The sequence below is a fragment of the Phacochoerus africanus genome, chromosome 4 (assembly GCF_016906955.1).
Source record: "Phacochoerus africanus isolate WHEZ1 chromosome 4, ROS_Pafr_v1, whole genome shotgun sequence".
NCBI lineage: Eukaryota > Metazoa > Chordata > Mammalia > Artiodactyla > Suidae > Phacochoerus > Phacochoerus africanus.
In genome coordinates, this window is record NC_062547.1 from 143,803,991 (window position 1) to 143,945,958 (window position 141,968).

Consider the following 141,968-nt stretch of genomic DNA (forward strand, 5'->3'; position numbering starts at 1 on the left):
CATTGAGCATCCTAGCTCCCCTGGCCGGTTGGGGGAAGCCTCTGGACTCACAGCTTCATTTAACCCTCCCTGTGTCTGTCCCTCAGCCTCAGCCTCTCCAAGTTCTTTAGCCAGTGTGTTTAGCCCTGTGCTGGTGACAGGGTGCCAGATCCTCCGGTAGGTCACTCATAGCGTTTGGAGTGCAGGGAGTGAGAGAAAGACATGGGTCCCAGTTTGCTCTCTTGGGTTCCACCTTGTCTTCGATCTTATTCACACCCAGTTTTCCTTCCCAGCGGCCGGTCTGTCTTTAGGCGCAACACTCGTTTGCAGAAGCATAAGGCTGCATCTGTTGTTCTGCCAGCTCTGCGGTGGATCGTGGAAGCCCTGTAACAAATCCCTTTTCTCTTATCACTTGTGGTGGTTCTGCTTCTCTGTTCAAACCCTGACTGATTCATTTCTTTAATTATTGACTCTCTTTCATTTTTTCCCCATGCTTTCGTTCTAGAAATGCTGCTCACTGAAGATTGACCCGCTGGATAGGTTGTCTGCCTTTCTTTCCTTTTCTGTCTTATTTCTCTCCTTTCTGATTTTTACTCTCCTTTCTAAGAAAGTTGCTCAGTTAGATCCTCCAACAATTCTCTTGAGTTATTAATTTATGCTATCTATTTATTTATTATCTATTTATAATTTCCAGGGGTTCTTTTTTATTCTCTTGATATTCCTTTTTTTGGTAGCATATTATTTTTTCATGAATGCAAAAATCTATTGATACCCAGTAACGATAGTTTTTAAAAGAGATTTCCTCTTCATGTACTATTTCTGTTTCCTCCAAAACGATTTTTTTTTTGTCTTTTTGTCTTTTGAGGGCCACACCTGAGGCATATGGAGGTTCCCAGGCTGGGGGTCAAGTCGGAGCTACAGCTGCCGGCCTACACCACAGCCACAGCACTGCCAGATCCCAGCCGCATCTGCCACCTGCACCACAGCTCATGGCAACGCCGATCCTTCACCCACTGAGCAAGGCCAGGGATCGAACCCACAACCTCATGGTTCCTAGTTGGATTCATTAACCACTGCGCCACAACAGGAACTCCAAAACCAATCATCTTTTTTTTAAAAAAAAATTAAAAATAGGTAAGTTGGTTGCAAGATAAAATCTTTCGAGGAAACAGCCTGGATTTCTCTGCAGGCACTGACAACATCAAATGCTAACAATGATGTGGAGCAACAGGAACTCTCGTTCATTACTGGCGGGAAGGCAAAATGTTACGGTGACTTTGGAAGGCAGTTTAATGGTTTCTTACAAACAAAATGTAATTTTTTTTTTTTTTTGCTTTTTAGGGCCATACTTGTGGCATATGGAGGTTCCCAGGCTAGGGGTCCAATCAGAGCTACAGCTGCTGCCAGATCCCAGCTGTGTCTGCGACCTACGCCACAGCTCACGGCCAGGTCCTTAACCCACTGAGTGAGGCCAGGGATCGAACCGGCAACCTCGTAGTTACTAGTGGGATTTGTGTCTGCTGTGCCACAATGGGAACTCCCCTAAATGTACTCTCACCCTATGATCCAGCAGTAGTGCTCCTTGGTATTTACCCAAATGAGTTGAACACTTATGTCCACACAAACCCCGCACATAATTGTTTATAGCAGCTTTATTCATAATTGCCAATAGCCAGAAGCACCCGGGATATCCTTCTTTTGGTGAAGAGACAAACAAACTATAGTATAGCTGGACAGGGGAATATTATGCGGTAATTTACAAATGGGCTATCAGGCCAGGAAAAGACATGGAGAAAAATTAAATGCATATTACTAAGTGAAAGAAGCTGATCTGAAAAGACTACTTACTGTATAATTCCAACCATATGGCATTCCAGAAAAGGCAAGACTACAGAGACCATACAAAACCCATAAGTGGGTGCCAGAGTTCTAAGGGGAGGGAAGGATGGATTAATAGGTGGATCTCGGGGGATTTTTAGGACACTGAAACTATCCGTGCGGTAATGCCATGACATTCTGCATTTTCAAAGCCCATACAATGTGCAGCATAAAGAGTGAACCTCGGGAGTTCCCTGGTGGCCTAGTGGTTAATGATCCAGCACTGTCACTGCTGTGGCTCTGGTTATGGCAATGGCCTGGTTGCCATCTCTGACTCGGGAACTTCTGATTGATACGGGTGCAGCAAAAAAGAAAAAAAAAGTGAAACTTGGAGTTCCCTGGTGGTCTAGGAGTTAAGGAGTCAGCATTGTCACTGCTGTGGCTCAGGTTTGATCCCCTCCTCCCTTCCAGAAAGAGGGCAAAAGTGATGGACATTGGTTAGTAATAATGTATCAGTATGGGCTCCTTAGTCATCAGAAATGTACTGCAGTAAAATAAGGTGTTAATATTCAGGGAATAAGGTGGGAGGGAATATAGGACACATGGACTTTGTCCCTTCTGGTCTATTGTTCTGTGAACCTGAAAGTGCTCTCAGAAATTGTGTCTATCAGACAAAAGAATGGGGACATCCAGTGGGTTGGTTGTAAGAGAACGTCTTTCTAGAAAACATTGCCTGGATGTCCCTGAGTGCTTTGTACTACATGTCCTCTGAACAAATCAATCATGCGGGAAAGACACTTGAAGGATAATGATGCATTGGGGACAATATGGCACCGCCTTGAAATGAGGGCCTGGTTTGGATGTTTGGATGACTTTGAGACTGTTTGGAGGGCTCTTGCTTTTTTTTTTTTTTTTGGCCATGCCCACAACATGTGGTAAGCCCAGATCCTTAACCTGCTGCACCACATGTGAACTTCCAAGGAAGTCTGTATTTTTAATACTTTGGGGCCAGAGGAAAGAAGAGAAGCTATTCAGGTTCATAAGCTTTCTCTCCCATTCCCTCTCTCTCTCTCTATCATCATGGCCATGCTTTCCTTCAATGCCTGCGCCATGAAGCCCCAGAGACGCAAAGGAGACCAGCAGCCTGTTCTAAAAAGACAGAGTGAGTCATGCTTGATGAATAGGGGTTTTCACAGAGGGGCATTGTTCACAGCCAGCGCTGGCACCCCAGCCCCCACACCCACCTTGGCTAAACATGGCCACTAAACATCACCTTTAATTTGGAAGGGCAGCTGAGGGCACGGATCCCACAGAGATTCTGGGGAGAGAACGGATGCTTCATATAACCCAACTGGCCACTGATAGTTGCTACCTCCCCAGGGCGACCTCAGGGAGGAACTGGGCCTGGCAGCAGCCACAGGACTGGTCCCATTTCCAAATGTTGTTCTTACTTGCTGGACACTTTCTGGAGTTCCTTAGACAAACATTATCAGGTGTTGTGCTAGACATTGAGGTGCAAAGATGAGGTAGGAATGGTCTTGTCATCAAGGGGTCACACCTTTCCGGTGTGCTTGCAGAGATAAATGAGCTGGCACAGGAACTCATTGCCAACGTGGTGATTGAGTTTTCTGGTTGTGTTTGTAGCATCCTTTCCACTCAGAGTCGTCTGATAATCCATTGGGTCAGTCGTGCCTGCCTATGCTCAGATTTGTGTGGAAGTGGCCTGCAAGCCTAGCTCCAGGGGTAGAGTCTGACTGGTCTGAATCAGTGTATCCTGTGACCATGGTCATTGGAGAGGGGCATATATCCCCAGTTCGAGCCAAAAGAAGAGAAGGCATCTCAACTTGTGTGGAGCCACTAGAAAAATCATCTTCCTTCTCTTAGAATTCAAGGTATAAAGGCATGTAATTTGAACTGTGCTGACTCTTTGGCTGCTATGGGAGAGTAAAGCTAACACTGTGGAGGCAGAACAGAGAGGCAGAAAAATATGAAACTCTTCTTGTCACTTGAAAGGCTAGATCAAACCTCACCTGTAGGCAAATACTCCATAACTTTTTACCTACATCAGCCTATGCATCCTTTTTATTGCTTGAGCTTTGTTTTCCCATCTGTTGTAACTGAATGTGTCATAATTTCTGGTGAAAAAATAAATTTTGGAGCAGGATAGAGAAGTGAGGGGTGATAGTCTTTATGTCTCCAAGAAGCACAAAGAAGTTGTCTGTGTCTAGGTAGCCATGGAGTTAGGGAAAAACAGTGTGTGAAAGTGATAGAGCTCCCTAAGCCTACTCAGCATTCGAACCCCCTCCTGTGCTTGGGGATCCCCCTTATAAGAAGCCAGATGGTGGGATCCACCTCCTACTCCAGCAGTCCACCCCATCCTCTGGGGGTTAGGTGGGGCCGAGTGCTCTTCAACAAATCACATGCTCCCATCAGGGCGGAGGATCTAGAATAGGCTAGGCAGAGAAGCTGGAAAAGAGAATTCATCTCAGGCCGTGGCAACTATCTCCAGTTTCCAACAGCCGCAAAATGTCCAATGGTGTGGTGACAGCATTGGTGTCCTTGCCTGGTCTCCTTGGATTCCTGCTTATTTTCTAAGCTGGATTCTTTACCTTTCTGGCAATTTTGTAGGTTACCTCATAACATCTAAATAAATCCCTTTGCTTTTGCTTTTACTTTCTTAGGGCTGCATATGAGGTATGTGGAGGTTCCCAGGCTAGGGGTCCAACTGGAGCTGCAGCTGCCAGCCTACACCACAGCCACACAGGATTGGAGCCACGTCTATGACCTACACCACAGCTCAGGGCAACGCTGGATACTTAACCCGCTACATGAAGCCAGGGATCAAACCCATGTCCTCATGGATACTTGTTGGGTTTGCGAATGGCTGAGCCACCATGGGAACGCCTAAATAGATCCCTTTCCTGCCAAAACCATCAGAATTAGTTTCTGGTGTTTGCCGAGGAAGACTGACTCATCATGGTGGAGGTCAGTACTGCTAAGAAAAGAGGGACTGGCCAGGGCTGCTCAGGAGAGGAGGCTGGGAGGAGCTCCCGGAGAGAAGCAGCCTAAAGGCCAAGTCTAAGGGATGAGGGGACAGACATGCCCGGATTGAATCCTCACCCTATCATTTATGGTATGAGGAAAGGTAGCCAAGTGACTCCATCAGTCTGAGCCTCGGTGTCTTACCTGGAAGAGGGAGATGGCCAGAGCACCTTCCTTCCAGCACCAATGGGAGCATTAAATGAGATGATGCAAGTAGCATTCTTAGACCAGATTCCAGACCAGGCCCAGACCTGGTCTTTCGGGGTTGGTAGCTCTAGTAATTACCTGTAACTCGGGAGGACCTTGCTCCCATGGGGCTCCCTTGCACTCCTTTTCAAGTCTATCTGTCCTCGCTCTTTACTCTTCATTTACAGCAGGAAGGGAGAAAATATTTCTGATGGGCTGCAAGAAATTTCACTTGGCTCCAGGGACCTGTGCTCTGGTAAATGTTTAACCATCAGCTCCCCAGGGAAATAGAAGCACGGATTCGTAGCTTCTGCCAATTTCCACAGTGTAAATACTCCCAAGCAACTAATGTGATGCTGCTAAACATGGACATGGGAAGAGATGTTCTCTTACAAGCCAGCACTGGTACACACACCCCTGGACCCAGGAAAGATAATCTTTAAAATGCTGGAGACTGGGGGGAAATAGACGGTTCCTAGGCTCTGGCACAGACTGTCAAGAGAAACTCCGTATGTGCTGTTGACGAGATGGCGGCTGGACCTCCGCCGTGCTCTGGCTTACAGCTTGAGAGTTCTCTCTAAATGATCCTCTTCAACATCCAGCCTCTGGGCCCTGACTATTCCTTTTTTTCAATCTCTCCTGATCCATCCATCCCTTCCTCTTTCTGTCCCCCAGGCCCAGCCCTACCCAGGGGGCTCAGCTTGTCATCTCTGAAACATTATTCTCTCCCTTTTATACTAGAATATTAGAATACGCCATGGACCACGTGCCACCCCTAGGCCAGCTTTCAGCTCATCATCCACACTCAAGGTTTCCCGACCCATCCACTGTAAGTGCTGCCCCCTGGCTGTCCCAGCCTTCGCCTGGCCCCACTCGGTCTGGAACTGGTCCTAGTGTGAGTCTTGGATCCTCCACTCACTCGCTGTGCACTCTTGGGCAAAGTATAGAACCTCCTCCTGGCCTTAACGTCATTCCCTCTAAAATGGTAAACACGGACGTGGGAGGAGATGTCCTCTAAAATGCTGAATAGGGAGCTCCCATCGTGGCTCAGTGGTCATGAACCCGACTCGTGTCCATGAAGACGCAGGTTCGATCCCTGGCCTCGCTTGGTGGGTTAAGCCTCCCATGCTATTGTGGCTGTGGTGTGGGCGGGCAGATGTAGCTCTGATTCAGCTCCCAGCCTGGGAACTTCCCTATGCCACAGGTGTAGCCCTAAAAAGAAAAAAAAGAAAAGCTGAATAAAAGAACTTCGGGTTGTTTTGTTTTGAAAAAATCAGATAATTTTTTCCTTTTTTTCGTTTTCTTTTTCCTTTTTTTTTGACCTCCATCACCTTTGCTGTTCCAGTTCCACTCTTCCCTCAGCATTGGTTCCATTTCTTCTGATACACTTCTCCCCTGGACTCACTGGCTGCTCCTTCCCCTGAGCTTCTGAGGCAGTTACACCTCCCCCACCTGACCAAGGAACAGGACATTCAGTACCATCCCTTTTTGGTCCCTGCTGATGCCAATCCTGTCTTCCTGGCTCCTGTCTAAGCAGCTGATAGGGCTCGGCCTGCCTTCTCTGTGTTCTCCGCTGAAGGGTCTGGGATCAGCCAGCACCAAGTGGCAGCCACAGTGGCTGATTGGCTCTTACTGGCCAGGGACGGCGTCCGCTCTTTGACCTGTGTCTTCTCATCTTATTTTCCCCTTCACCCAGGGTTTATCTGAGCATGAGCCACGCATGAGGCACTGGGCCACACAGTGAATAAGAGCCTCCCTCTTCCGACAGCCTGCAGGGTCCTGAGGGGCCTTCAACACGAGCTCCCCAAAACCAGTGTCCAATGGTGGGGGTGGGGGCAAGTGCTCTGACACCAAAGAAGAAGGTCCCTCTGGGAGGTGAAGACAGGGGCCTGATTTAGACAGGGCTGCGCTCAAGGCAGGAACATTTCAGTTAAAGCCGGAGTTACCCAAAGAGATCTTCCAGGAAGCTGGTGCATTGGGTGCTGAGCGGAGTGACTCAGAGCCCTCAGGACCTAGAGAAGCTTGTTGAGCTTGAGGTCCAGGCTGGGGAAGAGAGCAGGCCACCATGATGGCAGCCACGTAGCCCAGGGCCTGCTGGTCTGCCTGGGCCGGGGCGGGTGTTTTGGTCTCTGTCCTAAGAGCGGAAAGCCTTTTGTCCTCTCAGAAATCTTATGAGGAAGCTGCTCGTATCAACCCCATTTTGTAACAGAGGAAACGGAGGCCCAGAGTGGTTAAGTCCCTTGCCCAGGGCCACACAGCTCCATGGCAGCGCAGCCAGAATGTTGCTCTTGACGAGCATGGCTGGGGCCCCTACCCACTGAGGGCCTGACCGTGGCACTGCCCAGTGCAAGACCCACCAACCTTAATCGTATTTGGAAAGGACCCTCTGGTTGGGGTTCTGCTCTGGGGAGAATCAGCCTGATGCCCCTTGGGTGTCACGGAACCAAGGTGGGAGCCGTCCTGACGTCATAGCCCAGCGTGTAGGCTGCCCAGTTACGGTGTCACATCCCTTGGTTGTGGCCATTCCCAGGCTCCGCAGAGCTGGAGAAACCCTCTGCATTGGTTTGGTTTGGTTTGGTTTGGTTTGTCAGAAGCCTGGGACTGTGGACCCAAGACAAGGCGTTGGTGGTTTACGGCCCACAGCCTTTCAGGAGATTCGAGGGGATGGATTTGGCTGAGAGGCCAAGGCTCCAAGTGGCCCGAGGAAGTCTCGTGGAGACAGGATGTGCTCGGGAATCTGAAACAGGCAGCGTTTGTCCTCACAGCTCTGCTGAGTCCCCTTCAGTCTGAGGCCTCCTTCCTTTCTCACCACCCCCCAGGGAGATTGGGTGGGGGGCGGGGGGTGCTGCTTCCCCGGGCCCCTCCCAGCACATTAAAACTTACTTAAGATGCTAATAGGTGGTAATGACACTTCCCAGGGCCTGGTTAGGCGTGGGAATTTCAGGCACCAAATGGAGACCGTCGCCGTTTGGCCCCCCTCGGGTCACCCTGTCACCCCTGGGAGCGAACTCCTTGTATTTCCAGCCTCTTCCACCATAGGGAGATTTCTCTTTGTCTGTCTCCACCCCCCAGCCCAGATTTTGTGGAAAGGAAGGCGCTTGCAGCTCAGGGAGCCGAGGGGCCGAGGCTTCCTGCCGAGGAAGGTCCTTTGTTCGCCCTGAGCCTGGCCCTGTCCGTCGGCCACGACATGGCCAGAGGCCCTTGGGTCAAGAGGCTCGCCCCCTTTATGGCCTTCTAATGGACCCTCCTTCCGGCCCCTTGACCAAATGCCCCTGACTGCCCGGAAAGGGCAGACTGTGGCTCTCCCGATGGCTCCCCCAGGACCCCCTTCCCCCAGCCTCACCCTGTGAAGGAAGCAGCACCTCCAGGGTTTTGGCACCGGGAAGGAGGGTCCCTGTCACCCAGCCTTTCTTTGTTCTTACTTTTTAAAAATTGATTTCCAAGGTCATGCCAATTTCTGCTGTACGACAGAGTGACCCAGTCACACATAGAGAGACACATTCTTTTTCTCATAGTATCTTCCATCATGTTCTGTTACAAGCGATTGGTTCCAGGTCTGTGTGCTGTGCCATGGGATCTCTGTGCCTTTCTGATTGTTGTTTCTTTACGGATCAGTGCAGGGGAAACAGTGTTGCCGGTTGTTTCTTGGTCTGTTTGCTGTTTTGCTTTTTCTTTTTTGGCCGCCCCAGGGCATGTGGAGGTTCCAGGACAGGCATGGGATCCGAGCCAACATCAAGACCCAAGCTGCAGCTGCAGCAACATCAGATCCTTAACCCACTGTGCCGGTCTGGGGATTGAACCCGCGACCCAGTGCTCTCAAGCGCAGCCCACCCCATTATGCCACAGCAGGAACTCCTATTTGTTAGTTTACAGCTACGCCTGCACCATATGGAAGCTCCTGGGCCAGGGGTTGAACTGGAGCTGCAGCTGCCTGCCTATGCCACAGCCACGGCCACACGGAATGCGAGCCACATCTGTGACCTGTGTCGCAGCTTGAGGCAATGCTGGATCCATAACCCACGGAGTGAGGCCAGGGATCAAACCCGCATCTTCACAGAGACTATGTTGGGAACTACAGTGGGAACTCACTGCTGTGTGTTTTCAACTTCACTACCGTTTCATCAGGACGCGTTGGCCTGCAATTTCCATGGTGTAGAAATGGTGTCAGCAGATTCCAGGAGCCACTGGACATCCCGCAACACCCTCCCTGCAAACACACCTTCAGCTCATCCAGACCCACCCCCCTGCCTTCTCTGTGTGCCTTTACCCCCTGACATGCACCTTGCGTCTTTCCCACAATCTTCTGTCCTCATGGCCACACTCAGTGCTTATTCAGCTGATCTCCGAGGGGTCTCCCGCTGCTCCAAGCCGTCCTATAAAGGGCCAGAGCATCCACTGACCTAATCACAGATGTTGTCTCTATTGAGGACTTACTAATTGCAGCTGACATCCTGTGACAATGTCCAGTGAGTCAAGCCGTGTACTCAAACCCGACGTGAAGTTGCCCGGTATTATCTCCACTTTGCATTGAGAAGTCAGACCAAGTCTCAAGGCGCACACGCGGCAGAGCCCAGATGGGAACGCAGTCAGCCTGGATGCAGAGTGTGCACCCCTAACCATCATTAACAAGGAATTTAAAAATGTTTTTCCTGAGTGTTTGTTATGAGGAAAGCCCTCGCGGAGGTCCTGAGGGCATTTCAACTGAGTGGATGAAACACGCTTCCTCCTGCAGCTGCTCCCGGGGGCGGAGGATGACAAAGGTCATCTGGAAAGACGAGTGAGACAAGTCCAGATGTGACCTGCTGCAGGTGAAGGCGGAGTACATGTCCCTGGGGACACTCAGGGGGCCTGCGGTACAAGGACGGAGAAGCCACATCCGCTGGGGAGACTCAGGAGGTCAGGAGGTGTTTCAGGGAGGCTGCTGGGATTGGGGATGGTTTGGAAAGACAGATGGGGATTGTGGCATGGTCCTGGGGGTGATGGAGGACCAGAGTGGAACAGAGATGGGATGTCTCGATGCCTGAAAACTGCAGAAGGAAGGGTAAGAAAACCAGAGCTCCTGATTGCAAGACATACTGAGAAGTGAGCATGGTAGATAGAGGAGTGGATAAAGAAGATGTATGTGGTACATATATACAATGGAATATTACTCGGCCACGAAAAAGACAACCGAATGGCATTTACAGCAGCATGGATGGATCTAGAGACTCTCAAACTAAGTGAAGTAAGCCGGAAGAAAAAGACAAATACCATACGATATCACTTATTTGTGGAATCTAAAATACGGAACAGGAATTCCACTGTGGCTCTGCAGAAACAAATCTGACTAGCATCCCCTTGAGCACACAGGTTCGATCTCTGGCCTCGCTGAGTGGGTAAAGGATCTGGCATTGCCGTGAGCTGTGGTGTAGGGCACAGACATGGCTCGGATTCGGCATTGCTGTGGCTGTGACACAGGCTGGCGGCTACAGCTCTGATTCTACTCCTAGCCTGTGAACATCCATGTGCCTCCAGTGCAGCCCTAAAAAGATGATAGGTAGATAGATAGATAGATAAAAAGTATGGAACACATGATCCCATCTAAAAAAACAAAACAAAAAACAGAAACAGATCATGAGCAAGAAGAGAAGACTTGGGGTTCCCAGGATAGAAGGGAGGGCGTGGGATAAATGGTCATTTGGGGGGGTTTGGAGATGCAAACTATTATACTTGTAATGGATGGGCACTGGGATCCTACAGCACAGGGAACTCTGTGCGATTGGGTCATTTTGTTGTACAACAGAACTTGACGAGACATTGCAAATCAACTATACTTGAATCATAATAATAATAAAAAGAAGTGAGAGTGGTAAAGACAGGGCACTGCCTGGGTTCCTACTTCAGCTCTAGCACTTACTTCCCAGCTCTGCTATCAAGGCAAATAACACGTGGAGTTCCCTGGTGGCCTAGCAGTTAAGGATCTGGCATTGTCACTGCTATGGCTCTGGTCGCTGCTATGTTGCAGGTTCGATCCCTGGCCTGGGAACTTACACATGCCATGGGCATGGCAAAAAAAAAAAAAAAAAAAGGAGTTCCCGTCGTGGCGCAGTGGTTAACGAATCCGACTAAGAACCATGAGATTGCGGGTTCGGTCCCTGCCCTTGCTCAGTGGGTTAACGATCCGGCGTTGCCGTGAGCTGTGGTGTAGGTTGCAGACGCGGCTCGGATCCCGCGTTGCTGTGGCTCTGGCATAGGCCGGTGGCTACAGCTCCGATTCGACCCCTAGCCTGGGACCCTCCATATGCGGCGGGAGCGGCCCAAGAAATAGCAACAACAACAAAGACAACAACAACAACAAAAATAAAAATAAAAAAATAAATTAAAAAAAAGGACAAATGACATAGCCCCTCTCCCGTGTACCAGTTTCCTCATCTGAAAAGTGGGTATAATTCAGGCCCAGGGCCAAGGTGGGGTGGGTGAGACACTTGCCTTGAGAATAAATTTTAAGGCATTTCTCCTACCCTTCCCCTGCCAAAAGCTTGGAGATCAAGACAAATAATAATTTCATGCAACATTTTTAAAGAGTGAAAAATTAATGCGGGGAGTTGCCTTGTGGCACACTGGGTTAAGGACTTGGTGTTGTCATTGCTGTGCCTCAGGTTGCCGCTGTGTCAGGTTCAATCCCTGGCCTGGGAACCTCCACATGCCATGGGCATGGCCAAAAAAAAAAGGTAATTAATTTTTAAAAATTAATGCAAAAAATCCATGATGAACAAATTATCAAAAATATAAGGAAGAGCCACACAGAGCCATATTGGAGCCTAAGGCAAAAAGGAAAATCAGTAACACTGGTCCTGGTTTTAGTAAAGATAAAGGCACTCAGCTTACCGGGTCCTGGCCCTGATAACAGCGCTAGGTGGCTGCAAGCATTTCACTAAGACAGTGCCTGTTGACTGGTATGGCCTCTGGCCAGGGAGTACCTCGTAGGATCTAGGGGTCCCAGGCTGGTGGTTGGGGTGAGACAGAGCTATTCGAATACTTAATCCGCAACTTCACAACTGCGTGCCCCAGGCAAGAGCCATTTCTTCATCCCCAGGCTGTTGGGTGGCCTAGGATGAAGGATGCCCACTGCTTCCTGCAGTACCTGCATGCAAGGAGCAAGGATCCTTTGTGTTACTCAGCAAGCAGACACCAGCTGGGCTTTCTGGATGTTTCTGATGAATTACTGTTGGTTGGCTTTTTCTTTTCTTTCTTTCGTTTTCTTTTCTTTTTTCTTTTTTTTTTTTTTTTTTTGCCTTTTAGGGCCTCACCTGCGGCATATGGAGGTTCCCAGGCTAGGGCTTGAATCAGAGCTACAGCTGCCAACCTACACCACAGCCATGGCAACACAGGATCCAAGCTGAGTCTGCGACTCACGGCAATGCCAGATCCTCAACCCACTGAGCGAGGCCAGGGATTACACCCATGTCCTCATGGATACTTGTTGGATTTGTTTCTGCTGCACCATAACAGAAACTCCCTGTTGGTTGGCTTTTTTAAAAACCAGCTTTCATGTTATTAGACATTGGAATGAGAGATTTAGCTTTAGTCCATGGTCCCACGTGCCAAGTCCATGCCTCGCTTGTATTCGCTGTGGCATTTGCTTCTACCACCCTCTGTGCTGCAACTCCTGACCTGACTGTGAGGGGTTCTGTGCCCCCCCCCACCCTCACCCCCGACTCCCGGAGTCCTGCTGCTCTGCCTGAAGTCCTGCTCACTCCTGCCCCTTCTCTGACCCACCAGGATGGGTTCTGGGATGTGTTATCTGGAGCTGTTATCCCTTGGATGCCAGGGCACCCTGACCTGGCCCTTCTTGCCTCTCCTGCTCCCTTTCTTCTCTGCCGCCTTCCCTGCCACCCAGTCTGCCCCTCCAGCAGGAACACTGCCTCGTGGGCACTGACAGCCCACCTTTGACCACCTGTGGCACCTACCTGTGTGGTACAGGTGATGATGCTTTTCTCTGGTGCTTACAAAGAACCACTGTCATTCGGTGATCGTTGTCCTTAAGGTGCCCCCTTAAAAAAAAAACCCATCCCTCTCACTGCCACAGTCGGGAAATATCTGAGCCTTTTCTCATTGTGTGACCCGCAAGGGCATCTCAGAAAAGCGGTCTCCCTCCTGTGGAGAGAGCGAACATGGGCCCTCTCCTCCATGACACCCGCTCCCAAAGGTAGACCGGTCTGGGCTAAAATCTGGGCTCCACTTGGTAGTGGTTGTGTAACCCTGAGCAAGTCATTGCCTGTCTCTAGCCTCTCGTTTCCCCACTGGCACAATGATGCAGAGACCTCGGTGGTTTGCTGTGAGGATTAGACGGGAACTCAAGGGCTGCTTCCATGTTAATTATTGATATTAACGCCTTTGGTTAGACCGCGCGTTGAGTGAATTTCACTCCCTGGGCAGGTACTATGTCTGCAGTCACGGGGTCTAGATTATACGAGGAGATACAAAGATAGTGCATTATCCCTGCATGTGTCAGAGGTCGCATGGGGTGGGGGGAGGAGAAACATGAGCCAAAGAGTGTATTTCAGGAGAGAACTGTGAAGGTTCTGCCACAGGAGGTGTTCAAGCAAGAATTTGTTGAACGCATCAAAAAAAACCGAAAAGGATGATATTCTAATTTAGGAGATATTTCCATGGGGCAATCAGATGGGCCTCATGGAAGAGGCTGAATTTAAGCTGTCAATATGTCCACGTAGGTATTTACAAAAGAATTTTTTTTAGTAGGTGCCAGAGCATGGCAATATGTACGACAGGCAATAACCATACCTTCAAGGAGCTGACGCTTTAACAGGGACGACAAATCATAGGAAATCCTTAGGAATAACTCATCATCACATGTGTGAAAAGTGGAGTTCCCGTCGTGGCGCAGGGGTTAACGAATCCGACTAGGAACCATGAGGTTGTGGGTTCAATCCCTGGCCTCACTCAGTGGGTTAAGGATCTGGCGTTGCCGTGAGTGGTGGTGTAGGTCGCAGATTGGATCTGGTGTTGCTGTGGCTCTGGTGTAAGCCGGTGGCTACAGCTTCGATTCGACCCCTAGCCTGGGAACCTCCATACACCGCAGATTTGGCCCTCCAAAAGACACACACACACACACACGAAAACAAGTGTGGAAAGTGTTAGGCAGAGATGCTGAGGGACCATCAACTCCTGGGAGACCGAAACAGTCTTCTTTCTTTTCTACTCTGCTTACATAAGCCAGACCCAAGGGCTGAAAGTTTTTAAATTTACAGAAAATTTTCATATTGATGTCTTTTTTGGATAGATGTCACTTGCAAGTGGTAGAAATGCCAAAAGGGGTAGAGTCAAAAGTCCCACCCCACTCCGCCATCGGAGGTGAGCAATGCCACGTTGTCTCAGGTACCATCCCAGACACCCAGCTGTGGTCCAGCCACGAGGAATCCCAAAAGTGGGCTCCCGCCACCTTCACTGATCCGCACGTAGCTTTCTTTATCTTAGGATTGTTCTAAACTCGTACACAATTTTTTGGCTGTGTGGTTCTCCCGCAATTGGTTGACACGTTTTTTTTTTTTCACTTAATAATGGTCTTTATTTTTTAAAGCAGTTTTAAGTGTACAGAAAAATGAGCACACACTACCTCCCCGACTTCCCCCTTCCTCCTCCAGTTTTTCCTATTATTAGCATCGATATTAAGATGGTACCTTTGTTACCATTGATGAGCCAATATTGATACATTATTATTAGCTGAAGTCCATATTTGACATCGGGTTCACTCTGTATTTGTCATCCATTCTGTGGGTTTGGACAGATGTATAGTGACGTGGAGCCACTATTACAGTATCATGTAGGATACAGTCACTTCCCTCAAAGCCCCCTGTGTTCTAATTCTTCATCCCTTCCTTCCTCCCTGAAAACATCTGGTGAAATGTAGTTTTATTCCACTCGGAGTTTTTGTAGCTCAGCTTTCAGAGTCTTTGTAACGTCCTTGCAACCCTCCTTTCCAGCCTTGCCTCCTGTGCCTGTACTCAGGCTGTCCTGCAGCCCTCCTGCTCTCTGAAACATACCAGGTACCAAAACATACCCGGGTCCCCGGGTTGCTCTGGGACTTCTCCTGCCGCAGGGTACATTTTTATGCCTTCTTATTGGAGCCTTTCACCGGCCAGTCTTGCCCCCTCGCTCCCCACCCCGGCTCCCCAGAATCAAGGTCCCCTCCTCCGTGTGGTTCTTAATGTGACTTTTTCATTCATGCTACAGATGTTTAGGGAGCGCTGTTCACCTGCCAAGCAGGGTGCTGCTGTTAAAGATCAGGCAGGGACTTGGCCATAAAGCCCAGCTCTCAGATGGTCAAAACTTCCTTGAAGAAAATAAATCCCACGAATGCAATAAAAGATGCCAGCCTAGTGGCTCAGTGTTAAGAACCCGACTAGAGCCCATGAGGATGCAGGTTTGATCCCTGGCCTTGCTCAGTGGGTTAAGGATCCGGCATGGCTGTGAGCTGAGGTGTAGGTTGCAGATGCGCGGCGTAGAGCCCGCATTGCTGTAGCTGTGGTGTAGACCGGCAGCTGTAGCTCTGATTCGACCCCTGGCCTGGGAACGTGCATATGCCGCGAGTGCGGCCCTAAAAAGCAAAAAAAAAAAAAAAAAAAAATGCCAGCATGATCATCAGGGAAGGGCTCTCGGAGGCGGAGACGGTTCAGAAGGGATCAGAGGAGAGAACATTCAAGGCTGCAGAAAGAGCGTGTGATGCGAACCTGCAGAAACACGTATCACGGCTCACCTGGCTGCCTCTCACTGATGGAAGCCAACAGTCCCTAGAGGGGCACGAGAACCTTTTTGTGCTCAGTGACCAGCCAGAGGTCAGGGACGCAGGGAGAACCAGGGGACCCGCCAGGCCTGTCTCACACACTCCCCGCCTCGCTCTCTCAGCTGGGTGCTGCTGGCTTTGTTTGCTGAAGCTTTTGAGCTCCCAATTACCTGAGAGAAGGCTATTACCTCTTTAAAGAGTTCAATAGCCCCAGCCTTTTTTTTTTTTCTTTTTTTTTATAAATAGCTCGCATCCTTTCACCAGCTCTTAAGACTGGATTTTATGGCCCACTTCCCCAGAGGCAGACAGACCAAAAGACGGGTTACTTCCCTTGCAGTCGGCTTCCTACAATGGTGGGATATTCCCACTTCCTCTTTGCATTTTATGACCTCCTGGCTGGCTGATCCTGACGCGGTTACACGGGAAGGAGGTGAATTGTGCGGGGCTGCAGCTGCCTCGGAAGCCAGAGACGCAGGAAGGGGCTGCCAGGGCCGGGGAGGCTCAGGACCCTTGGCCCCTCAGCCACACTGGCTCCTCTGGTTTCGGGGCTTTTCCCCAGCAGGACCCCCAGCACGGAGGCCTCAGCGGTGTTGGTCCAGCGTGGGGTCTGCCACGGAGGGACAGAGAAGAGGGGAGATAACCTCAGCTCATAGTCTCATAATTTAGTGGGGTGACGTGGCAAAATTAACCAGGAGTCACTTGTCACAAAGAAAGATTGCTCTCTCACTTTTAGGGCACATGCCTAGGTCTTGTTGCCTTTAATTCAGTTCTTAGAGAAGAACTCCACGGAAGGAGGGCTGCGACATCCTTGGGACAGATGTGGAAACTGAGGCAGAGACTAGCCCAGGTTGCATAGTCAAGGGGGGAATGGGTCCAGATTCTCCTCTAGCGTCAGGGGCCAAGGGCAGGGGATGGGCAGGAGAGGGAGTGGACCTTGGCGGGGATGGGTGGTGAGCTTTCCAGAGACTGTGAGAAGGTGCGCACGTCCTGGCAGGGGTTGTGGCATGAGCAAATGGAAAGCCCGTCATGGGACAGGGACCCTGGGCTGGACCACGGCTTGGGGAGGCACACACAGCCAGAGATGTCTCTGCAGGTCTCCTCCATTGACCGCCAGCCTCTCCTTCCCCACTGCCTCTGCTCTAGCTCCTGGCCTCTCACCCGGAAGAAGAGCGAGGCCGTGGTCAGGAGCTTGGGCTGTGGGTTCGAATCCCTCTTCTCTGCTGTGGGACTTTGGGCAGATGGCTGAACGTCTCTGATCTTCCTCCTCTCACATAGCATGATAACAGTAGGGCTCGGCTGAGCCTGGGGCTCGGCAATAAGAGCTGATAATCACCCATGTGCGGAGTCACAACAGGACAAAAAGGAACCTATCTATGAAACACAAACCTACTCAAAGACATAGAGCACAGACTTGTGGTTGCCAAGAGGAGGGCAGAGGGAGCAGGATGGACAGGATGGAGTTTGGGGTTAGTAGATGCAAATGATTACATTTAGAATGGATAAGCAGTGAGGTCCTGCCGTCGAGCACAGGGAACAACCTTCAATATCCTGTGATAAACTGTAATGAAAAAGTATATATAACTGAGTCCATTTGTTGTACGGTAGAAATGAACACAACGTTGTAAATCAATACCTCAATTATTATTTTATTTTACTTTTTGCTTTTGAGGGCCACATCCTAAAAAGGTTCCCAGGCTAGGGGTCGAATCAGAGCTGCACCTGCCGGCCTGCACCACAGCCACAGCAGTGTTGGATCGGAGCCACATCTGCAGCCTACACCACGGCTCACGACCACCCCAGCTCCTTAACCCATGGAGTGGGGCAGGGATCGAACCCGCGTCTTCATGGATCCTAGTCATGTGCGCGGGTCCGCTGAACTAGGGAGGGACCTTGGATAAATTTTTTTTATGAAGAGCTGATATAGTCCTTCTGGGATGGTCCCCCTCAGTCCGTGTTTATCTTTCTCAAGTGCAGTTCTTCACTGGGCGTTTGCCTTGCTCCGAAAACCCAGACTGGACACGCTCTTTTGGCTCTCAGGCCCCCCCCCGCCCCGAGGTCTGATCCGAAACTCCCCCACAGCCAGAGCATCTTCAGATGGTCCGACATGCTCAGGGGCTGAGGACAGAAAGTGTGAATTCCCTGGGTCACAGCGGAAAGGACGCTTGCATGGGAGTCAAGAAAAGACGGTGTTCAAATCCTGTCTCTTCCAGCCGTTCCGTGTGAGGGGCACCGGGTCTCCCAGAGTCTCAGCAGCCTTGCCTGGATGGAGGGGCTCTGAGGGTCCAGGAGCATCCCGAGGGCTCCTTCAGCATCTTTCCTTTACTTCGTTTCAACGAATAGTCTGTTCCCTTCACACCGTCTCCGGCGTCCCCAGCAGAAATCACACCACACTCCCCTCCACCTCGACCATGCTGTGTCCCCACCCAGACTTCCTGAGGGTGGGTGGGCCCCAGGCCCTTCTGGCTCATCCCACATCCTGGCCTGACAAGCAGTCAATGCTTGGGAAAGTATTGAATGAATTAATTATTGAAGAGAAGCCTTGAGCGCCGTGGTCAGGGTCCAGGAGGCAGGTTTGACACATGTGCTATGAATCTCAAAGGCCTCGGAAGGCAGGTCCACACAGGCCCCTAGGAGTGTGCTGGTGCTTTAGAACCAGCGGGTGCGTCCCAGCCTCGGGTCCCCAGACAGGGTGTTTGCAAAGCGGAAGGGGGTCCCTTGTGTGGGTGGCTCTCCTTAGCTCCACCCTGGCCCTCCCAGCTCAGGGGTCCTTCTTCCCCTTGGGAGATGAACCAGCATGTGACAGTGCACCTGCTGTGTCCTCTGTCCCTGTCATTACAGCCATCGTCCCGCGCAATCTCAACGACAGTGTGAGGTGAGGACTGTGATCCCCGGTTTACAGACGGGAAAACCGAGGCAACAAAAAGACAACTAACGCGTCCAGATGTCCCAGTCAGTGGGTGGTGGAGCTGCGATCTGAACCCAAGGGCAGCCCCAAACCCGCATTCTTTGAACTAACTGCCCCATCTTTGCTGTGTTGGCCAGGTTCGCCTGCTGGGGCTTTCAGACTGTACATCTGTCATTCTTTTCTTGGCACCCACTTCCCAAGCTAGCAGGACCTCTTTGGAAAAGAGCAGACCAGCCCATCAGAGTTTGTTTCCAGCCTCAGACAAGCCCAAACCGCTCTGCGTGCTGGGTGCTGGCAGCTCTCGGCTGCATGCTTCCGAGAGTCCCCGAAGGGGGTTGGAACTCAGGGCAAGTGGAAACTTCCCCCAATGTGGTGTTCAGAAATGGAATTTTTTTTTTTTTGCTCTCTCTCTTTCCCAATTTTGAAACAGGAGGATCGGGGCTGCAGCATGGGCTCCAGATCCTCTGGGCTGGATGATTTATTCATCAGGTGGCTTCCGTAGGGACATTCCTCTGCAGAAATGTGCGGTGAGGGGAGTGGAGATGGAAGGAAACCCGGGGGCCTCGCGCCCCCCTCTGCCCCTCGGCCCTCGCCCAGGGGTGAACAATGACCATTCTCCAGCTCTGCACCCCCACCCCACGCTGGGCGCTCACTTGCCAACCAGATAGCATCTGGGCAGCAGGAAACAATTAGCTGCCATTGTATTATGTAGGCTGGAGCCTGGGCAAGGGTTACCGACGGGGTGGGAGATTTGTAAGTTTATTAGCTCTCTCCTTCCCTTTTACACACAAGTGTATACTAGTCCCCTAGAGCCCTGCCTTGACTAAGCCAAGGGTAAGGTCAAGTCAATTTCCTTCCTTCCTTCTCCTTTGAGATGTTGGTTTTACCACCTCTTTGGGTGGCCGTTCACTTAAACGTTCAAAGCCTCAGTTTCCTTATCTGTGAAATGGCACATGTGATCGTACCTTGTGAGTTTGCTGTGAGGCTCAGACGAGTGAATCCATGTTCCGTGTGTGGCACCTGGCCTGGCACATAAAAAGGACACGCTCAACAGAAGCCTTCACTCTTAGGGTTGTTGACTTAGCCAGCGGTGCTTGTTCGCCTGCCATGTACCCTGGTTCGTGCTAGATGTTAGGTGGGGTCCGGGCCTCCCAGTAACACCCAACTAGCAGAAGGAGATGAGCTGTTAAACAACCAGTTACAACGAAGAATGGCCAGTGTGATGACAGCTGAAACGTGATGCTAGGATTTACTACATAGCAGGCCGTTTTTGAAAGTTACTGCTTATTTCATGTCATCGTCACAGCAGTCTCATGACTGGTACCGTGCTTTTCAGAGCTTTTTGGACGCAGGACCTGAAGTGCAGAGGAGTGAAGTCACCGCCCAAGGCCACCCAGCAGTTGGAGGTGGTGTGGGAAGCCAGGCAGGCTCTCCTGGGTATCAGAGGGGCACCTGGCCTGCCTGGGCAGGAGAGGCTGTGGGGAAGTAACAATGTCTGAGTTGACCCAGAGGGTCTCTTGGGATGGGAAGCCCACGCAGGAGTGAGCAGGCGCAGGGGGAAGAGCATCTGAGGCCCCTTCTGCTTGGGGTGTCCCCTGTTGGGAAGGGTCAGTGCTTGGCCTGGCTTCCTTTGTCTTTAAAAAGGGAGCCCCACTTGGTCTGTAATGGTTTGAAGACAGAAGGAAAGGATGTGCCTTATGTAAAGTCCCCCACTGGCCAGGTGCAGAAGTGCTCAGTAAATTCATTCATTCATTCATTCATTCATTTGTTCACCCGACCAACACGTTTGTAATTTAAAAAAAAATTTTCCAGTCAAAGTGTGGTTGATTTACAATGATGTGTTATTTTTTGCTATACGGCAAAGTGGTTCAGAGATATACATGTATTCTTTCCATAATGGTTTATCATGGGCCGTTGCATACAGTTCTCTCTGTTATACCGTAGCATCTCGTTGTGTATCCCCTCCACACGTTATAGCTGACATCTGCTTACCCCAACCTCCTGCTCCATCCCTCCCCCAGTCCTCTCCGCCTTGACACCCACAAGTCTGTTCTCCTTGTCCTTGAGTCTGTTTCTGTTTCAAAGATGGGTTCGTTCGTGTCATTTTTTAGATTCCACACACAAGTCATATGAGATGGCAGTTGTCTTTCTCTGTCTGGCTTCCTTCGCTTAGTAGGATCATCTCTAAGTCCATCCATGTTGCCGCCAATGGCATTATTTCCTTCTTTTTTATGGCTGAGTAGTATTCCATTGTGGTATACATACTACATCTTCCTTATCCATTCATCTGTCGGTGGACATTTAGGTTGTTTCCATGTCTTGGCTGTTGTGAATAGTGCTGTTAGGAACACAGGGGTGCGTGTATCTTTTTTTTTTTTCCTTTTTAGAAGTCACATGTACAGCATATGAAAGTTCCCAGGCTAGGGGTCAAATCAGAGCTGTAGCTGCAGGCCTACACCACAGCCACAGCAATACATTATCTGAGCTGCATCTGTAAACTACAAGGCAACTCACAGCAACAACGGGTCCTTAACCCACTGAGCAATGCCAGGGCTCAAACCTGCATCCTTAGGGATACTAGTTGGGTTCTTAACCCATTGAGCTGCAATGACTTCTGCACGTATGTTTTTAAATTATAGTTTTGCCTGGATGTATGATCAGGAGTAGAATTGCTGGATCATATGGTAACTCTATCCTTAATTTTCTGAGGAACTTCCATGCTGTTTTCCATAGCGGCTGCACCAACTTATATTCCTACCAAGAGGCCAACCTTTTTTTTTTTTTTTTTGTCTGTTTATCTTTTTGCCATTTCTTGGGCCGCTCCCAAGGCATATGGAGGTTCCCAGGCTAGGGGTCTAATCGGAGCTGTAGCTGCCAGCCTTCGCCAGAGCCACAGCAACGTGGGATCCGAGCTGCATCTGCAACCTACACCACAGCTCACAGCAACGCTGGATCCTTAACCCACTGAGCAAGGGCAGGGATCGAACCCGCAACCTCATGGTTCTTAGTCGGATTCGTTAACCACTGTGCCACGATGGGAACTCCCCAACCTTTATATTTTATCAGGCACCTGCCATGAGCCAAGAACCATCCTGGGCATTGGGAATACAGTGCTGAAAAGGACACCCTCCTTGTCCTCATAGAGCTTACAGTCTAGAGGGCAACACACACAATAAACATGTAAACAAAAATGTATGAACGTAAGAGCAGGTGGTGGGGACACATAAAATACACTAAAGGGAGGCGGGAGGTTGGAAAGGGGACTGTTTTGAACAAAGAGCTTTGATGAGGCTTTTCTGAAGAGGTGACAATTAGGCAAAGACCTGAATGAAGTGAGGAAATGAGTCATGCAAATGTCTGGGCAAAGGGTTTTCCAGATCAGGGACCAGCAAATGCAAAGGCCCTGAGGCAGAATGTGGTCTGTGAGATCAGGGTGTGACAGCTGAACCTCGAGGAAGCCCATGTGGCAGGAAGGAAGGGAGGAAGAGGAAGAGGAGTCAGAGGAGATACAGTCACAGGGGCAGATATCTGAAGCCTACTGGGCCCCAGTGGGACTTTTTATTTTCTTTTTTTAAATTATTTTTGTAAGATTTTCATTTTTTCGGGGAGTCCCCGTTGTGGCTCAGTGGTTCACGAAACTGACTAGTATCCATGAGGATGCAGGTGGGATCCCTGGCCTCGCTCAGTGGGTTAAGGATCCGGCGTTGCTGTGAGCTGTGGTGTAGGTTGCAGATGTGGCTTGGATCCCAAGCTGCTGTGTCTGTGGTGTAGGTGGGCGGCTACAGCTCCAATTTGCCCCCTAGCCTGGGAACCTCTGTATGCTGCGGGTACGGCCCTAAAAAGGCAAGAGGCAAAAAAAAAAAAAAAAAAGATTTTCTATTTTTTCTATTATAGTTGATTTACAGTGTTCTGTCAATTTCTGCTATACAGCAAATTGACCCAGTCATACATATATATATATATGCATATACACATTCTTTTTCTCACATTATCCTCCATTATGTCCCATCAAAAGTGACTAGATACAGTTCTCGGTGCTGTGCAGCAGGATCTCATTGCTTATCCACTCCAAATGCAATAGTTTGCATCCACTAGCCCCAAACTCCCCGTTCCTCCCACTCCCTCCCCCTCCCCACCGTGGGACCTTTAGATACTGTTTTGTTTTATATTTAGTTGTTGTTACTGGTATTTTGTTGTTGTTTTTGTTTGTTGGTTGCCACACCCATGACATGTAGAAGTTCCTGGGTCAGGACTGAACCTGTGCCGCAGTTGTGAACTGTGCCATAGCTGCAGAAACACTGGATCCTTAACCCACGGAGCCACCAGGGAACTCCTTTTTTTCTTTTTCTTCCTTCTTTTTTTTTTTTTTTTAAGATACTGTTTTAAAGGAAATGAGAAGCCACTGGGGAGGCTCGAGCTGACTTCTGATTTTGTGCTGGGTAATAGGTACGGTCCCTGACTTCCAGTAATACCCAATCTAGTGATAAGAGATGGTTCTTAAAAAACTAGTGACTGCAGAGCAGGGTGGGGAAATGACGGGCAAAGCATACTGTTAGGACGTGCCATGTGCCAGTCATGCTTGCCTGCCTTCACTGAATTTGCACAGCCCTCTCATGAGGCAGGTAGATTATTTTCGTCTTGTTTAGATGCAGAGGCCGAAGGGCAGAGGAGGGAAGTGACCGCCCGAAGTAAACTCCCTCCAGCTAGTGCACAGGAGCTGCAGGGGGACCAGTTAGGAAGCCGGTACAATCAGCCAGAGGAGAGACTGCAGCGGTAGCTTGATGGTGGAGGTGGTGACAGCAGATCCGATTCTGAATGTGAGTCAATACGATTTGCTGCTAGATCAGGGGGCGGGGGTGGGGGGGGGCGGTGAGTGGAATAGAGAAAGCGCCCAAGATTTTTGGCTTGAGCTATTGGGTAAATTAAATATTTACTGAGATGGGGAGAGCAGCAGGAAGAGCAGGTTAGGAGAGAAAGTCAAGTTGTGTAAAGAGACACGTTTAGCGAACCAGGACACTGGCCCCATAAGCCCCGTACCCGCCCTGCCCACACGCTTTTATCACAGTTGGGGGGCATCTGCAGTGAAAGCGGCCGAAAAGTGGTTTTCAGTCGAGTCCTTTTCACACCCCCGTCACCCCCGGGTTCCAGAGGGAGGGGCCCATCCCTGTGTGACCTTCTCACTTTGTTTTTACACCTTTCCCTGTGTTCTGGCAGTGTTGACCTGACGGAGGGCAGTTTCAGCTCAACTTGTGCTGGGGTCAAGGGGAGGTGCCCTGCCCTGAACCCCGAAGCATAGATGAGAGGCCTGGAGGCCTGGGGGGAGGGTGGAAGAGGGTTGGGGGCCCTCGGGGGCCAGAAGTGTCGAGTCCCCGCACTCCCGCAGCTGTCAGAGGAAGCCTGGGTGATGCTGAGGCTGTCGCATTAGGAAGGAAAAGAGCACACACAAGAGGCAAATCTCTTCTCTGGGCCATTTGTCTGCTAGGAGGGCGTCCCTGGGGGCTGGCAGCCTCTTCCTGCTCATGCTCTGGGGGGTGGGCCGCTGAGTCCTTCAGACCTGCCCATCTGATTCATCTCAGTCCTGATTTATTTCTGCAGTTCCTGCAGATTTTTCTTTGACTTCCCTTTATGGTGTGTGTGTGTGTCTGTGTGTGTGTGTGCGCGCACGCACACATGTGCCTAAGGTGCAGGTCCTGGAAGGGGCTTGGAGGGAAGCCCATTTCTTTATCCTGAGGCTCAGACCTCTCATATCTCACTGGGCTTGGCCTCAAACACGACTTCCTCAGACAGGCCTGCCCTGCCCACAGTCGAGCTCCCTGGATGTCTCTTCCCGGAAGAGATCCCTCTGTGAACTGACTCTGAGCATCTATCCCAGATCGGTCCTCACCGGTGTATGTCCTTCGCTCTGCGATGTGGGCACCGCGATGGCATCTCAGGTCTGGGCTGGTCCCCGAGCCCAGACCTGCACCTGCCTGTGTGTGGTCATTGGCTCCTGTGGGGGACCTGGGGCAGGGTTCTGGGGCAGGGCCGGTCAGCAGGTGCTGCCCTGCTCCTCTGCCATGAGACAACCCCAGGGTGTGGATTGTTTTGGAATGTGGAACCTCTGTTGCCCTTCTCGGGCCACGGGGGGATGGAGGTGAACTCTCAGCTCAGATGCCAGCATGCGGCCGGGACAGAGGGCATTTACAGAGCCTCCCCAGGACAGGAGGCTGCCCTGGCCCTCCTTCCCCCAACCCCGACCCCTAGCCCGCAGCTCCCATGTCTCTCTCTGGATCTGGAGCTCTCTGTCCGTCTCTCCCCACCCCGAGTCTGCGTGATTCTCTTGCGGTTCCCTGATCTCTCTCTCCTTCCCTCTTCCGTCACTCCCTCGCCCTCTGTGTTCCGTCTTCTCTCACTGACTGAGGTCTTCCCTCACGGTGGTAAATGCTAGGTGCAAGACCCTCGCCAACCCCTGGCAAAAGTCCCTGTGAGAAAACACCGTTGTGCCCATTTCTCAGATGAGAAAACGCAGGCTTAGGGAGACTTGGTGACTCATCTGTTCACACAGCTGCTCCAATCCAGCCTGGATTGGAACCCAGGTCCTCCAATGTTTACATTCTGCTGTGTCGTGATTCTGACAGAAAACAAATGCCATCCTGTGTTGACAGGGGACCTGAGGTCCGTCACTCCCTCGGGCGTCTAAGCAGGGAAAAGGGGGCTGTGGGGGGTGGGGGGGAATGAGGCTGCGCAGGTGCAAGGGGGTTGGGGTGGGCAGGCTGTGAGGTCACACTCTTCCATCGCCCTGTCCCAGGAGAGAAGTGGGCCCCTTGGGTCTCAGGCCAGGTGCTGTCTACAGGCCTGTTTGCTTCATTTTGAACCCCAAGGGCAGAGAAACTGGGGGAAGTGAGAGCTGGAAGTGGAGCGGCAGCTCCAAACTGCCACCACCAGCTCATCTGTGACAGGTGGCAGTGGAAGGCTAACTCCAGCAGGTCTTTTTCCAGAAGGAAGTTTTGAGGACAGCAGTAAAACTCCTCTCATTCAACTGAACAGCAATGTCAGCTCTCCAGACTTCAGCAGGATGGTAGAAAGGGCAGGATGGGCCAGCCTAAGCCCTGACCTCCGAGACTGCATTTTCAAGAGGCGTTTTGGGCAGCCTTGGAAATAGCTACTCCTCAGCTCGCCTGGCAAGTGGAGAGGATGGGGGGGGGGGCGGGAAATGCACCTAATACACTCCGTTCCTGGCCTCACCCAATGCGTGGGCTGGTGGTTGTTATTTACAAGGTGGCTTATTCATGGCCACTGAAGCTAGCAGAGGCAGGATGGAGACAGAATCTAACAAATGAGTTATTTATATCCACATCCCAGACCTCAGAAGGAAAATTCCCATACTTAGACATTCCTAGATGGCCTGTGACACAGGATATTTAAAGTAACAATGGGCCAAATTCTTGCTCACATTTTTGGCTGTGCTCCAGTCTGAAAGTCCACAAGAGAAAGACTTGGGCTGTGTAGCTTTAGGGGGGTGGGAAGACTGTTTCTAATTCGGGACTTAAAGATCTGACTTCCCCCCCTTCCTTCCTGGAATTACAAGGAAAATACGATTTTGATTTTAGAGAGACAATCCATGTAATTTACTTCGGAAGAGTCTAGGACCTCTGTGGGGGGGGGATAGTAAAGAAACTAATAGGATACACTTTGAAACCCCCCCCGAGGAGTTCCCGCTGTGGTGCAGCAGGTTAAGGATCAGGCGTTGTCTCTGTGGTGGCTCGGGTTTGATCCCCGGCCCAGGGCAGTGAGTTAAGGCTCTGGCATCGCTGCAGCTGTGGCGTAGGTCGCAGCTGCAGCTTGGATTCTATCCCTGGCCCCTGGAACTTCCCTATGCCATGGGTGCCATCAAAAATTTTAAAAAAGGAAAAGAAAAACCCTCGAACCCCTCGTACGTTTCTTTACTTGTGGGTGGAAACAGCCACTACCTCTGGGCACCGTAACAGCCGAACTCTGAATGCTGTAGATGATCATACAGAGCTGGATGGACTCGGCTCTCCAAGACAGTCGCTGGCCCATTTAATTTTTGTGTGTGTGTCTTTTCTAGGGCTGCTCCCGTGGCATATGGAGGTTCCCAGGCTAGGGGTCTAATGGGAGCTGTAGCCACCGACCTACGCCACAGCCATAGCAACACGGGATCCGAGCCTCGTCTGCGACCTACACCACAGCTCACGCTAATGCCGGATCCTAAAGCCACTGAGCGAGGACAGGGATCGAACCCGCAACCTCATGGTTCCTGGTTGGATTCGTTAACCGCTGAGCCACAATGGCAACTCCAGTCACTGGCCCATTTAAGACATGACTTTGGGGCATTAGTTCCAACAAAAATCTCAGAAAGGGCTGAAAATGTGACTCGTTCTTGTATGTACACAGTTGAAGTCACTGCCAAGATGGCTTCTTACAGCCCCTCCCGCACCTTGATTATTTCTAAACACCAGCCTTGCGGAGAAGTAGAAAATCTACCAGCTCTATCAGTGAGGATGCCTTTGGCTGCATAAAAATTACCCAGATGAGAACTGGGTTAAATGTGAGAAAGATTTACTCCCTTAGATAAAAACAGTCTCCAGGCAGAATGCCTTCAGGACTGGCTCAGCGGGCAGCTCAAGGCTGTCACAAAGGACCCATGTTTTCTCCATGCCTTATCCTTGACCCTCAGACCACCTCCAGTGATGGTTCTAAGAAGGCGGCTCCTCCAGGGGCACAAGACACTGTAATGTGTTCCTTTCCTCTTTGTCATTTTAAGAATGAAGAAACTTTTCCCAGAAGCTGCCAGCAGATTTCTCCTCTCATCCTATTGGCTGTCACTGTATCACATATCCAGGCACGAACCAATCACCAGCACAGGGACTAGGGCAACAGAATTTGATTCCACTCCTTAGGGCTTACCCTAAATTCTTTGGCAAAAGGGTAAACCCTCGGGGAGCCAACAGACACAGGGAATGGATATGAACCAAGCTGTCTGCCACACTAGCTATGAGAGCAAAAATGTTGAGACAACTTAATGGTCCATCACAGGGGATGGGTTCATGCATTAAAAAAAGAAAAAAATGATTGATAACCAATATGCTGAGCAGTCTCTAGACCCTGTAGGCCTAGAAGTGAATAAAACTGCCCTTGATGGGGGAGGAGGAGAGAGCAAATCCGTCAACGAACACATGTGTATATCACGGACACATGAAAATAAGCACAGTGTAAGACCAGGAGGGCAAGAGACAGCCCAGGAACCCCTCTGAGGAGGTGACATTTCAGCTGAGAAATAAGAGGTCAGCCACAGATGCATGGAGGAAGAGACGAGTGTTTTAGCAAGAGGCAGTACAAAGACTCAGGGGCAGGACGGAGCTTCCTGAAGGTGAGGCATGGGGTTAATGAGCTGAGGCTGTAAGGGCCCGGCTGCACTTTGGTAAGGAATTTGATTTTTATTCTAAATTCATGGATCCTCCTGAATACCACTGGGAACTATATCCCATCTTTTGTGATAGAACATGATGGAAATTATAGGAGAAAACGAATGTATATATATACATATATATATGTATGACTGGGTTACTATGCTGTACAGCAGAAATTGACACAACACTGAGAAGCAATTATACTTTAATAAAAATTAAAAAAAATTCAATGGGAAGAAATTGAAGATTAAAAACTGGAAGTTCCTGTTGTGGCTCAGAGGTAACAAGCTCGACTTGTATCCATGAGGAGGCGGGTTCGATCCCTGGCCTCGCTCAGTGGGCTAAGGATCTGGTGTTGCCGTGAGCTGTGGTGTAGGTCACAGATGTGGCTCGGATCCTGTGTTGTGGCTGTGGCGAGGTTGGTAGCGGTAGCTCTGATTCGACCCTTAGCCTGGGAATCTCCATATGCTGTGGATGCGGCCCTCCAAAGCAAAATAAATAAGTAAATAAAATTTTAAAAATTACTTAAAAAGCTTTCTTATTTTAAAATAATTTTAGATATACTGGACGTACAAGGATAGAAGGGAGAATTCCCTGTCCTCTGCCCTCATTTTCCCCTAATGCGAACATCTTACTTTATCGCAGTGATTTATCAAACTAGGAAATGAACACTAGTGCAGTATGTGCAGAGTTTATTCAGCTTCTGCCTGGAGCTCCCGTCGTGGCGCAGCAGAAACGAATCCGACTAGCAACCATGAGGTTGTGGGTTCCATCCCTGGCCTCGCTCAGTGGGTGAAGGATCCGGCCTTGCCATGAGCTGTGGTGTAGGTTGCAGATGTGGCTCAGATCTGGCGTGGCTGTGGCTGTGGTGCAGGGCAGCAGCTGTAGCTCCAATTTGACCCCTAGCCTGGGAACCTCCATGTGCCAAGGGTGCGGTGCGGTCCTGAAAAGACAATTTAAAAAAATAAAATAAAAGAGTTCACCAGGCTTTCCACCAGGTCGCATGTCTCCTGTCTTTCCTAGGACATGACAGTCTCTCGCTCGTGCCTTCTCTTTTATGGGCTTGACATTTTGAAGAGTATGGATCAGGTATTTTGTAGAATCTCCCTCAATTCGGGTGTGTCTGCTGTCTTCTCACGATTTGACAGAGGCTATGAATTTGGGGGAAGCATAGGAGACATGACATGCCTTCTCCTTGCACGATTTCGGGGAGTATGTGACATCACTGCTGTGACTTATCCCTGGTGATGTGTGACGTAGACTCTTTGGCTAAGGTGGCATCTCCCAGGTTTTTCCGCTGCAGTTACTGTCTTTCCCTTTCCATGTTCTATTCTTTGTTTATTTTATTTATTTACTTTTTTGTCTTTTTACGGCTGCACCCACAGCATATGGGGAGATTCCCAGGCGAGGGGTCCAACCAGAGCTACAGCTGCCGGCCTACACCGCAGTCACAGCAATACGGGATCGGAGCCACATCTGTGACCTGCCCCACAGCTCACGGCAACGCCAGAGCCTTAACCCACTGGGTGAGGCCAGGGATCGAACCCACAACCTCGTGGCTCCTAGTCGGACTCATTTCCGCTGCGCCAGAACAGGAACGCCCATGTTCTATTCTTTGGTAGAAAGTTGCCAAGTCCAGCGCACCCTCCAGGGCAGGGAGGAACTGGAGGATTTTAAGGGCAGGGACAAAAAAGCCTGTTGGATAAATAAATGATGATCACTGAGCAACACCCGTCTCTGAGTAATGAGGACCAGGGGCTGCCGGCCCAGCGAAAGCTCTGGATCTGGGAGACAATTGCCTTTCATGTTCCTCCGGTTTATTTGCACGTCATCTTTAAGGCGAATGCCACACCATCTAGGATCTTGCCCCATGTCAGAGATGTACTTGGCAGTTCTTCCAGGGAAAGAGGAGCTTCCTGGGTCCCCCAGTGATGGCCCCATAGGGCTCCCCCGTGTGCAAGCCCGACACCCCCTTGTCCCATCACATACACACTCACGGGCCCAGCGAGGCTCCTGTTTTGGACCAGTGGCCTCCTTGGGCAGTGCTAGAGGCGGTGTGTCTAGTGTGGTCCAGCTGAGGTTGGTGGCTAGGTGTGGAGAGCAGAGCGTACCAGAGAGGCGGTGGAAAGAAGAGGTGATGAGGCACAGGACAAGATGACATGACATGCAATGGCAGCTATTTTTGTTTGTTTGTTTGTTTGTTGCTTTTTAGGGCTGCACCCATGGCATATGGAGGGTCCCAGGCTAGGGCTTGAATCAGAGCTTCAGCTGCCGGTCTAGGCCACAGCCACAGCCTCGCAGGATCCGGGCCACATCTGGGACCTCCACCACAGCTCACAGCAATGCGGTATCCTTAACCCACTGAGTGAGGACAGGGATCGAACCTGCAACCTCATGGTTGCTAGTCGGATTCATTTTGCTGCGCCACAACAGGAACTCCCAATGCCAGCTATTAAAAGAAGAGACTGAAGGAGTTCCCTGGCGGCCTAACTGTTCAGGATCCAGCATTGTCACTGCTTTGGGCTCAGGTCACTGCTGTGGTGCGGGTTCGATCCCTGGCCTGGTAACTTCCACATGCCATAGGCATGACCAAAAAAAAAAAGAGAGAGTGGAGCAAGAGAGATGCAGAGGAGGGTTCAGGTGTGTTGTTAGTGAAAAACAAGTATTTTGCAGCATGAGCCCAAATACAGTTTTAAAGATGAGAGATAATCCCTAGCAAGAGTAGGCAGTCACTGTTAAGCGAATGAATGGTATATACCAAAATATTTAGCTGAAGCTGCGACTATAGTGGGGTAGGTTTCTTTTTTCTGTTGTTTTCTTTTTTTGAAACATTCACGTTATTTTTTAGAAAGATAATTTGGGAAGTTCCCATCGTCAAGCTGCAGAAATGAACCCTGACTCGTATCCATGAGGATGCAGGTTCGATCCCTGGCCTCGCTCAGTGGGTTAAGGATCCAGTGTTGCCGTGAGCTGTGGTGAAGGTTGCAGATGTGGCTTGGAACTGGCATGGCTGTGGCTGGGGTGTGGGCTGCCGGCTACAGCTCTGGTTCCATCCCTAGCCTGGGAACCTCCATATGCCACAGGCGTGGCCCTAAAAAGACAAAAAAAAAAAAAAAAGTACAACTGCAGTGTGAGGATGAAAGGAAATAATGGGTCACAAGCACTTGGTTGGCAGCAGGCCTGGCACGTGTGAATACTCAGGGATCAGCCACGAGACGTAGGAGCTGGCCCTGTTGTTCATATCCTTCTGCTTACGTGCTGGAACTGCTACATCCTGTCACATGGCCAGCTTTGGGACAGAAATAAAGTCTGGGGCCACTTGCCCTGCTCCTCTGACTTTCCTTTTGGTGTATCATTAATTAATGAACACGTTTAACAAATGGGTATTGACTGCCACTTACATCCAGATGCTGCGCTGGACGCTTCCCTAAGGGCGGGGTGTGTGTGGAAACACGGATCCCCCGTGCACAGGGCAGTGGGTGTGGCCAGGGCAGGACAGAGGCCCTGCCTCTGGAGCGCTGTCCATCCCTGGCAAGGGACCTCCTGGTTGGCCTCAGTGGACAGTTTCTCTGTGCGCCGTGACGAAGGCCAGGCAGCCCTGAAGTCACGAATAAGAGGTCCCCAGACAAGAGCTCATCCTTTAGTGGGGAACACACAGGCTGGGAACAGACAGGTGCCAACAGGTGGTCCCAAGGCTGCATGTTGCAGGAGTGGCAGGAAGGAGCCCCGTGCTGATCAGAGAGAATCAGGGCGTGATGGAGGGGGAGGGGAAGCTGAGGGCATCATTGCTGTTGCTGTCACTTTGCGGGAATTTTTGGTAGGAGACACTCTACATTGGCTCAGAAGTGCTTGAAAACCACAGTTTCCTAGAGAGACAGAAAACCTGGCTCTTTTCCTTGGCTTTGCAGCTAAGCTGTTGTGGGACTTGGAAGAGCCACTTTCTGGGTCCAACATGCGTATCCATATGATGGAGGTGGGTGGATTGGACCGGGGGTTCTTTACCTGCTGAGAGGGGCCTGTGCCCTTCCAAGAATCCGGAAAGTGCCTCGCAGACAAAAAGCACAGCACTCAGACACGTACCTCCAAGGTCAAAGGGCTCTCTTTACATGCCCACAAATCCTAGGCTCAGAACCACCGGCCCCCCCGACGTCAGATGTCCATTCTGGGATTGTGACTCTGGCACCTGTGCCTGAGGGACATGCCCGCAGGCTGGGAATCCTTCAGAAGTCCTCTAGATGGGGGGTTGGGACACCTTGTTTGGGGTTCAACTGCCCAAGGAGGCCAATCAGACGTAACAGCAGTGAGTGTCAGGAACGGAGAGCCTGGTAGAGGGTGTGACAAAGAGGAGAGGCCTGGGCTAAGGGACAGTGCCAACTGGTGCTTGGCCCAGGTAACTTGGGTGGGGAGGCCCGGTGTTGGGGTGCGGGGGTGCTGTGAGAGAGGGAGGGCCCCTGCCCTGTGTGGAAAGTGCCGTTAGTTGCCTTTCGGGTCTTATCACTTGCTGCCACGGGCAATGGGGGGCCCAGAGATACCAGCACTTTGGTTTTGTTTTTTTTTTTTTTTTCGTTGTGCCTGTGGCGTGTGGACGGTCCCGGGCTAGGGATCGAACCTGCACCACGTGTGGCGACCATGCCAGATCCTTAACCTGCCACATCCCAAGAGAACTCCTGCTTTTTATTTCGCAGAAGTCTCCAATCTGGGTTTAGAAACCTCTTCATTTTCAAATGACAGCCAAGACCTTCAGACGCTGTGGCTCGAAGCCTGTGACTTCCTGCTTTCATGGTTCAGACTTTGAGGCTAAAGATGGAGAAACGGAGGCTCAGAGGGGAAACCAACTTCTTCTAGTCTCTGCTCGCCCAAGAGCCAGCTTTTCACCTCTAAGATAGTTATCTGACCGTCAGCTGTTATTTGAAGGGGAGTGACCCTCCCAAGGTCACACTATGGAAGGCAGCAGAGTAGGGCCCCTGGGCAGTGGACCCTAAGGGGAGGGGCCTCTGGAGGTGGCAGTCACTTCCCAGAGAGCCCCAAGGCCCTGGGAAATGGCTCCGCCCGGATGGACACTCGGTTCTCTAATCTGCTTAGATCCGGTTCCTCCAGAGCCTTAGTAATCCAGAGCTGGCTGGAGCACTGCCTGCAAACCCGCCCAGCTGTAGCCTAGGGGGCTGGGCGGAGCTCTGCTTGTAACAAGGGGGTTGCCAGCCCCTGGCCCTGCTGCCTTCTGCGTCCACGCAGACTGCTGTGGTTCCCGGGGTGTGCCTTCTTTGTGCTTTGCCCCTGGAAGCTCAGACGGGGGTCTGCCCCCCTACCGCTGGGCGTGCATCCCTCACCCTGGCTACTGCTGCCCCGCCTGCCCGTGAATCCTCCAGACAGACCACCTTCTGAATTATCCGGGCCGTTTCCAGCTCCCCCTCTCCCCTGTACGATTCTTGCCTCTGGCCACCACAGCCCAAATAATTCCAGTCTGGGGAAGCAATTGCTCTTTTGATTGCAGAGGAAATGAGGAAGGCTGGCCAAGAGCAATGTCGGGAGGGTTGTTAAAATGTCGTGTGGTAACACAGACTCCTTCCTGAGATCGGGTTGAGGATGGGGCCTCAATATTTCACATGGGGTGTCGCGAAGTGGTGGTTAGACCCGGGTTCGAGTCTCATCGCTGGTAGCCTAGGGACTCTTGTTTAAAGATCAGCTGCTCTACTGACTTCTGTAGAAGCACGAGTGGGGACACAAAAGCCTTGCGGAGGGGATGTTTGGGTTGGGTCTGGAAGTTAGAACAGGACCTTGGCATGCAGTACGTCGGCTTTGGAGGAAGGTCCCCTTCTCACCGGCTGTGTGGCCTTGGGCAAGTGACGGACCCTCTCTGAGCCTCAGGGTTTCCCGTCTCTGAAATGAGACTGACGCTGTCAACATAATGGATTGTTGTTAAGATTGGAGATGGCAGGGCAGCATCTTTACTCAGAAGCGGTAGTTTTGTCCTGATTTCCTTGGGTCGCTTGGCCTCTGTGGCTCTGGGAAGACTTCCTAGAACCCAGCAGGTGTGTCAACTGCTGATCCCCGTTAGAACATGGCCCGGAGTTGGTCTCTCGCTTTGTGGATGGTGGCTGACCCCTTCTGGGTCTGAAGCCATTCCCTCCCTCACCAGACCCAGTGGGAGGGGACAGGGGGATCCGTCAGGAGCTGGTCACCTAGTCTCTTCGGGTACAAGAAAGATAGGGGCCAGACCCACGGGAGAAGGTGGCTGAGGAAGGGAGCGGCGGGGGGAGGGGGGGTTCCAAATCTTGCGATAGTTAAATGTTCATAGCGGTGTCGGCATAGGAAGTATCTTCTAATGACAGAAGGAAACAAGGGAGTTTTTCAATCATCTGCTGCTTAGCAGATACAGATGTATTCATAATTACCCCTTGCCTGAGGCCTCGAGGCCCAGGTGGGCTCCAGAAGGCCTGTGTGTCTGCCAGACGCGAGTCTTTCAGGAACACGGTGTAGACAATTGGAATGCCATTTATCGTGCAAAACACAATAAAACCCTGAGCTCTCTTCCTGTCTCAGAGACCCATAAATTATGAAAATTATACCTGCCCCAGGCCATGGAGATATTGTTTTATTAAAGTTCCGATGAATAAACTTAAGGCTCTTAAAAAACGTCCCCCCGGCTTTCATCTGGGGCACATCTCCGGCGCGCAGCTCTCTGCCTGGGTGCCTTCGATGAGCTGGCAAACCAACTTCAGAAAGTCGGGCTTGTTTCAAGGTGCAGGGTCAACAGGCTGGAGGGGCCAGCTGGGCAGCGGCAGGAGTGGCTTGGGGCCTCCTGACCGGATGACAAAAGCTGCCCCAAGGGCCTTTTGTGGGATGAACTTCAGGCTTGGGATGCCCGCACAGGGGGTGTGTGACTCCGAGTGTGGAGAGGATTGAAATGCTTCCTCTTCTCCCTTTATTTTTAGAGTCAGTCCCTGGAGAGTCTTTTTAGCCCCATCCTGTGCTTCTTCTCCAGATCTCGTTGCTCAATCTCCAACTCGCCGTTTGCCCATCTGCCCCTCAACCATGTCATGGGCGTGTGACGCCTGCTTTGACCCTCAATTTCTGCATTTCTAAGAGTAACTGACAGTGGTATCTGCCACGTATGTTCTGTGCCCGGCAAGAAGGAACCATTCAACTTAAATGCGAGCCATTCTTAACACCTAAGCCATTTAACTGGGAACGGAGAGGGAACAGGGCCGGTGGAGGAAAGGCAGCAAAGGCTGCCGTCTAAATTTTGCTCTGGACAATGACTTTTTAAAACCCGGGCCACGTTCTTGGACCTTCCGTTTCCTCAAGGGCGTTTGGCTGGGAGAGACGCACCGAATCTTCTATAGAGGTTTCTGTTATTTTTAATCTCCAAACACTAGAAATAAAATAAAACCAGGAGCAGGCCTATCAGGACACCCAAGACTTAATCAGAACCTGGTAGATAGAGTGAATGGGACAGAGCCTGGTGAGAAGAAAACCATCTCTAAGGGCTGGTTCCTGACCCTCCGCCAAAGGAAGAACCCATTGTGCAGAAGCGGGACAGACCACGTGGTCTGCTGAGGGAGGCCACAGCCTTTCCTCTAGAGCAGTTTCAGAGCAGACAGGACCACAAGGAGGGAGGGCATCCTTTGCGCTTTTTGGGGCAGGGACCAGGGATTCTCGCCATAGGGCTGGATGTGGAAGAGGAGCCCAAGGCTTTCAGAGATACAGAAGATGCCATAGCTGGGGACCGCGCAGAAACCAGGAGCTGGACCCAGGACTCTGGTTCTCAGCTCTCTCTCCCGGCCCTTCCCCCCAACCCCTGCTGGTTGTCAGACCCCACTCATGGGTAAAGAAAAATATCTTTAATGATGGTTCACTTCCCTTTCTTTCGGCAAGCCAGAGGCATGCGTTTGCCTCTCCAAAGCGGAAGTCAAACTTCCCTGGCAATTGGCATATGCATCAAAAGTGAGGAAAAAGCCCCCCCCATCCCGCCCCATCATCTGAGAGGTGACTGAATGGTGGGGAGATTGTGTGGAGGACGGAAGGTGCATTAACAAGGCAGAGGCAAGTGGTACCCACCCATCTAACGAAAATAAGGAAATTGTCGAGGGCTTTTTTGTGTTTGCCTTCTTCAAGCATGTATGTGTGCACATGCATGAAAAACTGCTTGTGGGGCACCCGGGCTGAAAGGAAAGAGCTGCAGAATTGTGGCAAGCCGTGGAGGTCAGCTGAACCCTCCCCGTTTTGCTGTCCACCTGTTACAAATACCCGCCTGCGTAGGGGAAGGCTTGGCCAGAGGGTTCAGCAGCAGTGCTGGGCAGCAATTCGGCTTCATGAGAAAGTGAAATTTCTTCCACTGGTTCTCAGGTCATCCTAGAGGCAGGACAAGGGCCAAGAAGCCCTGTCCCCCTGCTCGTTTGTCCTGCCAGGGCTTGGCTACTCATTTCCATGTGGCCGCTCCTTCTCTGCCAAACGTGGCACCTCGCCGGGCGGGTTCGTCGGGGGTGTGAACACACAAACACACGAGACATGGCAGTCCTGTGTATATTTAACAATATATATTTATATATATTTTCTAGATCAGTACATTCAGTTTTTAACTTGCTTTTTCTTCACAAACAGAAGAACTCTTACAATAGTAAACTTTCTAAAATAAATACTATTAAAATAGAGCTTCAAAATAAATATTCTATACAAAGGAAACCTTCTGTGGGAACGTTTGTTGTGGGGTGAGAAGGGGGTTACAGTGAAGGGGGGGACATGTGCCAGGCTGGGACCCTTGAAGGCTTTTCTGTTTTGTAACACGAAACCAAACTGCGGGGCAGTGAGCCGAGAAAAGGAGACATCACGGTGACCCACGACAGAAAATGGCAGCCTAAGACTTGTCACCAACTGTCACAGCAAGCCGAGGGCGTGAAAATGCTCACTGAAGCTATGACCCAGAAGGCCGGGGACGTTTGCACGAAGCCCTCATGGCTCACCCAGTGCAAAGTCGTGCTGCCTGCATCCCACCGGATGTCGCCGGGGGCAGCACGATCACGAAGGTGACTTGATCTGGATGCTGGTCCCAACCCACTTTCCACACTTGGACTCCGCATAATCTAACTGGGCTTCCCTCGGGGTCCAACGGGGACATACCCAGACTCCAGAACGCTCAAAGAACCAAACCCATCACACGAAGGTCTTCCACCTCCGGCAGCTGTGCGGAGCCCGTATTGACAGCAGGCACCAGTCTTTACACCTCCCAGCTAGCGACCTCGAGCTGGAGACACCTTGCCATCACCTGCAACGGCTTGGCTCTTCTACCTCCAGTTCCCAGGGTGCCGGCCAGGGGGGGTGGGGCTGCACAAACCCACGCTCGAAGGGGAAACAGGAGTGGCCCCTTAGGACAAGGGTCTCAGACCCAGGCTCATGTGGACCCCACCCCCAGTCCCAGGCAGAACCACCAGCCACTGCAGGCTGAACAGAAGTGGGAAGCAGCTGGCACTTTTCACAAGAGGTCAAGACGAGGCACACTCCAGCCAGGCAGGCCACTGGTGACAGGAAACCATCAGCCCGAAGCAGCCCCAGAAAGGGGGTGTGTTTCTGAGAGCTTGGTCCCTCGTGGCCCTTGATGGGCCCCTGGGGTCCACAGGCAAGCCAGTTTTCGTTTTCTTGTTTTCTTCTTTTGGCCAAGAAGCTGAGAGGAACCTGCCGTGGACTGCTATGCCACAGAGCCGGGGAGAACCGCGGCTGAGCACGCGCGCGACACCGAGAGTTCTGCAAATGTCCATCCAGCAGGCTCAACGCAAACCAAACAGAACAAGCCAAGACGGGGAAGGAAAACAAGAAAAGAAAACCAACCCCCCGAAAAATCCGTGTTTACAACTATATACACAAAAAGTCAGGGTTCAGGAGGCTATTTGCCAGGAAACGGGGTCTCTGTAGATAGACAGGGTGGGGGTAAGGATGTGTGTGTGTGTGTGTGTGTATGTGTGTGTGTGTGTGTGTTTACACAGCTTATGTAAATCAATTCTCCACAGAATGGGCGTGTAGTACAAAGATCACCAAAGTGCAACTTGCCGCTGGGTCAAGTTTCCCATGGAGACATTCGAGGGAGGGGCTTTGGGAAAAGTTCTGAGGCCTCGCCAAGAGTGGACGTGTGTCCTCTTTTGGGGGGGTAACCTCTGCCCACCTATTCTGAGGAAAATATCTCCAGTCCCTTCATTAACATCTGATACATTCAATGAGGATAAGTGGTTGGCTGAATGTGTCTTTTTTCCTACCATTCCCTCGGATTTGTGCAAGAATGTCCATACATCCCATCACAGCCGGGGCCAGGAGCGCAACAGGATCAGCCTTAGAAAATGCAGGTGCAGTATTTCATATTCGCCTTTTACAAGCTAGCAAACGTTATATAAATAAAGCCTCAAATAATAAGACCCTCCCCCTCCTTTCCTCGGATCAATAAATACCTAGGGTTGCAATTAACTTACGCTGAATCATAAGATGTCACAATCGGTCTTCAGGAAGGAGAAAAAGAAAAATCCTTGTGAAGCACTGGCTGCAGGACCCTCGCAGCTCTCTGCCTCCTCTCTCCCTGGAGGCGGTTCTTTTCCTACAGAACCAACTGGAAACTGCTACAAACGCCACGTCTCTGGCACTTCCAGCATCCCCTGGGGTAGTTTTTCTGACCCAGGTCACTGTCTCTTGTGGCGGGGCAGAGAGAGGCAAAAAATTCCCACGCAAGGAGCAAAAGGCACCCCCCCACGCCCAGCAGCTGGGGGGGCGGGGAACCAGACACACGATTAGCTTTTGCATGCAACAAGTACCTACCCACTGGACGAGCTGCACTTTCTGAGTCCTTTAGCACCTTGAGAGAAAGAGTTGCTACGTCTGTGGGGGCTGTTGGGAGGGGCTCGTGTGGCCGCATGCGGAGGCAGGCTCCGTCCCAAGAAGCCCCTGGAAAATCTTTCCCTCAGCCACACTCTTCTGACAACCCCGCCAGGGCTTCCTAACACTAAAATAGACTCTGTTTCCATCATCTGTCTATTTACAGTAAAGATACAGACACTGTACACAAAGCCTATGACAGCAAGCAGCAGCATCGGGACAGAAGAAACACCACACCCAGCTCGCCTCCACTGTCACTCCGCTGTGAAAATCCTTCTTGGTGGGGAGGGGGATTGTGCTCCTTGAGGTTGCTCGCCCCCCCAGATTTTGAAATCAGCCCTTCCTGGGGGTGGCCCAAAAGGAAGCAAATGTTTTATTATTATTATTTTTAAAACACCGTTAGCATCTGGTTTAATGATTCTATAAAAACATAACGACTGGATCCGGAGACCGCAGCCTCAGACTCATTGGCAAAATGGTATTTGGTCTTGCGTTCGCCCGCCCTGGGCTTCTCTACCCGTGAAGTTTCTGGAAAGGGTCTGGGCAGAGAGACCTCGGGACACATAGCGGGCAGGTTGAGTCTGTGACTCTGTAAGAACCGAAGGACGGTGTTAGGAGTGGAACACCCTCCCTTTTCCCCCCGACCCCCGAGTTAGTGCGGAAGCTGGAAGGCAGAAAAATGTACGGTGCAGTAGTTCCTAAATCCATCCATGGCTCCAGGGAGGCAGAGCGAGGAACGAGGGGGGCTCCCAGGTGTGTATATACAACAGGGCTTCTCAGGGTCTATACCTTCCCCAAGACGTCGGGGCGAACCAGGGTGGAGGAGGGGTGGAGGCTGGGAGGGGACATCAGGACTCCGAGGGTTTTCTTCCAAGGTCCCCTGGCCACTCAGTTCCCAATGCTTCCCAGGCAGCCAGAAAGAATGCAGAAAAAGAGCGAGGAGAGAGGGCGGGCGGAGGGGGGCCTGGGAAGGCATTCGAGCAGCTGCAGCTTCCGGATGTGGCCACATCTGTGCTCCATCTTCTGAAAAAGAAAAGTCGCCCCCAAACCATACCACGCCTCTGCCACTGTCCGTTCCACGCAAAGTCCCAAGACCCTGAAAAACACCCCAAAGTGCTTCTTCAGCCTTTGGAGGGAGAGCGGGGTGGGCGACGGCTGCTCTGTTTTTTCTGAAGCTTGGTGGGGTGGCGGGGGGAGGTGGGATGGGCAGACCAGCCGGGTCCGCCCCAGGATGCGAGAGCCTCTGGTCCCCGCTGCGAGGGTCTTCCCAGGTGTCACGAGGGTACCGGGTTTCCAGGGGGAGCGCCGGGGCTTCGGCCCTGAGTGTCAGAAAGGCTTGTCGGGTCTGCTGGCCTTGGCGTCCCCGGCGGCCGCCTTGCAGATGACGCTGTTCGTGTGCTTGCAGCGGCACCCGGGGCGGCGCAGGCGGTCGTAGCCGCGCTGGGCCAGCTTCACGCAGCCAGTGGCGGGCAGGTAGCAGAGCAGGCAGGGCAGCACCAGGGAGAGGGCGCCCATGAAGGACCAGCGGGCGCAGCAGTTTGAGCGGGAGCAGGAGCACGGGTGGTCGGCGCAGGAGCCCTCGTCGTCCTCGTTGGTGCAGTGGTAGAAGACGCCCTGCACGAGGCACATGCAGGTGCCGTAGTTGACCAGGGTCTGCGCGGAGCACAGGCACTCCTGGTTGCAGACCCAGCAGGAGGGCAACGTCCGGGGCGACGAGCACTCCTTGCACTTGCACTTGCCGCAGGCCTCGCACAGCAAGAAGTGCTTGTCCAGCTCTGGGGGCACGGCCGGGCCCTTGAGGTCCAGCGGCTTGCAGTGGATCACCTTGGGCTGGATGCGCACGGCCCTCGGGGAGGCCTGGTCGGCCACGGGCGGTGGGGCCATGTGGTCTAAGAGGCGCTGGTCAGAGGAGGTGCTGCTGCTGCTGCTCACGGAGCTGGGGCGGCCGCTGAAGGAGATCCAGTGGTGGGTGACATCCTGGTCACAGCGGGCGGGCGTCGGGGCCAGCTCCGGGGCTCCGCTCCGGGTCCGCTTGGGGCCAGTGGCGGGGGCCAAGCCAGGGCTGTCTATGTAGTCGTTCTCCACGTGGCTGGTCTTCATCTGGTCGATGGGGAGGATGGTGAGCGGGTGCTGGAGCCGGCTGTGGGCCATACGGCTGTCCAGAAGGGGCTGGACCATGACCGAGCTGGGAGTCAGGGCGACGCTCTGTGGGATTGGGGGCTCCATGGGGCCTGAGGTTCTGGGCTGTGCGGAGAAACAGGCTTCTAGGGGCCCTGGGGGGTGGGGCGGGGGAAGGAGGAGAGAACGGATTTCAGGCATCAGTATGCGGCTAGTTAATACCCCCGTGCCCCCTCAGGTCCTTGGGAGCCCAGATGAAATGGCAACTGGGATTCCTTTGTGGACTCTGCAGCGTTAAGGCTTAGATGATGAATCATCACAGTAACAACAGCAGTACATGGTAGAAGTAGCTTATTTAACGCTTACTCTGTGCCCGAAACTCTCCCAAGCACCATGTTTATTAAGACATTGACTCTTCACGATAAATCTAAACCATAACTATGCATCAATTGCCTTTTTCTAGTTGAAGGACGCTCATGTTCAAAGTAATTTGTCCCAAGTCACACAAAACCATCAGTAGCAGAAGTAGGGCTCAGACCCCTTGTGGTCCTAGTTCATTGTTAAAATCCCAGGGAAACACGCTCCTGATTTAAGAGAGAGCTTAAGCGACTCTGGAATGAGATCCAAGTTCAAATTCTCACCTCTGCCTAGCAGTGTGGCTGTGAATGAGGTTCTTTGACCTCCGTGCCTTAGTACTGCCATCTGTAAAATGGGTTCTTAGGAGGATTAAATGGGAAAATGCATATCCAGGATGTGGCATCTTGCCTGGTGTAGAACACACACTTTAATTTATCACTATCCCAGAGAGCAACAGTCTAGATTTCCGGAGCACTAATAAGCACTAATAAGTGCCAAAGCATGGTGCCAAGTGCTGGGGATGTGGTGACCACGACAGCCAGTCCTTGGAGGCTCCCATGGAGTTTATCAGCTGGATAAACCAAAGCCTTTATTTCAGAGAGTCCGAAGAGAATGAAGATGCCTCTACATCCAGGACAGTAACCTATCACCAGCACCTTTTTTTTTCTTTCTGGCTTTTTAGGGCCACACCGCAGCATATGGAGGTTCCCAGGCTAGGGGTCAAATTGGAGCTGTAGCTACCAGCCTACGCCACAGCCACAGCAGTGCCAGACCCAGGCCGTGCCTGCGACCTAACACCACAGCTCATGGCAAGGCCGATCCTTCACCTGCTGAGCGAGGCTAGGGATCGAACCCGCACCCTCACGGTTCCTAGTCGGATTCCTTTCCGCGGTGCCACGACGGGAACTCCTCATCAGCACTTCTACGTGCAGCAACCTCCAGTGGCTAATAACCCGAGTAGGTGCGCTGCTGACAACTTGGATGGGAAATCCTCCGAGAGGCACTCACATCACCCATTTCCAAGTGCTGAGCTGAACATTCAGCCTAAATGCTATTTACTAGAATAGCTAAGCCAACCCTGGATCAGTTTCTAATTTCACCGAGAGAGTACAATTTTAAGTTGGAATCCGGCCAGAGATTCAACTGCAGTGCCTGACATGGAACCCCAGGAAGTCACTTAAATCAAAGAGCGGAAACGGCTTGGTTCAAATTTAGAAAGTGCACATTGTTTTCTATTAGAAGTGCCATTTCCTCGCCTGCTGACCTTTGCGTTCAGAATTCGGCTGGAGATCAATTTAAAGAAATAGCAGCAGAGGCCAAGACCTCTGCCCAAGGGGACACGATTTGGAATCCCAGAGAAAGATTAGACTCTGGGAAGATTCCACTGGGCTTGGGGATGAGGCACGGCGTGGATAACTAGGGCGCAGAGACAAGAGGACAAGAACCACCTTTGGAGAAAAAAGAAAAAAGACCCTCGGTTTAATGTGTTCCGGGTGGGTTTTGGTAAATGCCTTTTCAAGATGCTAACGAGGGTCTACTTGGGTGAGCCTGCCTCTACTACTCATCTTGCCTCAGAGGTGATGCCTAAGAAGGGGATGTGGCTGGGATTCCAGCTCTAACTCCATATCCCTCCAGACTTGGGATGCAGCTGCTCATCCCCGTGTTCCAGTTACGTACAGGAGAGTAACACCTGGTCCTGGACCCCTCCATACTCATCGGTGTCTACAGGAAGGAACAAAGATTGGGGAAGAAAAGCTTTCTGGACAAACTCTGCATCATACATCCCCAGCTTAGAAACAACAGTTTGATCAGAAGTGGTTGAATGGTCAGGGAGGGAAGGGCTTAGAGGCGTCCCATCATTTTGAAAGAGGAGGCTTCCCCAGGGTGGGGTTAGACTTTTGTATCTGGCAGGTCTGCCATCAACAAGGAGTTATTTGCCAAGACAGCCTCCTTTGGACATCCTGGGGTCAGGGCTAGATGGGGAATGCCAGTTAGGCATGTATGGAGAGTTTTTCCCCAAGGATCAGGTTGGCTGCAGGGCCCGAGTTCAGGGACTGCTCTCTCAGCCCACTTATTTATTCCTGGCAGGGGTTCCAAAGCCTTGCTTCTGGAATAAATGGATTTGGGGGTCAAGAGAAGAGGGTTAGGAGCCCCGGGTCCCGGCCCTTTGCCTGGAGGAAAAGGTGTGATGAGGCAGTAGAATGGAAAACGCTGCCAGAGGCACAGGATGAGACGCTCTGGCGCCAGCCAAGAGGTGCCTCAGCCAGAACCCCCACCCCGAACAAAGACAACACCATTCCCTTATTTCAGAAGCTCAGGTCACCACTACTCAGGGTCCTGCCAACAACACGTCAGTGGCAGTTTGAAGGCTGTATGGCCCCACGTAACTGGGCTTTTGTCTCTTAGGACCAGGACTGGGAATTGCCATGCCATGGGCCAAGCACGGGTACTCCCTCCCCTAGGCGGATTATCCCCTCTCCTTCCCCCAGTTCCTTTCCTGGGGTCCTTTAGAACCTGGCACACTTCCTATGGGTGAAGCAAAAGGCATGGGCGCTGCTCAGGGACTTTAATAGGCGCTGGCATCACAAAGCAGATTCGTGGGCAAAGTCCATGGAAAAGTCCCACCAGGAAGCCAAGGTGGGAGCAGGGCTGGCAAGCAAGGGGGATATTGGCATGAGCAGGCGCCCATCAGCCTCCAGAGGCAGCTGTCAACATCTGGGGGTCTGCAGTCAGGGCCAGATGTGGGGGGAGCTTGCTCCATGATGACTCAGCTCTCTTGGGACATGCAGCATCCAAGATGGCCCCAGTAGGCATATCCTAAATGCTTCTTCCCCATCAGAGCCCTCACGCAGGGTTCCTTCCAGCCACAAACGCAGCAGCTGGCCCCGAGCTGTAGCCCTCCAAACACTCAGGCCTCATGGCTCTGCCTCCCAATGAGCCGGGATCCTCCATAGGAGGGTTGAATTCATTTGGCTGACAAGAAAAACAAATTGCCGATCGCCTGTCTGATAACCCCCTCAGCACAGCTAAATGAAGTCTCCTAAACCCCCAGTCCCCTCCGTTGGTTTAGAAGATCCATCTCTACTCACGGAGACACACCCACCCTGCGGTCTGAGCAGCACTGCCCAACTTAAGTGCAGTTAACTCTGTACTCCCGGCTTCCCCTGCAAGGCAAGAAGAGATTTAGACTCTAAATAGGAAGAGAGCAGGCTTTGCCTCATTTAGGCGGTGCGGGAAACGGATGGCCAATTTGGAAGACTGGACAGAGAAACAAAGCCAGCACTCCACTTAGGCCGAGAAGCACCTCTATCGAATGTGAGGTGGCAGCCTTATGGATTGGCATGAAGAAAAGAAACTTCCACTCCAACTTTCTAATAATAAGAATTAATCACTAGGGAAGCAGCGTGCATTTATGAAACAGGTTTTGGTGTCAAGGCTATGTGCTAATCCCTGAGTGATTTTCTCCTTCGATCTTTACCATCACCTTGGGAGGATAGCATTCCTTCTGCAGAGGAAGAAATGGAACAACAAAGGGTCACAGAGCAAGGTCAGGACAGGCTTTGAACCCAGATGGCCAAAGCTCCAGAGACTTCAGCCCTGCAGCCCAGGCTTGCAGTAACTTCTGGGTATTCGTGGAAAAGCACGAAAGCACCATTCTTGTTCATAGCCATGAACTCTGTCAGTGTCCGTCATCCGGTCTCCCCCGGCCGCCCACCCCCCCGCCCCGGTCTGTCACCAGCCCTCGGGAACCTCATCAGGCCATCTTTGGGCTCTTAACCAAACCAACCGGGAACTGAAGCCAGACAAGGCTGTCATCAGACTGGCCCCCACTTAGGGGAATTTTCGGTGTGGAGAGTGCAGGCTGGGAGTTTGAAATCTGTCACTAAAGGAAGGCTCAGGACTCCTGATAGCTTCACCTCCAGTTCAGCCTCTGTTGGCACCCCCTTCCGTCACCTCATGCACCCCGTTTTACTAAGTGTTTTCATTTTTAGTTTTCTCACGGTTGAATGGATGTCACCATAAAGCAGTCCCCAAAAGGAGGGGCAGGAATTCTCTCCTCCCACCTAGAAAGCTCAACTTCAGGGTCCCCAGGGCACAATCTTGGATGGGGCATCCTGGACAGGTCCAGGGCTGTGGGGACAGGAACGGGGAGCTAGGATAAGAGAAAGGCAGAAGAGAGTCCCAGCATACTCAGTCGGCAGGGTAGTGAAAAACCCAGAACACACAGCTTGGACCCTGAGCCTGACACTGCCTGTGTACCTGCAGGCGGGGAGGGGCTGTGAGCATCAGGACAGGAGACAGCTCAATGCAGCCTGGCTGCAAAGAATCAAGAGGCAGGGTAAGTGTCCGCTCCACCCACCCACCCCTTCCCCTGGGGACAGGAGTTGGGAAATATTAGGAAAACCTGACGGTTGTACTTTGAAAACAACAGGTCAGCTAATGCCAAACTGGCAAGAGGCTATGAATGAACGGGCAGTTTGCCCCGCCCCATTCAGTCCCAGCAGGTGCTTGCAGGGAAGGTTTTAACCCTTTAACAGCTCAGGCTGTCAGAGAGCCTGCCTACCACTCTCTACCGCTATCACTTGGGCTCTTTGGGACAGCATCCCAGCTAGGACATTAAGCACCAAGCAAATAATGATGTGTTGCTTCAAAAGGACTTTCAAGCTGGGCGCGGGGGGTGGGGGTGGATGAGGAAAGCCAGGGACTTGCCTTCTACTGAAGAAAAAAACCCACCTCTGCATCTCTGATGATAACAAAGCCTTTGAGACAGCTGGAATTTTCCGAGAATCGTGGTTCCCCCCCCACCCCCGCCCCAACCTCCCCACTGTAGCACCAGCCCGAAGGAGCTGACCTGCGGCCACAACCTGTCAGAGACCACGGAAGTAACCAGCTGTTTCTCCTCCCTTTGTCCCATCATCAGTTGTCAGTTCCCAGCCCTCCTCTCTTCTTTTTCTGCAACCAATCGGCCGAGCTCCGAAAGCCTCAGTGCAAGGGTGAGAGGGGGGAAAGGTCCTGTGGTAGGTACTTCAGCTGTGGGCTATTCTTACAAATTCTGGCTTCCAAGTATTATCCTCATAATTACTGCCTGCTCAGATCTCCTTAAAGAGGGATTAGAAGTCAAGAGTGAGAAAAGAACGGGACTAGAAGAAGACTGTTAACTACTGGTACAGTTGGGGCACCAGTGGCCCACGTCAGAGTTTCGGGGGGAGGGGGGGGCCAGAAACCTAAACCCCAGGGAAGGACCCTCTCTCCCTGACACCAAGGTGATTTTATGTATCTCACCCCTGTCCCCTAAGCCTTGAACTCGTAATAATAGATCTTGGCTTACTCCTGGGATGGGACGGGAAATGACCCCCCCCTTCCCCCAACCAGAGAAAGGGGGAAACCACTTCTGCAAATGGCCACCTGCCCCAGAAGGGCCCCTTCCCTCCTCCGCGAGCTCCAGCACATCTGTGCTCCCTCCCCAGTGCCCTCGCTTCCTCCACGGTCTGTCCTTGGAGAGAACAATCGCGATCACACAGCTGAACGGGGGAGCCTCTTAAACCCAGCCACATGTCCCGGATACATCCCCAGCCGTGTCAGCTGTCCGGATCTGCTGGGTGGCCCCAGGTCCCTGAGAGCCAAGAATCCTCGCCTCTGGCATCCCGCAGCACCCACATCTCCTGTGGAGGAAGGGGCTCCCTTACAGCCACGCCTTCCTACTGGGGGTCAAGGCTTGCTGGCTCCTCTGCTGGCCCTGGTCCCCCAGAAGCAGGTTCTCCTCCCTACGCTGCAGATGGGGAGCTTCAGGCCCAAAGAGGAGGACCTTTCCTAGCCATTCGTCTGCTGGGACCCAGCCGCTGTGTTGGTTTGGAAGAAGTCATAGTTTTCAGTGGCTTGTCCTGTATCACCTTCTTTCTGGCTCTTTGGGAAGAGCGAAAATATATTCCAATGAGTCACCGCTTCCCCTTCGGTCAGGTAGCTCCAGGTTGGCCATGAGACAGAAGCATCTCTGCTCTTAACCATGGTCCCGGCGACCTCTCCAATCCAAAATGTTCCCTTTCTAGCCTTAGATCCAGTGGTTTTCCTCACAAGGGGACTTCCAGCTCAGGAGGGGCTAAGTGACAGGCATTCTGGAGGCAGAACCCCTTTGAATGCCTTAACTTTCTAAGAACAGTGACCCTCTTCTCCAAAGGGAAAGAGGCTCCTTTCTGAGCCTCCTGGTACCAGTGGCTGAGCCCCACCCAAGAGGATGGCCTGGGGGAAGAAAAATGCTTGGGGGGGGGGGGCTCCAAACTGGGGGCTGGGAGAAGCCACACAAAGGGACTCATAGCATCAGGAGCTGGAAGGGAATTCCTCACCCCTGCTCCTGAGGGATGAAACCTCAGAGCCCCACACCTCAAGGGCCAATTCTGGAGGTTGGAATGGGTGTTTCTTCCTCCCTTAATGTGAAAATCACTGACTTTCGAAATTGGCACTGAAAGGCTGCCTTCGTTTGTTATTTGAGTCGGCCAAACCTCCAGGCAGAGGCTATGCCTGGTTTCCCAGAGTGGGGGAGCCTCCTCTTTCCAACTATTCCGGAAGGATGAGAAGAAAAATGACCTTGAGTTGCTCCACATGCCCCCAGCCCCTGCCCTACTTTAACCAGGAATCACTCTGTTCCATGTGTTCTGTCTCTTCCCACCAAAACTTTAAGGAGAGGTCGCCGTTTCAGAAGGTAATCTGGAAAAGGTCACAGGGAGTGAGCACCAGAGCACCTCCTCTGCACAGAAAAAAAAAAAAAAAGACTCTACAGAGGAAGATAACCAAGAGATGTCTTTCAAGTCCTCCTCCTTCGAGCTGACCAATATTTCTCCATCCAGGAGACTTCAGAAATCCACCACCCGAATGCCCCCTAGGCAGTACTGGCCACACAGCCCGGTTGGTCAGGATGTGCACTGTTCATATTAGGATACATCGGGAGCTTTCCGGCAAGTGAGGACCCTCCTAAGGGTGGGGAAAGAGGCCAAGGGATTTCACTCTGGACACGTCTACAACTGGAGAAAAAGGGAAAGGAAGGGGGATCAATGGCCGCCCCCCCCCACCCACATCGAGGGGAAAAAAAGGAAATTTTCAGATGTTTATGCTCCATTTGGGTGAAGATCCAGGGAACTCTAAACATTGTGAAATCTCCAGTGCAATATTGGGTAGGGCCTCAGGCAGACGGAGCTTATTAAGAGATTGATAAACGCACATTTCCTAAAATGCTCTAGGCCTGTGCCGCCTCCCAGCTTTGAATCCCCAAGAGGCTGGGGGGGGGGGGAGGTGATACTGGAGAGCCTGGTCAGCTAACCAGACAGACGACAGGCCCTTGCTCTCACCCCTCCCCAAACTGGAAAGTACCATGTCAGTCACTGGTTTGGAAGCAGGAAAGAGGGGGTTCACACCGGGCCTGGGCATCCCCACTGAACCCACAAGGTTCCTTTAAGAGTGAATCAGGCTGGGGGGCTCCTGGAGACTGGATGCGCCAGAAGGCAGCCTTCTACCCTCATCCAGGCCTGGCAATATGGATACCCATCCAGCAGCTGCTGAATGAGGCAGCCAGCAGCCTTCCCCTCTTGCCCCCCAATCCAGCCCCTCCAGCCTGGCTCACTTCTCCCGTCCATCGCTCAACCTATCAAGCCACGCAACCATTTTCCGCCTCTCTTGCCTCCTCTGCCCACAACCCCCCAGCCCCCAATCAAAGAGAATTGAGAAACTCAATTCTTGCACAAGAGCAGCTACTGTCTAAACGCTTTTTGATCATCTGCAATGGAGAGGGAGCTGGGCACGGCCCTAGCCCATGATGGAGCCAAGCTGGCCAAACCTGCCCTCACTCCCCTTCATTGTCCCCCCACCCCGGGAGCCTTGGCAATTCAGAATTTTCAAAACGTACCGTCTCTCTCCTTCTCTCTTCTCAGGGATGTCAAGCCTGGTACCACCAAGAAAGGAGGGAAAGCGAGAGCCTTATCTCTCCTACGCACGCAACCTCTTCCTCCAGCTCCCACACGCCCGGCGGCGTTATGTAAACGCACCTTCAGCCCCCACCACAGCCCCAGTGCGGCCCGGCGGCCTCGAGGCCTGGCACAGCTCGGTGCCCGGGGACAGGGAGACACGAGGAGGCCGAGAAGCCCCGGGCCCCGCAGAGGCCAGGGAAGGGAAAGGCAACTGCAACGCAGTTGCACAGCATAAAATGCGGCAGCAGAGCAAAGGTCAGACGGCGAGGAACCGCCTCGCCAAAGAGAAAACGAGCAGAAATGCCCAGTCCTGGGCCAGCGCCGCGCTGACCATCGAGGGGGAGGCAGCAGGGAAGAAAACCCCAGTCCGTCACGGCTCCGAAGGGGAAAGAAAAACCTACGTCGAGCATAGGCCGCTGCGGCGGACTGGGGAGATCTACGGCAGAGCTGGCACCGTGGGCAGCGAGCCCGGGGTGGGCGAGCCGCCCAGGGCGAGGGCGCCCGCCGGACCCAAGAGGTGGTTCCTGATGGAGCCGAGAGCCTCCTGTTCCGGCGCCCGAGGTGGGTGGTGGCAGGAGCAAAGAGGGCAGGCCACAGGCAAACTCCTGGGACATGCACGGGGCTTCCGAGCCGTAGAGGGCGGGGAAGACGGGCTTGGCAATGCCTGGGGGTCGGGAACGCCGGTGCCAGGCTGTGAACACCCCCGGCGCCTTGCCGGCCCAGCCGAGGGCGTCAGGGAGTTGCGGCGCTCCGCAGCAGCTCCGGGAGGCGCAGGAAGAGGGAAGGAACACTGAGGCGCGCCCAGAAATAGCGCACCATTTGCCCCAGCCCGAGAGGGAGTCGCGTCCCGGCTCAGAGGGGGTCAGCTACACATCCCGAAACCGGCCAGAGACTTACTTTGAGGAGCCGCAGAGTCACAAGCATTGCTCCACCTCTGTGTAGATCCCCGAAGCCGAGCGAGTCAGACGCCGGTGTCCTCGCAGACGTCGGCCGGAGGAACCGGCACGGCTCCTTGCGCTCGGCAGCGCCAGCTCCGCGCTGTCAGCCCCTCTCGCTGCCTCGGCGGCGATGTTGCAACCACTGCCTGGGAAAATGGCTTTTTTATGAATGGGAGGGAAGGGAACTCTAGTGCGCACGCGCGCCGTTCACGATTCTATGAATGGGTGGGCACAAGAGACCCCGCGCGCGCATGCGCCGCGCTCCTTTTTTTATGAATGGGGGGCCGGAAAAGAACTTAACCCGTGATTGCTGGGGCTGGCTCTCGCTCTTCTAGGGCCGTCGTTCTTTTACAAAGAGGGGTGGAGGTTGTTGTTGCCTTTTTCTTTCTTTCTTTCTTTCTTTTTTTTTTCTTTTATGAATGGAGGGCGGCGGCGACTGCTGCAGCTGGCTCAGCTGCGCTGGCTATACCCCCTCCCAGCCTGCGAGAGGAGGTAAAGGCCACCTTCACGCCACTGCGGGCCTGGGCTGGAACTGTCAGTGTTGCTGGGGGGCGGAGGGCACTGCGGCCTCCGGGTCCTGGGCTGAGAGCTGGGTGGGGGATGACACACCTAGATCTAGGGATCTCTACTCGCCACAGGCAGTCCGGAGGGCGGGGGAACGGGAAGACCCCTGCTGCGGGCTTTCTCTTTCTCGAAGATTAGCAGCGTCGAGGGGGAGGGGTCTTGAGGCTGTGTTTACCAAAAATGAAGAAAATGTCAAACATCCGTATCAAAGAAGGGCGGAGTGGGGGTTGCTGAGGGAATCTGGTTCCTTTCCTGAGGCTGAGTCTCCCTGGAGTAAATGCAGACCACCCCTCCCCCCATTTCTTGGGTGTGGACAGCGACTGGGCCGAGGCCTCTTCCGGCTCTAGTACCCCCCGGGGTGATACTGGCTGCTCAGCTAGAGACCTGGCTCTCGCCGGGCAGCGCCCTGTTTCCCCCGACCCCAGTATGCTGTCCGCAGTGCCCGAGCGTCCACCCGCCCTCTACTGCCCAGGCTAGTGCTCCCCTCTCACCCCCGTGCGTTTCCCAGCCCTCCCGGGTCCGTGGCCTCAGGATCCTCTGTCTACCTAAGGCCACAGCCCTTTGCTGCTGTCGGCGCTTCTCCCCAACCTCCCGACTAGCGCCCCACCGGGGAAGTGGGAGCGGTCGAGAATTGGCCAGGTGGATGGGTGGAGCCGGCCGCACCGAGGATGCTGCTGGGGTGGCCGCGGGATTAAATAACAGCAGGGCTCCTGAGCCGCAGAGGAAATGGAAATGGCCGGGATCTTTTCTTTGCAGTTGATGATGGGGCGGCGGGGGCGGGCGGGGGCGGGGAGCGCATCCACCCTGGCCTGTGAAAAGAGAAGCCCCCGCCATTAGGCCTGACTCCGGGAAGGCGGGGAGCCCTCGCAGCAGGCCCAGCTCCGCCCAGGAACGGAGGAGGCTGTAGCCTCGGGGGAGTGCCGGGTAGGGGGTAGCTTTGATGCGCGGTTAAGAGCTGGGCAGGGGCCTGAATCCCCTGGAAGGTTTGTCTTGCTGGTGTTTTCGCTTCCCTGGGAGGTTGGGAGGCTGTCTTTTTCTTACTACGCCACTTGGACTGCGCTTGGCTCTTGTCAATGGAGCTGATGAAAGGCTTCCAGCCCAGGCCTTAGGTCTGGCCTTCGGCTGGAGCTGGGACTGGGGCTCTGGAGACAGGCTGTGGAAGGGACATTTTGCAGACCCAGACCTGAACCCAAGGTCACCCAGCCCAGGCTAAAATGACTTCTAGCTACTCAAACGCACCTTTGAAGTGTGACTGACCTAACTCAGCACCTCGGGGCAGAGCAGGCCCTGCCCTTTGAAAAACCTCAGTTTTCCTTTCAGGGCTTAGACCTCACTCAAGGCCAAGAGAAAAACTCTTTGCTGTGACAACAGAGCATTGTACAATTGCTCCAAGCTTCCCTTTACAGGTATCAAAACGCACTGTCATTATTCCTACTTGTCAGACGTAGAAATTGAGGTTAAGGGTTCTGCCCCCGAGAAATGAACGATCAAGTAAATTGTACTGCTGACTCTCTAGATCTTCGAAACTCAGGGCTTTCTTCTTTGCTACCGCCTCATCTCCTCATCACAAACCCCCAAAACCAGTTTCTTGCAAGTCATTCAAGGATGTTAAGCCAGGAAAGTTGAAGCAGTCATTTTCCAGCCAGTGGTTGCTCGTGGGCTTTGCTCAAACAATTAAAAGGATGGGAATAAAGAAATCTTTTCTAAACTGCGGAAGAAAGTGAGGATGAGGTTGGAGACGTGGCTGTCCTGTTTCCTTTCTTAGAGAAATTAGCCAGGAGACAGTGTCCCTTCCAGTCCTGGTCTTTTGTCAGCTTTCTGGAAGGAGGACTGCGGAGACCCCAGCTCTGCTGGAAGGGTGGGACCACGAAGGAGCCCCCAGGCCTGAGCTGGGAGGAGTCTTGGATGATGTCTGAGCAGAGCATGACGGTCTGGGAGGCTGCTGGGGACCCCTATCCACTCCTACTTGGAATCTAAAGAGAGGAGACGTTTGGGGATAACAGTTAAGAGAAATCTATTCATTCATTCATTCATATATTCTCTGCTGGGGCCTGCCCTGACGCTGGGGACCCGATAGTGAGAGACTGACAGCCCTCCCTGCCCTGGTGAAGCTCGCAGTTTGGGGGGGGGGGGCAGAGAGCCCACGCACTTTGCGTCTTTGATAAAAGTTAGGAGGGACATGTAAGCGGGATCTGAGGATATATGGGAAGATGGAGGAAGCACTGATTTCAGTTTGGGCCTCAGGCAGGTCTTTCTGAGAGGAAGCCTTGGTTATGCGTTGAGACTGGGGGGCTGAGCAGGAGTGACTGAAGGGGGTTGAGGAACCAGGCAGAGGGAGCCCCCCCCCCCCGGGAAGGCCGGGTGTCGGGAGATCCTGCCGTGAAACTACCTACGGGCGGCCTCTGTGCCACAACTTGGGGAGCAAGGTTGGCCTCGGCCTGGTGAGGAGGTCAGATGGTGCGCTCTTAAGGGTTTTAAATGGGGTCAGCACACTCTGATGTGTGTTTTAACCCTTTCCGCAGCCCAGGGGCCTGTGTTGGGGGAGGGGGGACAGAGTGGAAGATGGTGGGAGAATGCAAAGCATGTGCGCCTTTGCAGCTTGGTGATGCACCTTCATTCTCTGGATCGAGTGGCCCCTGGGCTTGTGCTGGATTTATTTTTTTCGACTTCCTGTGACTTTGTTCATCCCAAAGCGGCTCAGTATCTTCCCCAGGTATGACTGTCCTGCTGGAGGCAGAGCCTAACAGCCCTGCATTCCTGCCTGTGCTAATTGCAGTCCTTTCACCCCAATCCCAGCGTAAACATCTTACCAGATTGTGGCCAGGGAAGTCCAGCGGCTTCAGTTCTGGGCTTTGGCCTCTGATTAAGCCAGAGAGTGGGAGTGTGGGGAGCAGAGATTCTAATTCAAGGGCAGGCGTTTACAGTGGGCCATTCTTATGCTTGGCCTGTTTTCACATGTCATGTTGCTTTAAAAAGCTATGCTCAGGGGAGCTCCCAATGCGGCGAAGTGGAAACAAATCCGACTAGTATCCTGGAAGATGTGGGTTCGGTCCCTGGCCTCGCTCAGTGGGTGGGGCATCCAGTGTTGCCATGAGCTGTGATGCAGGTCTCAGCCACAGCTCAGTTTGGGTGTGGCTGTGGTGTAGGCCTGCAGCTGCAGCTCCTATTTGACCCCTAGCCTGGGAACTTCCATGTGCCACCAGTACAGCCCTAAAAACCAAACAAAAAACCCCCCAAAAAACAAAAACAAAAACAAACCTATGCTCAGGAATTTCCTGGTGGCCTAGCTGATTAAGGATCCAGAGCTGTTGCTGGGTTTGACCCTGGGAATTTCCTTATGTCCTGGTGTGGCCAAAAATAATTAAAAAAAAAGAAACCTACGCCCTGGGTCTTATCTTCCCTCCTTCTCAGATAAGGAGTCCGAGGCTCTGTTTTAATTATTTATTAATTCCACAAAACATTATTATTCACTTCCTGGGCGTCAGGCAGGGTACCAGGTGTTGGGTTTACAGTGATAAAAGATGATATTTTTGCCCTTACAGAGCTGACAGTCAGTGGTGACCCCATTGTGTCCTCTCTAAAGTTCATCAGCAACCTCATGCATTTGTGTATTTGATTGAGCTTTCTCAACCTTGTAGCAAATATGAAGCGCTGGAATCAAGCACCCCCAACACAAATAGATAACCTGCCCCCACCTATGCGGAAACTCTGGACCTGGATTGTCTTGAGAGTCAGGAGGGGAGCTAGACATGAAATAAAGAATCAATCAAAGACTGATTTAATTTCTCTTAACACCAGCGACGTCTTAGTACAGGGCAAACGAAGGGCCACAGCCCGGGGGCCCTGGAGAACCTCCCCTGCAGCTCGCATCTGCAGAAGGCACACTCAGCCAGGCAAGGGGTAGCTCCTTCCAGAAGCAGGAAGGAGGCTTGAGGAGTTCTCGTGGGGGCAGGGTGTGTGTAGGGGGGAAATGTGTCAGAGCCGAGGTTAAAACTCTCCTCTGGCACTAGCCCCTGGGCTTTGTGGCTCAGTGTGTTCAGGTGTTGTCAGGCTTTTGGCCCTGGAGAGCTAGAAAGACAGATGCGCAAACACTGACCCCAGACTGCTGGGGTTCCGTCCCACCTCTAGGAGCTCCACAGCCTTGGACAAGTTATGCACACTTTATGTGCCTTGGTTTCCTCCTCTGTAAAATGAAAGCTAATAGCAGTACTTACCAAAAAGGGCTGAGCAGAACTTGAATAGAGTAATGCACAGAAAGCGCTTAAAAGAGCTCCTGGCACATTCTAAGTGCTGAATACACGCGTTGATGATTATTCAACATACCCAGCCATTCTGATGCAGGGAACCGCTTAGAATTTTAGGAGGACTCCATTTATCGGGGTGCATCAAAACCTCAAAGAGAAAAACTCTAAAATGCGAAGTTTTTTAAATCATGAAATAGTTCAAACAATAATGCTGTGCTGTCATTGCTACTTTACCTAGTACAGCTTTTGCAGAACAAAAGTTGTATTTTTGGGGGGTTGGGGGGTGGGGGAGCACACCTGCAGCATGTGGAAGTTCCCGGGCCAGGGACTGAACCCAAGCCACAGCAGGGACCTGAGCTGCTGCCGTGACAACGCCAGATCCTTAACCTGCTGAGCCAAAAGGAACTACGGAAAGTTGCATTTTTAACAATGTGGCTGGGCATCTTAAAGGGTTCACCAAAGAATTGATTTTATTTTATTTTGTTTTATTTTTATTATAGCTGATTTACAGTGACCTGTCAATGTACTGCAGTGACCTAATTATCATATACGTACATGCTTTTTCTCCCGTTATCCTCTATCATGTTCCATCACAAGTGATGGGTTGTAGTTCCCTGTGCTATAGAGCAGGATCTCATTGCTTATCTACTCCAAATGCAATAGTTTGCATCTACTAACGCCAAACTCCCAGTCCATCCCACTCCTTCCCCTCCCCCTTGGCAACCACACCTCTGTTCTCCATGGCCATGAGTCTGTTTCTGTTCTGTGGATATGTTCAATTGTGCCATATTTTAGATTCCATATACAAGTGATATCATACAGTATTTGTCTTTCTCTTTCTGACTTACTTCACTTAGTATGAGAGTCTCTTGTCCATCCATGTTGCCGCAAATGGCATTATTTTTTAATAGCTGAGTAGTATTCCATTGTGTATATACGAACCACCTCTTCTTAATCCCTTCATCTGTAGATGGACATTTGGGTTGTTTCCATGTCTTGGCTATTGTGAATCGTGCTGCAATGAACATAGGGGGTGTGTGTGTGTATCTTTTTGAATTGTAGTTTTGTCCAGATACATGCCCAGCAGTGGGATTGCTGGGTCATATGGGAGTTCTGTATTGAGTTTTCGCCTTCCTACTGTTGTCCACAGGGGTTATACAAAGAGGTGCTTTTAGATGCTTGGATTTCAATGGTAGCAGATAGTGTGATGGGATGCTGGCGATGGTAATTCTCTTACATTAATATGGGGAGAGGTTTAAACACCTTGAGACATGGCGTACTTCTTAATCTCTTCAACTCTCTATTGTGACAAAGGGGAAAGTCAGAGTATCTGCTTCAGGGGGTTATCGTGGGCCCTTAAAGTGCATATTTTCCAAGCGATCTAGCTCCGGCCAAGTTCACTGCTCATTTTGAGTTCCCCTAATTGCTCTGTGTAGCAGGGAACTTTTACTGACTGTGGTTGGCTTAGGATAATCCAGGTCGCCAGCTTCCTCGTCTCCATTCTTCCTCCAACACCCTTGGTTTTTACTCTTTGCTGAACCGGGCCCTGGAAGGTTCCATGAAAGGAGGTTTCCTGAAGACCTCTCGTAGTGTAGAGTGATTTCTCCAGAGATGTGTCTCTGAAGTCAGCTGTGCATGGTGTCAGCGTTTGGCTACTGAATCATGATGTTTATGCTTGTATGGATATGACACGGTTCAAATTTGCGTGGGTTCAGATTCACATAAAATGAAGCACGCCACTCATTTCCGAGGTCAGCACTAACTCCAGAGCAACCACTGGGAGCAGGGAGTAGGAAGTGCAGAAGAAAAAGAAGGAAAGCAAGAGCAGCTCTCTTGGTCCTTGCTTGCAAATCACAGGAATTCCTGGTAATATTGCAAACTCAGGGGATACAGTGGGTCGTGAGCTCTGGCTTTGGGAGGAGGCAGATTCAGACTTTGGCCAAAGACTGCCACTCAATTGTGAATGGAGCTCTGGTGAGTTACTGATCTCAGTCTTATGTACTGAATGGGCAGGATGATTCTACTCCATGGGGTGATTCAGTAAATACCTCAGAAATGTCCGTATCCTTTGTGCAGTGGAATGGGGTCACTGGGAGAAGGAAGGGATGTCTGGACTCTGGAGAGGTCAGCAACTTTCTGGAGGCTGAACTTGGCTTTCATGAGAAGGATGGGCGCGGCATCTTTCTTTCTGATGTAACAGTGAGCTTTGGGCCCCCTTTTCCCCTTGGCCTCCGTTCATGCCATGACATTCGGTCAATCGTTCATTTGTTTATTCATTCCATTGACATTTAAGCACCTTGTAGGTAGCAGGCCCTGTCCCAGGCCCTGAGGGTACGACAGCAAATAAGTTATAGGCATTTCCTGCTCTTTTACAGCTTAGTCTCATGAGGGGAACAAATACTCAAAAGTAAACACCCAAATAATAACATGATGGCCAGTGTTGGTCAAATCCAGGAAGGGGATGATAAAAGGAGGTGACAGCGATTGGGAGAAGGACCTTTGGGGGAAGGCCGAGGTGCAGGAACCTTGCACATGTCCAGGAAGGAGGGCCTGGTGAGTTCAAAGAGCGGGGCGGGCATGACCTGGCCTGTTCCGGGAACGTGACCCTTTGGGCCTGAGGCTGGAGAGGCTCATCTCTGATCTGGCACATTCTGGCCTCCTGCAGCTGATGTGCACCACACCAGGACTGGCCGGACTCCGGACTCTGGAGTCCATGGTCAAGTGCACCAGCCTCAGGCCCTAGGGAAGGATTTACACCCATCCTGAGCCTGCTTACCACCTGCCAAAGAGCCCTTGGAAGGCACATGCTCTTTCTCCAAACTAGTTTTTACAGAGCCATGTACAAAGCAATGCAACTGGACAGGATTCGTTTTTGCTTGAGTAATCCTTTCATTGATGTGTAACATTTTCAGGGAACCGTATGAAATTGCCCATACTCAGGGACTTTTCATGTGGCGATTTCATGTGATTCGATATAAATATATTCAGAAAAGTGTACATATCAGAAGCGTATAACTGAATGAATTTTCACAAAGCACACACACCTGTGGAACTAGCATCCAGGTCAAGAAACAAAGCATTACCTGATTCTGGAAGCCCCACATACGTGCTTCCCATCCCAAACCACCATTGTTACCTCACTTTTACCCACAACAGTAATCCCTATTTTGGCTTTAGCAGCGTAGATTAATGCAGCCTATTTTAAAGTTCTTTTGTGCAAAGGGAATTATGCAGTAGCTACTTTCCTATTGGTGAGATCCATCCATGTTGTTGCATGTAGTTGTGTTTCCTTTTTCATTGCTGTATAATGTTCCATTTATGACTGAATTACAGTATGTTTATTCGTCCTACTCGATGGACATTTAGCCTGTTCCCAGCAATTGATTTTAAGAGTACTGCTTCTGTGAACATTCTTGTACATGGCTTTTGTTGACCACATGTTCTTCTATCTGTGGATATAAACCGAGGGCTGGCTTAGTGTTCGTATTTGCAGTTACCCAAGTGGTTGTGTTAATTCATATTCTCTGCACTGCTTTATTCAATGCCTCCTTGCTGCCTAGCCCTTGGGCCAGGTTCACTGTGAAGAGTGAATATAGGGAGAATAGCAGGGAGGGTCTAGGACATGATTTGTAGGATGAATCTCAGTTTGTGTACTGATGAACTGCACAAGTCCTGGAGCAGCTAGGCCTGGGTACCCTTGTTACTCAGCTCCTCCATTTACCCACTGCCTGCGACCTTGAAAAATCACCTGACGTCATTAAGCTTCTTCTACATTATCGTGTAAGTATAGTAGCTCTTAATTCACAGGATCTTTCACCCATTCTTTTACTCGAGAAATGTTTGAGGAAGGCCTCCTGTGTATTGGGCTCTCTTCTGGGCACTGAGAATTCAAGAATGAACAAGACAAAGGAGACTTTGGGGTGTATGTTCTAGTTAGGGCAGACGGATAATAGTGGAACAAGCAGAAAATTAAGATCATGGGGGTACATGCTTTGGAGGCAATAAAACAGGATGCTGTGATGGCATGTCAGCAGGAGGGTGGTAGGGGAGTCAGGGAGCTGGTGCCTGAGCCGAGACCCAAATGACCAGCAGGAGGCAGCCATGCGCGGATCTAAGGGCCGAGGGATGAGCACCCCAGACAGAAGGGTTAGCTGGGGCATAGGCCATGAAGGAGGAACAAGCTTGGTACCTGTGAATTACAGAAAGAGGGTTGATGCCGCAGGAGTGAACTGATTGAGGGGAAGGGCCGTTTGACAGAAGGCAGCAAAGTGAGTTCCCGTAGGGCCTCAAAGATCACGGTAAGGAGTTTGCATTTTATTTGAAATCAGTGGAGGGTGTTAAGCCCCGGACCATCATGAGCTAATTTACGGGAAGATTAAAAGAGATGCCGCATGTATATGTACAGGAAGAATTTAGCACAGAATCTGCCATAGAGTGAGGTGAAGGAAAGTTGGGTGCTTGTGCTGTCACTGTGGTTTACTGATGCTCTTAAGGAAGCCTGACGTTTTCTTTCTTCTTGAGGATGAGGGAGCCGAGGCCTAGAGCCATTACCATCCACCTGTAAAGTCAATCGGGTTGGAGAACAGGATGTAGATTTTAAGAGTCAGTGGAAGTGCTTTTGAGCTAATTCCCAAATGGGAATTTTGAGGCAGAAGGTTTTCTCTGTGGTTGGCAATTGTCTGGAGCCAACCACACTCAGCTCCTTCAACCTCACTTTGCAAAAATGCCCAGAGTTCAGGGACTTGGGTGCCACTGCCTGTGGCCCTGGCCACCATTTAGGGCCCTGGGAAAGGCTCGTGGTTGGCTGTTCTGTCCATCTGCTTTGGGCCAAGGATGGGGAGCCACTCTCTGTTCTCTACCTGGAGTGCCTGCCAGGTTTACTGAGATGCCATCCCTGCCCTGGTTGGAATCTCTCCTACTACGTTCTTGCTATATGTTCATAAAAGACTTTTCTTTCTTCTGTTGTTTAAGGGTCACACCCACAGCATATGGAAGTTCCCAGCGAGGGGTCAGATTGGAGCTCCAGCTGAGGGCCTATGGCACAGCCACTGCAACTCCAGGTCCAAGCCGTGTCTATGACCTATGCTGCAACTCACAGCAACGCTGGATCCTTAACCCAATGAGTGGAGCCAGGGATTGAACCTACATCCTCATGGATACCAGTTGGGTTCTTAACCTGCTGAGCCACAACAGGAACTCCCCATAAAAGGGTTTTGAGGAAGCTACCTTTAATTCTGACACAGAGAAATGGCAAGTAGATAATCTGTAAATGAATGAATGCAAATTGTGTTGCGAAACCGGGCAGAGCTTCTTAGGGTATATGACACTTGTTTTTGGACAAAGCACCCTTCTCTTAGTAAGGATGTTTCATTCCTTCATTCAACAATTTTTTCTGAGTTTTGCTGGATGCCAGGTGCCAGGCACTGTACAGCAATGAACAAAAAGGGTGCCATTCTTGCCCACACGGAGCTTCTAGTTTAGTGGGACACATATTGATCACATAAAGGCACAAATATAAATAGATAATGACAACAGTGATAAGTGCTCTGCAGGAGCGTATTAATGGCCTAAAGGTCTATAAAGAAGCAGAGCTTTAGGAAAGTTCCTTTACGAAGTGACACGAATTCAGCCCAAAAATATGAGTGGTGTGAAGTTCCCCTAGTTGGAAATGAATCCGACTAGGAACCATGAGGTTGCGGGTTCAACCCCTGGCCTTGCTTGTTGGATTAAGGATCTGGTGTTGCCGTGAGCTGTGGTGTAGGCCACAGACATGGCCCAGATCCTGTATTGCTGTGGCTGTGGTGTAGACTGGCAGCTGTAACGCCGATTGGACCCCTAGTCTGGGAACCTCCATATGTTACAGGTGCAGCCCTAAAAAGCAAAGCAAAACAAAATAAACAAACAAAAAGATGAGTGGTGATCCGTAGGCTTAGAGGATAGAATATGTATTCCAGGCAAAAGAATGACATATGCAAAGGTCCTGAGATGGCAAGGAATAGGTACGATGAATCCGAGAACATGAGAGAAGCCCACTGTGACTAAAAGACTGAACGAGAGCTAGACTCTGGTCCCAGAAAAAGCTGGAGAAATGGCAGAGAAGACAGAATTCAAAAGCCTTTGGAAGCTATGTTAAGGCAGTTTGAGCTTTCTCAAGGACTGTGGGATGCTCTTAAAGGCCTTGAAGCTGTAGAGCTGTAGGGGTGTGTGTGTTTGTGTGTGTGTGTGTGTGTGTGTGAGCTGTAGGGGTGTGTGTGTGTGTGTGTGTGTGTGTGTGTGTGTGTGTGTGTGTGTGATTCTGGCCACAGTGTGGAAAGTGAGTTAGATGGAGCCAGAATGAGTTCTCATAAGGGCTCATCCCTCCCTGGCCTTTCAGTCCTAGAGGTGATAACACAGCCCTGTTTTCCACAGTTCCAGGGCGTTGCGATATCCCTTACCCTCTGCCCATATGTTTGCAAATAGTTCCTTTATCAAACTCTTGCCAGATGTGTTCTGCTTAACTTGATGAAGGAATCACACATGGATAAAGCAGAAGGAAACTTTAGTATCTCCTTAACCTAGATCTTTTCTTTGCTTGTAACAAGCCCGTATTACTGGATTTTGTTTTCTAGCCATTCTGACAAGATTTTTTTTTTTTTTTAATTTGGTGGCCACCTCACAGCATGTGGTTCCCAGGCCAGATCCTTTAATGCACTGTGCTGGGCCAGGGATCAAAGCAGTGTCCTATCACTGCAGATCCCATTGCTCCACAGTGGGAACTCCAAGCTTTGGCTTTTTAGTGCAGAGCAAAACATTTCAATTAGCATGTATTTATGTAAGAGCTGAAACTTACTGAATTAGTTAGATTTCTCTCCGTCTTATTATGTGCCATTTGTCATGGATATGTGGTGTTTGTTTTTTGAAGGCAGCTTTTTTAGTTTTAAATTTATAACAAAAAGGAGAGGAAGATAGAGCTCCCATATACCCCCTGTCCTGACTCATGTGTAGTTTCTCCTATATCCTGGTTTGTTTGTCTGTTTTTGCTATGCCCACAGCACATGGAAATTCCCAGGCCAGGGGGCGGAAACTGCACCACAGCAGTGACCCAAGCCTCTGCAGTGACAATGCCAGATCCTTAACCTGCTGGGCCACAAGAGAGCTCCCCCTATGTCCTGGTTTTTATTGTTATATATATACATAATGATTTTTTTAAATTATAGTTGATTTACAGTGTCTGTCAATTTTCTACTGTACAGCATGGTGACCCAGTTACACGTACATGTATACATTCCTTTTTCTCCCGTTTTCATGCTTCATTGTGAGTGACTAGATATAGTTCCCAGTGCTACACAGCAGTATTGTTATTTTTCTTTCTCCTCTCTTGTCTTCCTGTGGATTGAATTTTTAGAATCAGTGAATTGGCTGCCTTTGAATTTACAGTCTTTCTGTGTGTTCTTTTAGTTAGCACCCTAGATATGTTAAATTTAGTCACAATTTTCATACCCTTAAACAAAACAATAAAAAAGTCTTTAAACAACTTTAACATAAACCCTTAAGCCTCTATCTTCCCCCCTTTCTTCCCCCTTCTACCCCCACTTAGTTCAGTGTTTTCACTTTACCTTTCTTTTCAGGAGAGGTGAGACATCATTGTTTGTTTATACTGTCAAATGTTATTCATTGGTGGCTTACAGAATCACCAATCTCTTTGTTCAGTGTCTATTTTTATAATAGTATCCATCTGAGGAGTTCCCTGGTGGCCTAGTGGTTAAGGATTGGGTCTTGTCACTGTTGTGGCTCAGGTCATGGCTATGGTGCAGAGCTGATCCCCAGCCCAGGAACTTCTGCATAACCACAGGGACAGCACCCCTCCCTCCGCCGCCAAAAAGAATAACCATCTGAGATTTCCTTCCTTCTGCCTGAAATTCATCCTTTAGAATTTCCTTCAGTGAGGATCTATTGGTAATAAATTCTTAGTTTTTGTTGACTTGAAAATTATTTTCTTTCACTTGCATATTTAAATTCGTGAATGAAATTCTCATTGCCAGTTATTTTATCTCAGCACATTGAAGATACCCTTCTAGTTTCCATTGTGGCTGCTGAGAAGTCTGAGTTCGGTCTAATTGTAATTTCTTTGTTATTGATTTGTATTTGTTCCAGGTCCTCTGCAATTTCACTGTGATGTAAGTACACGTGAATGTATTTTTCTTCATCCTTCTTGGGATTTCTGGATCCAGAGTTTGGTGTTTTACAACAATTTGGAAAAATGCCCAGGAGGGCCAGCACTAGGGTGTAGCCAGTGAGGTGCCTAGGACACCAAGTTTGGGAAGGTACTCATTCTCAAGTTTGGGCAAATGCAGGATTGGCCCTGCAAATGAGGGTCTAAAATAAATATTATGTCCTAGGTCCCTCGCTTACCTCTCTCTAGTCCTGGTATTGACTCTGTAAATACTTCCTTATTCTTTATTTTCTTCTGTATGATTAAATATATATTTAATCATCTTCCCCTCTTCCTCCTTCCTCATCTTCTTCTTCCACTACTTTTTTATAGCCAGACCTACAGCATAATGGAAGTTCCTGAGCCACGGATTGAATCCAAAACTCAGCTGTGACAACACCAGAATCTTAATTGATTAGGCTGGGCCAGGGATTGAAACTGCAACTCTGCAGCAACCCAAGCCCCTGCATTCAGATTCTTTTTTTTTTGTCTTTTTGTCTTTTTTTTTTTTTTTGTTGTTGTTGCTATTTCTTGGGCCGCTCCCGCGGCATATGGAGGTTCCCAGGCTAGGGGCCGAATCGGAGCTGTAGCTGCCAGCCTACACCAGAGCCACAGCGACGCGGGATCCGAGCTGCGTCTGCAACCTACACCACAGCTCACGGCAACGCCGGATCGTTAACCCACTGAGCAAGGGCAGGGACCAAACCCGCAACCTCATGGTTCCTAGTCGGATTCGTTAACCACTGCGCCACGACGGGAACTCCCTGCATTCAGATTCTTAACCCACTGCACCACAGTGGGAACTCCTAGACCATCTTCTTCTATACTTCATTGTTACATATGTAGTTCTTTGTATTCTTTATCTTTCTGTATCCTTGGATCACTTTCTAGACTTCTTTAGATTCATCTTCCAGTAAATGAATTCTCCCTTTAACAGCATCTAATCTGCTATGTAATATATTCTAGTCCCCTGCCACACACACATTGGCTTAGTTACTTTTTATAGTCTTTTAGTCTTTTGCTCCTGACTCACATATTTAAGGCTCACATTTATCGTACTTGATAAATTTTTTTTTTTTTTTTTTTAGTTATTCCTGTGGCATGTGGAAGTTCCCAGACCAGGGACTGAACCCACACCATAGCAGTGACCCAAGCTACTGCAGTAACAAATTAGATCCTTAATCTGCTGTGCCATAAGAGGATTCTAATAATGTCTATAGCTCATATTCTTGTGGGTCTAATTATGCTATTTATTGTTTTTACTGGTTCTCACTTATGGTACCTTTTTTTCTCGTATGTTTTATGATTTTTAACTTTAGGCACAGTTTCTTGGAACTTTGTGGGCATTCTCTGAGGCATGGGTTGAAATTGCATTCCTTCAGAGAGGATTTGTATCTGTTCTTACCGGTTACTGGAGTTTAATTCCTGCCTAGAGCTTCTTAAATTAAATTTTCTGCTTGAAATTTTTTAAATTACATAGAGTACAAGCAATATGAATTTAGTAAAATTCATATTATAAACTAATGTGAAGGCTGGTTTACAGTTATGACTTTTCAGGGAGACTTCATGTTTCTTCTGTCATACAATGTCAGCGTTAGTCAAACAAATTTCTTTGCAGTGCCTTCTCTGCCAAGGATTTATTTCTCACTGACCTTTACACACAGAGGCTATGATTCTCTGTGGACCCTTTTGAGTGGTGACCACCCGATGGATGGTGCTTTTAGAACAGGGAAGTTAAGAAGAAAGCTGTTTGTTTTTTATTTGTTGTTTTTGCTTAGCCTCAGTGTCTTCATCTGTAACACAGGGTGGTGGGGTTGACCTTCAAGGATTCTGTGGTTCTAGACTTCTTGAGGTATAAGGATTGGCCAAAATAAAATAAAATAAAATAAAGATCCTTTCTCTGAATATAGTTCCACTCTAAGGTACAGGGGTCAGGATTTCAATATAGGGATGTGGAGGTGGGGACACAATTCAGTCCTACAGAAAGCAGTCGTCAGGCACTGAGAAGTGAAACAGGAGGATGACCGAAGAATAGTCTCTGGGGGGGTTTGGGGGAGGTGCTGAGAGGGGGTAGTTGAGGGACAGAGTGGAGGGAGGGGCACCTGGATGAACTGTGGGGCCTCCTGAGGACTCCCTGCAAAAAAGCCATTCCATTAAGCAGCGGGGGCAGCTTTGACGGGTTGCATGGATGCTGCCATAGGAAGCGGGTGGAGGGAGCAAAGCCAAGCAGCAGGCTTTTGGTTTCACTTCCAGGCCCTGTAGATGCTCCACATAGGTACATATTGAATGGATACAGGAATTTCCTTTCCTCCTTCCTGTGATACTCCATGGTCCCGGGATTCAGTTTCCCTTTGGAAACTGAGGGGAGGCTGTGGTCCAGCACCTTGGCCCTAAAATCATGCTTCTCGTTTGACTGGATCTTGAGGTCAAGCCAGGGGGAAGAGGACATCTTCTCTCCTAGGAAGAGAGAAGGGAGCCTGGGGTGATGCGAGACTGGGGAAACGTCGGGAGTCATTTTGTGATTTTCTTACTTGGGCTCCAGAAATGAAGAAGTTATTCATTCATTGACTGCAAAAAAGGTTTTGTTTTTGTTTGTTTTTTTGGTATTTTTGCCTTTTCTAGGGCCACTCCTGCAGCCTATGGAGGTTCCCAGGCCGGGGTCAAATCGGAGCTGTAGCCATTGGCCTACGCCAGAGCCATAGCAACGCAGGATCTGAGCTGCATCTGCAACCTACACCACAGCTCACGGCAACGCCAGATCCTTAACCCCACAGAGCAAGGCCAGGGATCGAACCCGCAACCTCATGGTTCCTAGTCGGATTCGTTAACCACTGAGCCATGATGGGAACCCCAAAAAAACGTTTTAATAAAATCACCTACTCTGGATTGGGCCCTGTATGAGGCAGGAGGGACACACTGGTGAAGCAAGAATCAGAGGTGGCTTGCCTGCTGATGTGACGCCACGTTCTGTGATGAGCATTCGATGTCCTTCCTGCTCTCGGTGACAGTATGTGACAGGGACTGTTGGTGTGGATTTGGCTTTTTTTTTTTGCAGACAGGGGAATGGCTCTCTGTAGCTTAGGATGGTTTGTTAACTCCCTGTGGGTCACAGACCTACAAGTTAGCAATGTACTCACTGCCCAGGGGCACTTTTTCCTGCTCTAGCTTTACCCAGGTCCCTGGGGCTTCTCCCAGCATACAGTAGGTGGTTGGCGTAGGGTCCTGCGTGAGTCAGGCCGAGCTGGGGATAAGCAGTACCGGTTCCTGCTGTTCCATCTGGTCCTTGGCCTGAGAAAGGACGCGGCATGAAGGGACGGATGTGGGCTTGGATAACAAAGCTGAGTCCCTGCCGGCGAAAGTCCTGTGTACCCTCCTTCTCCCAACCACCATCTAAAGCCCGGCTCAGCCACTGTCCTTGTCACACTCACATCCCTCCCAGCCCCTCTGACAACAGCTGGGATTGTGTCTCAAACCAAAAATGTGTTTCCTTCCTTCTCGGCAACTTCCTCAGGCAAACTGAGAACACAGGCAGATTCTGAAATCCTCTTCCCCAGGGCCAGGGATTTCCCCCGGGATTCCAGAGAACAGGAGAAACAGGGGTTCTGTGAGCTCCTGTTGCGTAGGATCACAAGGAAGCCATCCAGGTCCAGTGACACTTCCTTCCATTTGGAGGTGAGGAGGGAGGTGCTTGACCAGTGAGTCCGTAGGTCTAGGGACTGAATGCTAGGCGTGGGTGGAAAACTCAGGATGTAGACCCATATTTGGCGAATCACCCCAGTCTGATCTAACCCGCAATCAGAAGACTTGAGTCCACAGACCATACATTATATATATATGTGTGTATGTTGATATGTACATAAACTACTACTGTTTTAGTAGTAGCAACTTAGCTGCCCATCTGTAGGGGACTCATGAAATCAACAAGGGTTGCTCTCTACAAAAGAAATCTAAGTTGTGGAGCTCCTGTCTGGCTCAGTGGTTAACGAACCCGACTAGTATCCATGAGGACGTGGGTTCGAGCCCTGGCCTCGCTCAGTGGTTTAAGGATCCGGCTTTGCCATGAGCTGTGGTGTAGGTTGCAGATGAGGCTCAGATCTGGCATGGCTATGGCTGTGGCTGCCAGATACAGCTCTGATTCGACCCCTAGCCTGGGAACCTCCATAAGCCACAGGCAAGGCCCTAAAAAGACAAAAAAAGGAAAAAAAGAAAGAAAAGAAAGAAATGTAAGTTGCCACTAAATAGTGTATGGTGGACCTTTTGGGTGTAGATATTGGAAGGTGTTCAAGACTGTTCAGTGAAGAAGCAAGCCACAGACCAGTGTGTGCGTGTGTATGTGTTTTGATAACCATGGATGATTTCTGGAAAGACTCATGAGAACTGCTCACTGGTTACTTCTGAAGAGTAGGAATGGAGTTGGGGGTGGGGAATGAGACTTGTGCTCTTCACTTTATACCCTTTTACACATTAAAAAGAGGTTTTTTTTTTGATGAGCATGTCTTGCTTTTAGAATGCATTGAGAAGGATGAAAACAAAATAGAAGAAAGACCTAAGAAGGCTCACAAGCCAAAGACACCAGAACAATTTCAGATTGAATCCAGGAGTCCTGAGGGCAGGAGGAACACCAACGTGGGGCCCCAGATGGCCTTGCCCTTAGCCACTGCGTGCAGTTCTATCCTTTGACCAACCAAGGGTGGACACAGAGGTAGGGACTGGCAGGAAGTCACTATTTGCCAGGTTGATTTAGTGACAGAATGTCTAGAACAAGATGAAGGCCAGAGTTCAACTTTAAGAACTGGGATTGGGGTCGCTCATAACCATAGCTAACATATATTGAGTACTTACCTTGAATTAAAGCAATGTACAAATTCCTTTACTTAGCATTGTCTAATTGAATTTCACAATGAGCTAGCAATGTTAATATCCCAGTTTTGTAGATGAGGATACTGAAGCTCAGAGGGGCCCAATCACCTGCCCAAATACATACAGTTAATAATTGGTAAGGCTGGGATTAAACAAGTTCTGTCTGTTTGCAGAAGGCAGCTCTTTTATCATCAGAATAGTTTTACATGTTGAATTCTTGGGTACAAGAACAGGACATCCTTACATCTGTGCTATCAAGAAGCAGCCAGGCTAGCTGGAGACGACCACGCTAACCTATGTAGACTGTCCAGTGATTTATATAAGGTATCCATGCGGATTTAGTTGTGCTGCAAAGATGATATGCAGTATTTAGATTTGAAACTTGGGGAGATCAGCAAGGTCTGAAGTTGTCAATGAAGGCATCTTGGAGGAGAAGAGATTTAAAATAGGTCTGGAAGGATGGATGGGATTAAGAGCCAGGCGGGGAGGACATTCCACAGAAGGAAATGTGCAAATTGTGCAAAAGTCTGCTGTGTTGTTTCCGAAACAGGGAAGCATCTTGCCTAATCAGAGTGAAAGTTGTACATGTGTGATAAGTGAGCTGGTATGCGAAGGGAGGGAAAACAGAATATTAGAAGTCATTCTGAAGGTTAAAAACTGGGAGAGGAGCCATGACCTAATGTAGAAGGAAATTAAAAGCCCCCAAAGGTGTTTTGGGCAGTGAAAAGAGACACTCTGAGAAGTGTTGCTACAGAGGGGTTAATCTGGTACAGCTGTCAGAGTCACAGAGGGAAAGAGGGAGCCAGGTGAAAGCCTAGAGGGGGACCTCGAGGGGGTACCAGCCTGAGGACTGAAAAAGGAAGGCCAGTGTGAAAGCTGCTTATATAGGGAGAGGAGGTAACAGGACTTGATGATTGAAAAGAAACAGACTATGAAGGAGCAGGTCTGAGCCAAACAATTTCTGGGCTTCAAATCCAGGTGTCCAATGAAGGGAATGCCTCTATCTGGAAGAGGGAATTGGGGGAGGGTTTTGCTTTGCTCTTGGAGGTGGAGTAGGAGGAGATGATGAGTTTTGTTTTCATTCCAAACTTTTTTTTCCCCCTAAGGCTATTAGACAGCTTAGGGCTTTTTCTCACTTCATTTTCTTGGTGGTATAATGCATAGGACTTCCTCTGTCTGGACCAGTTCATTCATTCAGCAGCTGTTTATTAAGCCATCTTTTGGTTTGCTCCTTGGGAACACAGCAGTCAGTGGGGCAGACCTGGTCCCCATCCTCATGGAAGGCAGATATTGAATAAGAAATTACAAGGGTTCTTTCTGTGCTCCCAGGATCAAGGTAGCATTTCCACGGACCAACCCCATTCTGTATCAGCAAAATCTGGAACATGCACCAAGTGGTAAGGGCATTTGTCAAATGTTTTATTATCATTGTATCTTGTAATAAAAAATCACAACCATTCATTTATTCTTTTGCTCTACAAATAATTACTGAGTGGCACTGTGGCTCTCTATCTTTAGCCTTTATCCTCACAAACTAGTGAAGGACCTAGATAAGCAAACAGGTAATGATAACACAATGTAATAAGTGTAGTGAGAGGGTAAGGGCCAGATGTTGTGGAAGCAACTAGGAGGAGGATCTGTCTGGCCTTGGAGAGACAAGCAGCAAGGAAGAATAATGACAAGAATAATGAAATGTTTGCTGGACAAGGGCAGGGGATGTGGGTAGGGGTATGTAGTTCATGAGAAAGGAATGTTTAGTTCAAAGACCTGGACACTGGAGAGGCCCTTTTGGGGAATGACTTACAACCTAGAATTTTATACCCAGCAAAACTACCAATTGAAATGTGAAGAAAGCCTACAAGAAAGGGCATGTTCAGATATAAAAGATATCAAAAAGTTGGAGTTCCTCTTGTGGCTCAGTGGGTTAAGTCTGCTGAGGATGTGGGTTCAATGCCAGGCCCCACCCAGTGGGTCAAGGATCAACCATTGCTGCAAGCTGTGGCGGAGGTCACAGATGTGGCTCAAATCTTGTGTCCCTGTGGCTGTAGACCAGCATCTATGGCTCTGATCTGACTCCTAGCCCAGGAACTTCCATATGCTGCAGGTGCAGCTGTAAACAGAAGAAAACAAATACCCCAAAATTTACCTCCTGTGTATCTTTTTCCAGGAAGCTAGTGGAGGACCTGCCCCAACAAAACCAAGGAGTAAATCAACAGAGAAGACAACATGCAAATAACTGTGTGGTGCTCAGGTAGGCAAGGGCTGCACCAAAAGGGGTTCTAGAGGGCTAGGTGAGGAATTCAGCTTTCATTATAATGACACAATAACTTAAAATAATAATAGGATGATATTGTAAAATAGTGTTTTGCCCTCAAACTTGGAATTCTCGGAACCCTTTTGAGCAACACTGTGATTGGCTTCAATCAGAAACAGTAGTTTCATCTGTTCTTCATATTTTGTGTTTGAAAAGGATTCTGCTGAGGGCTTTTTTTTTTTTTTTGCCTTTTTTAGGGCCGCTCCTGTGGCATATGGAGGTTCCCAGGCTAGGGGTCCAATCGGAGCTGTAGTCGCTGGCCTACACCAGAGCCACAGCAACACGAGATCCGAGCCCCATCTGCGACCTACACCACAGCTCACAGCCAACGCCAGATCCTTAACCCACTGAGCAAGGTTAGGGATCAAAGCCACAACCTCATGGTTCCTAGTCGGATTTGTTAACCCCTGCGCCACGACGGGAACTCCGGATTCTGCTGAGTTTTAAAGCGTTAAGCAGTCATTGCACTAGAAATAGCCTAAAAGTGTGTGTGATTACTTCTTAATCAAACTTGTGCAATTTGACGCGGCCTCCAGAAGCAAGAGGTTGTAGACATTTAAGACCTATGTAGGTGGCCATAGCGCTATGCAGCTTCCTGGTGCAGTGCACTGTGGGAGAAGGGAGAGGGGTATAGGGAGGTGATAAGGGCCAGCTAGCAAATTCCAACAGGACTGATGCTGGTCATTCATCCTTCCGCAGCAGAGGAGATTCTCCTAGAAGAACATTTCTATTAGAGCAGATCTGCTTACCGGTTAAATGCTGAAGCTGCCTTCCCCAGGGACTTTTAAACTGCCAAGAAATAAAATTAAAAAACGCAAACATGGGGTGGGAGAAACACAGCATGACCAGAGCTGCTCAGCAGGGTATGTATGAGTGTATGAGAGTGTGTGTGTGTGTGTGTGTGTGTGTGTGTGTGTATGTGTGTGTGTGTGTTCCACGCGCACTCGTGTGTGTCTGTTCCCGGGGCCCAGAAGAAATTTATGGCAGTGTTATATTTTAGCAATTCATAGTTGAAGCCAGAGCAGGCATCCAGGTGTTCCCTAAATCTAAAGCCAAAGAGAACCTTTTATTTATGAATTCAGCAGACAGGCTTTTGTTTTCTTACTCATATCTGCGTTTCCAGTTCGGATGATAAAAGAGCCAAGCACAGAAACCAAGCAGCACGTTGCGGTGTTTACCAGTTTTGCGGGCCATAAAAAAGGGCGTTCCCCAGTTCCCCATCCGTGGGGAGAAACCCTTCCCCACCCTCTCCTGGACCACTTCTTTCCCAACCCCTCAGCGAGTGAATTTTAAATACCACTCTACAGTTGTTGGCTGGTGACCTGGAAAATTCCTTTTGCTTTGTTACGCTGTTAATGGCCCATCAGTTTAAACCTCCCACCCCAGAAACTTTCTTTCTCATAACTAGACGGAGGAAGGAGGAAGCAGAAGTTAAAAAAGACCAAAAAAACAAAAACGTGCAAGAAAAGATCTCTATTTCTAAGGGCTTTGGGAAGATTCAAAGATGGCCAGGCCCTGCTGAACAGAAGGAAGAAATTTCATCTGCCTTGACCTGTCTGCAGAGCAGCCAGCACAAGGGCAGGTGTAAGGAGGCCTCATGGAATGGCTTTAGATGCAGGTGATAATTTTTGAATGCAGTAATAGCTCAACCATGTGGGCTTTTAATAGACACAGGTCTTCTGGGAGACTTAATTTGGGAGGCCAAGATTCAGACTTTTGTTTGAGCCTGGTAAGCTAGTAAATGTGTGCACTAAGCTCTATCACCTTCCTTAGTCTCATTTTAAAGATACTGTTAATAGCTGCCTTTGATCTTATTACTGTTAGTTATAAAGCCAACAATTAACCTGGACTGTGTGTGCCAGGTACAGGGCTCAGGACACTTCCTGCATCATCTCATTTAATTCTCACTGAATACCTCTGTGAGCTAAATACTCTTATTATTCCCATTTTTTTTTTTCCTTTTTTGGCCACACCCACAGCATAGGAATTTCCTGGGCCGGGGATCAAATTTGAGCCGAAGCTATGACCCGTGCCACAGCTGTGCCAAGGCAGGATCCTTAACCCACTGCTCCTGGCTGGGGATCTAAGCCACATGGAACTGGCAGAGATAACGCCAGATCCTTCACCTGCTGCGCCACAGCAGGAACTGCTTATCATCCCCCCACCCCCCAGCTTTTTTTTTTTTTTTTTTACTTTTTTTGGCCGCCCAGCAACATATGGAGTTCTCAGGCCAGGGATCAGATCCAAGCTGCAGTTGTGACCTACCCTACAGCTGCAGTAGCATGGGATCCTTTAACCCACTGTGCCGGGCTGGGGATTGAACCTGCGTCCTGGTGATACTGAGATTCTGCTGATCCCCTTGCCCCGTAGTGGGAACTGCATTATTCCCATTTTAAAGAAGAGAAAACTGAGGCTTCATGAGGGTGGTAGGGCTAAGACTCCCACCTGGTTCTCTGTCTTCCTAGCTCATGCTCTTAACCGTGACCTCCTGCTATTTATAAACTACAAAGAACTAAGAAAACATAGCCAAGAGGAAACATTTAGAGTGGTGATGGCATTCTTCCCTCGAACGTGACAGTTGGTCATGCAGGCCTTGAATTTGCTGAGTTATCACTGGAGGCGACAGCTCTGCACAAAAGCAGATCCCTGCCTCTGGCCTTTCAGGTTTCTAGAATAAGATTCTGATCAAGATCTCTCTTCAGGTCTTGGTCTATGAGATTCCACTTCTCAGCTTCCAGAACAACACATAGGGAGCCCACAGGGACATCAGAGCCTGTGAACCCCAATGTCACTCCTGTCACCCACCTCCACCTCCAAGTCACCCGTGCAGCAATTTTTCCCTCTCAAATGACCTTTGTTCTCTCTTCTATCCGTTGGAGCTGGCCGGGCTCAAGTCCATCTTCTGTAACCTGGAAATGCTGTGGGACCCTCCCTGATTGAAGGGGAGGCAGCTGGCCAGGCGAGAGACTGCCCTCCAATGACACACGGAGGACAAAGCAACTGTGGAAGAGCAATGGGACTCTTATCACCGGCTGGAAAGCCCTGCAGAGTTGGCATCGCTGGGGGTCAGTGACTCCAGACAGAATCCCTAAGGTCCAGGGTGGGCTTTTATGGTCCCCCTTTAAAATTTATCTTTATTGCATATAAATAGAAATAACAGTATCTTCGAAAATTAATTCATGATTGTTGTCAACAATTTAAATAATATGGAGAGTAACAAAGAAAGTAGAAGTGTGTGTGTGTGTGTGTGTGTGTGTGTGTGTGTGTGTGTGGTGCTTACATAAATATCAGTGAGAAGATCCTATTCTATCTCGTATATCATAGGCATATTTCTAGTCTACCCATAGAGCGCTCTTTCCTTTTTAACGGCAGCATAATATTCCACTGGAAGAATGGATCGACTTCCTTTTCTTTCTTTTTTTCTTTCTTTTTTTTTCCCCCCCTAATCTCTGCTTTAACAGATCTTTTACTCCCCTTGGAACCTGTCTCTGCTCCCACTAGCATGCCCTCGTCTGGGTCCTGCCTCGGGAAGCTGCACAGATGGCAGGGTAGTCAAAAGGCGCAAAGGGCAGGGGTCGGTGGGCGCCATATGGGAGAGTGTGGGGATGAGTGTCTTCTAGCCCAGCCCTACTGGAGGACACAAGATGTTCTGTCCCCTCCTTGCCCTGCCAAATGGTTCCTCTGTCTGGCTAAGGCAAAGCTGCACGTTTTAGAGGAATCATCTTAGAAAACGTTCGAGAGGAGCAACTTGGAGAAACAGAAAAGGCTGTTTTCTTAGAGTCACCCTCTATCGTTTGGGACCTCTGCTCCGGGCAGGTACACCTTAGGGCTGTCGGGATGACCGAGATCATCCAGGCCAGTCGCCTGGCTCTATCCAAGAGGCATGGGCTGTGCCAGCTTAGAGGACCTCATGCTCTTTTCTCTTGATGGCAACTTTGTGGTTAATGACCCCAGTAGTTAAAATGTGCTTTTTCCCTGGAAAGGCCCTCTAGCTCACAAAATTAAGGCAAGATCATTTACTAGCTATGTGCTTTTAACCCAATTTCGCGTCCTTCCTGAATCTCAGTTTCCTCATCTGTAGAATGGGGCTAATAGTCCCTATCAAACTGGGCAGAGCTGTGGGGCTAACAAATAAAATATGTATACAGCATATTTACTGTGTTACATGCTAGATGCTAAGCACTCAGTGATGGGAATGATTACACCCTCTCACTGTGCTTTAAACCCAGACTGTTGAAATCATCTGTGGAGTTCCCATCGTGGCTCAGGGGAAGTGAATCCGACTAGTACCCATGAGGACGCAGGTTCGATCCCTGGCCTCACTCAGTGGGTTGAGGAGCCAGCGTTGCCACGAGCTGTGATGTACGTCGCAGACGCAGCTCATATCCCGAGTTGCTGTGGCTGTGGTGTGGGCGCCTGCTACAGCTCTGATTTGACCTTGAGCCTGGGAAGCTCCCTATGCGGCAGCTCTGGCCCTAAAAAAAAAAAAAAAAAAAGAAAGAAAGAAAGAAAGAAAGAAAGAAAGAAAGAAAGAAAGAAAGAAAGAAAGAAAAAGAAAAGAAAAAAAATCATCTAGATCACTGGCTCTTAGCTCTGGATGCACACTAAACTCACCTGGGGAGACTTTAAAAAAAAAAAAAAAAAAAAGCCAGTGAGTCTGAATCTGCTGGTCTGAGCTGGGATTAGGGAGGGTGTCTGTGTTTTTGAAAAATCTTCCTGGAGAATTCTCATTTGTACCAGGGTTGAGAATGACTGAATCTAGGCGGGGTCTCTCGTTTTCCAGGTGTGGAGGGTGAGGCCTAGCATGGGGAAGGCTTGCCCAGGTCACACAGCCAGACCAGGACCCCGCGTCTCTCTTATCCCGGCTGCCAACCTTCAAGACTCTCTTCGGGAAGGAACTCTGTCCCTTGGGTGCCCTTCATGCGGCCTTGGGGATGGGCAAAGGTGCTGCCCAACTTCCAGTCCCTTTCCTGAGAGTATCTGCTGGACCCCTTCCTAGGGCTGGCACCTTTTCACCCTCGGGTTCCAGTCAGATGCGCACCAGCTCGGAGAGCTGTCCTTACAGAAAGCTGCTCTTCTGGACTATGACCCTTCAGGAGTTCTCTTGTGGCCCAGCCTGTTAAGGAGCCAGTGCCACTGCAGGGGCTTGGATTGCTGCTGTGGCGCAGGTTCAATCCCCAGCCTGGCGAACTTCCATGTGCCAAGGGCGCAGCCCAAAAAATAAATAAAAATAAATAGAATATGACCCTTAATCAGAGCACTTAGAGCGTGTGAAATAATCGTCTTGGTTGGTTTGTTCCTTCCTTCCTTTATTCCAGAATCTAGACTCCCTGGGGACAGGGACCCGTTCTGTCTAGTTCCTGCTGTACCCTCAAAGGGTGACCAGCGCTTAGTGAGAAATACTCATGAAATGACTGAATGAACGAAATCCCAGGAGAGCAGCTGAGTCTATTTTATTTTTTCGGTCCTAGCCATCTGATTCTCATTACTCCTACAGCTCGGGAAGCCTCTTTCTGCTTTGGCGTTTTATAAACCTCGTGTGCGTACGTCGACGTTTTAACCATAAATCCAGAGCTTTTCAGGGGTGGAAAAATTCGAGGCCAAGGGATTGGGGGAGGGGGATAAGATCGACCCGGAGGTCCGGAGCCCGGGCGGCGCTGCCCCAGGGTTAGGGGGGCGGGGGTCGGGGTTGAGGGGAACCGTCGGTCGGTCGGGTGCCCCTCCGCTCCCAGCCTGCCCCTCAGCGGGGGATGGCCCGGGGCTGTGACATCCAGCAGAGGGATGCGCCGCCGCCGCCTTCCCCTCGCGTCCCTTGATGGGGAGGAGGAGGGAGGAGGGGGGGAGGAGGGGGAGGAATGCCGCGGGGGAGGGGTCGCGGCCCCGGGGCGGCGCGGGCAGCCGCCCCCGCATTCCGGCCGCGCGCCCCGGGAGGTGGCGCCTTGGGGAGGCTGTATTATTATTACTATTTTTTGAGCCGCGGGGGAGCAGGGTGGGGGAAGGGGGGCCCGTGCGTGTCCCTTTAAGAGCCAGAGCGCGGCCCCCGCCTCGCAGGCGCCCGGAGCCTCACAAAAGAACAGGATGTTGTTGATTTGTCACCAAACCACAGAGAGGAAATGATTGTAAATTTCCTTTAAACATCCCCACCGCGCTCCGGCCGCCCCCGCTTCCGCCTCCGCCGCCCCCGCCCGGCCGGGCGCAGCGGGGCCTCGGCGCTCCCGCGGGGCGCCCGCTCCCCGGCCTCCCGGCCGCCCCGGCCAGGCCACAGGCCCGGGCCGGCTCCCGGGCGCCGGCGGGAGGAGCCCCCGCCCCGCCGCGCCCCCGATCGCGTTCCAGTTGCTTTCTTTTGATTATTTTTTCAGCCGCTGCCGCAGAGAAAGGGCCTCCGCTCGTGTGCAGCCGCGCGCGCCGCCCTTGCCTCCTCGGCCTTTCCCTCCCCGAGCGGATGAGACCCGCGCGGGCGCCCCGGGCTCTGCCCAGAGGGGGCCTGGGTGCGCCCCCGGCCCGTTTAGCCCCAGGACTCCCTGCACTGGCCCCGATCAGGAGCTCCAGGGTCGGGAGTGGAGAGTAGGGGCAGGGGAGACTGAGGCCCAGGAAGGTTAGGCTACAGCAGAAAGTCACCAGCCTTCCTGGAACCCCCTGGGGACTCTTGGGACACCCTACCTCGGTTTGGTCCACTCACTCCGAGCTTATGTTTATAACCCCCTAGCCACACTGCCGCCCGAACATCCTAGAAGCCCCGAGCCATCAAAGGTGGCAGTTTCCATTGAACGTCCAGTGTCACAGTTACTTAAGGTTATTTCCTGAGCCGCATCCCCCACCATTTCCCGTTGGACACCTCTTTTCGGGAGCTGCTTGGGTCTCAGTTACACCTGTGATTTTCTGCACCCTTACTTCGCCCACCCCTGCCCCTGTTGTTGGCTAAGATTTCTGGAAGCCTCTGGTGGAGTCAGATTTGCTCCCAACCTGTGGCCCGTAGCGACGTGGTGGAGGCTGGTCTGTGGTCTAGGCCAAGGCTGCGTCCGCTCTACAGAGGGTTCTTTTGGAGCAGTCAGTGCTTCTGATTCTGGCACAGGCTGCCCTGGGCTTCTTGGCTTGAATATTCAAAGCAGCAGCTAATGTCTCAGGCATGGTGTTCAGCTCATTCTCTCATTTCCCTTGCAGTGGTCCCACGAGCTTGGCATTGCTCTTCTCTTTATACAGATGAGGAAACTGAGGTTCAGAGAGATCAAGGAACTGGCCCAGGTCACAGAGAAAGGTGCAAGCGATGGGACTCGAGTCACTACCCTCTGGTTCCTGGTGGTCTCCCTCTTTGGTGCCTTAAGGTTGATCATTTGCTTTGGGGGGGACTGGGAGTAAAAGATCACAGGAACCCGAGTGGCTGGCACCTTAGGCTGCAGTCTTCCATCCTGGGGCCATATGAGGTCCTGAGTGCCTTGGAGGAAGCGGGGAGCCTGGCGTGGAGTCTGAACGCTTTCCACTCTACTTGAATGGGAAATTAAAGTCCTTTTAAAAAATGAACTTGATGCTGGATGCCTAAAGCTGAATGGGTGCCAAGCCCCCCCACTCCCCATGTCATTTCTAGACCCTGGATTCTAAGCTCAGAGTGGGGGAGGTGGATGGGGGTCGGGGGAGGGTGGCTTGTATTTGCCTCTGGGCATCATCAGTGTCCTGCAGAATGCTTCAAGTCATTGCGTGCCTGCTCTGTACCGTGCACGGTGCCAGGGACTGTATCTGGGCTTTCTCATTTGCTCCTAAGAAGGATCCTAAGTGATGAAAAGTTGGTTCCCAGATAAGTTGGCACCTAGGAATGGTGGAGCTGGAGTTTCCATTCTTCCCCACGGGGTCCCCGGGTCTGTGTTAAGAGGAAGTCATCCAGGCACCCCGAAAATGGGGCTATAGTGCTTGCCTTCCGCTGGTGCCGGTGGATTTTGAGAAAGGAGTGCAGTGGCCTTTGGCTCCTTCCTGCTGCAGCTGTCCGCAGTTCCTCAACACTGAGCACATTTGTTGATGGATTTCCAGAGCGGCTGCGGTATCTCCACCTGTCCTTTTTGCTTTTATAGATTGCCAGTCACTGGGGCATCCGGATTTGGATCACTGGGGAGGGAGAGCCATCTGCTTCATTGTTTCCAGTCTCCAGATGAGGAGAGAGTACCAGCTTGCCGAGTCCTTGGTCTGAGCAGGCTGGCTCGAGGTAGAACAAGACACCAGGAGTTAGGGCTCCCAGGGTCCCCACCGCTCCGTTCTAGAGACGCAGGGACCGGAAGGCAGGTCGTCTCATGTTTCTTGGCTCCTTGCTGTGAAGCACTCTGGCCTATGCGGCCATCATCAGAAGAACAGCTTCTGTTTATTCACTCAGTTAATATTTATTAAATGCCCATTCTGGAGTTCCTGTCGTGGCTCAGTGGTTAACGAATCTGACTAGGAACCATGAGGTTGCGGGTTCCATCCCTGGCCTCACTCAGTGGGTTAAGGATCCGGTGTTGCCGTGCGCTGTGGTGTAGGTTGAAGATGCAGCTTGGATCCCGCGCTGCTGTGGCTCTGGGGTAGGCTGGCGGCTACAGCTCCGATTAGACCCCTAGCCTGGGAACCTCCCTGTGCCACAGGAGCGGCCCTAGAAAAGGCAAAAAGACAAAAAAAAAAAATGCCCATTCTATGCCAGGCACTTCTATCAGAGGTGCTGGAGATATGGCAGTCACAAATCAAAAGTCTTGCCTTCTTGGAGTTTATCTTTTAGGAGAAAGAGACAAGAACATTCGTGTGTGTGTGTGTGTGTGTGTGTGTGTATGTGCGTGTGTTTTATTAATAAATGTACTTATAAACAAATACATTTAAATTATGTGTGTGTGTGTATAGATTTGACTTTTTATGCAGGGGTTAGAAGTTCTGACACCCACTTAGTTGAAAACCCAAGTACCGCTATCTCAGCCTCAAAAACCAAGGCTTTGGTAAATGACTCATCCAAGGACAGGAAGCTGAACCAGTATGGGTAGAATCAAGACTCAGGCCCTTAGTTCTTTGAATTCCATATGTGTGGTCACTAATCAAACACAAACGTTCCCCTACAATTAATTCATTTAAAGATCTAGAAAATGAAAATACAGATACTATATTTATTGAAAAAAAAATTGGCGTATAAATGCACCTGCTCAGTTCAAACCGTGTTTTTCAAACTGTGTGCATGAACTGTCAGGTAGTCCTTTGAACTATAGCCTAAAATGAAGAAGCCTGGGGCCGGGGGGTGGGGGAGGGGATTGCAGGGTGTGTGTATGAGAGGAGGGACCAATATTGTATTTTATTTAAGTTGGTCAGGAAGGGAAGGACACAGCCATGCGGCTTTCCTTTCCAGAAGTTTGCTTTAGCATTTGGGACGGCGACCGTGCCGGCCAGGAGATGTTGCATAGCGCAGTGTGTCAGGTATGTGCTAAGCGCTTTACATTATACTTTTAATCCTGTTATCGCTGTATTTGATTGGAAGAAGCCAAGGTTCAGAGATGTTAAGTAATTTGCCCAAGACCACACAGCTGGCAGGTAGTGGAGCTGCAATTCAAAGGCTCCTCTCAACCATCACGTCGCTTCCCCCTCGGGGACTCTCCTTAGCGAGCTGGTGTTTAATTCATGAGCTGGTGCTGAGGATTTCTTGGGGTGTAAGCTCGGCTCCTGGCTCCTAGTTCCTGGCTCCTGGCTCCATGGTTCTGGGGGAAGAGCTCAGAGCCTGAAGTTCCTTTTTATGAGTGGAGGAAGGGAATCTGTTTGATGCTGGAAAACCCCATGTGGTGTTTATGGCAGGAGGGGGAGAAACACCTTCAGATTAGTGTAAACAAGAGAAACGGGATCCCTCCACCTCCCTCCGTGGTTTTAATTTCCCCATGATGGGCCCGACCCAGCATGTCGTATTATACAGCGATAATGAAAACCCTTGGATGAGTGAACCGAGATTTACAGGGCAAACAGGAGCCAGAGGAGAGAACGGTAGTCCTCTGCCTTGTTTGCAGGCAGATATCCAAATTGCCACTTGCTGGCTTTTTCTTCCTGACACTATCGGCTACTCTGCTTAATTAGATCCCCCCCCCCCATCATTTCCAGCACCGGCTCAGCTGGCCGCTAGGCAGTGTTTGTGAAGCTTCAGGCAGACCGCTTTCCCACAGCCTGGGGAAGATGAGTCAGAAACACAGCAAAGGAAAGCCAGGGAGGGGACCTGCCCGACAGGCTGTGAGCCTGCCTGTCCATCGGCTCCGTGGCGCGGGACCCCGGGGGCTGGACCGCAGCCACAGCTCTCCTCGCTTTCCCCCTCAGCCCCCTCTCTGTCGAGGGGAGCAGAGACAGTGACTCCACAACCACGTAGCAAGAGTTAATCTGGAGTATTTCCCGACGTATCCTTCCAGACTCTGAGAGGGGTGAGAAGTACTGAGATGGACAGAATGCCACCCAAAGCTTCCAAACGGAGTAGAAAGGACAGCTGAACGTAGCTGATGAGGCTTTGGGGCCACATTCACTTCTTCAGTAAACATGATCAAGCACCTTTTATGTGTCAAGCATCATTCTAGACCCTGGGCGGACCCAGCAGAGGCAAGACATGCAAAAAAAACTTCCCTGCCTCTGTGGATTTACAGTCTACCTGGCTGGGGGAGGAGCAGGGCCGTGAGGTCATTACTAAAGCGGCTAAGAACTAGGGAGAAAAATCAGGGGAAAGGTGGTAAGAGCGTGTTTCTGCTCATCAGTTTTGAAAGACCTAAGTGCAGGTAGGGTAGTGGTGGATATAACTGACAGACCGGATCTGGAATCTGGGCTTGGACATCTGGTTGTGTGACCTTTCATGTCCATGATCAACGGCTCTGAACTTTTTTTCTCATCTGTAAAGTGGGGCTCATCAAAGATGAAGTGAAGGAAAAATGGATGGAAAATGCATATTTCACGAGAGCTTCGCAACTGTGAGCTGTCATTTGTCTTGCGTGTGTGCTTATAGAGGGGTGACGTGGAGCTAAAGGGGAAACTCATCAATCTGGGGAAAAAAAGGCTATTATCCATGTCACCTGTCCTTTTTCTAGGAATCCCAGTTTGCCCGTACAGGAGGAGAGGGCAGGAGTGTAGGTGAACCTTTGCAGCCAGAAATCATATCGGAGAGGATTTAGTTAAGAGTTTGGTGCGTGGGATATAGGTGCGAGGGTTGTTGGTCTTTGGTGTTCTCTTTTTATAATGGTTTTCCACAAGCTTTGTGTTTGCCCTGATCTTCCACGATAAGCCTGGCAGGGAGGCTGGGGCTTGCCCGTTTGACAGACTGGAAAACAGGCACAGGATGTGAGTGCCCAGCCAAGGTCACCTCCAGTCTCCAGAGGAGATCTCCTGCCGGCCTGGAGATGAGTCATCCTGGAGCGTGGCTCCCGGGGTGAAATCACAAAGGAAGGAAGGCTTGGATTTATTGCAGGCACAGCCCGGGAAGTTTCCTGTTCTTGAGAAATCTCAGAAACAGTAACCTCCACCTGAGAGGCCTTGTTCTTCCGAGGTCAACCTCCTGCGCCGCCCCCACCCCCCGGAAGAGAGTGGATCTGATCTGGGGGGCAGGGGGAGGGGAGAGAGGCTGAGAAAGCCTTTGGCATAAGCAGAGGAGAAAGAAGGGAGATGAAAAGGCAGGGAACGCGTAGTCCTTTAGCGCTTGGGATCTGGGTTCGGTGGTTTTGCTGCTTCACAGCTTGGGCAAGTCCTAGAACCTTCTCCAAGAGAAGAGAACCTTTTCATTTCCTCATTCATCAGATGGAAGCGTAATGTCCCTAACGCCCAGTTGTTGGCAAGGTGACATGCAGTGCTGAGTGCCAGGGGTTTAGCACAGCGCCGGGCAGGAGGAGGCCCTTAGTAATGTGAGCTGTTATTATTGGAGAGGAGGGGCTGTGCCGAGCAAAGGCGTGAGGCCGAGAGGGCCCCCAGCTTACTGCATCCCTGCTGATGCCCAACCATTTAGGTGAGGTCACGAGGAAGCTCCTTCCACATGGGACGCTGAAGGACAGTCATACAGGAGATGCAGTCTTGGTCCTCGAGAACTTTCTGTTGGGAGCAGTCGCGCAGGAGCAGGCGAGCATCCCATGCCTTCTGGTCCTTGCCCACCCTCCCTGGCATCATGCTTCCGTGGGCACGGCGGGCCAGAGAAGGTCCCCTCTCAGTTCCCTCTCTCCCCCTGACCTTAACCTTTGCTTCTCTGGCTCAGACCCATTATTCGTCCTGTCTCTGTTGACCCCAAGTCAGGGAAATAATTGAGCCTGTCTCCACTGATAACTGCTTCGAAACAAAGCAAAGCCTGCCTGCTGCTAGCAGTCCTGCTGGAGCCTGGTTCCCAAACGCAGGCAGTGGGACCCCACAGCACCGAATGGTTCTGGAACCAAAGTGGAAAGCTTTGTGAGGGGCTCTAAATATGTATCCAAAAGGCTAATTATCATGTTCTCCAGTGAGGAATCTGCCCTTCTCACTCTGGCCTTACTTCCTCGCCACGCCCTGCCCCTCGTTGGATATGGAAGATTTCCTTAGGAAAACTGATTCCAGCACGTCCTAACAGGGCTGAAGGTTTGCTTGGGCTTGACTTGGGAAAGCGCTGGAGGCTCTGTGTTTTTCTGATTCTTAGATAAAGTGTCCCAAGAGCAGACCTCTTAGGAACTGCACCTCTTAGCATGAGGTTGTGGTCAGAGGCATGTTATTATTATTATTATTATTTTTTGGAATCTTATTTAATTGTATTATTTTAATCCAAAAGATTCTAGTCCAATTGATGTTTATGTATTTTGTTAAGATATTATAACAATCTTTTTTCTTGCTATTTATTTATTTATTCTTTTTTTTTTAGGGCTGCACCTGTGGCATACAGAGGTTCCCAGGCTAGGGGTCGAATCGGAGCTACAGCTGCTGGCCTACAGCACAGCCATAGCAATGCGGGATCCGATCTGCTTCTGTGACCTACACCACAGCTCATAGCAACGCCAGATCCTTAACCCACTGAACAAGGTCAGGAATCAAACCTGCGCCCTCATGGATGCTAGTCAGATTTGTTTCTGCTGAGCCACAATGGGAACTCCCTTTTTTTTTTTTTTTGCTTTTTAGAGCTGCACCCACAGCATACGGAATTTCCCAGGCTAGAGTCCAGTTGGAGCTGCAGCTGCTGGTCTATACCACAGCCACAGCCACTCAGGATCCAAGCCCGGTCTTCGACCTACATCATAGCTCACAGGCAGTGCGGGTGATCGAAGCCAGGGATGGATCCCACTTCCTCATGGATACTAGTTGGATTCGTTTCCACTGCACCACAATGGAAACTCCTATTATAACACACTTAAATGAAACAAAACAAAACAAAACAAAAAACCCCGCAGATATACTGTTATTTTTTTCTCTCTAAAGGATGCAGGAATTTATTCTTATCTTTATCATTGAATATATGGTCATAATGTGAACTCTTTCACCAGGAACCTGGATTGTGCTTAAACCTTTTAGCGTATTTGCCACAAAGTTCCTGCAGTAACTCTAGGAGGAAGGAATCCTTTTTTTTTTTTTTGTCTTTTTGCCATTTTCTTGGGCCGCTCTCGCAGCATATGGAGGTTCCCAGGCTAGGGGTCGAATCGGAGCTGTAGCCACCGGCCTATGCCAGAGCCACAGCAACGCTGGATCCGAGCCACGTCTGCAACCTACACCACAGCTCACGGCAAAGCCGGATCGTTAACCCACTGAGCAAGGCCAGGGATCGAACCCGCAACCTCATGGTTCCTAGTCAGAGTCGTTAACCATTGAGCCACGACGGGAACTCCAGGAAGGAATTCTTATCCCTATGATTTTGATGAAGAGACTGAGGTTCTGGGAGGTCACGTGATCATGGTTAGCAAAACTGGGATTCAAAGCCCGGTTACATTCCACTGAAAGTCTGCAAACTCAGCAATAGGTATGATTTCTCTCTCTCTCTCTCTTTTTTTTTTTTTTTTGTCTTTTTGCTATTTCTTGGGCCACTCCTGCGGCATATGGAGGTTCCCAGGCCAGGGGTCCAATCGGAGCTGTGGCCGCCAGCCTACGCCAGAGCCACAGCAAAGCAGGATCCGAGCCGCGTCTGCAACCTACACCACAGCTCACGGCAATGCCGGATAGTTAACCCACTGAGCAAGGGCAGGGACCGAACCCGCAACCTCATGGTTCCTAGTCGGATTCATTAACCACTGCGTCACGACGGGAACTCCCTGATTTTTCTCTTTTTCACTCCATGTTGGAGTGTAGACATTTTGCCTGGGTGCCTCTATAGCCTTCCTAATTACTGTTTAAAATGGGAGCTTAAGATTCCCTGAATTATCCTTGGGGTACCCTTGACCCTTGTCTCCTTTGGGGCTTTTGTGGGCAAGGTCATTGGCTAAGGGCTGCTGAGCAGCGGTGGCAGGAAAGGGACACAGGGTGGGAAGCAGAAGGTTTGGGCTGTTGGAAGCAGGTGCACACTGCAGCTGAGAGCAGCACCCCGTGCACACGCCCGCACCTGTCTTGACCCTCGGAAACTGAGTCCTTAACCCTCCACCACTGGTCATCGTTTCAGCCGTGTGACTTGCTGTGGGGCTGGGTCACGATGGCGGCAGCACTCAGCTCCAGGGACGGGGGTAGAGAAGCATCATTTCTCCTTAGGTAGGAAGGGGAGGCGTTTTCATCTCCATGTTACAGGAGACTTGCCAAAGCCCAGGTGTGAAACGGTGAGATGCACCTGGACTCCTGGCACCTTTCTCCTCCGTCAGCCCAGCATTTGTTTCTGTCCCTCTGGTCCATCTCATCCAGGCCTCTTCTTCCAGATACGCTGGGATGCTTTGCAGGTGAATCTCAGGTATACGAGGAATGCAGGTTAGATACAGATGTTCCAGCTGGGCTGGCCCCACTTGGAGAAACCATTTCTAAAGAAAGGCAGAGTGGTTGGTAGAGAAAATCAGAACGTGTTTCCTAAAAAAGTTCCCCAGGTAGGAGGTGGTTTTTGTTTTGTTTTGGTTTGTTTTGTTTTGACAGCACCCATAGCAGTTCCCCGGTCAGGGATTGAACCTACGCCACAGCAGCAACCAGGGCCACAGCAGTGACAACACCAGATCCTTAATCCACTGAGCCACCAGGGAACTCCAGAAGGTGGGTTTTTATCTTGGTGGCTCAGGATGGAGGTGGTAGCTCACAGTCCCCCATTAAATCTTCAAGATTTAGGGAGTTGCTGCCGTGGCTCAGTCGTTAACGAACCTGACTAGTGTCCACGAGGACTGGGGTTTGATCCCTGGCCTCGCTTAGTGGGTTAAGGATCTGGCGTTGCCGTGAGCTGTGATGTAGGTTGCAGATGTGGTTCGGATCCTGAGTTGCTGTTGCTGTGGTGTAGGCTGGCAGCTGCAGCTCTGATTCGACCCCTAGCCTGGGAACCTCCATATGCCGCAGGTGCAGCCCTGAAAAAAAAAAGACCAAAAGAAAAAAAAAGAGAAAAGAAATGAAATAAAATAAAAAAGAATCTCTGAGCCTCTGCCTGGAGAAGTACAGTACTGTTACACATCTTTTTTTAAGTTTAGACAGTGGTCACAACACATTTTTTGTTCAAATGTAGAAAGCCTGGAGTCCTTTAAGAGAGCATCTGCGAATAGCATTGAGTTCTTAGAATGACAGTACAGATTTAAAAGAAAAAAAATTGTTTATGCCAGCTCTGCCTCTTATCAATATGAAATGAAGATTAAGATTCACGTGTATGAATAGACCATTTTGGGGAGGGGTGTTATAAATTCCTATGTCTTTGCTAATGGAACCATTTCCTCATTCGCAATTGGGAAAAAAAACAAACAAAAAAACCCAAAACAAAAAATTGTGTTTCATAAAACCTTCCCTGGAACAACCAGAAAAAGGAGTGAGCCCTTGAAAATTCAAATTTATGGTATTATCTTTGCCTACTAGCAAAAGTTTCAAGCTTTGGAATAGTGCATGGTGGACCTAGTCTGCTGGTCCATGAGTTTAGCCTCTTCTAATTTATGCCTTTTCTAGATTGTGTTTGTGCTCACTCCGAGCCAGCCTGTGCGAGCCCACTTTGTGCTCACTGTGGCCTTGGGTCTTTACAGCCTATCCAGAGGCCCTGTGGCACCTTGCTCCATGATCATACTTTGAGAACAGCTCCCCCTAGAATTTTGCACACAGGACCCTTGAGGTGTAGTTAGAAGTGATGACCAAACTCTGAAAAGTTTCCTGATGGAAAGTGAGTGACAGAGGCAGCATGTGAACTCAGGTCTGAATAGCCCATAAATCAGACTGTTTTGTGGTACCCAGTTCTGCGTCGAATGCATGAATCTGCTGAACCACTTCTGCTTTTTTTTCTTTTTTGGCTGCCCTGAGGCACATGGAGTTCCTGGGCCAGGAGTCAGATCTGAGCCGAAGTTGTGACCTGCGTTGCAGCGGCGGCAACGCTAGATCCTTAACCCACTGTGCCGGGCTGGGGATGGAACCTCCGTCCTGGGGCTGCTGAGATGTCACCGCTCCCGCTGCACCATCTCGGGAACTCCATGCCCCTTCCTAGGAAGATAACCTTCAAGGACATGCCAAGGTGAATCTGAAGAGTGGTACCTCACTTCAAGGTACCTGCACTTTGGTATTACCGTATAGAAACATTTACTCATTTGTAATCTTCATTTTATAGATAAGGAAACGGTGAATCACAGCAGTTAAGTGACTTGCTCAAGATCACATAGTTATGATGAGAAAAGATGTTTATTCGGTGGCTATTGCCGGAAGCTGTCAGCAGTCCAAGACACTTGTGTGGACTGTCCTAGGCGCAGGGCAGGGAATGTCCTCAAAGATGTGGCAAAGGCCAAGTGCTGGAAGGGTACCTGCTCAGCTCCTCTGAACAGCGCAGAAATTCCAAGACTGATTTATTCTCCTAAGTCGCCACTAGGCTCCTGGGCCCCTGGCTGCCTGTGCCGCAGAGCTCACAGGCCCACCTACCCATCTCTCTCTCCCTGTGGGAAAGGGTTTCCGCTTTGGCCAGCAGACTCAGGAGCCCTCTGGTTGCCAGAGAATCTGCAGTAGTACAGAGGCCACCGAGGCCTGCTGAGTTGAGCTGGGCAGTGTTGACCTACTTGTGTGAGGCTGCATGAGCCCGGGAAAGCCAGAGCAGGGAGGGAGGGCTGGGGGCGGCTCTGCTCTCAGAGACCTGCCACCCCAGGACCTCTGTTTTCTATGCCCCCCACCTAGGAGCTTCAGGAGCTCTTCCAGCCCATCTGCTCAGCTCGGAAGTGAACCCCAGGATAACCGGAACGTCCCTGCACCATCAGGAGTATTGGTGAGAAATGGCTGAGTCCATGGTGCGCCCAAAAGTTGACACCTCTGGAGTTCCCGTCGTGGCTCAATGGTTAACGACTCTGACTAGGAACCATGAGGTTCTGGGTTCGATCCCTGGCCCTTGCTCAGTGGGTTAAAGACCTGGCGTTGCCATGAGCTCTGGTGTAGGTCGCAGATGTGGCTCGGATCCCGCGTTGCTGTGGCTCTGGCGTGGGTTGCCGGCGACAGTTCCAGCTGGACCCCTAGCCTGGGAACCTCCATATGCTGTGAGTGCAGCCCTAGAAAAGACAAAAAAAAAAAAAAAGAGTAGACACCTTACATGTGTTTCTTTCCTTCTTCTTTCCTCCTCGCCTCGCTTCCTTCTTGATCTCTCACCGGGTAATTAGCCCTCAAGAGCTCTCCTGCTGCCACCACGTCTGCGGTGACAGCGTGACAGCCCTTCCCTGTCTTCCACTCGTGGCTCCCCAGAAGCTGTCTGGCCATACATAAAAGTCATTGGAGACTCACCGAAGAGTGAAAACATGCTGGGGCGCCATCCTAGCATATTGGGAGGCGGACCAGTAAGGCCACTTTGTGTTGGTCAGATTTTACAGTCACCCGGCCTGGGTGTTCATCCCGGCCTCTGCCCCATAGGCTGTGTGACCTAGGGTATGTTACTTAACCTCTCTGTGCCACTGTTTTCAGATTTGCAGAATGAGGTTGAGACTAGCACTTATTCCATAGAGATGTGAGGATTATTGAATGCAATGGTGTATTAGAGCCCCTGGCACAGGTAGGAGATATCATGTAAAGTAGACACTAAATCCAGCTGGAAAGGATTTGAACACTTATCATGGGCCAACACTGTGCCAAGTGCCTCTCACTCATGAACTTGTTTAAAAATGTGCAGGTGCAAGTGGGGTATGTCTCCTTCCTGCCCCCTTTTCCCCTCCACAGAGGCAGGCATTGTTACCCGCACTCTGTGTATCTTTTTTTTTTTTTTTGTCTTTTTAGGGCCACACCTGCGGCATATGGAGGTTTCCAGGCTAGGGGTCGAATCGGAGCTATAGCCACTGGCCTACACCATAGCCACAGCCACATCAGATCCGAGCCGCATGTGCGACCTACACCACAGCTCACAGCAACACCGGATCCTTAACCCACTGAGCGAGGCCAGAGATCGAACCCGTGTCCTCATGGATGCTAGTCAGATTCGTTTCCCCTGACCCATGACTGGTACTCCACACTATGTATCTTTACCAATATCCTCTGTACCCATAGAAATATCTGAATCTCTTTTCCCTCCTTTAAATAGAGGAAACTTGGGCTGAGGGAGGATACCCAGGAATTTGTCATAGTAGTTCTCATTCTGTATGTGGGCACTGCTTCCTATGCTATGTGATTCCGAATCCTTGTTACACCCCTGCAGAAGGAGCTGCATTATGTAGAATGAATGCTTCAAGCCTCGGTTTACCTTGGTGGGCTGAGTGAGAATTAAATGCGATAATTCATGTAGAGGAATGTATCAGCATTCCTGGGTTCCTGGCACATCATCCCTGCTCAGGAGATGGTGCCTACAGGGGAGAATTGAGGTTTTATGGGGACCTGAAGCTCGAACAATTTGAGAGCTCTTTTTAAGAGAAATAATAATTTCGAAAGTACATATATAAATCAATAATAAATGAAAAGTCCAATATTAAGACTATAAGTGAATATTTATTGAGAGTGAGAGGAGAGACGCTGGTGACTCATCGGGTTCAAGATCTGGTGGTGTTACTGCTGTGGCATGGGTTTGATTCCAAGCCCGGGAACTTACACATGCCATGAGCACAGCCAAAAAGATAAATTAAATAAATTAATTAATGAATAATATCGTGAGAAAAGAGTTGTACCAATTTACATATTTTAAAAGTCACCTTGGAGTTCTGTGGTGGTGCATCAGGTTAAAAATCTCTGAAGCGGCACGGGTCGATCCCCGGCCTGGTGCTGTGGGTTAAGGATCCGGCATTGCTGTGAGCTGTGGTTGTAGGGTGCAGATGTGGCTTGGATCTGGTGTTACTGTGGCTGTGGTCTAGGCTGGCTGTTGCAGCTCCAGTTTGATGTCTAGCCTGGGAGCTTCCATATGCCACGGGTGCGGCCCTAAAGAGCAAAAAATAAAATAAGGTAAAGTAATTTTCTGGAGAGAGACTAGAGGAGAATTCAGCCTTTTCTCAGGCATGGTTGGTCAGCATTTGCTTTTTGTTATTGACAGTTTAGATTTGGAAAATGAGCTACGCTAGTCAGACATACGTGCTGTTTGTAGTATTATTACCTGTTCGTGGACCATAAACAGAGGAATTTTGGCAAGTTCTGTTTTTTATGATTCCCATCAAAAAGGAACAAGAAGCTCTCTTGTGTTGTAATTGTATGTATGCAGGATGTTTCTGATGAAAGAGAACTTCCCTAGACCAGGGGCTGCAAACCTTCTACTTTGGATTTCACAGATCCAGGAAGTGGAAGCTCCTCTCAGGGGCTGGCATCTGACTCTGTACTTTTTTTTTTTTTTTGTCTTTTTAGGGCCACACCCAAGGCATATGGAGATTCCCAGGCTAGGGGCTGAATCAGAGCTGCAGCCGCTGGTGGCACAGCCACAGCAACACCAGATCTGAGCTGCGTCTGCAACCTACACCACAGCTCACGGCAGTGCCGGATCCTTAGCCCACTGAGCGAGGCCAAGGATAGAACCTGTGTCCTCATGGATCCTGGTCAGGTTTGTTACTGCTGCACCAGCACGGGAACTCCCTGGCTCTACATTTTAAACCCTCCTCCTTTCCTCTGTGCTTGCCAGTGTTGGGCAGTGTGGGGCCTCTTCACAGGGCAGTGCCGACACTGCTGCAGCGTCAGGAAGCAGCTGGTGGACCCTGGGTGCAGGAGGACGCCTGGGAGCCGGGCCTGGCCTGGAGGTTAACAGTAACTCAGCACTAGTGAAGGTAACTGCAAACCACATGAACACACCCCCCAAATGCAAACTCGATGTCCCCCCAGTTTGGCTCCTGCTTGGGAAGTCCCTGCATGCCAGAGGCCAGTGGCGCATCACCCAGTGGGTGGGCACGAGTGACAGAGGGAAGCTGGAATGAGGACAGACCGTGCTTTGTCCCCTTGTGGTTAAGGCTTGACTCTGGGAAAGCTTAGAGAAATCCAAGATCACATCCCAACACGACGCCCTGGAAGGCGCCGCCACAAGCAAGGGCTCTGAAGCTTCAGGGCTGTGAGCTCCGCCCAGCACCTGGTAGTAGCTCTTGTTCCCAGTCTGGTTTGTTCTGGTAAAGGGCAGTGCTGTGGAGCCCTGCAGCCCATTCGCAAGCGTCGTGACCTTGCTGGCTGGTTGATCGCCTCCGAGAACCTGCTTCCTGGGGAGTCAGCAGGACACGCTTCCTAGCATTGGGCAGGTGAACTCCGAGGGCAGGCGGTGTTCTGTTTACGGCCGTGCCCACGCGGTGCGGGACGCACAGCCACACTAAACATCTGCTTTGTGGATTTAATGAAATGCAGGGGTGTTTGAGGGATTTAGCCCCAGCTCTCAGAGGAAAGAAATCCCAGGCTTAGTGAACTTAAGTCCCTTTCCCGTCCTGCACACTGCCTCTCATCACACCCAAGGGAGACCCTGAGTCCCTGGGCGTCCTCTCCATCCTGCTGACCCCCGACGTGAGCTGAATCAGAAGGGGCAGTTTAACTCACTTCCAAGAGCCTGAGATAGTCATCTAAGTGATTCCCTCCTTTATGGACACAAGCCAGGGTCCCTGGAATGCTCTCTGGTCCATGGAATCCACCATTCCAGAGGCTCTCCCGCCTTCTCTCCCTCCCTGATCTGACCTGGGTCCCTGCTCCGGAGGTCGTAGGAGAGGCGAGAGTTGGAAGAACCAAGGTGAGTGGTTTTGAGCCATGCAATAGGCTGAAAGTAAAGTCTGGAAGACGCATGGCTCTGGGGCTTGCAGGGTTTAGCAGGGGCAACCCTCGAAATTATTGACATTCCTGCCGAGAACACCGGGAGGCCCCTCGTGGGCGAGAGCCCACCCCCCCTTAACAACTCCCTTCAATTCCAAGAGGTCCTTGAGCACAGCTAGGAGTCACTGCGTGCTGCAGAACCGTGGAGCGTCAGTGGGGACTTTGTCGTTATGTGACAGGAGCCATCGTCTAAGGATCCATGGCTGCAGGTTTGTCACTCTGCCAGCTGTGCAGGGCAGGTGGCAAAACCCCAGGCTGAGCCCTGCAGATGGAGCGCATCTCTCTGCCCCACTTCCCTGCTGCCTGGCGTAGGTTTCCAGCCAAGCCCTGCACCGGCTTCCACCTCTGTGTCATGATGGGCTGCCCCGATGGGGAGATGGGGAGAGCCTGTGCTGTGCTTTTGATGGGGAGCTCAGGGCAGGGACAAGGGAGCGCTCACCCCCACCCCCTGCCCCAATTAATAAGACAACCGGGTTGGTGCAGCCTTTGCTTCCAGCCCGATTCACTTCTCCCTCCAGCCCTGGGATAATATTTATATACAAATGCTGGCTCTGATCTCTACCAGGAAAAACACCAGCTGCTCCGAAACTCTTCTTGCATGTGATGGAGAGCGAAGCGCGGGGCCTCACGTGGGCCCCCTTGAGCTTCTCTGGAGGACGTCCGGGGACGTTTTATTTGTGTTTTGCAATGTTATCCAAGGGCTGTGTCCAGGCAACGGAAGATCTGTCAGAGCCGAGAAAACGTCTCCTTCCTTTTAGAAAAGACAGAGATTAGGCATCTCGGGGCCTCTGACACATGCATTGCTGGTGGTTTTGATGGAGTTTTCGTTTACAGAAGGCATGTGCAGAAGTGAGAACGCCAAAGATCCAGGCTGCCAGTGTTGAGAAGATGCCTGGGGACGGCACACATACTCCATTCCCTGGCAGGGGTGTTAGTTAGTGCAGGCTTTTGGAGGGAAACCAGGCATCCTTTTTGGAATAAAATGACAATGACCTTGATGCAGGCATTCCGTGCCTTGGAAACTCCCCTGGAGTTGGCTTGCCCCGAGTGTACCAGACGCCCGTTCACAAATGCTCCCTGCACCCAAAGTAGGAAATCACCCATGTCTCTCAGCAGGGGGCTGGCTCCCTAAATTATGGTTCCTCCAAGGGCTGGACAACCGTTGGCTATTAAAGAAAACGAACAAAGTCCATCCTAACAGGGGCCAACCCAGAGCACGTACTCTGGCCCCCACTGCTCCTGCTCAGATCCCCACTGTGTCCTTTCGCACACGTGGCCGCCCAGAGCAGGTGAGCAGATGAGCAGGTGAGCAGGTGAGAGAGGTGAGCCACACCCCAGCTCTGCCTCTGAATTGCCAGGCACTTTCAACTCAGGGCACTTACTCTTCCCGCTGTTCTGCGTGCTTTATGTATTTTACAATAGAGACACACTTACATGGTTGTACTCATTCATCTTCACAGCAAGCCTTTTGGTTACTGTTGTTAGAATATTTCTACACACGAGAGAAGAGATGTTAAGTGACTCGTTCAAGGTCATGTCTCTAGTAAGGAAGTGAGCTGGGCTTCAAGCCCGCTGGCCCCAGGGTCTATAAGTACTTCCCAGATGCCGGCAGGTCCAGCTATGGAAAGATGCCTTTGACTTATTAGTAAGTGAAACATCCAAGTAGCAGAGAAATAGAGTGTGATTTTACTTACGTTAAAAAAAGTTTGTGTGTGTGTGTGCGCACTTGTGAACTCATCACCTATGTTTGTAAAGATAACGTAAAAATCAAAAGCAAGTTCTGGAAGGATGCATATCCAGTCATCAGTTCCCTCTAGCGAGGGTTGGTAGATGGAAGAAGCAAACAGGATTTTTTTCTTTTTACTTTTCACTAGGTATCGTTTTTTAAAAGTTTTGTTTTATTTTATTTTATCTTATCTTATTTTTTGTATTTTTAGAGCTGCACCCATGGCATATGGAGGTTCCCAGGCTAGGGGTCGAATCAGAGCTGTAGCCACTGGTCCACACCACAGCTGCAGCAACACCTGATCCAAGCCGTGTTTGTGACCTACACCGCAGCTCACGGCAGTGCTGGATCCTTAACCCACTGAGCGAGGCCAGGGAGTGGACCTGCGACCTCATGGATACTAACCAGATTCATTTCCTCTGAACCTCCCTTATAAAGTTTTTTTTTTAATTTTATTTTTTATTTTATTTTTATGGCCACCCCCACAGCATGTGGAAGTTTCCGAGCCAGGGTTGGAATCGGAGCCACAAATATAACTTATACCACAGCCGCGCCTTCTTTAACCCAGTGTACCAGGCTGGGGATTGAACCCTTGCCTGTGCAGTGACCCAAGTGGTGGCAGTAGGATTCTTAACCCATTGTGCCACAGTGGAAACTCCCAAAAGTTTTTGTTTTGTTTTTAAATTGAGGTCTAGCACGGCTCGGATCCCACGTTGCTGTGGCTCTGGTGTAGGCTTGGCAGCTACAGCTCCGATTAGACCCCCAGCCTAGGAACCTCCATATGCCATGGGTGTGGCCCTAGAAAAGGCAAAAAGACAAAAAAAAATTTTTAATTGAGGTCTACTTGGTGTATAGTATTATATAAGTTCCAGGCACAGTGATTCACACGTCTTAAAAGTTACACTCCATATGTATAGTTATTATAAAATATTGGCTCTATTCCCTCTGCTGTGCAGTACATCCTTGTAGCTTATTTTATACACAGTTAACTAGGTGTAGTTTCATGTTTTCTTGAATAGGTGCTTTTGGAATTTGAAAAAAAGGAAGCCTGAGCATACTATCAAGGTGATCGTTAAAAGGAATAATTATTTTGTTCCTATTTCTCTGTAGCCCCTGAGAACGGAGAGACTTCCTCTAAACCTGGGCCCAGAGTAAACCTGGGGATTAACTCCAAAGTAAAAGACGTGGAGTGAAGCCTAACAGGCCTTGCCGAAAATTAGACGTAAGTAGTTCAAGGAGTTGTTCCGATTGGCTGAAAGGCATTCTGAGATAATTACTCTTGTTTTCATTACTCTCAAAAGTCTCGCCTCCTCCTGGAAGCGGAGGCCGGGTCAGTGGAGGAGTGACAGTGGTTTTCACTCTTATTTTTGTGTGTGTGTGTCTTTTGAGGGCCGCACTCGCAGCATACGGAGGTTCCCAGGCTAGGGGTCCCATCAGAGCTGTGGTTGCCCACCTACGCCCCAGGCACAGCAACCCAGGATCCGGGCCGCCTCTGTGACCTACACCACAGCTCACGGCAAGGCCGGATCCTTCACCCACTGAGCGGGGCCAGGGATCGAACCCGCAACCTCATGGTTCCTAGTCAGATTCGTTTCCGCTGCACCACGATGGGAACTCTGATGGTGGTTTTCTGGACAGACAAGCCCTCTCTCTATTCCATCTTCCCTCCCTCGCCCCCCGCATTTAATGAGTTCGCTTGGTGCATTATTGCATCTCATGTAAACACTCCAGGTACCTGGACTTTGTTTAAACATGGTCCCTGCAGGGTCATCCCGTAAAGGTGGACTGAGGGGGTGCATTGCCTTTTTAGGTGCTTCACAGTTTGCAAATCTTACCCTCCCTCGTGATTTCAGGGAGCGGGGGCTGGCGCCGTGTCACACTGTAAAGCTCTGGGTACAGCATTCCTTTCGGAGTTAAACCACGCAGGGGCCTAGGAGAGGGGCTGATGGGGAAAACAAGGGCTGTCCAAATTTTAGTCCTCAAAGGTCTCCTGTGGCTCAGCGCTGCCACCTTCCCCATGCCGTTCAAAAAAAAAGAAAGAAAAAATTTTAATCCTCCCTTAAACATAGCAGTGTTTTTTTGTTTGTTTGTTTGTTTGCCATTTCTTGGGCCACTCCCATGGCATATGGAGGTTCCCAGGCTAGGGGTCCAGTTGGAGCCGTAGCTGCCGGCCTACACCACAGCCACAGCAACGCGGGATCCGAGCCACGTCTGAGAACTACACCACAGCTCATGGCAATGCCGGATTCTTAACCCACTGAGCAAGGCCAGGGATCGAACCCACAACCTCATGGTTCCTAGTCGGATTCGTTAAGCACTGAGCCACGACAGGAACTCCAAAAACCCCAGTGTTTAAGTATGACTTGTGAAATGTGACCGAGAGTAGAGAGAATGTAGATAATAGCTCTACTGGTTGTGTCAGGTCAGAAGCACCCTGTATTTCCATGTAATTTCTTGTTTTAATTCTTGAAACAACTTAAGGGGATTTTTTTTTTTTTTTTTTGGCTGCACCCACGGCATTCAGAAGTTCCTGGGCCGGGGATCAAACCTGCACCACAGCAGTGACCCAAGCCACTGCAGTGACAGTGCTGGATCTTAACTCACTGAGCCTCTTAACTCACTGAGCCACATGGGAGCTCTGAGGGAATATGATCTCCATAAGGAAGCTGAGGCTCAGGGCGTTTACCGAAAGCCCCGGGAATTATACACGTGGACAGTGGGAGGTGAATTTCTCACCCAGGTCTGTCTGTCTGCAAATTCCTAGCTGCTGAGCCGCTCAACAGAGGAAATAAGAGAGAAAAAGTATCACTCAGATACCACGATACTACCTCCCTAACATACTGTTAGCAATTTAGGTTTATTTCCTTTATCTCTTGAAACAAAACTAAATTAAAAAAACAACTTGATTGGAGTTCCTGTCGTGGCTCAGGGGTTAACGAATCCGACTAGGAACCATGAGGTTGTGAGTTCGATCCCTGGCCTTGCTCAGTGGGTTAAGGATCTGGCGTTGCCATGAGCTGTGGTGTAGGTTGCAGACTCGGCTCAGATCCCGTGTTGCTGTGGCTGTGGTATAGGCCGGCGGCTACAGCTCTGATTAGACCCCTAGCCTGGGAACCTCCATATGCCACGGGAGTGGCCCTAGAAAAGACAAAAAAAAAACCCCCAAAAACCAAACAAAAAAATACAAACAAACAAACAAAAAACAACTTGGTTGTCAGTAGTAATCCTATAAAATGTTTATATCCTGTTTTCTTTTTCCACTGCCTTCCTTGTTGCTTCGTGCTGTCATTTTAAATGATTGCACTCTTCTTCCAACACCAGAGTAAAAAAAAGTCATAAGCCGATTAAAAAATGGTGTAAGGACTGGCAAAGACATTTCTCCAAAGAGGACCTACAGATGGCCAACTGGGAGGTGAGAAAATGATCAGCATTCTCAGTCATCAGGGAAATGCAAATCAAACCGTAATGAGATAGCACCTCACATCTGCCACCTCACATCTGTTATCAAAAACCAAGATGGGAGTTCCCTTCGTGGCTCAGTGGTTAACGAACCTGACTAGGATCCATGAAGATGTGGACTGGATCCCTGACCTCGCTCAGTGGGTTAAGGATCCAGCGTTGCCGTGAGCTGTGGTGTAGGTCCCAGACACAGCTCGGGTCTGGTGTTGCTGTGGCTCTGGCACAGGCCAATGGCTGTAGTTCCGATTCGATTTGACCCCTAGCCTGGGAACTTCATATGCCACAGGTGTGGTCCTCAAAAGCAAAAACAAATCAAAACGAAGAAAAGCGTTGGTGAGGACGTGGAGAAATTGGAACCTTGGACGCTCTTGGTGGGAAGGCAGAATGGTGCAGCTGCTGCTACAGAAAACAGTATGGCATAGCCTCAAATTCAGAATAGGAATTCCCTTGTGGTGCAGTGGGTTAAGGATCCAGCATTGTCATTGCAGCAGCTTGCGCTGCTGCTGTGGCATGAGTTTGATCCCTGGCCCTGGAACTTCCGCATGCTGTGGGTGCAGCAAAAAAAAAGAAAAAAAAATCAAAGTAGAATTATCATAGGATCCACTTGTGGGAATTACCCAAACGAATTGAAATTAGGATCTTGAAGGGATAGTAGTATTTCTGTGTCTGTGGCAGCATTATTCTCAGAAGCCAAGATGCGGACTCAGTCGACATGTACATTGCCAGATGGATGGATCAAGGTGGGATATGCACAAATGGAACATTATTCAGCTTTTAAAAGGGATGAAATTCTGCCATATGTGACAGCATGGATGAAACTTGAGGACATCACACTAAATGAAATAAGCCATCCTCAGAAAGAGGAAATACTACGTAATTCCACTTGTCCTGGGGTTTCTAAACTAGTGAAGTTCATAGAATCAGTGGAAGAGGGATGGAGGGGGCTGGGGCGGGGGGGGTGGGGAGAGGAGTTACCAGTCAATGAGCATTAAGTTTCAGTCAAAGATGAATAAACCCTAGAGATCCGCTGAACTACGGTATCAAGTGTCTGCTCTAACATACTCTACACTAAAAATTTGTTAAAATGGAGTTCCCATCGTGGCACAGTGGAAACGAATCCGACTAGGAACCATGAGGTTTCAGGTTCGATTCCTGGCCTCGCTCAGTGGGTTAAGGATCTGGCATTGCGGTGAGCTGTGGTGTAGGTCGCAGACGCGACTTGGATCCTGCATGGCTGTGGCTGTGGTGTAGACCGGCGGCAGCCGTAGCTCTGATTAGACCCCTAGCCTGGGAATCTCCATATGCTGCAGGTGTGGCCCTAAAAAGAAAAAAAAATTTTTTTGTTAAGAGGGTGGATCTCCTGTTGTGTTCTTATCACAATAAAATTAAAAAAAAAAAAAAAAAGTTGCATCCTCTTCCAGGAGAATGGTGTTCTTTGGAGAGAATTCCCAGAGAAGGAATTGGTAGGTTGGCATGTATGAAAGTTTTTACGGTCTTTTTTAAATTTGAAATTTAAAAATTGAGATATAATTGACATATAACGTTATGTAAGTTTAAGCTGTACCAAGTTTTTTTGGGGGGGGCTTTTTGTCTTTTTAGGGCCGCACCGAAATGCCGGATCCTTAACCCACTGAGCGAGGCCAGGGAGCGAACCTGCAACCTCATGGATCCTAGTTGGGTCCGCTAACCGCTAAGCCACGATGGGAACTCCAAGGTGCACCAAGTATTTTTATGATTTTTGCTACACATTGCTAAACTGCTTTTCCAAAGAGCTGTATTAATTTACACTTTGACCATCAATTTTGAGGATATTTTCATCACCTTCTTGCAGGCATTAGTGATTGCTAATAAATGAAGATACACCGAAAGTCTGACTCGTTCGCTGGATACATACCAAACTGGTCACAGGGGTTAGTTTGGAGTCTGGGTGAGCGCTGGTGGTGGCGCTGGGAACAGGCATGTATATTTCTCCCTTTAATGTGGGGCTATTACCAATATTTTACAGCAGGCATATATTACTTGTGTAATATATATGTACATGTTAAACTTTTTATTTGAGATCATTTGTCTTACCGACAGACTGCAAAAATAATTTAAAAAATTCCCAGTATTCTCTTTGTAATGTTTTTAAAAGAAATATGCCCCATCTGTCAGTCTGTCCAGCGCCAAGACTCTGTAAGTCAGAGCTTCTGGGTGAGTAGAGCCTAACAGCAACTTAGGGGAAATGCTCATTGAAATGCAGACTCCTAGGCCTGAGCAGGATCTATGAGAGCAGAATGTTTGGGGGCGAGCCTGAAAATCTGCATGTAATTCATTCATTTATTTAAAATGACTTTTTTTTTGGCCGTGCCCAAGTCGTGTGGAAATTCTGGGGCCAGGGATCGGACCTGTGCCATAGCCATGACAATGCCTGACCCTTAACCTGCTGCGCCACCAGGGAACTCCTGAAAAGCTGCATTTTAAACAGCTCTCCCACCCCTACTCCCTGGCCCAGGGTGGAGAACTACTGTTGAGAAACTTCCTCCTATGGATTCTGTTTCCTCCAGCAATATTGTGACTTCCTTACTTGGAAAGCCCACCCGTGTGCAGGGGTTGAGAAAAGTGAGTGAAATCTGAGCACCTTTGTTGGGATTCTTCACACTTTGTGCTGCTACTGCTTCGCTGCAGCCAACTTGTCTGTAATTTGTTTCCTCAAGAGCCTGCCGTCTCCCTTAAACTGAAGACAGTTTCAGGGGAGGCCTGATCCAGAAAGCCGTGCAGGTGTGGGCGGCACTCCTTCTCCCCCTCGGCCGGCCTCTCATCCTGGATATTCCCTGGAGTGGTGCCGCCAGGAGGCCCTGAAAGCGGGAGGGAGCCCGGATTCTGGCTGCAGGTCCTTCTGCTGTTGCTCTTGTCTGATGCTGGTGCTTTTCCATGCACGCTTTATTTCCCCTGGACTTGGGTGGGGTGGGCATGGCTTTCCATGTGTGTGTTCTCCAGTGGCCATGTGCCAGGTCTGCTGCCACCCCCCCGCCCCACAAGCCCTCCCCTGCCCCAACCTTTTCCATGTCCCTTGCCCCCTGTGCTGTTCTTTCCAGCTTGTGGATCTGACCCTGTCCCCTAATAATTTAGCTTGGGGACTGAATGACTATGAGAAAGAAATAGTGAGAAATGTGGCTAGAAGGAGAGCAGGAAGCCCAACTGGGGAGGATGGCATTTAAGATCAAAGAAGATGCCTGTATAACCCTTGCAAGCGAAATAAAACATTAAAAAAACCCAAACCCCCAAAAACCTAATGGTTAATAGAGACCATTTGGAAAATGAAGAAAGTAGGACATAAAGGGACAAAAAAGTTGCCAGCCTTTCCCCCAGCCAAATCAATCTGCTGCCTGCTTTTGGGCGTGGTATAGTGTGTGCATGTGTGTGTGCGTGTGTGTAAGGGCGCCGGCCCCGGATCTGGCAAATCTCAGTTCATATCCCTTCTTTCCCCCATCAGCTGTGGGAACCATTAGGTGGCTTCGTTATCCTCTTGGAGCTGCGATTTTCTCATTGGTTAAATGAGGCTAAAAATAGTTTCTAACCTGTAGGCTCACCGTGAAGATTAAAAAAGAAGGTACAGCAGTTAGCAGGATGCTTGCTCAGTGTCAGTTCTTTTTCATCTTGTTCATTTCCTCTCAGTCCTTTCCCTGTAAGCAGTGCTCTTGTTCTCACTTGGCCTTGATCCCACCAACTATGTAATTGTATTTCTTGCTTGTTTCACTTGACATGGCAGCCCAGGCAAGGTCCAAGCTGTTTTCCACTAATAAACATACATTTTAGTGGTTGTTGAGTGGATAGATCAGTTGCATCGGAGTTGAGTGAACCACTTCTTCACTGTGAGTCACGGACGTGATTTCGGGTTCACTGTTTTGAGATACACCCAGGTATGAACACCGTTATGTGTCACATGTCACCCTCTTGCTTCCAGTACAGCCAGATGCAACCGTTTCCTTGGGGGAAAATTCTTACAAGGGAGATTATAAAGTCACACAGCCTGGATGCTTAGCAAGGTTTGTGACCTCTTCTGCCAAAGTGGACCCTGTGATGTTGGCCTCCGCTTGTTTTTTCAAGGCAAAGGATGAGACTCAGGCTGAGGCTTCTGGATTTTGTTATTCAGGGCAGCTGTGGGGGCTGTCAGGGTCGGAGAAACCGAATCAGAGTTTGAATGGATCCATCTGGCCATCACTGGGGCGGGGGGGGGGGAAGGGGTAGATGGGGAAGGGCCAATATTAGGGGCTTACATGGTGAGACTGCACCAGGACTGTGGTGCCATAGCTGTCTGTGAACCTGGCTCTCTTCTCATGGCAACAATTGGTCCTATGTATACAGGAGAATCTGTGGTCACAGTCTCAAAATCCCTTCCTTTCTTTCTTCTTTCTTTCAGGTTCTGTACAATTTATTTTTTCCTTTTTTAAAGAATTAAAGTATAGTTGATGTACGCTATTCCATAAGTTGCAGGTGTACGCTAGAGCGATTCACCTTTTTTTTAAAGGCTGATGCTTCACGTATAGTTACTATGCAGTATTGGCTATGTTCCCTGTTGAGTAATATGTCCCCGTAGCTTATTTTATACCCAGGAGTCTATACCCCTTAATCTCCTACCCCTATCTTGCCCCTCCCGTTCTCTCTCCCCCCTCCCCTCTTTGTTCTCTGATTTTTCTTCTATTATATTCACTCCTTTGTTGTCTATTTTAGATTCCACATGTGATATCATACAATATTTGTCCTTCTCTGTCTTATTTCACTTAGCGTAAGACCCTCCGAGTCCACCCGTGTTGCTGTAAGTGGCAAAATCTCATTCTTTTTTATGGCTAACATTCCATGGTGTATATACACCACATCGTCTTTATTCACCTGTTGATGGACACTTAGGTTGCTTCTATATCTTGGCACTTGTGACTAGTGCTGCTATGAACATTGGGGTGCATGATCTTTGGGGTTGTTTTTTTTAAAGAGCCGTACCCACGGCATAAGGAGATTCCCAGGCTAGGGGTCTAATCGGAGCTGCAGCTGCCAACCTACACCACAGCCACAGCAATGGCAGATCGGAGCCGAGTCTGCGACCTACGCCATAGCTCACGGCAATGCCGGATCCTTAACCCACTAAGCGAGGCCAGGGATCGAACCTGCAACCTCATGGTCACTGGTCCGATTCATTTCGAAAGCACCACAGTGGGAACTCCTTCATGATCTTTTTGAATTAGTTTTGTCTTTTCTGGATATCTGCCTAGGAGTGGAATTTCTGGGTCCTATGGTAGTTCTATTTTCAGTTTTTTGAGAAGCCTCAAATACTGTTTTCTACAGTGGCTGCACCAACTTACATTCCCACCAACAGGGTAGGAGAGTTCCCTTTTCTCTCACAATCCTGCTTTCGTCATGTATTGCTCCACTTATGTGAATGTATGCCTTTTCAATCCAGCCTAAGTAGCTTCCCATTCTTTCCATCCTCTGCGATCAAAATAAACTCTTCATGTTTAGGGATTGCAGGTGAAGATAGTGAATGAGCCTGTGAGACCTGGTGTCCCTGCCTTTCTCGGGACCCCAACCCTTAGGGTTCAGTTTCCCAGTCTGGGAAATGGTACCAAATGCCCAGGATTCATCAAACAAGGTATTTTACCTACAGCACAGAAAGTGCTGCGTGTTTCGTGTGATTCGTATCTATTTTCCTCTTTCTAAATTAAAGCCTCCTGTAGAAGGAAACTAATTCAACATCTAGATTCTCCACTTTCCTTCCCTCTACAACCCCACAAGGGCATCCGGATTAGGGAGCAATACCAGGAAGCCCCCCTTTCCAAAACCAGTGCTCCATGAACCCGTGAGGATGGGAGGCGAGGAGGGCTGGTGGTGGGGGGCTGCAGAGGTAGGTTTAACCTGTCATCCTGGGATGCAGGACTTTTGGTTCTAAATCCCTGACACTCCCTGGCCACCTGGGATGCTTGGTCACCGTAGCATGATGACAGCAGGTGACAGCATCTGGGGAAGTTGTCCGAGGGAGAGAGAACCAGAATCCGGAGAATTCGAGAAGGGTTCCTTTTTCCTTTGATTGCTGTTGGACCTACCTATGTGGAAATTCATTTCACCTGGACCGCCAGGGAATGAATTGGCCAGAGAAGAGGCAGGGGTGGGGGATGGGCAGGTAATTGCTTCCTCGGAGGTGGGGGTAGGGCAGCTCAATATCTTGCAGACACAGAGGGTGTGAGTGGAGGCTGCGTGGCGTCTGTGCTTTCCAGGCCGGGCCATTTTCTGCTCTCTTGGCAGGAAGAGGGGTCAGTAGCCCTCAGCGGACTGCTAGGTGGACGAGGGGTGTTCCCGCTTCTGCCCAGGTACCCCCCCCATCCTTTGCATCTCTGTAGGAACAGCATTCTCCGAGGAGGCCGAAAGCGGGGAGGTGGCCGCATTTAGGCTGCCGGCCAGTGGAGGGGGGGGGGGTCAGTAGTCGGAATTTCCTCTTCCAGCGCTTTCAAAGCATTTTCAAATCGGATTAGCTTTCTGACAAACACTTGAGGGCTTGCTCTCCTCTGAGAGGCTCAAAGGGCCGAGGAGGAGCTGGCTCCTTTTCCTTTTATGTGGAAACCTCCTTGGGTCCTTTCTCTGGCCAGCCTCCTGCCCCCACGCTCTCTCCCCAAGCTTTCCAGAGTTCACCACCCACCAGGGCCCTGGCTCTCCCGCCGTGGTTTTGGGCCTCATGACCTCTTAAGCCTTCCAGAACTGCCGCTACGAGCAGGAGGGCTCGGCTCCCTCGCCCCGCACTGGCCTCATGAGTTTGCTGGGTGTGGAGAGGTGAGGTGACAGCAGCTGGCCTGTGGACTCCATGGGCCTCCTGCAGGGCAGCCGGTCTTTCCTCCTGGGGTGGAGGGAGCAGGAGGTGAGGGCAAAGCTGGGCTCACTTTTGGAGAGCAGAGAGCTGGCTCTCAGCCCCACCGTGGCTCCCCCCCCCATTTTTATTTATTTTTTTAAATTATATTTGTGTCTTTTTAGGGCCACTCCCCTGGTATATGGAGGTTCCCAGACTAGGGGTCGAATTGGAGCTGTAGCTACTTGTTTACACCACAGCCACGGCAATGCCGGATCCTTGACCCACGGAGTGTGGCCAGGAATCGAACCTGCGTCTTCACGCATACTAGTCAGATTCATTTCCGCTGAGCCATGACAGGGACGCCTTAAAGTTTTTCTTACATGGCCACACCTGTGGCATTTGGAAGTTCCCAGACCGGGGACTGAATCTGAGCTGCAGCCGTGGCAATGCTGGATCCTTTAGGCTGCTGCGCTGGCCTGGAGTCAAACTGCACCTCCATAGCAACCCTAGTGGGCGCTGAAGTTGGGTTCTTAAACCTGCTGTGCCACAGCAGGAACTCTCTTCCCCCTGTTTAATTAGGCCCCTGCCAAGGGTTAGGCAGTGCGTGTGTTGGGAAGAGGGGGAGGGGGGCCAGCTAAGCAGAGGCGTCACGCCTGTAGGTAGAGAGACTCCAGACTGGAGGGGGCGCTGTGCAGTGTGGGAGGGAGCGAGAGCACATGGTCGCGATGGATTGTGGGCTTTATTCTGCATGTTGTAGAAGACAGAAATTAAAGTCCACATTCAACTAGAGGATGACGCCCTGTGACCACTCTGATCATGGCTAGGGCAAGGTCAGGGTCCGGAAGATGACTTACAAGATGCGGTGGCAGGTAACCTGAGACCAAGACACAAAGCGGGGGTGGGGGTGGGGTCGCTGGATTTGTATCTGCAACAAAAACCCGTGGAGGGTCTCTTGTGTGTCCGATTGTCGTCTAGAAGCTGGAGGAGAGCCAAAACATAGAGACCTTGCCCTTAGGGAGCTTAGAGTCTGGTGGAGGGAGAAGATGAACAGAAAGATTCTGTGATGTTGGCCAGTGTCAGGCACCTGTTGAAATGGGAGGGAAGCCTTGATGGAAGACAAACGCTAAAGGAGAGCAGGTGTGAGTTCAACTCTGAGTCCATCAAAGACAGCTGGGCATTTACAACAACTATCAGGGGGAGAGGGTCCGGGATGAGGGAGCCGAGGGTAGGGGGTTTCTGCTAAACCAGGACTCTTGCCAAAGGTGGGCCAGGGGCTTAGGCATCCAAGCTGGGTAATGCGGACCCTGGTCAGATCTGGCGGGTAGAGGATGACTTTGCCGGAGTCTGTGCTGATGGCAGGTCAAGGTCAAGGTCCCCTTGAGAAGAGGGCTCAGAGGAGGCTGACGAGCGCTTGGTCAAGGATAGAGGGTCCCTGCTGTGGCACATGGGATTGGCAGCATCTCTGCAGCATGAGGACACAGGTTCAATCCCTGGCCGGGCCCAGTGGTTAAGGATCTGGGGTTGCTATAAATGTGGCGTAGGTCCCAACTATGGCTTGGATCCAATCCCTGGCCCAGGAGCTCCATATGCCATGGGGTAGCAAAAAAAAAAAAGTATGAATAAAAATAAAACAGGTGTGGGACAAAGCAGCCAGAGCGTGATGGGGTATTTTATGAGCAAGGCCCTTCTCAGGAGGGCTTTTTTCAGGCAGAAATTTCTATCACGTGAGAGAGCCAGAATTTCAGACACCCCAGGAGAAGGTAGTCCAGGTGGCAGAAACAGCCAGTGCAAAGGTCCTGAGGCCTGTAGAAAGCCTGTTAGAGGAACAGCAGGGGCCGTAGGTTGCAAGGTCAGGAGGGGGCGGGTCAGGGTGGATAGAGCACGTGGGGCCTTGCAGGTTGTGGCAAGTGGTGAGGGGCTGGGTGGAAGGATCTTTTGGAGCCAGCATGAGAGGGAGCTTTGCTCTGGAGGCCCTCAAGAGGCTGTGTGGCCCAGGCATGAAACAGGAGTTTGTGGGGAGTTCCCGTGGTGGCGCAGCGGAAAGGAATCCAACTAGGAACCACGGGGTTGCAGCTTTGATCCCTGGCCTCGCTCAGTGGGTTAAGGATCCAGCGTTGCCTGAGCTGGGGTGGAGGTCAGAGACACAGCTCAGATCTGACCTGGCTGTGGTGTAGGCTGGCAGCTGTAGCTTGGATTCGATCCCTAGCCTGGGAACCTCCATTTGCCACAGGTGTGGCGCTAAAAAGACAAACCAAGTTTGCTCCAGGAGTTCCTGCTGTGGTGCAGGCAATAAAGGAGCCCTTGCAGAGCCACAGCTGTGGCACAGGTCGCAGGTGGATTGGGATTCAATCCCTGGCTCTGAGCCCCCTCCCGGTCCTCCCATCCCCCAAATGAGGGGAGGAGATATGCCAAGGAGCATGCGAGGTGGTTGGTGGGGGTGGTAAGTGTTTGAGAAATCCTGGGAAAAGCAAAGGAAGTTGGGGGGGGGGAGGTGATCCAGAGGGGGAGGCGCGGATCAGGTGAGTCCTCTGCCGTCTTTTCAGTCAGGCCTTTTCAATCATTTTTAATTTTTTTAAATTTATTTATTGTCTTATAGGACCGCACTTGCAGCATATGGAGGTTCCCAGGCAAGGGATCTAATTGAAGCTGTAGCCGCCGGACTACGCCAGAGCCACAGCAATGCCAGATCTGAGCTGCCTCTTCAACCTATACCACAGCTCATGGCAATGCTGGATCCTTAACCCACTGAGCGAGGCCAGGGATCGAACCTGCAACCTGATGTTTCCTAGTCGGATTCCTTTCTGCTGTGCCAGGAGGGAACTCTTGAATCCTTTCTTAAAAGACAGCCTCTGTGTCAGTCAACTATACCCCAATTAAATAAAAAAGGGGTTGCCATTATTGCTTCGGCTTGGGTTCTGTCCCCAGCCTGGGAACTTCCACATGCCACGTGCGCAGCCAAAAAATAACATAATAATTAAAAAAAGAGAGCCTCTGTCCTTAGGTGAAAATCAGGCACTATCGGGAGGAAGGATTTCATTTGAAGAACTACAGAAGGGAGGGTTGTTGGAAATAAATTTGGAGCTGGTCTAGCAGGGCAGGCTGCCCTTCCCAGCGCTGGAGAGGCATCGTTAGGGCTGTTGCAGCGACTGGGGCCCATTCTTCGCGGGTCCATCTGCGCCTGGTGCCGGGAAGCAGGGGGTGAGCGCGCAGGCCTGGAAGTGAAGGCTGCTGAGCCCACGCATTTTACCCTCGGGGGCGCCCCACATCCTCTGGGGGCCCTGGCTTTCCCCTAGCCTGTCTTCAGCAAAGAAATCTGCAGAAGTCATCGTGCAGGCTTAGAACAAATCCTTTGTGCCAAAGAGGCCGGTGTTGGTGTTGGGTGGTGGAGACAGAGCCCCTGGGCTGCTCCACGATGCCCCTCGCTGGTGGCTAGCCCTGCTGAGCACTGGATTTTTTCGGGGAGGGGGGGAAATGGGATTGGGGGGCCAGGGTGATTTGGCAACATGTGAGTTAAAAAGCAGATGAAAACCCACAGAGTAAGCAGACATTCTTTTCTTTGCAGGCAAAATCCTGCCGAACATTGGAAGAGGGAGTATTTTTCTTGCTTTTTACACATTACATCCTGTGAGGGGAAGATTTGGACCAGATGAGGGCCAGGGGGCCTGTTGTATTTGCTTATTTCCTCTCCCCCACAACCAGAAATATTTTTTTTCCTTTTTTTTTTTCTTACCTAGTGAAGCTAATGCAGGGAAAAAAAAAATGTCCTGTAGAGTGGAAAAGTAAGATCTCAGAGGTCAAGGAGAAAAATCCACAAGGTTCTAGAAAGAATTCACTTTACCTTGCAATGCCTTCTAGGTCCAAAGACATAATTAATTCAAAATTTCACTCTAGGTTTCATCCCTGCTCCAGTGACATCTGCATTATTGAGTGGGAGAGAAAAAGGATCCCTAACAGATGAAGAGGCTGTCGGGGGCGCGGAAGGTAAGGCGTGTTTCTGAAATCCTAGGCGCACAGTGTGGAGAAAACAAAGTGGGTGACGTCAAGTGTTGGCATGATTTCTGTTCGGTAGGATGGGTTGCCTTAGAGAAGCCCGGTGCCTGAGGTGGTGTGAAGTGGGCGGTGATGTTTTTGATTGACAGCACTGGGGTCCCGGTTAGAGCTATGTCCCTGGCATGGCTGTGGGCAGCTGGATGGCTGGTAGGAAGTTAGCTCCCAAACCATAGCTGGTCCAGCTGGTCCTTTATACTGATGAATGTGTCAAGAACAGGATTCTCCTTCTTCTGAACCTGGACGGGGGCTCTGCCATTGGGGTTGGATGGCGGGGACTAGCCAGGATGAGCCATCTGAACTGTCTGCTCTTTTATCTGTCCTCCAAAGACGCTGTGGGCTGATTGTGAAAAGGAGAGGGCAGGAGGGGACAGTGCAGCCTTTGGGTTTGCCTTCGACTGGGCTTCCTTTGTGGCTTGTTGGAGCCTGTGTCGGGCTGGTGTCTTCCTTGGTGAGAGGGGATTATACGCTCTCGGGTGTGGTGGAGAAGACAACTGACCCGCTCAGGGGTCCAGGTGATGTGGAGAGCCGTGTATGGGGCTGGAACGGGTGAGGAAATCAGGTTCCTGGTCAACAGAGGTCCATGTGCGCCTCTGCAAGAAAGACGCATCTCAGAAATCACGTGACATTCCCCCCGCCCCGCCCCCCCCCCCCCCCCGACTGGATATCCGGTTGTCCCGCCACCTCTTGGGGGAAAGTGTATCCTTTCCTCATTGTACAGTACTGTCAAGTTTGTCCTGAATCACGTATCACAAACATTTGGGTCTGATTCCAGCCTTTCTATCTGTACCATTGGTGTCTTTTGCTAACACTGCATGATCTTAAATTCCCAGGTTTATACCCAATTAATTCAAATAAGCACCAGAAGATCTATCAGAAGTGTTCATGGAATTCTTATCCATAATAGCTCCAAACTGGGAACAATTCAAATGTCCATTGCCAGTGGAATGAATGAATAAATTATACTATATTTGTATAGTAGAAAAGAGCCTTAAAAATAATTTTTACTTCATGTGACCAGATGGATGAATCTCCCAGTCATAATTTTGAGTGACAGAAACGGTAGATACATCTTGCATGTTTCCATGGATATCAAACCAAAACCAGGCAAAACTAATCCATGATGTAAGCAGTTGGGAGAAGGGGGTACCCTTTGGAGCAGGGAACTGGCTGGGAGAAGCCTGGGGGATGACACTTGGGAGGTGCATTCACTTTGTATGTTACACTGTTGGTAAGTTACACTTGAATAAGATGTTTTATTGAGCAAAGAAGTCTCGTGACAGGACAGCATGATGGACTGTGTGCTCAGGTAGGATGAGAGCTCCTGTCCTGATTCTCAGTCTTGTAGAACTAGACATTTATATAACTAGATACAGTGCAGTAGGAGCGCTAGGCTCTCCCTCCCTCTGCTCTTAACCACCCCCACCCGCGACTGACGTTATCTGGCCATTGGAAAGAATGCTAGAAGCTCAGACGTTGCTTGGGTACCATTACCTAGATGGTAGAACTTCAGTGAATGGAACACAGGTCCCACTCCCACAGAGCCAAAATGCAAATAGAAGAGCATTTAACTCTATAGTGGAATCACCAGCATCAGGCAGTATACATATGATAGACCAGGTGAGTTCATTCAGCAGGTAGGATTTGAGCACTAGCTCTTTGAGAGGCCCCGTGGGCACAGTGGAGGACGAAGCCTCCACCTCCTTGGAGCTGCCGTCCAGTGGGGTAGCTGGACTCGTGACTGGTTCTCTTTTTATTTGTACTTTTTCTATTATGGTTGATTTTCATGCGAGGTTCTTGAGCTGCAGGCTGGGAAAAGTGCTGCAGCAGGAGCCCTAAAGGGTGCTGTGGGCCCTTGGTGCAGACTTGGGTAATTGGAGCACATTCCAGGAGAAACAAAGTTGAAGTTCATATGTGAATAAGAAGAGCTGACCTTTGAGTGTTAGCTCCCAGCGGGCCTGGTGAGGTCCGTTGGTCCTGGTGTCATGTGTCCTGTACTCTCTTGGACCCGGAAAAGTGCCCCATGAGGATAGTGCGTTACCCGCAGCCTACTGTGTGCCAGGCACGGCTCCACAAGCTCCATCATTCGCATCGTGCTGGCTCATAGCCGGTACCCAGACCTGAGTGATGGGCTGGTCACTTATCTCGAGTCAAAGCCTAAGAGCAGCGTTAATCAGAGTGGCGTTTACTATTGACTACAGAGGACATCTGGGCTTGCTGCGTCTAAGGTTGGTCCACTGGCATCAAGGACACAGGTAGTTCTTCCCCCTTCTTCCCTCTGCTCTTCCTCCGTCTTCCTTCCTTTGTTTCTTTCCTTCCTTTTTCTCTCCCTTCCTCCCTCCCTCCCTTTCCCCGCTTCCCTCCTTCTTTCCAGTCTTTTTAGGGCCACACCTGCGGCATAAGGAGGTTGCTAGAATAGGGGTCACGTCAGAGTTTCAGCTTTTGGCCTCCACCACAGCCACAGCAACACAGGATCCGAGCTGAGTCGGCAGTCTACACCCCAGCTCACGGCAAAGCCAGATCGTGCACACACTGAGTGAGGCCGGGGGTCGAGCCTGCGTCCTCTTGGATACGAGTCAGGTTGGTTACCACTGAGCCACAAGGAGAACTCTGGTTCTCTTTCTTGCTACTCTCCCATCCGGGTCAGCCACTTAATTTGTGGGACCCAATGCGTGACGAAAATGTGGGACCTCTTGTTCCAAAAGGAGGGAAAAATTGCCCTCGAAGGTACAAAAATGTAAAGCTTTTGGTTTTCTTTGGTAGTCTCTTTTGCCTTAGCATGTTTTTAGAGCTGGCTAGTGAATGTTCGAAGAAAAATTAACCGGTGATCATGAATTTTATCATTATCTTTGTATCATGCTGTGCTGGTTTTAGCTGCAAACATTTGAGCATTTAACTTGCCACCAGAAGTAGCCAGATGACACAGTTACATTCACTTGAGATCATACTCAGATTCTTTCTAAGCAGCTATTTTTCATCTAAAACACTCAAGTTTATATATTAACAAAAGGCAAGGTATAATTTGCAATTAATGTGAACGGTTTCATCAAAATTCTTAGCTTTTTTTTCATTCGCGTATGGTTGGCTTGCAGTATTGTGCCCATTTCTGCTGTACAGCACATTCTCGTTGCTTGTATTATCTCCTATCTTCTGTGCTAAGAGACTAGATATAGTTCCCTGTGCTAGACAGTAGGATTGCATTGCTTATCCATTCTAAATGTAATAGTTTGCATCTACTCATCCCAAACTCCCAGTCCATCCCCTGCTTGGCAACCACAAGTCTGTCTGTTCTCCGTGTTTCTGAGTCTGTTTCTGTTTTGTAAATAGGTTCATTTGTGCCAGAGTTTAGATTCCACATAGAAGTGATATCATATGGTATCTGTCGTTCTCTTCTTTTTTTTTCTTTTTAGGGCCACACCCGCGGCATATGGAAGTTCCCAGGCTAGGGTTGGAAGCTGCTGTAGCTGCTGGCCTACACCACAGCAACGTCAGATCTGAGCTGTTTCTGTGACCTACGACCACAGCTCGCAGCAACGCCAGATCCTTAACCCACTGAGTGGGCCCAGGTATCACACCTGTGACCTCATGGATACTAGTCAGATTTGTTTCTGCTGAGCCACAGCGGGAATGCCTTGTTGTTCGATTTCTGACTTACTTCACTTAGTATGAGAGTCTCTAGTTGCATCTATGTTGCTGCAGATGGCATTAGTTTCTTTTTTATGGCTGAGTAGTATTCCATTGTGTATATGTACCTCATGTTAATCCATTCATCTGTCACCGGACATTTGGGTCGTTTCCATGTCTTGACTTTTGTGAATAGTGCTACTGTGAACATAGGGGTGCATGTATCTATTTGAATTACAATTTTGTCTGGATAGATGCCCAGGAGCGGGATTGTTGGATCATATGGTAGTTCTGCATTTAGTTTCCTGACGTACCTCCATACTGTTTTCCATAGTGGTTGTACCAATTTACATTCCCACCATCAGTGTAGGAGGGCTCCCTTTTCTCCACACCCTCTCTAGCATTTATTCTTAGTGATGGCCATTCTGACTAGTACGAAGTGGTACCTCATTGTAGTTTTGTTAGTCTAAACGCTTTAAAAATCACAATCATTTAATATTAGGAAAATTAAATCTTAGTTTTATTTTTTTTTTAATTTAACACCTGCAATTACCATGCTCGATGTCCATTTCATTTCCAAAATAAAGAATTGGTGTTGGGCTTTGCACATACTTCATATAAGTGTGAACTGTGTATCTGCATATATGACACACACATATGCAATGATACTATGTGGCAAAATGGTGCCCAGCTGCCACATGCACCTGGTGCTAATATGGCACTAAGTTGTGGAACCATGAGTAGGACCAGAAGCAAGAAAACGGCTGTTCATCACTCCTGAGTTTCTGTACTTCATTTTGCAAGAATATGTTGCGCTTGGGATTGAGCAGAAGGTTCTCCCAAGCCCATCTGTCTTCTCTCTGACCCAAGTGCTCCCCGCACTGCCAGCAGCGTTGGTCTCTGCTGGTGGGCAAAGTGCAGTCCGTGTGCTTTGTCGGTGGGGCAGAGTCACCTTTGGTTTTGAGGACCTAGGGCAGGAGGTGGGAAATGTTTCTCGAGGACCTCACCTGTGTTGAGCAAAGCAGATGCTCAAGGGTATGGGTCATGCTGTGTGACTCTTGGCGACAGGAGTGCCCATGGGTGCTTGAACTTGTACGAGTGGTCTGTTGGATGGGCCCCTCTAAAGCACGGAGTCCTGGGCAGGGGCTTCCCTTGCTGGGTTCCAAGATAGTGCTGTATTTTCTAGAAGCCCTGTATAGACTTGCTCTTACATTTCCTTGGCCAGGATGACTCGCTGGCCAAATGGAGGCAGGTGTCTATCACTTGGGCCAATCCTGATGGAGTCCCTGGAATGAACCGCTGGAGGGAATGGGGGATCTCTTAGTGAGGAGGGAGGGAAAAGGTTTGGTGCTTGGCCAGTGATGGCCCCTCCATCATCACTCGAGTTTTTCTGAAGAGGGGATCGCAGCTTAGGAAGGTTAAAGTCAGACACGTAGGGAGCTGGGTGGGGGGGAGGACTCTGGTCGGAAACCAGGAAACCTGACCGTACAGTCGCCCTCAGCACTCTGCTTACAGCTTCCATGACTCATGAGTAGGAGTTCGCCACGCTGGGGCGGGAGTATGAGGATGCAGGGTGTGCAGAGAGCATTCCAGGCAGAGGGAAAGGTGCATGCGGAAGCCCAGAGGGAGGCGGGAGAAGGCCCAGACGAGCTGAGGATGGAAATACGTGGAGAGAGCCTTGGGTGTATCCTGGCGGGGGCTGGGGGTGGGGGCTGTCTGGGGAGGGAGCTGGAGCGTGTTTGCAGCTCAGGCTGCTGGGTGGAGTCGGGAGGTGACAAGACTGAGAACAGGCCTGGGCAGGGAGGCTGCTGACAGATTCCAGCAGGGGAGAGAGAGTGGTAACTGAAATGGGGGAGGGGGAGGTATGCACGCAAGAGATAGAGAACAGAATCGAGAGGAGTTCTTTTTGTCTTTTTGCCTTTTCTAGGGCCACTCCTGCGGCACATGGAGGTTCCCAGGCTAGGGGTCTAATCAGAGCTATAGCGGTCAGCCTACGCCATAGCCACAGCAATGCAGGATCCGCATGGCAACGCCGGATCCTTAACCCACTGAGCAAGGCCAGGGGTCGAACCCGCAACCTCATGGTTCCTAGTTGGATTCGTTAACCACTGAGCCACGACGGGAACTCCGACCTTATAAATATGTTAGATTAAACTCTTAGAGGTGCGTTTTAACAATCTGTGTGTGCCCCACACTGGATGCACGTGAGCTGCCTGCTAGTGGAAGAGGTCAGACTCGGAAGATGCCGCACAGAAGAACTTGATGTTCTAGGGAGAAAATTCCGTGATGCTTCGTCACAAGACCGCAAAGCAGATGTGTGGTTGGCCCGGCCTGGGACCAGGGGGTGGGGTTGGCACAAAGGAATTGCGGGGGGGGGGGGGGGCGTATGGAAGTGTTGCATGTCTTGATTTGATGGTGATCCCGCACCTGCGTGTGTTCACGACCATTGGTGGAATTCTTGGCTAAAAAGGGTGACTCTTACTGTCTCAAGAAACTTGAGGGAAGGGCGTTGCCGTTGTGGCTCAGTGGGTTAAGAACCCAATTAGCATCCGTAAGGATGTGGGTTTGATCCCTGGCCTCGCTCAGTCGGTTAAGCCTCTGTCCTTGCTGTGAGCTGTGGTGTCCATCACAGATGAAGCTCAGATCCCATGTGGCTGTGGTGTAGGCTGGCAGCTGCAGTTCTGATTCAGCCCCTAGTCTGGGGCCCTCCATGTGCCCCAGGTGCGGCCCTAAAGAGAAAATAAATAAATAGACTTGAGTGAAGAAACTGCATTCTCACCTAGATTTGGTTGTATGTAGACATTTTTTGGGGGGGAATGTCGGCTGAAGATTCCTTTTGTCTGGGTGTCATCCACACGTACTGCTGCCATTGGGCGCCTCTGCGGAGAAAGTAATTTTTCCTTAACGTGGGAGAGATTGTTAAGGTGGAACTCTGTTGTTGGTTTCCTTTGCAGCCTCTCTCACTTGCATCTAAGAGGAGAACATCTTTTCCTGTGTGACGGGAAGGGACTGACCTTTGCCCTGTGTTGCTAGGAGTGGGCAGGTGAATCTAGCCAGTTGAGTCCTAGCCCTTCTGTTCCAGAGCTCTTGAGAACAATGATGTATTTTTACTGTTGCTGTTGGGATATACATGTGGGCCTGTTGGTGAATCTTTTTTTTTTTTTTTTAAGATTTCTTCCACTGAAAGCAATTTATTGGTTCTTTTGGTGAATATGTTGCTCATTAAATGGAGAAAGAAGGATAGCTAGAGAGCCCTGATGTTGGAGCACCTGGATCCAGCCATGCCTGAATGTAGCATGCATGCTGGACAATGCAGTAACATGAACTAATAAATTCCATTTTTCTCTGTTTATACTGCGTCCACTTTGGTGGCTTCTATCAGTCATAGGTGAGTGAGTTTTTACTCATGGTTTGAAAAGGAGAGGTTGTGGATCTCTGAGGTAGATGGGATAATAAAAGATCCTTGAACCTTTTTATTAGGGAAGCAGGAGCAGGGACAGAAGGTTGAGGGAGGGTAGCGAGTGCGCAGACAGGCCTGCCCCTGGCCACATGGGGCTGGGGATGTCAAGGCCCCATCCCCTCGCAGCCAGGGGTCCCTGACTGGCTGAGGATGGGCCGGCGCCATCGGATTGGAGGGAGCTGGGCAGTAGGCCGGCACTGGGCTCCTGTCCTCAATTCCCGAGCCTCGCTTTCCTACTCATAAACCTGGAGGCCGGCCTGCCTGCCCTCCTCAGGGTTAGCGAGACACGTGCCAGGGAATTGACGATCTCTGAAGCGATCACAAAAACCATAGATGCCCTCTGGCCTCATTTGCTTAAAGGTCGAAGGTTGGACAAGACAAGGACTGGACAGACCCGAGTGTCTGTGGGGGGCCTTGGGCTGTGATCCACCTTCTGTGTGCATTGCACACAACAGATTTGCTTGGGTGAGATGGGGGCCAGAGGAAGCATGAAAAGGGGGCCCAGGAACCGCGAGTTCCTTAGGGGGTCAGGAGTTTTCCCAAGGACGTGTTGGGCGAGAAGCCTGTGGCAGGTTTCTGGCTGGTGGTGTTAGTTCAGTGTCTTGGACGAATTAGCAAGAAAGACAGACAACTTTTTTCCTTGGTTTCTTTTAAAGAAATGATGTAGGGCATTCCCGTTGTGGCTCAGTGGAAATGAATCTAACTAGGAACCATGAGGATGCAGCTTCGGTCCCTGGCCTCGCTCAGTGGGTTAAGGATCCAGCCTTGCCGTGAGCTGTGGTGTAGGTTGCAGATGTGGCTTGGATCCCATGTGGCTGTGGCTGTGGCTGTGGCATAGACCAGCAGTTACGGCTCCGATTGGACCCCTAGCCTGGGAACTTCCGTATGCCACAGGTGCGGTCCTGAAAAGACAAAAAAAAAAAAAATTTTTTTTTAAATGAGTTTTTCTGAACCAAATTATTGCTTACCTGCTTAAGGATTTTGAAAATAGAGAAAAATAAACATGGGGAAATAAAACCACCCATGATCGTGCTATTTCCAGAGATAACACTGATAATACTTTTGTATTTCCTTCCACTATTTGTGTGCTTTCTCTATTAGAGATGACCTCTGCATAAATTAGATTTTACTGTGTGCTGTGTGTGTGTGTGTGTGTGTGTGTGTAGCTTTAGAATTTTTCACTTAATGCATAACAAACATTTTCTTAAATCTTTTTTTGCAGCCTGATTTTTTAGTTTTGTTGTATTTTGTCATATAAATAAATCCCTTTTATTGGATAAAAGATCGTTTCCAATTTTTTAGGGTTATAAAATTGTGGTTACATCTTTACAGACGTATTTTTGTGCAGATTCTTAAATAATTTTGTAGGTCAGGAGCTTTAGAAGTAGAATTCTTAGGTCGAATGTCCCCCTTTTGGGGGACTTTTTTGGGAGTTCCCCTTGTGGTTCAGCAGTAACAAAACTGACCAGTATCCATAAGGACGAAGGTTCGATCCCTGGCCTTGCTCAGTGGGTTAAGGATCTGGCGTTGCTGTGAATTGTGATGTAGGTTATAGATACGGCTCGGATCTGGTGTTGCTCTGGCTGTGACATAGGCTGGCACCTACAGTTCCAATTTGACCTCTAGTCTAAGAACATCCGTATGTCATGGGCGTGGCCCTAAAAAGACCAAAAAAAGAGGAAAATTTTGTTTTGGAGTCCCCACTGTGGTGCAGTGGGTCGCTGCGAAGTTGTGGGTTCAATCTCGGGCCCGGCGCAGTGGGTCAGAAGATCTGGCATTGCCGCAGCTATGCAACTGTGGCTTGGACTTGATCCCTGGCTGGGGACTTCATATGCTGCGGGTGAGGCCATAAAAATTTTTTTTTTTTTTTTGGTCTTCATCTGGCCAAGTTGCCCCTGGTTAAATCAGGGCACCTTGCTGTCTACTGGTGATGCCCCTGAGTTTGGAATTCTCTGAATCCCGGCCCCTGTTGGGTATTCTTGGGTTTTTTGGAAGCTGTTCATTGATGTTTAGGAAAAGCTACCTCATTTTTGTTATTTTCATGTTGCCCTTTCCCTGGTTACTAGTAAGGCTGCCTCTTGTCTTCCACATGGAATTGTGTTGTGTGTATTTTTGTGAATTACTCTTCACGCCCTTGATTCATTTTCCAGTTGGGCTGCTTGTTTTTTTCTGACTGATGTGTAAGGACTCTGTTTATAGTGAGAATATTAGCCCTTTGTGAGCACTGATCGATTTTTAAGAGAGTGATGAAATGTTTTAATAATGGATCTTTGATGGAGGTCAAGGCAGACCTCTTGATTCTGGCAGAGGTGGGGTAGAGTCTGATGCTGTCCGGCACACAAATCCAGCCGTGGAGAGTCTCCGACCGTGTGACATGGTCTTCGATTTGAGTGCAGCTGCTCTGGTACCTTCTTCCCACAGTTACCTTTATCATCACGTAGCGAGGTCACTGGCCTGACCTGGCAGAAGTATCCATAGACAGAGCCCAGGCTGTCTCTTCTCCCAAACTTCCAGAACCTCCCTGGAGGCATTTGGGGCCTAGATGCCTATGTTTACACTAGCCACTCTACTAGAAGACAAAATCTGTTGGAAAGCTGTGTTACAGGTTTTTCTAGAACTTCCAGCGTTTCGGAATCCACCTGTTCCCCTGGCTGCCAGCGCTTCCTATTTGAATTTCTCAATCTGCAGCTTCCTTTGTTCAGTCCAGAGTCACTCCCTGTCCTTAGGGCAGGGGTGGCTCCTTGGGTGGGGCCCTTCCACTGACCTGGGGCGAGCGCGCTCCTCCCTCTCCACGTGCGTTTCTGAAGGGCTGGGAGCGCATGCACTCTGCCTCTTTCTTCGACTTCAGTACGTGCATCCATTTTTCTCCTGCCACTCTTTTCTCCTGAAAGAATGAGGTTGGAGGCTTCGGTTGCTAAATTTAGCCCTTGCTGACGCAGGCGCCCTGTGCCCAGCCGTCTCCCCCAGACGACACCATTGCATCCTGCATAATACTTAGCTGTCAGGTGTTTCCAGATGGGAAATGCGTTGCCATGTTTTCATAGCCCGTGTTCTCTGTGTGAATAGGCTGTGGGGACACGGTGGGGGGGGGGGCTGGCAGCTGGCCTGTGAGAGGCAGGGATCCCCAGGGCAGCCGTGGTGACAGGTTTGCTTGTGGGGAGCAGGAGAGAGAGCTGGCTCACGGGAGATCGGGGATGGGATTTGACTGGAACATGAATGGAGCTGTTGCAGGGAGGGGAGGCCTGCCGACTGGAAGCAAGCCCGAGGGTTGTGAAAGAGAAAATTACTGTGATAACTGTTAAAGGGCTAAGGAAGGTTTCATTCAGGACTATGGCAATAGGGGTGCCGCGGGAGTGAAAAGAGATGGGTCTCCCCTTTGCATGTAAAGACAGGTGGGGATTTACTCCCAAGGAGCAGGGGGAGGGCCTTGCTGGGTGGGAAATGACCAAGAGAAACCATCAAGCCTGGGGGATTCTGGCTAAACCCATCTAGCAGGATTCCTGCTACAGGCTGGCCCAGGACTGATGCATCAAAGGCCGGGGATTCTCTCCAAACGGACTTAGCAGGGGTCTTGCCAAGCCTGGGTTGTGCAGGCCTGGCGAGGAAGGCCAAGGTCCAGGCATCCTTGGGAAGAGGCCTTGGGGCTCAAAGAAGCCTCCCTGAAGTTTGGTCTTGGTCCGTCTGTCCTGTCGTTCAAGGACGGGAGAGAGATGCTGCTTTTGAACAGTGTGAGTTCATTTCTCGTTGGCTCACCTTTTGCTCCTGAAGGACCAGCTGCACCCTCCGTTGGACTTGGCCGTGGAGGACGCTGGCTGGGTGGTTGGACTTGGCCGTGGAGGATCCTGGCTGGGTGGTGTGAGCTCTCAGGCATTGAAATGAAGGAGTTCATGACCTGTCGGGATGAGGAGTCCTCTGAAGTTCGGATCACGTGGTAGTGCGGCCTCGGCTTGTGAGGCTTCTTCAGATCTTGGCAGCCAAGGTCAACACCACCAACCTGGACTTGGGGTAAGGAGCTGGGCAGTGAGGCGGCCGTGCTCAGGGAATCCAGGCCAGGAGGGTGCGAGAAAATGGCCAACTTGAAGAACGGGGCGTGGGGGGAGGCCTGAGAAACTGCAGGAAGGCAGGATCTGGTCGAATTCGTAGGGAAGTAGCAAGGTAAAAGGTAAAATACACTTTGCCAAGAGGTGAAAAATAGCTCCATAACCGTGAACGGGACTGGAATTGGATACCCATAAGGCCATGCTCTAGTTGGCTACTGAAACGTAGCATTTCTCTCTACAGTGTCCCAAGCTGGTCCCTGTGTGGGTGTGTTGAAATGTCAACCTGAATGTGGCCTGGGCTCAGGCGGGCTGGCTTGGGGGTGGAGGGGCGGCTATCCAGCCTCTGAACCAGCTGTGAGATGTCAAGCAAAGGGGTTGTCTTTCTAGTGTCTGTCTGCTGGCTTAAAAAGAGGATGCCATCGGGAGCTCCTGTTTGTTGAGTGTTTCTCGTGGGTCAGGCGTTGCTGTAAGCACTTGACCTGCTGTATCTCATTGAATGATAATTGAAGGCAGGCAAATGGTAGCCCATTCTACAGAAGAGTAAACTGAGGTTTTAATAAATCACGTAGCTTGTCTATGGGTGATGCTGACATGCAGGTAGAGATGGGCTACTAGGTGCTGGCAGAGCCCCTGTGTTCTGCCTTCTGGGGGCATCTGTCCTGTGAGGGGGAGGGAGCCTCCGAGCTGGCCCAGAGGAGTGCAGGCCAGCTGCAGCCAGCGGAAGCTTGTGCAGAGTGGCTTCTCCCTGCTTGTGAAGGCTTGGCTAGGGACTGAGGACCCTGTATCGCCTTTGCTCTCACATCTCTGTGGTGGGCGTGCCTCACTCTACCCTGCAGATGAAACGGCAGGTCTCAGAGGTGACTGCTTGCCCAAACACACAAGAAGTGGCGAACCAGGGATTGCAGCCCAGGTCTGTCTGGCCTGGAGCCCACGCTCTCTGCCCTGCTGTGCATCCACAGTGACCAAGGAGGCTGACTCAACCTGGGAAGAACCTGGGTAGGCAGTGTGGAGACACTAGGGTGCTAGTTGGTCATGGTATGGTCTTTGACGTCAGACAAGAGTTTGAATTCCTGGCTCTGCCACTTCTTAGCTGTGTGAGCGTGAAAAGTGAGTTAGCCTCACTGACTCCTGATTCCCCCTCTATTTTTCTTTTTTTCTTTTTTTTTAGGGCTGTACCCGCGGCACATGGAGGTTCCCAAGCTAGGGGTTGAATTGGAGCTACAGCTGCTGGCCTCCGCCACAGCTGCAGCCACGCTGGATTCTTAACCCACTGATGGAGGCCAGGGGTCCAACCCGCCACTGCATGGTTCTTAGTCACTTTTGCTGCACCACAGTGGGAACTCCTGGTTCTCCCCCTAAAATAGGGCACGAGAGACTACCTGTCTGTGAGCATCCAACAAACAGTGGCTGCTGGGGTTATGGAGGGCTTGCTGAGCAGGTTGGGATCCTTAGGAGCATAGACGTGGGGGGCCAGCCTCCCAGACATGGGGGAGATCTTGGGCTTCACTTGATTGTCCTGGGGTGTGTCCCCGGGAGCCGTTTATTGGAAATGCAGCCACGGAAGCTCGGGAGGATGATGCGGGACCCAGGCTGGGAACAGCATCTCCAGCGTGGTCCAGTCCCACTCTTCCTGGTGATGGTCCAACCGGAGTGGCCCGCAGGGTGTGAGGATGAAATGCTGACACCCATAACACTCGGAGCCTCGTCGCTCCCACGCGGGGAGTCCCCGGCTTCTAACTGCGCCTCATTCATTGGTTGATTCAGGCACGGTTTGGGGGTCAGAGGTCACGGTGATGAACAAAACAGAGTCCTCAACCTTTACGAAGGTCACATTCTAGTGGGGAAGATGGATCCAGTAACCACATAAGCAAATGAATTTGAATGAACTGTTGGGGCGTGCAGAACAATAAAGCAGCCTAAGGGGACAGAGGTCTTTTGGGGTGACCAGGAAGGTGACAGATGAGCAAAGCCCCTAGTCTAGTGAGGGGGGACAAGGAAGAAAATGTTAGGGGCGTGTGTTCCAGGCGGAGGTCTCGAGGTGGGGCTGGACCCGGTTGGGTGGGAAGGCCCGCAGGTGTTGGGGGAGGGGCGGATGGGAAATGAGGCCAAAGTGGAAGCTACCAGATGTTATAAATAGGCATTATTGGCAGATCTCCTGGCAGGTTTAGGTGTCCTTCCCCCATCTGTGCTGGGTGTGTGCACAGCCATTGTAGCAGCCACCCACAGGGCTAGGAACCCCCCCGCCCTGGCCCTGGGAGCCCTTGAGCTCAGGGACCCTGTCGATTTGGCTCCTCCCTGGCACCTGGCGTGCAGTCCGTGCGTCACAGACGTACAGGTGAATTTGACGGCTGATGGGCGCTGTGTCTGGGGGCGGTGGGGCTCTCACACCCCAGACACAATGGTAAGAATATTAAGCATTTCATCATCCCGTTCTCTCATCACAGGAGCCCCACCCCTGGGTGTTGTCCCCATTTTCTAGATAAGGAAATAGCCTCCGAGGCTTCTCCAAGTCTCAAGGATACACACCTAAGAACCTGCTGAGCTGAGGTTGGAAGGCAGGACCATGGGGGCGGTGCTTTGATGGCAGAGCTGGAAGAAGCTGTGGTTTCTGCCCTTCCCAGGGCTGGTGTGTGCACGGCCCAGGGTCTCGGGGTTGCTTGCCCTTCTGGGTCCCGACAGGGCCACTTGGCTTCCCTGCCGGCCTATGGCATCCCGTGGGGCTGTCCCTCAGCCCTTCATAATCCACAAATGGAGAAGTGGCACTTAGAGCGAATTTATGCAGGTGGCAGCAGTGTAAGGCGTGAGAAGAAAGCTTCGGAGCTGCTGCACATAAACGGGAGTGTAAAGGAAAAGCTTTTTATTTGGTTTCCGAGCCAGACTTTGAGAAGCCAGTGGGCTGTGCGGTCTGGAAGGAGGCGTTCCGGGCGGTGGGTCGGAACGGGGGCCGTTTGCAAGGCAGGAGGAGCGTGGTGCTCGTGCAGCTGGAACAGCCAAGAGCCCGGGACGTCAACACACAGGACACAGAAGAGAGCCTTTACCCAAAAGGTGGAAGGCGGGGAGAAAGGGGGAAGGCAGCGCCTCTCCGGCGTGTTTGAGGAGGAGCACCCTTGAGGGAACCCATGTTTGGCAGCTTTTATAACTTCCTCCCCGTAATGGGCTGGGCAAGCCCAGAACAGGCTGGGGTTTTATTTTCGTGTAATGACGCTGAGTGGACCAGGGGCAGCTCTCCAGCAGCGGCTCGCCTGGGGCCCTGCCCGTGGAGGGAGGCAGGAGCCCCTGGGTCCAGGGCAGTGAGACCGCCCCCGGCCCCCCGCCTGCTGCTGGGGAAGTGGGGCAGGATGCCCGGCCGCCTCTGGATGCTGGCTTGGCTTAGTGTGGTCCTTTCACGTAAGGGCCTGTAGAGCCGGTGCCAGGGAGGGAGGTGGCGGCAGAGTGGGCATGCAGGTGAGCGCTGGTCGATGCTGAGGTTGGGGGGTGGGGGGGGACCTGCAATGCAGTGGTAGTCTGGGGGACCTCCAAATGATCTCCTTTGCGCTCTGGTCGCCGCTTTTGCCAAGGTGCTTTCCACAAACTGCACTGATAATCTCTTCTCTTTGGTAATGGGTACATGGGTGTGTGCGAGGTAATTTGGATGGGGGGTTACGGGTGTGGTTAAAAATGGTCTCCATGGAGTTCCCATCGTGGCGCAGTGGTTAATGAATCCGACTAGGAACCATGAGGTTTCGGGTTCGGTCCCTGCCCTTGCTCAGTGGGTGAAGGATCCGGCGTTGCTGTGAGCTGTGGTGTAGGTGGCAGATGCAGCTCAGATCCTGCGTTGCTGTGGCTCTGGCGTAGGCCGGTGGCTACAGCTCCAATTGGACTCCTAGCCTGGGAACCTCCATATGCTACGGGAGCAGCCCTAGAAAAGGCAAAAACAGAAAAAGATCTCCATGATTCTTTTGACCTGCAGCAATTTTGAGAGCCACAGGCTCGGGGAGTGCCCAACTAGCTACTTGGAGACACTAACCCAACTGCAACTTCCCTTAGATGAGTTACTGTTTGACGTTTTTGTGACAGACTCTTTCTCCCTGTTTTCTCCCATGTGTTATACGGGAACAATATGTATTTGAAGGTTTTTTTCAAGTATTTTTTATCATAAGAACTTGAGGTTTGTGTTTAATCCATGTTAACTGGGGGAAAATGAGAGTTCAGCAAAAAGATCAGAGTCATTTGCAGTCCTGCCATTCAGTCCTATATAAAAAATAAACAGCAAGGTCCTACTGGATAGCACAGGGGGCTATATTCAGTGTTTTATAACAGACTGGAAGGTAATCTGCAAAAGAATGTGTATAAAACTGAATCGGTGTGCTGCGCACCTGAAGCCAGCTGTGCTTACTTCAAAAAACCTGTCATTCAGGATGATAGCTGCTGCTGTTTTTGGGTGTTTATATCTTCTTCCAGACTGCTTTTTTTTTTTTTCTTTTAGGGCCCCACTTGAGGCACATGGAGGTTCCTAGACCAGGCGTCGAATCATAGCTACAGCTGCCGGCCACAGCCACGCAGAATCCAAGCCACATCTGTGAGCTACACCACAGCTCACAGCAATGCCGGATCCTTAACCCACTGAGCGAGGCCGGGGATCGAACCCACAACCTCATGGTTCCTAGTTGGATTCATTTCTGCTGCGCCACAGCAGGAACTCAGACTCTTTCTTAATGAGTATAAATGAATGTGAAATACAGTCTAATCAGTGGTGGCTCACATTTGGGTGTTACTCTTTGCCAGCATTTTACATGTATGCACTCAGGTAATCACTCAAAATCCAGTGATGGGTTTTATTATGAAACCTTTCATACAGATGAGAAAGCTGAGGCCCCGGCTGGATAAAGACCTTGCTTGAGATCATAGAGATGCGGAGCCAAGCTGAGGCTGGAACCCAGGCGATCTGTGTCCATAGCCCGTGCGTTTAGCTCCTCGCCACACTGTTTTTCCAAAGAGTGGGGCGGAACCCTTCATAGTGATTTATAAGCTGCTTTTTTTCACTTACTATTTTTATGAACCCTTGGTGATGTTGCTAAGCTTACATCTATAGCCTCATTCACCATGGCTGTGTTGTGATCTGCCCATCCTTAAACTGGAATTCTGATCTCCTCTGTGGCTGTTTTTTTTTGTATTTTTGCTATTTCTTTGGGCCGCTCCATGGCATATGGAGGTTTCCAGGCTAGGGGTCTAATCGGAGCTGTAGCCACCAGCCTACGCCAGAGCCACAGCAACGTGGGATCCGAGCCGCGTCTGCAACCTACACCACAGCTCACTGCAACACCGGATCCTTAACCCACTGAGCAAGGTCAGGGATCAAACCCGCAACCTCATGGTTCCTAGTTGGATTCGTTAACCACTGTGCCACGACGGGAACTCCTCTGTGGCCGTTTTGAGGAACCATAATAACTGTATTAAAAATGAACATTGAGGCTCTGAGCCTGGTGCTGTGCTAAGACCGGAGTGCCTGTTACCTCATTTGATCCTCTTAGGGACAAAGGCTTTGTGTAGAAAAACAAGCTAGGGAGGATCGGGGTACATTTTCCGGGTGTTGCCTTGACATAACACATCAACTGGAGATTTTTGACCTCACTTTCACATAAGGTTACAGATGTAGTAATACTTGAGAGTTTGTTAATTTTTAAAACAACTTGTTATTTTGAAAGAGTTTGACTCAGAGGAAGCTGTGAAAATGGTACAGAAAATTGCTGTGTACCTTTCACCTTGGTTCCCCTAATGACACCTCCGGTAACCATTGCAGGCTGTCAAAACCAGAAAAGTGACATTCCTATGAGCTCGGGTTCTATGTTATTAAGGATAAAATTTTCTTAAAATATAAAAAAATGCATCCCACCTGATAAACCTAGTTCCGTAGATCTGTGTTAAGTAGAGTGGAGAAGGCTTAGGCCCCACTGCTGCCTCAAAGAGGTGAACACTGTTTGAGCTCCATTCAGCAGGTAAGGGTTGGAGGTCAGAGAGGTTAAGTCACTTGCATGAGGTCACACAGCTGTTGAGCTGGGATTTCAAGCGCTCCGATTCTCAGTTCTGCACGGAGGCCCCCAGCATCGCTTTAGGCTTGTTACTTTTTGTGGTGAGGCTGTGAGTTAAGTAGGTGTGTGTTGACACACACACAGGAACACACAGCACTCCAGAGCTGGAGCCGGAGAGGACGTGGAGGGCCTTTCGCCCCGCTCCTCGTGGAGTAGGGAGCATCTGCGTGTCCCGTGTTGCCCCATCCCCTGGGTCTCCACGGGCTCAGCTTCCTGCTGGAGGCGCCTGGACCGTCATGGGCCGAGCCTCCTGGCTTTGCCTGCTCTGCTGTGGCTTGTCCCATCCGCCCACCCCGTGCCCCTCAGCCAGTGGCTGGGACTCCAGGGAAGAGAAAAAGGCATGTGTGTAGGGAAGATTCCAGACATACCATTTTGCTACAGTCCTGTCAAGTAGGAAGAGATCGCCCCCCACCCCAGTCGGGCGCTCTCTGTCACTGCCTTCTCTCCCATTCTCCTGCAGAGCTTGAGCGGCCAGCTCCCCCCACTTGTGTCATCCCCAGGACGGACACCACACACCCCCACGCACCTTCCCAACCACAGCCATGCTGGGAAGTGAAGACGTGTATTTCTGGAAGACGTCAGGGTCCCGTCGAGTTGACCCCTGGATTTGGTGCATGGAGCTGTTGGAGGACAGAGCAGGATTGTCCCAGATACCCCCACCCCCGCTTCAGACGTCCTGGATGTGGCTGCCACTCTTAGGGGACCTTCAGTCGTGGGTGTCTGTAGGTGGGAAAGAGCGTCTGGTGGCCTGCAGGGACCTTCCGAGCATTTGGGACCAAGGCCTTGCTTGCTGAAGCTTCTGGCCTTTCTTGGTGGGGAAAGGATCTGGAGCCGGGGGCCACAGCTGGGGGGGGGGGGGGCCGGGAGTGGAGAACATTCCTTTGTAGGGCATCGTCTGAGCCTGCCGAGCACCGGGCTGTGAGTTAGGCACTGGTTGCTAAAGAGCATCCCCCCCTCTAAATGAGTCCCCGGCCGGGTCCCGTTCCCGGCATCCTCTCGGGCCCTCGGAGGTGGGACTGCCTCTCCAGCTGGGAGGATGGAGAGCCGGGAATTCTCTTGCCTTCCCCTTGGACCTGCCCTTGATTAGCTCTGCAACGTTCCGTCCACACCCTGACCTCTGGTATGCGGGGTGAACAGCTGCCCTCCCCAAACAGAGGTGCTACTGGAAGAACATTCCAGGCCAATAGGTAACAGGTGCCTACCAGAGAGAGTCTTTGTGGCGGGGGCACCTAAATGAGGGTAAGAGCGGTTGAGTTGCCCTGGTGTGGAATGGAGATGGCCTATGGTGGTTTCTCTTCAGGTCAAATACATCTTTTGCCTTTTACTAAAGATATCCATGGAGCCAGCATTTTGAGTTTAATCAGGTTTTTGAGGCCCTTCCTTGGCAGGGCTAGTTAAAAAAAAAAAAAAGAAAAAAAAAAAAGAAAAAAAGTAGATGGTAGCGTTTTAATATTGACCCATTCTTCCAACCTTAGACCATGTGATACATAATATAAATAGGAATAAGACTGGGTCTCTGCCCTCACGGATGATCCACGGGCCGGCAGCATCAGCAGCACCAGGGAACCTGCAAGAGATGCAGAATCCCAGGTCCCATCCCAGCCTGACTATATTAGAGTCGGCATTGTCACAAGCTTGTTTTGTCCCAAGACCCCCGCTGTGTCACATGCCCATGGAAATCCACATATTCTGCCCCCACCTTCTTCCTTCACCTGTGAAAAACACTTGTCAGTTGATTTTTGTCCACTAATGATGTATTTGAGTTGGCACATGGAAAATCTCTTTGTTGTCCTTGTTGGAATAGAGAATTCACTAGGAAATCACGAGAATACAGCGTGACGATTGCACTGAGGCTGTTGGCAGCTGTAGGAGGGACCAGCCCTTTCTGCGGGGAGTTCCTTGTAGCATTGTGCCCCCTCCCCTGGAAGTATCACAGAGTCTTAACGCCCCTAGTATCTCCGAAGGTGGCTTCTCTGGAAGTAGAGCCGTTGCACACATAACCCGTGAAGGGGAGGTCATACTGGGCAGGGGGCGCTGCTAACCCCATGTGTCCTTAGAAGAAGAGGAGATGGACAGGCAGGAGGACCAGTTGGGTGAGGATGAGGGCAGAGACTGGAGGTATGTGGCTGCCCGCCAGGGAGCAGCCAGGATTGATGAACCCTGGAAACTGGGAGAGAGGCGTGGCGAGCTTCCTTCCTGAGATCCTTCAGGGAGCGCGGGGCTCTGCTGGCGTGTTGACTCCGACCTGAAAGCTCTGGACCTGTAAGAATCCATCCATTGCTACACCCCCCCTAGTTGATGGGACTCGGTTATGGCAACCCTAGGTGACAGACACAGGGTAGGGGCAGTGGGAGACTTGACAGAGAAAGGCGACTGAGTGGTATTGCTGGGCACAGCCAAGGGCGAGTCCCCTCTATAGCAGCAAGGGGTGGGGGTGGGGAGCAGGGCCTGAGTCAGGGGTGCGTGCTTGGATTTTCAACAGACCGGGGACAGGGTTGGCTGTTTGGAGGGGACCTGGGGCCGAGCCCAGCTTTGCTGCTCTTAGGAAAGTGGTAAGGTTGTGTAGGGCTACCTCAGTGTAACCGAAGCAGTTCCTTTAGACACTAAGATAGAAAAAAAAACGAAAAACGAGCCCGAATCCTCGTCTAGGACAGGTGGGGAGTAGCTGGCAGGGAGCTGTTCCCTTCTTCTGATAAATGTCAGTGGCTTGCCCTGTGCCTGGTGCTGCGCTAGCAGCTGGGTCATAGCAGGAGCTTGGACACAGTTCCTGCCTGGAGGAGCTTAAGCTGGGCGAGGAGGGCAGATGATAAGCAGGAAAGAAACATGCAAACAAGATAACAGTGGATGGTGATAAAATTCTTTGAAGGGAACAACCCAGGTGATAGGAGAGGGTGATGCTTGTAGGGCAGTTAGGGAGTCGGAGGATTTAAATGAGATAACTCCTGCCAGCCCCTGATACGCCCTGGCTAATGCTGTTATCCATAAGTCAAGGGTCAACCGCTTATCTCCTACCTCTCTCTGGGTTTTTAATTTGCAGCAGGAGAGGATGGATTTCTGCCCCGGACCAAACTTCACTTTCTTGGGTATGCGTGGGGCAGCCTGACATTTGTCTTTCGGCGGCGATGCTTCCTGACGTATGGTCCCAGCGTCCACCTGTGCTAAAGTCTGCTAAGAGCGAGCGTCTAGTGAGGGTTTCAGAGCCTTCCAGGGTCTCTTCCTCTCTTAGGGTGGTCTCTGATCCTGGCCCAGCTCTGCACCGTTGGGGGCCGGCTTTCTCTGTTGTGACGCCACCAGATCCCCACTCCCCCTTCTGAGTTGGATGCACAGCTCACCTCATTTTTTTTTTTTTTTTTTAGGGCCCCCACCTGTGGCATGTGAGGTTTCCAGGCTAGGAGTCGAATTGGAGCTGCAGCTGCCAGCCTATACCACAGCCACAGCAATGCAAGATCCAAGCTGTGTCTGCAGCCTACACCACAGCTCACGGATCCTGAGTGAGGCCAGGGGTCAAACCTGCGTCCTCATGGATGCTAGTTGGGTCCCTAGCATCCATGAGGACGGGAACGCCTCATGGATGCCACGACGGGAACGCTGTGCCACGACGGGAACGCCTCACCTCACCTTCCTGATGGCTCTGCCTCATGACACGAGAACCCATAAGTGCTCCCTTGCCTGGCCTCCGGCTTGGGTGGTGCTTGCTCTGGGTCGGGCCCTGTGCTCCGTGCAGGGAGGCAGCCTGTGCATGCAGGGGCGCCAGCCCTGTTCCTGGAGTGCAGGCCTGTAGACGAAGACGCTGCTCACACCGCCACACACTTCAAAGAAAAATCCCCTGGGACCCGTGCTGGGAAGGGTCAGAGTCTCCAGTGGGGGATCTGGCCTGGTTGGGAAGGTTTCCCCGGGGAGCCAAGGTCAAGAGCATAGCGTGCGCCAAGGTGAGGTGTTGAGAGAGAAGCTGGCGAAGGAAGGGCTGGATGCTTCCTGGGGGCCGTGAGAGCCCTGCCCGCTTGTCTGTGCTGCTCACCAGAAGCCCGGCTGCTACCCTTCTAGCCTCTGTCGTCCCATCCAGTGGTCACGTCTCCAGCCTCATCTGACTTGGTGTGTGAGAAGCATTGGGCACGACTGATCACTCCCTTCTCTTGGAACGAGCTTTTCCGCGTGGCTTAGGACACCACCCTCTCCCACTGATCTTCCTGCCGCCCAGCAACTCCTTCCCAGGCCGCCTTGATCCTCCTCTTCCTCAGGCCTCATCCGGTGATTGATGGGTCTCAGGGTCTTGTCTTTGGATCTCATCCACCTGCCCTTCCTCTCTGGGTGACCTTCTGCTCTCGCTTTAAACACTCTGTGGACCAGCTCCAGCTTCCTACTCACTCGACACCCCCACTCGCATGTCCAGTGGGCATCTGAATATCAACAAGGCCCCCGTCAGGTCGGTCTGCTTCTGCCCCAGAGTTCTGTTCTTGTCGTGGTCTTCCCTGACCCTGGCAAGTAATTATTCCACCGTGTATTGCAGCCACAGACCTTGGCATCAACCTTGACCCCTCTCCCCTGGTCCACTCACACCCAGACCCTGTCTGCTCTGCCATCAGAGTCCGTCTGGAGTCCGCTCACCTCTTAGCATCTCCATCAACACCTTTGGTCTAGGCCGCCACGGCCTCTGGCCTCAGATACTGTGATGAGTTCCGAACTGTGCTTCTGCTCCTGACCCCGCCGTTCTCAGCCTGGCCGCCCGAAGGCTTCTAAAGTATAATCGGGTCACGGTCGTGTCACTCTGCTCCAAATCCTTCCATGGCTGCACACGTCACCCAGAATAAAAGCCAAAGTCTTGTAAAATGACAGTGGCCTTCAAAGCCCTGTCGGAACTGGCCATCACTGACTCCCTGTCTGCTCTGTTGTCCGATCCCCTTGCTCCCTGGGCCCAGCTGCCCTGCCCTCTTCTTTGAGTTCTTAGAAGGTGTTAGGCTTGTTCCCACCTCCCAGGGTTTTTGCTGTTTCCTCTGCCTGGGGTACTTTCCCCCCCAGGCAGGATAAGCCTTGCTTCCACACCTTGATCAGACCTTCCCGAAGGCGAAGGCGGCTCCACCCCATGGGAGTTCGAGTTCCTTTCTCCTGGGTCATTCCTTAGCCCCTCCCCTGCCTTGTTTTCCAGCCTTGCTCTTATCACCATATGTAGTCCATATTTTGCTGGTTGAGTATGTCCTGGTTAAAATGTAAGCCCTCTGGGGGCAAGGATATTTTTTCTTCCTCACTGCTACATCTGGCGTTTAGAACAGTGTCTGGTACCCAGGAGATGTTACAACCTAGTCAAGGGAATGAATAAATCCGTGTAGCTAAATCATTGGTAGTGTCACCTTCAAGTTAGTGAATCTTGAAATCTTCGAACATGATAGACCTCTATCTGTTGAGTTTGGTCTTTTTTTCTGCTGGCAGTGATTTGTGGTTTGCTGTGTACAGGCCAGGTGTGTCTTTTGTGACATGTGGCCTGCGGAGTATTTTAAGCTTTTCAAAATGGTGGTGTAGGAGTTTCTGGTGGGGCGCAACGGGGCGGGCAGCGTTTCGGCAGCACCAGGACGCAGGTTCGATCCCCAGCCCAGCGTAGTGGGTTAAAGGATCTGGTGATGCTGCAGCAGCTGAGGCGTAGCCCGCTTGTGTGGCTTGGCTCTGATCCCTGGCCCCAGGAACTCCGTATGCTGCAGGGTGCCCCAAAATAAAAAAAAATGAAATGCTGTTGTAAAAGGCATGACTTTGAATTTAACATTCCAGTTGTTGATGGCTGGTATATAGTAATTCCATGGATTACTGGATAGTAACTGTTTTGTCTTTGGTCTTGCAACATTGCTAAATGTACTTGCTACTATTAGTGCTTCTTTTCATAGATTCCTTAGGATTTTTTACACAGACAGTCACGTCGCTTGCAAATTCAGATAGTTTTTCTTCTTTTCCAATTTTCATGCTTCCCCCCTGCCGGCATATTTATTGCCTTGGCTAAGATTCTGGTACATGTTGAATAGAAGTGATGAGTGGTCATTTTGTTCTTAGATCTGGGCAGGGGCAAGTTTCCTTGCTCTCTCGCTCTCTCCCCACCCGTATCTGCATCTCTTCATCAGTTGCACAGTCCCCTCTCCTCCATCTCTGAGGACCCTCAACTCCAGAATCGGGTCTCATGCTAGCAGGTTTGGAACCTGCTCTTCGTGGTGATGGTGACAGTGATGCAGGAACGATGCCCGGCTCTCCTCCTGAGCAGACTGGAAGGCTGCGTGCATCTTTCACGTTCTTAGTTCTCTAACGGGGAACGACGCTCAGGACAGGCAGGGGCCCTGGGCACCCTGATTTTTAAAAATGTCACTTCGTGGTTTCGGCTGCTCCTCAGGGGCAGGACCCTGGATAACTGGGTCTCTGGGTGTGTGTTTCAGAGTTTGGGCATCCCTCTGCAAGGCGCCTCTCCTGCGATGCTGGTCTTTCCCAAGCTTCCTCATTGACTCCTTCCCGTAGGCCCCTATTCAAGTGTGTAGAAGGCGTATCCTTTTCTGTGCATTCTTGGAAAATGTGTAGAGGTATGTGCAAGTTCCTAAAACTTTGAACTAGATCATAAAATGCCACAATTACCTAAGGGGTGCTCTTAGAGATGACAGTCTGGTTCTTAACTCAGGTCAGTGTTCTTAATCTCTTTGCTGTGGCTAATGGATGATAACATAACCAGCTACACATGCAAGATAAAAATTAATGCCGTAATTGAATTGAAAAGGAGAAATGAAAGGAAATTGGTTTCTAATAGGTAATTTGATGTCTAAATGCGCAGACACAAATGTGCTTGAAGACATGATGAAATGGCGGCTTTTAAGGAAAAACTCTGGATTTAGGAGAAGTCAGGAAAGATTGAACTCTTTGCTTAAAGGTTTGGTATTTTGCTAAATAGATGGCTATGTAATTATCAGCAGTTGGCCTACATGACTGTCTGTGTCATGGGGTCTGTTTTCTGTGTATTCTAAGATCTCTAGCGTCTCTGCCCGCCGGTTCCTGGTTGAACCTTTCCCCTAGTCACTGTGACAAAAACGCCCCCACCGGGCTCCACATGCACCTCACTCCCTGACCTCTGCCAGAGAAGATTCATAAACCTAAGTCTAAAACTGTAATATTTCTGGTAGAAAACATAGAAAAATCTTTGTGGTCTTGGCCTAGGCAAAAATTTCTCAGCTATGACACTAAAAGCATGGTCCATCAAACAAAAATGGATAAATTGGACTTCCTCGAAATGAAAACTTTCCCTCTTCAGAAGATGTTGCAAGAACGAACAATAAGCCATAGACTGGGAGACAATACTTGCAAAGCATATTTGTTTCTCCTTTTTTAAAAAATTTAATTTTTTTTTTACTTTTTAGGGCCACACCTGTGGTATATGGAAATTTCCAGGCTAGGGGTCAAATTGGCGCTGTGGCTGCCAGCCTACACTGCAGCTACAGCAACATAGGGTCCAAGCCGCATCTGCAACCTGCACCATAGCTCACGGCAATGCTGGATCCTTAACCCAGTGAGCAAGGCCAGGGATGGAACCCGCATCCTCAGGAGTCCTAGGTGGGTTCGCTAACCCTTGAGCCATGAAGGGAACTCCACAAAGCATATTTCTGATAAAGGGTTTGAGTCTAGAATTTATAAAGAACTCTTAAAATGGAATCATAAGAGAACACAAATACCTGTGAGGAGAAGCTCCTGCTGTGGCATAGTGGGTTAAGAATCCATCTGCAGCAGTTTGGGTTGCAGCAGAGGCCTGAGTTCAATCCTCAGCCTGGCTCAGTGGGTTAAAAGATCGTAGCTGCAGCTCCGATTCAGTCCCTAGCCAGGGAACTTGTATATGCTGTGGGTGTGGCCATTTAAAAATGAAAGAGGAAATGTTGCGAAAAGACGGTTTATCAGAGAAGATACATGGATAGCAAGTACACACATGAAGAGATGTTTAAGCATCATTAGTCGTTAGGGAAGTGCAAATGAAAGCCACAGTGAGATAGCATGAGAGCTTATTAGAATGGCTAAAATTGGAAAACTGACCATTCCAAGTGTTGACAAGGATGTGGGTACTGAACCTCTGCTGCACGACTCCTGAGAACGTAAAATAGTAGGGCCGCTTTGGGAAACAGTTTGGCCATCTCTTACAACACGAAGCACGCATCTCTTCTGTGATCTAGCCTTGCCACCCAAGAGAAAACCAGGTAAGCAAGCAGACGTGTCCATGAATGTTCATGGCAGCTCTGTTGATAACAGTCAAAACCCAGAAGCACACATATGTCCATTTAGAGATGAATGGATAACTAAATTGTGGTGTATCCAAAATGTCTTTGGAAGAGTATCTATTTCCTCTGGGATGTCCTCAAGTCCAAATGACTACAATTCATAGTCAAGGCCCTTCAACCTCAATGTCAATTTCTCTTGGCCTCATTCTCTGCTGGCGTTTTCCTTCCAGAAGCTCTTTATATTGAATGCCCTAAGCACTCTGGGTGCTTTTATAAGATCTTATTAAATAAGACAGGCTTTCTTAACCTAGCAGACTCTACGGACAGCCCTATTGAGCTGTTTTTTCTCAGGCACCTCCATCTCCTCCTAGAGTTAGATGCTCCTTCGCTTGAACCTAGCAGAGCTCTTAAAACCCAATCCAGAGTTGACTGATGACTGTGTCTGCCCACTGAATCCTTAGTTCCTCAAGGGCAGAAAGTGAGAATCGGTCTTGTGTTTCACACTTTGGGCTTAGCATAGAGCTCGGTAGACCACACGTACTTTAGCGAATAAATGCACGGTTGAGGGAAAGAAGCAATTGGTGTTCAATTCTATGTTCTGCTGTTGAAAAGCTAGTCATGGCAACAGTTGGAATGGTTTTATATGGCAGTTGAGTCTTTTATTCAACTCAAGATGGGCTCCATTTCAGCAACAATACCGAATGCTGTAGCCCCAAGCAGCTGGTGAGACACGGGGGCTCGTCCTGTCCACCAAAGGTTCTTGGGACGGACACGACTGTTACAACCCCCAACATCATAATAACCTGAATGTTCTTCAACTAACAGATTAAATCTCAGTTCACTAAATCTCATGCAATGCCGTCGTGTGGCTTTAAGAAGACTCTGAGATAGTTCTGTACAAACGGATCTGGAGATGAGTACATAAATACAGTCTTGTGTAAAATGTTTCAAAAATAGAGAATTATGATCCTGACTTTAACAAACCTATAGGTGCATTTAGCTCTGTATGTACTCTGTGGTAGCATATTCTTGGAAGAATCTTGAAAGATACTCAGGGAGTTGGGACATAAGGGGGAAAGTTCTTTTTTTTTTTCTCCCTTTTAGAAAAAAAAAAAAACACACTGGGTATGCTTCGGTATGATTTGAATGTGTTAGGAGCATGTTTTGCTTTGGAAATTAAAAAATCCACCCAAATTTAAAATACTCATCTGACCAGTAAGATTTAACTATTGTTAAGAACTTATTTCCGACGCCTCCAAAAGTTAATTCTTGGATTAATGTTAACATGTAAGATTTATGCAGCATCTTCCTTAAAGGCAAGCCACTTTGACCTTATAATCTGATTTTCATCCTCAGATATTTTTGGGGTGCAATGGAATGGGGGGCAAAGGCCGGAAAGGGTAGATGCTGTGTTTGAGGGTCAACTGCGGCTTTGTTCCCCTCTTCCTGGGGAAGCTCTGTACCTTCCGTTGAAAGTCAGATGATCTTATTTCTTCAGGTCGGAAAGCACACAGGCTGTGCGGTCACATAGCTGTTTTTGACTTCTGGCTTTACCACGTACTAGCTGCGTGACCTTGACCAAGGTGCTTAAAGGCTGAGAGTTCGGTTTCCTCATCTGTAACATTAACATCCTGGTAGTATCTGTGTCCAGGGTTTGTTGTGGGGCTTGGATGTGAGGGTCTGAGATGAGTGTGGTGCTTAAAAAAATGTCAGCTTTGGTGGTTACTGTTGTGAAAGAAAACCTGGCACCTGAAAGAAATGAGACCAGATTAAAGGAAATGGAGAAAGTGACCATTTTTAACATGGGTTGAAGAAATAACTTCCTGTTATCCTCTTCCCTACCCCCTCCTCCTTTTTATTCATTTCTTTATTAATTTTTGCCTTTTAGGGCTGCACCTGCGGCAAATGGAAGTTCCCAGGCTAGGGGTCAAGTTGGAGCTACCGCTGCTGGTCTACACCACAGCCCCAGCAATATGGGATCCAATCTGCATCTGCAACCTATACCACAGCTCAAGGCAACGCCAGACCCCTGGCCCACTGAGCAAGGCCAGGGACCGAACCCGCATCCTCATAGAGACGTGTTTCTGCTGCGCCACCACAGGAACGCCTGTTTATTTTTTTAGCTAAGCCTTTTTCTGTGAAAGGCTAGCAGATGCATCACTGTTAGCTCCATAGGAATTGGAGGAAGGACTTGAGAAAATATTTTCCACTGTGAGGAAGCGTGAGGGAATTGCATGGACAGGTGAAAAACATTTACAGGTAAGGGGCTTGAAAAATGGCTTTGCCGTGGTGCAGTGACCCAGGAAACCAGGCCCCCTCATCTGTGCCTGGTAGCCCCCAGGGCTTGTGTAAAAATAGGGTGGTAGGACAGGTGCACTAGCCCTGGTCTAAAAGCTCCATGAATCGCCAAGCAGGGCCAAGCTTTCCCGTTGGCTCCGGGTGCTCAGTACATCTCTGTGCCGGAAGATACTGTCTGAAAAAGCAACCTGAACCGTTCTCTCTGCCTGGCAGAGGGATCGCCAGCCCCGCTGTCACCCCTGGGGAGTGAGGGGACAAAAAAGGAGAGAGGACCGATGGCCATTAACATTCGATACCCAGAACCCTTTGTGGGTCTAGCTGCATGATGTCCTTGAGTCTCTGGGTGTGGCTGACAGGTGGACTCGGAGAGCTCCTTCTCACCAGACTCTAAGTCTCACAACTGAGGTGACATGCGTGGCCTGTGAAGGCATTAGGGGCTAACGTGTCAGAACTAAGGTCTCAAAGTGTTGGCTTATGGGAGTTCTCTTCATAGCTCCGTGGTTAACCCGACCAGGATCCATGAGGATTTGGGTTCCATCGCTGGCCTCGCTCAGTGGGTTAAGGATCCAGCATTACCATGAGCTGTGGTGTAGGTTGCAGATGCAGCTTGGATCCTGAGTTGCCGTGACTGTGGCGTAGGCCAGCAGCTGTAGCTCTGATTAGACCCTTAGCCTGGGAACCTCCACACGCTGCAGGTGCGGCCCTAAAAAGCAGCAGAAAAAAAAAAGTGTTGGCTTACACAAAACCGTCTTAAAAGAAGTATTTGGTTCTATTTGGTGTTTGTAAGAGTAATACTGGTTCCAGCTACAGCTTAGGTAGGGTTTGCTGTGTGCCAGGCCCTCTTCTAGTCACATGTATGTTACATATTTCTACAGACAAAAGTGTTTTACAAAATCTACATATTTACATTTCAAATTATATATTAAAATTGATGTATATCTTTTATTCCTCACATGAGCCTTATGACATAGGCACTCATGTGTTTTTCAGGGGAGGCAAGTGAGACGTGAAGTGATTCAGTGAGGTGTCCAGAATAAATGGCACACCTGAGACTCACAAACCCAGCTGATCTGTTGCTGGAGCCAGTGCTCCTAACGATTGTGTTGTTTCTGGATTTGTTCGAGCCAATTTTATTTATTTTTTTTTTGGCTTTTTAGGACCGTACCCAAGGCATATGGACGTTCCCAGGCTAGGGGTTGAATCACCTGCCGGATCAGAGCCACAGCAGTACCGGGTCCGAGCCACACCTGCCACCCGCACCACTGCTCACAGCAATGCTGGATCCTTAACCCACTGGGTGAGGCCAGGGATCAAACCCACGTCCTCATGGATACTAGTCAGGTTTGTGATCTGCTGGGCCACAGTGGAAACTCCTGAGCCAATATATTTTTTTAAAGAATTATTTACTTTGAGCCAAATTATTTTAATTGGGAGATTTCATACCACAATCTGGAGCCAGCTTCTCTTGACAGGTCAGAAGAATTGGGGACCCTGGGCTGTCCCCCTTGGGGGAGCAACTGGCTGGTGCCCAGTCAGCCCCCCGCCCCTCACCCCTCCTGCTGCCTCTTGTTCCTGGCTCCGAGTCCCTGCTCACTTGACCCGGTTCCCGTACCTATGTGTACCTGCAGACATTTCTGTTTTCAACCTCTGGGTTAAGCATGAAAAGTATTTGTAGATATGACATGTGTCCCAGTGTCAGGCCCTTGTTCTCCAGGATGGCACGTATTTTCAGCCTCGTTTTCCCTGTGAGGTCATCATGCAGAGTGACCCAGTGAGCTCTGCTCCGGATCTGTGCTTGGCTTCCTGTATCATTCCTTCTCACCTTGGGGTCTGGAGCTTCCTCTGAGCCTGTTAGGGATTCTCTGCGAAAGCTGATAATTAGAGCAGAACGCGTGGGACTGAAGCAGCTGAGTGTGAAAAGGCTAACAGCCCAGGTGTGTTTTTGCTTGTGCACAGACTAGGCAGCTACAGAGCATGGTCGGCTCTCTACAACTATTGAGTGGAAAATAGACCAGAAAGCGTAACTCTTGGAGAGGAAAGAAATTTGACAATATTTCAAAAAGTGAGTCAGTATCTAGTATATACTTTTTTTCTTGTTTTTTTTTTTTTTCTTTTGAGGGCCACACCCAAGGCATATAGAGGTTTCCAGGCTAGGGGTCCAATTGGAGCTCTTACTGCCGGCCTACACCACAACCACAGTAATGCCAGATCTGAGCCGAGTATGCAACCTACACCACAGCTCACGGCAACGCCAGATCCTTAACCCACTGAGCAAGGCCAGGGATCGAACCCACAACCTCATGGTTCCTAGTTGGATTCGTTTCCACTGTGCCATGACGGGAATTCCAATGTATACATTTTTAAATGTTTTATTTACTGAGCTCCCCCTTCCCCCTCCTTATTACTAGAGGAAATAACCATGCTTTTTCTAGCCTGTAATCCCAGGATTATTTGTCATTGTTGTTGTTAAGAAAATGCAGTGTGGCCCATTTTCTCAAGCAAGTTGGTTTTAAGATGCCCAGAATTCTCTGCAGGTGTCTGGAGAGGTGGAGCAAAAGCACTCGCTATCAAGAGCCGCTGAGAAAGGAGGTTTGGGCTTGGTAATTGTCTCACCAGGTGGTTGGGGGTCCTTGACCTTCAAGAAGCTTTTGTGTTGCCAGCTGTACCAGGGGGCTCAGGGGCTTAGTCTTCCCTCATGGGAGCAGGTTTTCTTGTTACCTATTATAAGGCTGAAACCACCACGTGAGGGTTTTTTGCACAGCCCCATCGGCTTCCCGGTCTCAGTGTGCTGCGTTTGTTTTGTCCCCCCTCCGTGACCCTCCTTCCACAGAAGTTGTGTATCTGGAAGAGTGCCCTTTGGTCGTAGCCGCACGTGGGCTGGGTAATCTGTAAAATTCGGTCCGTGTTCAGTCAATGCCATGGTCATTGACCGTGTAACTCAGGCAAGGCCGTGGGCTGGACTTCTACGTGGAAACACAGGCCACTAAGAGGTGGTCTGTGTCTTAAGGGACCCAGTTGGGGCATTTAAAACAAAAGCCTACAGGAGTGTAATAGCTGTAGGAAATGAAAACGTGAATCAGAGGCAGAAGGGGGAATACGCAGCCGTGATGAATTTCCAAGTGCAGGCCAAGAAGGGAGGTGAGCTAGAGAAAGTCTGGGTTCTCTTTGATAAGATTCCTTCCTGGAGAAGCTGGGGAGCCCGGAGTGAGTGTGCGCAGCACAATGAGAGGGACGCTTGGAAGGGGAACAAAGCTGCTTGTGTAAGTGCGACGGGGGATGCTAGCCTCTTCAGCCGAGTCCGGAAATTCATTCTGTAACAAAGAACTGTCATTCCAAGTCAATGACACCTTCTAAATCCTCTCAGACTGTGCCCAAAATTACAGAAGAAATGGCGGGTCGATTCCATTTGGCCAGAGCTGGGTAGCTGTGTACTTCACTCACATACCTGGATCTAACGGAGATGAGACAGCGGCCAGGCGATAAAGCGAGTCAGTCCAGGACGGGGAGGAGGCTGATGCAGAACAGACAACGAAGGGGCCGAGATTTGAAAGCATGGCGTCTAAGTCTTGCTGTGTAATGAACAGAGGAGAGTGGAGGGCTGAGATCTGAGACCCCAGTGCTCCTGTGTCTGGAGCTCCCCTGCCAGCAGCTTGGCTTCAGCTCTGGGAAATGTGGGTGAGCTCCCTGACTGCCTCGGGCCACCTTGACTGCTTGTTGAAAAGAGCCAAAGGCCAGGATTTCCTCTAAAGGTCATAGATAGGTGGCCTGGTGGTTAAGAACTTGAACTTCGGTATCAAGTTCTGGCTCCCCCATCTACTGGCTGTGTGGCCTTGAGCAAGGCACCTGCCCTCTCTGAGCTTTGGATTCATCATTTGTGAAATGAAAGAAAAAAAAGCTGTCTTACAGGATTATTATGAAAACTAAGTACGATAAGGGATTTAAAAAAAAAACCCAAAAACCCATGTAGCAGTGTTGATGGCCCATGCGAGAGATCCTTATTTTTAATAAAGGAGATGATCACACATATAACTATTTTAACTTGCTTTTTCGTGGACATGGATCAGAGACTGAGCAGGAATGACTCCATTCTTTCCCTTAGTTTTCCATCTATAGCCTTGGAGAAGAGAAATTACTCAAGCAGTGGGTAACCCTAAGTTTGTTCTCTGTGTCTATGAGTCTGTTTTGCTCATAAGTTCATTTGCATCATATTTTAGATTCTACATACAAGTGACATCATATGGTATTTGTCTTTGCTTTCTGATTTACGTCGCTTAATATAATCTCTAGTTGCATCCATCTCCCTGCAAGTGGCATCATTTCATTCTTTTTAATGACTGAGTAGTATTCCATTGTATATCTATACCACATCTTCTTTATCTATTCATCTGTCCATGGACATTTAGGTTCTGGCATGTCTTGGCTATTGTAAATAGCTCTGCCATGAAATCTGGGATGTGTGAAGCCTTTGAAATTGGAGTTTTTTATCTTTTCTACATACACCCCCAAGAGTGGAATTGCTGGCTAGTGTGGTAACTCTATTTTTAGTTTTCTGGGCAATCTCTACACTGTTCTCCATAGTGGCTGTACCAGTTGACATTCCCAGCCACAGTGTAGGAGGGGAACGTGTATCTTTCACTGAGCTGACGCCTGCCTCCTTGTAACAGAGCCTCGCTCCTAGTTCGTTAGTACAGCAGGTGTGTGGGGAGGCACCACAACAGGTGATGCTTCATCCTGCTGAGGTTGTGACCTGGTTTTGGTCTTTGATGGAGGAAGTCCATGGATCAGCTTCTCCAGTGAGGATGGGGGCTGGTGGAGAGCAGCAGTCCCTTGAAAATATTTGCAGGATTTTGTTTGCATGTATGTTTTCCTGGGAAAGCCTCCATAGCTCTCGGCACTTTTTTCAAGCATGTCTGTTCGCTTTAGAAGATGAAGGAGCATCGGCTTCCTTCTTCATGGAATTCTGTCTCCCTCCCAGATCTCCTCTTGGGAAGCCTAGACCCTCCATGTCTCTGTATCCCTTGTCTGTCTGTCTCTGTTTTAAATATTTCTTTTAAATATTTAGGTCTGGGACACCTGCCAAGTTTTCTTAATTAGTCTGTGTTCCTCTAAGTTTGGGCCCTCAGATCCATGCACAAGCTAAACCCCGAGTCACCTGATAGCCCGAAGAGTGTGACATCTTTCCTTGATTTGACCTGAGACTTCTTTGATTGCTCCTAAGTTTTTCTCCTTTGGAAACCTTAGTGTACTTGGTTTGGAATGTTGATGTTGCAGATTAAAAAAAAATAATTTGTTGATACATGTAACAACAAATTACATATGCTGGGGGTTCGGGCTGCCTTCAGGCCTCTTCATAGTCAACACCATCCTCGGTGCTTTGTGTTGTCCTTGGACCGTGTATGCAGGACCTGATACTTATCCCTTTGAAGTGTCTTGTTAGCCCATAGACCTGATGATACCATTGCTCCTGTCAGCCTTCCTGTCCAGCTTAGAGTCATCTTCAGATGTGATCAGCATGCCAGCAAATTAATGACGTTGAACCAAATAAGGTCCACACCAGTGTCGCAACTTGCCCCACCCACGGCACTTGTGCTGGGATTGGGTTGATAGACCCTTTGGACATGAGTGATGTTTCTCAGAGTGTATTCTGAAGGACACGGGACTTCAGGATGGTCCTAGGAATAGAACCCTATAATCCAATACGTGAGGATAGGGCTGTATGTCATAACCCTTTCTTGGAGACGCAGGATGCGTATGAGCGTATTAAAAAAAGCTAGTGACAGATTGTTAAGCATAGTTTTCCAAGTATATTTGACCATTACGTTGTCCTCCCTGCTTTCTCTGTAACAAAGAAACAATAAACAATCTGCAAACAAAGGTTCTAGAAAACAGTCTGCAAGAGAGAGGCTCTTATAGATGTTGAACCAGTTAGCATCATTTAGCGGTCTTAGCTTCTGGCCCAGTTTCTCTTGTTAACCACAAGGGTAAGATGAGAGATGATAGAAAATGCCTTGCTGAAAACAAGTTTATCTTGCCAGCCTGTCACCCATTCAAAAAGGAAAGTACTTACTTGAGGCTGCTCTCATCCTCTGTCTGCCACATGAAGTTTGCCTGCCGTAGGAGGAGGGGGTCTTTCTCAGGTGTTCTGTTAAGACCAGGACCCAGACGCCCTTGGAGGATCTCGGAGAAACCCAAAGCCAGGAGATAGCCTGTCATCATTTGCAATAATAACAGTCATTAAAATATTAGAGTAATACTGAATGTTTACTTCATGTCAGCCGCATCACTCAGTGCTTCACATGTGATAGCTCACTCAGCCTTGCAGGAACCGAGTTGGGCAATTCTGCTGTCCTTATTTTATGAATGAGGAGCTGAAAGCATCAAGAATTTGGAAAAGTTACTCAAGGGGAAATGGCTAATGAGCAAAGGAGCCGGACGTCCAACTCAACGCT

The 141,968-nt window shown here is 50.3% G+C and overlaps 1 protein-coding gene, 1 long non-coding RNA gene and 1 other non-coding gene across 5 annotated transcripts; 2 read left to right on the plus strand and 1 right to left on the minus strand.

Moving 5' to 3' along the window:
• Positions 1-39,324: 39,324 nt before the first annotated feature.
• SPRY4 (sprouty RTK signaling antagonist 4) lies at positions 39,325-50,507 on the minus strand. 2 transcript variants are annotated; one of them, XM_047778923.1, is made up of 2 exons: positions 50,302-50,507; positions 39,325-41,247 (listed from the first exon to the last, which is right to left on the minus strand). In XM_047778923.1, the coding sequence occupies exon 2, from the start codon at positions 41,198-41,200 to the stop codon at positions 40,301-40,303; it is 900 nt and encodes a 299-aa protein (XP_047634879.1). In that variant the 5' UTR covers positions 41,201-41,247; positions 50,302-50,507; the 3' UTR covers positions 39,325-40,300. The 2 variants fall into 2 exon arrangements, with proteins under 2 accessions (XP_047634879.1, XP_047634878.1); XM_047778922.1 differs by lacking the exon at positions 50,302-50,507 and adding an exon at positions 49,344-49,993.
• A 186-nt stretch (positions 50,508-50,693) lies between these two features.
• LOC125126472 (uncharacterized) lies at positions 50,694-107,739 on the plus strand. Of its 2 annotated transcripts, none has more exons than XR_007134637.1 (4): positions 50,694-50,834; positions 70,369-70,452; positions 94,601-94,712; positions 107,655-107,739. It is a non-coding gene; the product is annotated as an uncharacterized LOC125126472 (long non-coding RNA). The 2 variants fall into 2 exon arrangements; XR_007134638.1 differs by lacking the exon at positions 107,655-107,739 and adding an exon at positions 98,549-98,590.
• Positions 107,740-126,282: 18,543 nt separating this feature from the next.
• On the plus strand, positions 126,283-126,394 carry LOC125126629 (U5 spliceosomal RNA). Its single transcript, XR_007134724.1, has one exon. It is a non-coding gene; the product is annotated as a U5 spliceosomal RNA (small nuclear RNA).
• Positions 126,395-141,968: the final 15,574 nt, after the last annotated feature.

What these genes read in the sequence shown, in the direction of transcription:
- SPRY4 (XM_047778923.1), bottom strand. Translation starts at nt 41,200, where the DNA reads ATGGAGCCCCCAATCCCACAGAGCGTCGCCCTGACTCCCAGCTCGGTC.